The sequence below is a fragment of the Bos taurus genome, chromosome 11, assembly GCF_002263795.3.
Source record: "Bos taurus isolate L1 Dominette 01449 registration number 42190680 breed Hereford chromosome 11, ARS-UCD2.0, whole genome shotgun sequence".
NCBI classification, from domain to species: Eukaryota; Metazoa; Chordata; class Mammalia; order Artiodactyla; family Bovidae; genus Bos; species Bos taurus.
The window spans coordinates 19946710-20077308 of NC_037338.1; the positions used below are offsets into that span (position 1 = coordinate 19946710).

General features: G+C 41.3%; 1 long non-coding RNA gene and 1 other non-coding gene across 2 annotated transcripts; one reads left to right on the top strand and one right to left on the bottom strand.

The window, feature by feature from the left end:
• Positions 1-4480: 4480 nt before the first annotated feature.
• LOC132346552 (uncharacterized) lies at positions 4481-104044 on the top strand. The gene is made up of 3 exons (XR_009496388.1): positions 4481-4610; positions 10267-10343; positions 103580-104044. It is a non-coding gene; the product is annotated as an uncharacterized lncRNA (long non-coding RNA).
• Positions 5472-5543, bottom strand: TRNAS-GGA (transfer RNA serine (anticodon GGA)). The gene has a single exon. It is a non-coding gene; the product is annotated as a tRNA-Ser (tRNA).
• Positions 104045-130599: the final 26555 nt, after the last annotated feature.

Genomic DNA, 130599 nt, shown 5'->3' on the forward strand with positions numbered 1-130599 from the left:
GGATTTCTGCTCTCTAAGTGTTTAGGTCCAGCTCCACATATTGGTCCCCCAGTTTATCCACTCTCAATTAGCCTTGTTCCCCTCATTGGTCACAGTGACAATTCTGGAACCTTCCTTTCTTTTGAGAAATTATTCCTCTCTTTCTAAAAGTCTTGGGGGTCCTCCAAAAAGGTGCCCTGCTGTCCCCAAGCTGAAGTGTGGGGTGTGAGCCTTTGAACCTCAGGCATGATAGGAAGTGGCTGGAGTTCAGTCTTTCTTGTGGGGTTTCTCTGAACAGAGCTGTCTTCACTGTCTAGGTCCTCAGCTCTGCTCTGGTTTCTATTCTGTCTGCAACCTGGTTTTCCCTGATGTTCTGTGCTACCCCATGCTTGCGTGCATGCTAAGTTGCTTCTGTCAGGAATGACTGCGACCGCATGAACTACAGCCTGCCAGGCTCCTCTGTCCATGGGGTTCTCCAGGCAAGAATACTGGAGTGGGTTGCCATGCCCTCCTCCAGGGGATCTTCCCAACCCAGGGATTGCACCCAGGTATCCTGCGACTCCTGCACTGTAGCTGGATTCTTTACCACTGAGCCATCCGACCCTAGTAAATCCCTTCCTTAAGTTAACCGGAAACTGTTTCTGTGGCTTGCAGCCTAAGGAGACTACTTCTCTAGCATGGAAGGAAAAGGGTGAAGAGTTTGATGTATCTGGAGAGAGTGGACATGTGGGAGTAAATGGACTTGAGGCAGTTTGGAGCCAGATTTTAAACGGTGACAGGAAGAGATCTTGAAGAATTTAGAAGTAAAGCTGTCTTCTGAGAAGATATGGGTGGAATGTGTTTGGTTATTGAGAGAGTGGACTAGTTGGGCCCATCCATGAGTTTGTTACTAAGGAGTTCCAGAAACCGTCCCAGAATTCCAAGGGAGAAACAATCTCCAGGAAATGGCGTGAACTCTATGCAAAATGAGGAAACCTAATCCTCTGCTTTGTGCCAGCCAAAAATGGCTGGTCAGCCTGGATTGTGGAAAATAGAAGCTCAGCAAAGCAGAGCTGTGGTGGAGAGTTCCGTGTGTGCTGCATGTTTCAATACTTGCAGTGATGTGGTCATAGCCTGAACCATCATCCGCTGACGGTCCCAAATGGCCAAACAACTCATTTTCCCGAGCAAACTCCAGGGCTGTAAAGAGCATTATGATAAAATGGCTTTTCATGTAACTGTGCTTCGAGTAGAGAAATATGCACCTCAGGCCAAAATGAGGATTAAGGCTTGTCTAGAAGTTACATTTTAATGGAAATTAATATGCTGACAATTTTAGTTCTTACATGAATCTTGCACGATTTTAGTGTGGATCCATTGCTGAGATACCACTCATTTCTGAGCTTATGGATCTGAGGATAAGGTTGTAGACTGTGATAAATTCATTCATTCAAATGATGTTGTGAAGCCAGAACCTCTTTGCACTCCCATAAAGATATATATATATATATATATATATATATATATATATATTTCCGCCCTCCCTGCCCCCCCGCCCCCCCGCATTCTAAGAAGGGATTGACATGATCAGATCAGAATGAATCCTGGTTTCAGGGAAGAGAGACTCTAAAAGGGAAACCAGGTAGGAGGTCACTGTGAGGGCCCAGAGGAAAACCAAAGGAATCTGAACTAAGACAATACCTATGGGAGAGGGGAGATGTCAACTGCTGGACTGAACTAGGGTCTTTAGATCTTGATAATCTGTTGGATGTAAGGGGTGAGGAATTGGCTAGAATCGGGGAAAGCTAAGGAATGTCTTACTTGTCATTTTTCTTTCTTTAAATAACCTTATCTGAATTCCTGCAAACAGTGCTGCAAATAGTTAAATTGTGACAGTATGAAAAACAGAATCTGAGCTAAATTAGTTTTATGTCAGCTCATCACACTAGACCACAAATTCCCTGAGAGGCTTAGCAACATATTGGATAAAGTGAAATTAATCCTTGAGCGCCATAAGCTGACATATGCATATGCTATGAATCCATAAACTATACTGTAAGCATTAGAAAAGGAAGCTAAAAAATGCAAGGGAGCACATCTGTATTCGGTCGTGCGAAGCAAGCCTAGTTCACAATGTCATTTTCTTTTGTTGGTGTTGAACCAGGAGGAGGTTTGGTCGTTTTCACATTGTTTACCTTTACAATCCAATGTGTTGTTGATTGCACCCCCATATAAACTTGATGAAGCTTCGCAGTCAGGTCACTGTTTTGTGTGATTCACTAGCCTAAATTTAGAAAAGACTGCGATGCTAACAGTATCTGATAAAAACCAGAGAATTTCAAGTTCTGGTTGGCTGCTCTGGGTTACATTCCCCTCCAGGTGAAGTAGGAACTGCCAGCTACATTTATGAAAATGACCAGCCTGTTGGGTGAAGAATGATCAGGAGGTATTGCTGATAAGTTGCTGAGATCGAAGACTCGCCTCCACTTTGGGCTTTGTAGTTAAAATATTTCTTTTGTTTTAAAGAGCAAGACCTGTATGTGAATTTTGTGGCTTTTCACTAGCTTGCATGAAATAAGGGGTTGTGTGGTTATGTGATGAATTCAGGGTCATTACCACAACCAGTCTCAATGCAGGAGAGCAGTCCAGTTTTGGCTTTTGTCTGTGTGAGACAGTTGCTGATTGCCAATAAGTCATAGAATCCAGTAGTTCACATGTGACTCTGGAGCCCTAGCCACAGACCTTTTGAAAATTGGATCTCACTGATGCCAGAAAGAACCAGAAACCTGTCTCATCTGAGTCCTTTGGGCTTATCAATACCTCATTTTCAGGAGTATAAAGAATGCTTTGTGTGCTGAGCTGATACGCTCTGCTGGAAGAAACTTGCCAACAAACTTAAAGAGAAAAGAAAATAGAAAGGCCATGTAGACACTGTCAAAATGAAGTGCCACGTTTTGATTCCCTCTATGGGGCTACATCTTTATGCTGAACAGACCCAGGGACATCAAAATGCTGGTTTTGCTTCTAAAGTAAATGCCTCCTGTGTCTTTTATATTCTTTTCTGATTAGCAATCCTGTGTATTAACAGGCTTCAAGTGCCAATATGCTTAACTTTATTAGGAAAGAGCACAAGCCTGTTCTTCCCAAAATAGATGAAAACTGTATCTATTTTTCTACTTATAGGTGTAGTAGTTAGAACCCATAGAGTAGGGGTTGGGGTACGCTTATTTCTTGGGTTTTAAACCCCAGCTCAGGGGTCTCAACTTCTTTACATTCAGTGTTGGCTTTTTCGAAAGATGGAGATTTTGATGGCAGATCTCCAAACATTAAACCAGACAGCAGAAACATCCGTGTAACTGCTCCTACTGTAAAACCATTTCTTGTAGCATCTCTAAAGCCATCCCACAGTTCTTGCTATAGTCACTGTCACCTTTCGGCATGGTGTTGCTGTTTCAGTAGATTTACTGTTCTGTCCGTATTCTTGTATATACTCATGAGGAGATTACAGCGCATTTCCACTAAACACACTATCTTTCTATGAATACTCTGCTTCTTAACACTTGTTCTAAACTTAACACTTGTTCTAAACTCCCTGCTCTGTACCCCACTCTGCAAACCCATGAATCTTAACATTCCATCTGGCACGCATAACTGAAATGGTGAGTTTTACTCTGTTGTAACAAACATAAATTTTACACAGAGAAGAAAACTTGGCAGCGTTTTTATGTGCCTTTTGAGCATGCCTTGGCACACTGCCTTCGCACAATATTGGCACCTTGGATAATCTCAAGAAAAATCACATAAATTTTGTGCCTTGACATCTCCTTTGGCAAAATCTGAGTAAATTTGGTTTCTATAGAATTATCAGTGAAATAGCTGTGACCTCTTTAATGGTGATTGGCTGTGTAACCCTTACTGCAGGTTGGATTCTCCAGGAAATCAACTCTGAGAAGATCAACAATATGAGGGGTACTAAGGAGTATTCTTGGGGTCAAGAAGTGTGGAAAGAATGGGACAGAAAGGACATGGCAGAGGGAGGGGTTGGCTGGGGTTCCCTCTAATATGGGCTCAGACAAGCCCATGGGAAGCTATGAGGCTAATGTGGGGCTTTAGACTTGCACCAAATTGGAGTGAGGGAGCAGATTCTTTATCTAGGTGGACCAGTCACTGAATACAGCCTGCCCTATGAAGAGGCAGTGACTTTGGGTGACATGGCTCTTTTCTGTTGAGGCAATTCCCATCTGGCACAGAAGGCTATCATCTGACCATCTTCTCAGCATTGGGGGACCAATCCTTCACTCTTGAAGTGGGGATCTGGGTGGCACAGCATGGTACATATGACAAAAACCAAGCTAGGAGCAGCTTATGTGAACAACTTTGTTTTCCTTTATGGTGGTCAGTGGTTTCCAATGGAAACAGAGCTATGGCATGAATGGGTACAGTGAGAATTCCTTTTCTTTACTTCCATCACTATCACACAAAGTTCCACTGCACCCTGATGATGTTGATTTAGCAAGGAAACCACTGTATAATTCTATTTATATGAAGTTCTAGAATGGGCAAAATAGAATCTATGGTGAAAAACATCAGAACAGAGCTTGCCTCTGAGAGGCGAGGGGAGCAACTGGGTAGGATCAGGAAAGAAATTCCTGGTAATGTTCTATTTTTTGACATAGACATGGGTTACATAGATGTATGTATTTGTTGAAACTCAGCGAATATAATTTAATATTTGTGCATTTCATTGTATGTAAATTTCCCATCAAAAGAAAAATTATAAACAAGCATTGAACTCTACCTAACAATTTGCACACAGAATATTTAAGGGTAAACTGCTGATGCATTTTACTTTGAAATATGTCCAAAAGTAAGATGGGTTGATGGCTAAAGAATGTGTACGGATAAATGTAATGATGTAGTAAAACAAGCACAGTAAAAAATGAATGGCAGCATCTGGGTGGTGAGTATATGAGTGTACTGTAAAATTCTTTCAACTTTGCTCTTTGACAAATGGCGAAATAAAATGTTGGAATAGAGACATTTCAGGGGTAATCAGGCAAATTCAATAAGGAGTGGATATTAGGTGATATTAGAAAGTAAGTGAAGTCACTCAGTGGAGAAGGCAATGGCACCCCACTCCAGTACTCTTGCCTGGAAAATCCCATGGACGGAGGAGCCTGGTAGGCTTCAGTCCATGGGGTCGTGAAGAGTCAGGCACGACTGAGTGACTTCACTTTCACTTTTCACTTTCATGCACTGGAGAAGGAAATGGCAACCCACTCTAGTGTTCTTGCCTGGAGAATCCCAGGGACGGGGGAGCCTGGTGGGCTGCCATCTATAGGGTCGCACAGAGTCGGACACGACTAAAGTGACTTAGCAGCAGCAGCAGAAGTCACTCAGTCGTGTATGACTCTTTGTGACCCCGTGGACTGTAGCCCACCAGGCTCCTCCATCCATGGGATTCTCCAAGCAAGAGTACTGGAGTGGATTGCCATTTCCTTCTCCAGGGGATCTTCCCAACCCAGGAATCGAACCCAGGTCTCCTGCATTCCAGGCAGACGCTTTAACCTCTGAGCCACCAGGGAAGCCCTAAGGTGATATTAGGGAATTATTTTTGCCAGTTTTCTGCAGTTTTAGTAATATCATGGTTATGTATGAGAGCTTAGTCTCAAGAGAAGTAAGCTTATGTATTTGGTAATGAAGAGTCATAATGTCCACAACTCATGTGGAAATTTCAACAGAAATTTAAATAATAGGACAAATAAAGCAGAATGTTAATGATTGTTGAATCCAGACCATGATGACTCAGATGTTTATTGTCCTTTCTTTTCACTATAAAATACTGAAAAAGTAACCAGTAGAAGTAATGATATGATATGTCAAAAAGGCAGAGAATAGAAACAATGGAATCTCTACACTTGAGAGACTTAGAGTTTACAGTTTTTCTTCAAAAAGAGCTGTGCACGTGTGCCAAGTCACTTTAGTCGTGTCAGACTCTGTGTGACCCTGTGGACTTTAACTTGCCAGGCTCCTCTGTCCATGGGATTCTCTAGGCAAGAATACTGGAGTGGGTGGCCATGCCCTCCTCCAGGGGATCTTCCTGACCCAGGGATCGAACCCACATCCCTTACATCTACCTGTACTGGCAGGTGAGTTCTTTACCGCTAGCGCCGCCTGAAAAGGCCACAGGAGTGGCAGGAATCTGTCACTGGACGTGATTCAGAAGCCCAGGTCATCAGCACTGTCTTCTTGCCTTCTGCCTGATGTTGCTTCTCTGGACTGTTTTTATTTCAGAGTTTGAATGTGAACATGACCTTGCCTTTTTGTCCTGAGTCTGGACTACATCGTTTGTGAATTTGCTGCCCTAGCTTTTCACCATAGAATAAGATCTGAGTTTTTAGATTCAGTCTAGTCACTGAAGCTTAATGCCTGAGTTTTGCTTCACTAAAGACTCATTAGACATTTAACAGCAAATTGACTGCCAAAAAGAAACGTAGGTGGAAGAGTCCATAAAACACAGCAAAGTGTCTGTAATCATTCAGGCTTCGCTTCTGATGTGGGACAACACCCTAAGAAATGACACAGAAACAGACTGCACATAACTCTGGGCCTCGGGATGAGACTAGGGGAACAGATGTTCTCACAAAGACCAAGTAATTATGGCCACAGGGCTGTGAATGTATTGGGAAGCAACATTTGGTTATCTTCTCGGTCTCATTTTATGTTTGTGTCTGTGTCTGGGCACACTTAGGGCTGTGTGAGTTTGTTCCAGGAGCTGGAAGGCCTTCTTTGGGAATATTATGCTTTGCTTCATTTCATTGAAAATTCCTCAGCTAACATACTTTCCTACTATGGAATCTATCTCTCAAAGGATTTTTTTGGCTGAAAAAAAGATAAATTTCTTGATAAAAATGTAAATACAATGACTCTTAAGCTGCTTTCATTTTAACTTTGTATGATTCCTGGTGAAAACTTGGTTGCCGTTTACATTGGATGCTCTAGATCTGTGAGCCCCAAATCTGCCCGTTCTCGAGGCTTTCATGGAGGGCTCTTTTAAAATGTGGATTCTTGGCTTCACCCCAAATTCCACAGAATTAGGATCTTGGGTGATGCACCCTTGAATTTTTTAAACTTCCATGTTACTCAGATGGTAAGCAAGTTTACAGACCTGTAGAACAGTGCTTCTCAAACTTTAATGTGCATGTAAATCACCAGGACATCTTGTTAAAAGGCAGATTCAAATGCAGTAGGTCTGAGGGGCTGTTGCTGGTCTGCAGATCCAGTGAGTAGTGAGGAAGTAGATCATGTCCCAGTTATTTTCCCTAAAATCAGGATTACATCTTCCTTTGCAGAGAGTCTATTTGGCCAGCATTCAGCATGCCACAGATTTTCATCTCTTTTCTTGATATCTCTTTGCTTTGAAATATTGCTTGAATATTTGATAATTGATAGTTGATAATTCAGATTAGGGTAATCATTCACTTCAGTGTGCCCAGCAGAGTTCTGGTTTATGCCTATCATCCTGCCACATTCACTCTTAGAAGTCTCTCCATTTGGAAGATAAATTAAAGAGTTGCCCTTTCTAAGCCCACAAACATTGAGAAGTGATATGGTATAATGTACACAACAGAGGTTGCGTGACCAAAATCTTGTGTGGATTGGACTCCTGGCTTCATTATTCCACACTTCATCTACAGCCTTAAACAAGTCAAGCCTCAGTTATGTCATGTGTAAAACAGAAGTGGTTTATTCTAGGATTTATAGAAATGATAAAGCTTCTAGTACAGTGACTGGGATATAAAAGCAAGCAATCATTTATTTAGGCCCCTGTTTCTTTACCGTCAATGAAGTGAACATCTAGTCTACTTTGGAATGAAAAAAATAGAGTGCTGCTAGTGGGTTAGGATCAGAAGCAGCTATAGCATTAAAATGACACATCTGCTACACTCGTTGTTCAGTTGCTAAGTCATGTCTGACTCTTGCGACTCCATGCAGCCCACTAGGATTTCCTGTCCTCCACTATCTCCTGGAGTTTGCTCAAGCTTATGTCCATTGAGTCGGTGATGCCATCCAACCATTTCATCCTCCATCACCCCTTCTCCTCTTGTCTTCAATCTTTCCCAGGATCAGGGTCTTTACCAGTGAGTCAGCTCTATACATCAGGTGGCCAAAGTATTGGAACTTTTGCTTCAGCATCAGTTTTCCCCATGAATATTCAGCGTTAAATTCCTTTAGGACTGGCCAGTTTGATCTTGCTGTCCAAGGAACTCTCAAGAGTCTTTGCCAGCTACACTTGTGTTTCTGTGCAAGCCTGATGAGCCTCCTATAGAATGTATCTCTGAACCTAATAGTCCCATTTGATTTCTATGTTGTGTGTATTTAGCCCTATGCTGGTTGACTCAATCCTGAACTAGGAAAATAAAGGTAGCAACATTTATGAGACACCAACTATGTACCAGATGAAGGGAATTCCAGACTGGAACAGATCACTAACAGTGTCGTAGGACAGATATCAGTTCAGTTCAGTCGCTCAGTCGTGTCTGACTCTGCAACCCCATGAACTGCAGCATGCCAGGCTTCCCTGTCCATCACCAACTACCAGAGCTTGCTCAAACTCATGTCCATTAGGTCAGTGATGCCATCCAACCATTTCATCCTCTGTCATCCCCTTCTCCTCCTGTCTTCAGTCTTTTCCAGCATCAGGGCCTTTTCCAATGAGTCCATTCGTGGCATCAGGTGGCCAAAGTATTGGAGCTTCATCTTTAGTATCAATCCTTCCAATGAATATTCAGGATTGATTTCCTTTAGGATTGACTGGTTTGATCTCCTTTCAGTCCAAGGGACTCTCAAGAGTCTTCTCCAACACCACAGTTCAAAGGCATCAATTCTTTGGCACTCAGCCTTCTTTATGTTCCAATTCTCACATCTATACATGACTACTGGAAAAACCATAGCTTTGACAAGATGGACCTTTTTTGCAAAGTAATGTCTCTGTTTTTTAATATACTGCATAGGTTGGCCGTAGCTTTTCTTCCAAGGAGAAGCATCTTTTAATTTCATGGCTGCTGTCACCATCTGCAGTGATTTTGGAGCCCAAGTAAAGTCTGTCATTGTTTCCATTTTTTCCTCATCTATTTGCCAAGAATATGGGACCAGAGGCCATGATCTTTGTTTTTTGAATGGTGTGTTTGAAGCCAACTTTTTCACTCTCCTCTTTCACTTTCATCAAGAGGCTCTTTAGTTCCTCTTCACTTTCTGCCATAAGGGTGGTATCATCTGCATATCTGAGGTTATTGATATTTCTCCCAGCAATCTTGATTCCAGCTTGTGCTTCATCCAGCCTGGCATTTCGTGTAGAAAATTTTAATCCATCTATAAACAGAAAGAGTTAACAAATTTCCTGGGAAAACATCTACATCCAATATTTTAGATCAGAAACTTCATACAAGGACTTCGATGCAACTGCAAAAACAAGAAGAGGAGGTGGGCAGGAAGAGAGAAAATGTGGAGCCTTGGTTATACTCTTAGGGCAATAAAATCCCCATGAAAACACACTCATCAATGAAAGAAATTTGAAAAAGATATGATTGATGATTGGCTCCTAGAATTTCCATCAATTACATAGCTATTTAGGTTCACCTGGATGATTTCATTACCTTGCTGTAACATGATAGAATATTGTGAAGAATTAGAACATTTGGGATTCCCATTTGAGTGTTATGGCAGGGTTTTCATTTATTAGAAACCTATTTGCTGACAAAGGTTTATCTGGTCAAAGCTATGAGTTTTCCAGTAGTCATGTATGGATGTGAGAGTTGGACTATAAAGGAAGCTGAGTGCTGAAGAGTTGATGCTTTTGAACTGTGGTGTTGGAGAAGACTCTTGAGAGTCCCTTGGACTGCAAGGAGATCCAACCAGTCCATCCTAAAAGAAATCAGTTCTGAATATTCATTGGAAGGACTGATGCTGAAGATGAAGCTCCAATACTTTGGCCACCTGATGTGAAGAACTGACCTTAGAAAAGACCCTGATGCTGGGAAAGACTGAAGACAGGAGGAGAAGGGGACAACAGAGGATGAGATGGTTGGATGCATCACTGACTGGATGGACATGAGTTTGAGCAAGCTCCAGTAGTTGGTGATGGACAGGGAAGCCTGGTGTGCTGCAGTTCATGGGGTCTCAAGGAGTCGGACACGACTGAGCAACTGAACTGAACTGATCTGAGCCAGGCATGTGCTATATTTGTGTCAGCCTACTGAATATCCAGAATAATTTCATGAGGTAAAAATTATTATCTCCATTTTATAGGAATGAGGAAATTGAGACACGGGAAATGTAATCTCATGCAGGGTCTCATAGCAAGTGAGAGAGAGAACTGAGTTTGGGTAAGTCTAGCTCTGAGATCCTTATTCTTAATCACCAGATAAGGTTTCTGTGTGTGGTTGGTTGTTTGTTTTTTAATCGCTCCATGCAGCTTCTACGATCTTATTCCCCCAAGCAGGGATCCAAGCCAGAGACCGGCAGTGAAAGCGCTGAGTCCTAACTATTGGAACACCAGGGAATTCTGTTTCTGTACATTAATTAATGCTGCCCTTAAATGACATTTTATTATGCTACAATCTAACATGATCGAATTTGGGGATTGGGCTCCACAGCAGGGACTATGTGAGTGCATCTAGATATGAAGCTAATGAAGCAATCCACTGACTTGACTTGAAGCTGGGGCAATTAGACAAAGTGCATGTATTTATTTTACATCTTTATTGGGGTAAAATGGAACTGCTATAATAAACCGCACATATTTAGAGTGTACAATTTTATCTGTTTTGACAAATGTAATACACCCATGAAACCATCACCATAATCAAGTTAACAGTTATTTCTCTCTCTCTAAATTGTCCTATAACTCCTTTGTAATCCATTCCTCCCTCTGCCAAAATCCACAGGCAACCACTGATCTGCTTTCTGTCCTTATAGATTAGTTCTAATTTTTTAGAATTTCACATAAATAGAATCACACATTATGTACTCCTTTCTGCCATGCTTCTCTCACTCTGCATAGTGGTTTTGAGATTCATCTGAACTTCATTTTGTTGAGTATACCAGCTGTTTGTTTCTTTTTATTGCTGAGTAAGCTTGCATTGTAAGGACATACCACAAGATGTTTATGCATTTACCTGTTGATGGACACGTGAGCTATTCCCAGTTTTTGGCTATTACATATAAAGTTGCAACCAACATTTGTTTACAAGTCTTAATGGGACATAATTTCATTTCTTTGGGGTAAAAACCTAGGAGTGGACAAGCTAGGTGGTATGATAGGTATATACTGAACCTACGAAACTGATAAGCTGTTGTAGAATTTTATGTTCTCAATAGCAGTTCTCCATATTCTCATCAACACTTTGTATTGTTGGTTTAAAAATGTGTATATTAGCCATTCTATTGGGTGTATAGTGGTATTTCATTCTGATTTTGATATGCATTTCTCTGTTGACTAATAACTTGGACATTTTTTTAATATTCTTATGGAAAACTAGATGTTTTTAGGTAAAGTGTTTATGTAAATTTTTCCTTATTTAAAAAATTAGAGTATCTTCTTTCTATTGAGTGATAAGAATTCTTTATACTAATAGATTCTCATATAAGTACTTGTCTGATATGTATTTGGCAAATATTTTCTCCAGGTCTGTGGCTTGTGGTTTTGTTTTCTTAGGGGTTCCTTTCAAGCAGTAAACATTTTAGTTTTGTCAAAGATTAATTACAATTCTTTTTCTCTGTGACTCAAACTTTTTGTGTTTTATCCAAGAAATGTTTGCTTTCTCCAAAACTATAATTCTCGTATTGCTTCTTGTAGAAAATTTTAGAGTTTTATGTTTCAAATTTGGATCTGTGATTCATTTTGAGTTAAGTTTTATGTAGGGTGTGAGGTAAGGGTTATGCTAATTTTTTTTCTTTATAGTGTATACAGCATCATTTGTTAAAAAGACTTGTCTTTCTCCAAGGAATTGCCTTGGTATTCTTGTAAAAAATCAATTTATTGTATGTGTGGGTTTATTTCTGGATTCTCTATTCTTGTTCATATATGTGTCTCTTTTCATCAGTACCAAATTACTTTGATTACTATAGCTTTATATAGGAATTTTTGAAATCAGGTTGGGTAAGTCTTCCAACCTGGTTTTTCTTTTTAAAAAGTTCTTCGGTTTTGGTTAGTTTAGGTCCTTTGCTTTTCTATATATGTTTTAAAGTCAGTTTGTCAATTTCTACAAAAAAGTCTGCTGGAATTTTGATTGGTATTGAACTGAAACTAGCATAGATCAGTTTGTTATCTTAATGATATTTAGTCTTTCAATCTATGAATATGGTATGTCTTTTCATTTATTTAGATTTTCTTTACTTTCAGCAGTTTCTGTAGTTTTCAATGTGGACATCTTTGATTAGATTTTTCTTTTTGGTACTACTGCAAATGGAATTTTTTAAAATGTAACTTTTGAATTGTTTGCTTCTTGTGTATTGGAATTCAATAGTTTAAAACATTAGTTATGTATCTTGATAAATTTATTTTTATTAGTTTGAATCTCTATTTTGTAGATTCTCTGAGATTTTCTACATAAGCAATTGTATCATCTCTACTGTAGTAGAGAGGAAGTACTTCTTCCTTATGGATCTTTATTCCTTTAATTTATTTTTTCTTTTACCTTCTCTGCACCCCCTCTTTTAAAAAATGACTGCAATGGTTTAGGTTCCCCCTTTCCCTGCCAGTGTCATGTTGAATAAAAGCAGTGAAAGTAGACATTCTTGCTTTGTTACTAATTTCAGGCGATAAAAATTCAGTCTTTCCCCATTAAGTATGATGTTAGTTGTAGGTTTTGCATGGGTGCCCATTATTAGTTTGAGAAATTTCTCTAATATTCCTAGGTTGTTGAGAGTTTTTGTATTTTTAAATTGTGAATGAGAGTTGAATTTTATCAAATGCTTTTTCTCCATCTATTGCATTGATCATATAGATTTTCTCCTTTATTCTATTAATATGATGAATTATGTTTTCAAATGCTAAACCAACATTGTTTTACTGGGATAAACCATACATGGCCATAATGTATTTTGATATTTGTTTATACATTTTGGACTCACCCAATATTTTGCTAATGATTTAAAAATCTATATATTTCAGAGTCTTCCGGTAGTTATTTAATTTTTTTCAAGAGTTTTTAGTTTGCTCAGTTGGAGGCATGATCTGGAGTGGGCTTATGATGCTATGTGAAACATGTGGAAACAAAATGTGTCCTTTTTTATTAATAAAAGATTTTCAAATGATTCTTTAGGTAAATATGGGCTGCTTGTTTGCAACTTATCTCAAATATTGGTAAGTAGTAGACTTTCCTTTTGCTGTATTCATCTAGCAGGATGCAAACAGGACCATTCTTGTGCAAGCTGACTGTAATTTGCTTAGGAAGCCAGATTTTTTTGTTGTTAGTTCATTGTTTTATGAATAATGAATGTTGAAATATATAAACTATTTAACTTCTCAATTCTGGGCTTTATTCTTTTAAGATCTATTACCACAGGCACTTGATCTGGCAATGAGAACTTGCTAAGCAAGTAGAAGATTACTGAGTATTAGAATGCTTGTGGAATTATGAAACATCAGATTGTGTTGTCCCTGGAAGTGGGAGAGATTGTCTTCTTTGGAGATTTTACATAAGGTTGATTTTTTATTTTACTCTTAAACAATTATTCTTATCAGAGGTAAAGATATTGGCTAGAGAAACTTGTATGTCTACTTTTAGCTGATGAAAGAGAAGTCTGAAGCAATGTGACCTTTCCTGCTAAGATGCCAAAGAAGACTTAGTTGAGGAAGTCAGAAGGTGTGTGAACAAATGCACACATTTTGAATCAGTTGAATGTGGATCTGATTATTGGCTTTATAGCTTACAGACCGTCTTTTTGTTCTGGACACTTCCACTTTTTAAGCTCAAGTTTCCTTTGTACTGTGCTGTGCTTTATCACTCAGTCGTGTCCGACTCTTTGCGACCCTATGGAGCCTGCCAAGCTCCTCTGTCAATGGGAATTCTCCAGGCGAGAATACCGAAGTATTCCAAGGTCTCCCGCATCGCAGGTGGATTCTTTACCCGCTGAGCCACAAGGGAAGCCCAAGAATACTGGAGTGAGTGGCCTAAACCCTTCTCCAGCAGATCTTCCTGACTCAGGAATCAAACTGGGATCTCCTGCATTGCAGGCAGATTCTTTACCAGCTGAGCTACCAGGGAAGCTCCAAGTTTCCTTTATCCACTTATAAAGATCTTTGTCAGAAGTAAGTGAATAATATATGTAAAGTCCTGGACTTTACATAGCGATTAAATAAATGTTAATTTCTTTATTTTCATAGATCAGTATTTAAACACTGAAACAGTGTATTCATCATTTTTTGAGAATTATGTTAAAAAGTCCAAATTTCTTTGACAATTTTTCTTCTTTTCATGTAATTAGTTAAATTAAGGTTTTTGGTCTTTCTGTCTCTGTCCTGACTGTAAACTCCATGAGGACAGCAAAATCGTCTACCTGGGCCCTGGTTGCATTCCCAGATATTTACATAGAAATTGGTATGTAATAAGCAGTAGTATTTATTTCTTAAACAAGTGAATAAATACTACTTGAAAGTCATTCCTATAAAACTGTGGGTCTCTGGAAAGTGTCTTAATTGCCTGTTTTTCCCCAACAGAGGCCAAAATACCACAATATGTTCCAAGCAGCAAAGGCTACGAGAGTGAAAAAAATACACACAGATGGCCAGAGGCAGTTCAATTCATTCTTCTCCATTTCAGAAAATAACTCCCGAAATAGAATACTTTTTTGGCGAGGGATATTTTGTCTTGTGAGGTGACTGACAGTTCAACCATAAAAGTCTTGGTTATGAATGTTGTGACTATCAGTTTTTATAAGTTTATTCTGAATGGGCAGGGCATTCCTTTTTCTTCTGTAAATTTCTTCAAGCTTAGTGTCTGTTTAACTTCGTAAAAGCACCTTGTGCCTGAGATTCTGGCTATTGAAACCATTCAAAAGAGACTCTGAATGACATCAAATCAGATCTCTACAGGAGTGTCGCAGAATAAAGGACCGCTTACATACAGTTCTTTATATTGATTGAACCCAGAAGAGTCCTTCTGAGAGGCATATAAGTACAATGACAGGAGGTGAAAATAACTGGCTGGCTTCTTGTCTGGCATGTTAAGCCAATTAGTGATAAAGTACACCTGGAAGCTGAGTTTTTTCCATTCCATTCCTGTTTTCAAGAAAGGTATACTTAAGAAATAAAGCTGAAAAGAAAGAAAGAGCAAGAAATGCATCCTGTTTTATTTATTTATTTTTCACCATCTTAAAATTTTCCTTCAGAAATAAATGCAAGAGTGTGTTTTTGGAAACCATCTGAAAAAAAAAAAAATGTGTGCTTCTGTTTCCAGTAGGACTTGAGCCAGGATTGAGATAATATTAAGTTTAATTGACAGCTCTTCGGCACAAAGACTAAAAATTCAAATCCTAATTCCTCTCTGCAAGTGGAGTTTTTCTTTAAGATTGTTAAATAAATATGTTTTCGGAAGATTGTAATTAAGTGTGAACAGATGGTGATTTTTAGCTGAGATATTAAGTCTAGGTATTTAATAGAATCATTTTTCTGTTGGACTCAGTAGGTGTGATGTAGTGTACTGGTTGGCAAGACATCAAGTTTGTCAAAGCTAATTGGAAACTATGATAGAGATCAAATTCCTTATATGGTTTTTAGGACTGAAGAAGGGTTACAGTTAGGAAGAAGATTACAACACCATACTTTATTATGCCAAAACTTATGCTAGGAATCTGTAGACTCAAGAATGCCAAAACAGAAATATACTTTTTCCAACAAACAACTCTGTAGTGGAGAAAATAGGACACTGGATCCTCGGTCTTCTGACTACTGTGCCTTTTGCTGATTTAGTGACCTGGGGCTGGTCCTGAATCCCTCTGGGCCTCAGAGTTCCCATTTTTCAAATGGAGAAGCGTTGGAGTTAAAATGCGATTCAGTTATTTTCCAAAAGATCTTCCAGCTGGGATGGTCTTATTAGATCAATGGACACTCCTGTGGCTTTTTGCCCAGGCTAGTGTATTGTGGGATACTTTTGTCTTCTTATGAGTGAGTGTAAAGTGCTATTTGAAACTTTAAACCACCAAGATTTCAGTCAGCATCCTTCTCCTTTATACATTTTATATTTAAGAGTTTGAAAGGTTAAGGGATGTATAAGCTACAAATTTCAGAAAAATTCAGGAGCTGAACCCATAGATAAGAATATGTCAGGGGAAGTTAAGCAGCTCTGGGATTTGTAAAAAAAAAAAAAAATTCCATTAGGATAGCATGAAGGCAGCAACCAGAACATTCCCCACTCCTCCTGCCCATGTGGGTAAGGTGAAGGACAGACCTAAGATTAAGATCTGGGTAGCACTGAGGAGTTTTCAGCTTTCATATACCATCTAGTCATGTTATGTCTATAATATATTTATTAATAAATAAAAGTTTTCTCTGAAAAACATGTGGCCAGTGTGTAGGCTAAAAGATTTTTGGTTAGACCAAGGCATCAGAACTGTTGTGAAGGGAACTTCACAGAAAAGATAATATTTAATGAAATGAATGATCTGGGGAACTCTAGAAGGACAGGCATATGACCTAGGAGCAACTGAATATAAAACTTTACTCTTCAGAAACAATCATGAACAATTCAGAAACAGTAACATACAATTTCACTAAAGGAGAAGGAAAATCACGCCTTCACAAGCCCATTGTTTGCCAAGTATGTAAGTTACCTAGAAAGAGATAGTTATAGTCATTGTTATCCCCAATGTCTTAGCCTCATTATCCTAAAGTACATTTTCCTGCAATCACTGTCAGAATTAGGTCTGTGTTTTAACTAATGGATGTTCATAAACTTGGAGGATGATGGCTTCTCTGAGAGGGAGCAGGAGACTTGGGAGATGGTAACACTTTCATGACACACAGCCCCCCATTTCCCTACAGGGAAATCAGGGCTGTTAGAGCAACATTCCTACTTGGTTGTGGCTGAATCAGGTTGGGCACTGGACCCCTTCACCCAAAATCTCTGGATGCTTCTGTCTGAGCCTGGAAAATTGGCCAGAAGGATTGTAGGTCTGCTTTGGGTGGTGTTTCCTACAGTTTTAATTCAGTTCCGTTCAGTTGCTCAGTTGTGTCCAAATGGACTGCAGCACAACAGGCCTCCCTGTCCATCACCAACTCCCAGAGCTTGCTCAAACTCATGTCCATTGAGTCAGTGATGCCATCCTACCATCTTATCTTCTGTCATCCTTTTCTCCTCCTGCCTTCAATCTTTCCCAGCTTCAGGGTCTTTTCCAAAGAGTCAGTTCTCAGCATCAGGTGTCCAAAGTATTGGAGTTTCGGCTTCAGCATCAGACCTTCCAAGAATGAAAGTGAAAGTGAAGTCACTCAGTTGTGTCCGACTCTTTGCGGCCCGTGGACTGTAGCCCACCAGGCTCCTCTGTCCATGGGATTCTCCAGGCAAGAATACTGGAGTGGGTTGCCATTTCCTTCTCCAGGGGATCTTCCCAACCCAGGGATCGAACCTAGGTCTCCCACATTGCAGGCAGACACTTTAACCTCTGCACCACCAGGGAAGCCCTTAAATACAAGAATACAGTCTCTCAGAAAACCTCCTATAGAGACACAGAACTTCAGATCCAAGTACTAACATCAAAGATTTCAAGGGAGGAAAGGAAGCCAGGTTGAAAGAAGAAGGGAGAGGAGGAGGGGCAAAAGGGGTGGCCTTACAGACATCTCCTGCCACCTACAGATACCCAGGTGTTATGGGATTTTTCCCTGGGCCTCCAGAGAAGGGAGGACTGGAACTCGGCCCTACCAGAAATCAGACCAGACCAGAACCAGAATTCGAGTTCTCTGCCAAGAGGAGGTGATCAGTCTCCAATCCTCAGCTCAGGCTGAGGGCCCTTTGACGAGATTCCTGCATCCAGGACTGGGGGACTAGAAAAACGGGGAAGGATAGGAAGGGTTAAAGAGAGGAAAGAGAGAGGGAAGGGGAGAGAGGTCAATGAAGTCTCTTGTTCCTTACCTGTCGGAGCACTCTGGCCAGTTGTCCGTGTCAGGAGGAGACCAGGGACAAAAGGGTCCCAGTTGCAGCCACTGAGTCTGGTCCATTGGCAGGCAAGCTGGCCCCTGAGTACCCCGAGTCGTCAGGATGTCAGTCTCAGCGAAGAAGAGTCCCTGCCAGAGTTGCCATTTGTTGCAGGAAGGAGAAACCCTTCCAGGGCCCGAAACTGGGCTCTTGTCTAACACTTGGAAATAAATTGTCCGAGGAGACACATGTGCTGACAAAGCAAGAGACTTTATTGGGAAAAGGCACCCGGGCAGAGAGTAGTAGGGTAAGGGAACCCAGGGGAATATTCAGGACTGATTTCCCTTAAGATTGACTGGTTGGATCTCCTTGCAGGCCAAGAGACTCTCAAGAGTCTTCTCCAACATCACAGTTCAAAAACATCAGTTCTTTGGTGCTCAGCTTTCTTTATGGTCCAACTCTCACATTCGTACATGATTACTGGAAAAACCATAACTTTTAGACAGACCTTTGTTGGCAAAATAATGTCTCTGCTTTTTAATATGCTGTCTAGATTGGTCATAGCTTTTCTTCCAAGGAGCAAGTGTCTTTTAATTTCTTTTTTTCGTTGTTGTTCTTCTTTTTTTTTTTTTAAACTTTACAAATTGTATTAGTTTTGCCAAATATCAAAATGAATCCACCACAGGTATACATGTGTTCCCCATCCTGAAACCTCCTCCCTCCTCCCTCCCCATACCATCCCTCTGGGTCGTCCCAGTGCACTAGTCCCAAGCATCCAGTATCGTGCATCGAACCTGGACGGGCAACTCGTTTCATACATAATATTATACATGTTTCAATGCCATTCTCCCAAATCTTCCCACCCTCTCCTTCTGCAACAGAGTCCATAAGACTGTTCTATACATCAGTGTCTCTTTTGCTGTCTTGTACACAGGGTTACTGTTAGCATCTTTCTAAATTCCATATATATGTGTTAGTATACTGTATTGGTGTTTTTCTTTCTGGCTTACTTCACTCTGTATAATAGGCTCCAGTTTCATCCACCTTGTTAGAACTGATTCAAATGTATTCTTTTTAATGGCTGAGTAATACTCCATTGTGTATATGTACCACAGCTTTCTTATCCATTCATCTGCTGATGGGCATCTAGGTTGCTTCCATGTCCTGGCTATTATAAACAGTGCTGCAATGAACATTAATTTCATGGCTGCAGTCACCATCTGCAGTGATTTTGGAGCCCAAGAAAATAAAGTCTGTCACTGTTTCCATTGTTTCCCCATCTATTTGCCATGAAGTAAATAGAGGAAAACAACAGAATGGGAAAGACTAGAGACCTCTTCAAGAAAATTAGAGATACCAAGGGAATATTTCATGCAAAGATGGGCTCGATAAAGGACAGAAATGGTACGGACCTAACAGAAACAGAAGATATTAAGAAGAGGTGGCAAGAATACACAGAAGAACTATACAAAAAAGATCTTCATGACCCAGATAATCACAACGGTGTGATCACTCACCTAGAGCCAGATATCCTGGAATGTGAAGTCAAGTGGGCCTTAGAAAGCATCACTACAAACAAAGCTAGTGGAGGTGATGGAATTCCAGTTGAGCTATTCCAAATCCTGAAAAATGATGCTGTGAAAGTGCTGCACTCAATATGCCAGCAAATTTGGAAAACTCAGCAGTGGCCACAGGACTGGAAAAGGTCAGTTTTCATTCCAATCCCAAAGAAAGGCAATGCCAAAGAATGCTCAAACTACCACACAATTGCACTCATCTCACACGCTAGTAAAGTAATGCTTAAAGTTCTTTAAGCCAGGCTTCAGCAATATGTGAACCGTGAACTTCCAGATGGTCAAACTGGTTTTAGAAAAGGCAGAGGAACCAGAGACCAAATTGCCAACATCCGCTGGATCATGGAAAAAGCAAGAGAGTTCCGGAAAAACATCTATTTCTGCTTTATTGACTATGCCAAAGCCTTTGACTGTGTAGATCACAATAAACCATGGAAAATTCTGAAAGAGATGGGAATACCAGACCACCTGACCCGCTTCTTGAGAAATTTGTATGCAGGTCAGGAAGAAACAGTTAGAACTGGACATGGAACAACAGACTGGTTCCAAATAGGAAAAGGAGTACGTCAAGGCTGTATATTGTCACCCTGCTTATTTAACTTCTATGCAGAGTACATCATGAGAAACGCTGGACTGGAAGAAGCACAAGCTGGAATCAAGATTGCCGGGAGAAATATCAATAACCTCAGATATGCAGATGACACCACCCTTATGGCAGAAAGTGAAGAGGAACTAAAAAGCCTCTTGATGAAAGTGAAAGAGAAAAGTGAAAAAGTTGGCTTCAAACTCAACATTCAGAAAATGAAGATCGTGGCATCTGGTCCCATCACTTCATGGGAAATAGATGGGGGAACAGTGGAAACAGTGTCAGACTTTATTTTTTGGGGCTCCAAAATCACTGCAGATGGTGATTGCAGCCATGAAATTAAAAGACGCTTACTCCTTAGAAGAAAAGTTATGACCATCCTAGATAGCATATTCAAAAGCAGAGACATTACTTTGCCAACAAAGGTCCGTCTAGTCAAGGCTATGGTTTTTCCAGTGGTCGTGTATGGATGTGAGAGTTGGACTGTGAAGAAGGCTGAGCACTGAAGAATTGATGCTTTTGAACTGTGGTGTTGGAGAAGACTCTTGAGAGTCCCTTGGACTGCAAGGAGATCCAACCAGTCATTCTGAAGGAGATCAGCCCTGGGATTTCTTTGGAAGGACGGATGCTAAAGCTGAAACTCCAATACTTTGGCCACCTCATGCGAAGAGTTGACTCATTGGAAAAGACTCTGATGCTGGGAGGGATTGGGGGCAGGAGGAGAAGGGGATGACAGAGGATGAGATGGCTGGATGGCATCACTGACTCGATGAACCTGAGTCTGGGTGAACTCTGGGAGTTGGTGATGGACAGGGAGGCCTGGCGTGCTGCGATTCATGGCGTCACAAAGAGTCGGACATGACTGAGCGACTGAACTGAACTGAACTGAACTGAAATAGGTACTACATTTCCCATGTGGCCTTGTGATTAGCTGTGGCCATGTGACTAAGTTTGGGTCAATGGGAAGTGAGAGGGGTGAAAATATATCATGTGTAGGTAATTTTCTTAGTGATGAGCCACTTGCCCCGGATGTTCTCTATTTCTTTCCCATAGGCTGAAATGCAAACATGCTGCTGGGGAGGTGCTCCAACCGTGTGCCCGAGGATACCACCCTAGGGCTGGACAGGGAGACTGAAGGGAACTTAGTTCTTGGAAACCCTTGTACATGGAGCTGGACAGGTCACCTTTGGGAGCATAAAATATATACATACTTTTTTTTTTGCAAGGGAAATTTGTATTTACTTCTATAGAAAATTCTCCATAAACAGTATTTTCTTCATAGCTGCACTTTTGATAAAAGTGGGGTTTTTTGATAAAAAGATAACTTTATCTGTCATGATCTTGACGTCCCATTATTATTATTATTTTTTTTAATTTATTTATTTTCAATGGAAGGATAATTGCTTTACAATATTGTGTTGGTTTCTTTCCTACATCAACAGGGATAAGTCATAGGCATACACATGTCCCCTCCTTCTTGAACTTCCCTCCCATCGCCCACCCCATCCCACCCCTCTAGGTTGTCACACAGCCCCGGTTTGAGTTCCCTGAGTCATACAGGAAATTCCCCCTGGCTATCTATTTTATATGTATATGTATATTTTATATGTATATGTGTCCATGCTATTTTATATGTATATGTATATTTTATATGTATATGTGTCCATGCTATTTTATATGTATATGTATATTTTAGATGGATGTTTCCATGCTACTCTTTCCATTCGTCCCACCCTCTCCTTCCCTGCCCTGTGTCTATAAGTCTGTTCTCTATGTCTAAGTCTCTACTGCTGCCCTGAAAATAGGTCCATCAGGACCATCTTTCTAGATTCCATATATATATGTTAACATACGATATTTGTTTTTCTCTTTCTGACTTATTTCACTCTGTATAATAGGTTTTAGGTTCATCCACCTCATTAAAACTGACTCACATGTGTTCCTTTTTGTGGCTAACATTCCATTGTCTATATGTACCACAGCTTCTTTATCCATTCATCTGTCGATGGACATCTAGATTGCTTCCATGTCCTAGCTATTGTAAATAGTGCTGCAATGAACATTGGGGTACATGTATCTTTTTCAGTTATGTTTTTCTCAAGGTATATGCCCGGTAGTGGGATTGTGGGGTCATCTGGTAGTTTTATTCCTAGTTTTTTAAGGAATTTCCTGACTGTCCTCCATAGAGGGTGTACCAATTTACATTCTCACCAACAGTGCAAAACTACAATGAGATATCACCTCATACCGGTCAGAATGGCTATCATCAAATCTTCAAACGATAAATGCTGGAGAGGGTGTGGAGAAAAGGAAACCTCTTACACATACTTTTATTTTCTTTGAGATCTATATTTCTGATCTCTCTGGTACTGAAATCCAGCTCTACCCTAAACAATACACTCACTGCATAGCCCTCTATTTCATTTTCTTCTTAGTAGTTATCACCATCTTGATTTCTTTACTTGTTTATGGTCTCTCTCCCTTCACTGAAATGTAATTTATATGAGAGAAGAAATTTTATGTTAACTTCTGAATCTCCCATGGTTGGAACAGAACTTGGCACAATAAATATTTGTTTGCTCAATAAATACTTGCGAATGAATGAATGAGTTGTAATTAGTAAATAGTGATTAATGCATTAGATATAAGAGTATCTTTGAGTGGATCATTACAAAGCTACTGAGGTAAAAGATAACTGAAGATCTGTAAGAATGTGGCTCTGGTTTGAATTGCATCGTCTTCTCTCACTGGCGAGTCAAATTGTTCTACCTTGCACCTCATACCAGCTTCACTGATAAAAGGCCAAGAAGGATGGCTGTTTTGAAAGTAGCAATTTTTTAGCTCTTCTATTGTTTCAAATGGGATAATCTGATGGGATAGGAAGAGATGAGAAGAAATGGGCAAAAGGTGACCAAGAGCAGTATGCTTATTCTACGTAAAACTTGAGGTCATGACTAGGGTGACGGTATTGTTTAGTGGCCATACTGCACACCTTGGGAGTGCTATGAATAATTAAACTGGCAGTAAGTGCAAACAGGAGCTGTGTGAGCAAAGCTGGGTTACTACCTTATTAACGCACAGAGAAAACTTGATGTCTTTCTTTGAGAGACTGTCACTGTGTATTCGAGAAGAATGGCACTCTCCAATATTGAATGAGTGACAAGCTTACCACGAAACACAGAGTGCTCTTAAGTTTTCTTCTGTCACAGAATGTTTTGCTGAAACATGAGTTAGGTCACTCAGTACGTCAGCTCCCAGAATGGTTAACCTCCGCATTCATTCCACTTTGAGCCATTTAAGAGTAGGAACTAAAAGTTGACCAGTAGGCCACAAGACAAAAGAACCAATTATTGATAAAGGGTTTCAAGATCAAGAAGGCTTTAATGCAGCAGAATTGTTTACAAGGATTTACTTTAAGTCATAATCTAGAGGTGAAAAGGACACATATTAGGGCATCTATAAACTGAGAAGAGCAGCTGCCAGCTCATGGGAGATTAAAGCATTTCAAACAGAGGGTCATGGAAATGAGCAAAATATGAACACGAAAAAGAGATGTGATAGAGAGGAAAATAAGGAAACACTTTGCAAAAGGAAAGATATATTATATACATTGTGAGGAATTTTGTATATTATATACCTGGTGAGAAATTTTGTAAGTCATCAAAGTCACAGGGACCTGTTATGGGTTATGGTAGAGTCTGTGGGGTTTTTTGCATGGATTCTCAACAACCCTATAATATATGCAATGAGATAACAGAGCAGTGGGATTCATCTGGTCATTCATTACACACATATTTATCAAGGGCCTACCAACCCCTGATGAATTGTTGGTGTGACAGGGTTATCATTTTATTCTAGTATTAGGATAGGTATCAATATATTAAATTTACTCAAAGAGAGATCACATAGATTCACACTTGGTTCAATACGTAAGAGTCATACAAATGAGGAACTCAGCCAAAAATGATGTTTACAACCAGTTCTGTAACGAGGGAAAGCCACAGAGGCGCATGGTGCCATGGTAACACTAATTTGCCCATCACACCTGTTCTCTGAGCCTTTTATCTTATAAGGAACGATGCATTCTCTCTCACAGTGAAGCAGGATGCAGTCTTGATTCCCACAGGGCCATGTTCATAAAATGGTGAGATTTTGGTGACTTTCACTAGTCAGTAAAATCCTTTTACCTGTGTTTACTATAATTGGCAGGGAGAACAACAAAGCAGGTGAGAGCCAACTCGACCTTGAATAAAAGAGTATTGTTGGGAGAAAATTTGGAAAGGCAGACCGAGGTTTCTGATTGAGTAAAATCCTACTGGGTTTCAGGGGAAGTGATCAATTTTTAGAGTAGGCTCTGGACTACAGTGGTTCTTACCATGCTGAAGAATACACTTGAAATGCAGATTTCTGGGCCCATTCCCAGAGATTCAGATTCAGTGCATCCAGGGTGAGGTGGAGAAAAACTGCATTTTCTTATAAGCTCCCCAGGGGATTCCTGAGCAAGGTATCCTTGAACCACACCTTGGGAACCACTGTCCCGGGAAAACCACCCCATTACCTGACAGCTTCTGATGGGATTGCAGAGACCTGAGGCAGCTTTTTGGAAGTAACCTAGCCGCATGCTTCCAGAGGACAAGATGCTGCTTTAGTTTTCCATCCCTAATTAATAGAATCTGGAGCCTACAGTAGCTGGCATGCAATTTAGAGCTATTTTAAGCAAGACAGAACACATGATGTGCAGCTGGAAACCACTATCTTGAAGTATAAATGCAGCTGCAATTTGTATTCAGTGTCTTACAGATGCGGCACCGCAACATGACAGCATGTTTAAAGCCCGTAACGCCAGAGTGGTGACCTACAAGAATCTGATGAGCTCAACCTGCACCGGGACACATGCAACCACTATTATTTCTTAAAGTTCATGGGCATGTAAATATGCAACATGATCAAAGTTGAAGTGCTTCAGCTGTTCATTTCAACGGAGTGCTTTGTATTTTCCAAAATCACCCATGAATCTATGTGTTTTTGTTTTTCTTCATGGGCGATATTACAGTCACCATGTTGTATTAACATGGTGTCACAGCAGCTTTAACTTTCTGATACTTGTTTGCATTTAGTGAAACATGCCAGTGGAGAAATCTGCAGAGGATGACTGTGGCTGATTTGAAATTTTCTTGGGGTTCAACCTTTGTGTTTGCCTCACCTGGCAGAACAGCTGAATATACCTGTATGCATGTTTATGGAATTAGGCTAGACTGATTTTGGAGACTTCATGGAAGTGGCATTTGAAGAAAATGCCAGAGAGTGCATGGAAATTTGTGTTTGCCATGTGGTCCATCCTCCTCTGAGGAAGCTATTTCAACACAGATTTGTCACACTTTCTGTCACATGACTTTGTCATCTGGGTCATAACTGCCTAGATCAGAGACCGGTGCCCAAATCGAACACAATCATTTAGAAGAAGCTGACAATTAATCCATTTGTTTGGGGGATCTGAGTGAAAGATGTCCCCAGGAAGCAATAAACATCTGTGTTTGAGGCAGTGATCAGATGTCAAGGGCTTGCTCCTCAAAGCATGATCTCTAAGTCTGTGCTGACCTGTGAACTGTCTGTTACAGGTATGTGAAGAGACAAGTACTGACGCTGAGAGGAAGAGTAAAAATTTTCAGTGATTGAGCATCACCAGAACATCTGAGCAGTTGTATTAGTTATTAGTTATCTATGAACACAAATTATCCCTAAACTTAGTGACTTTAAAAAGCAATAAATATATTTATCATTTCACACAGTGTCTGTAGTTCAGGAAATAAGGATTTGCTTTAGCCTCTTAGCTGCTGTTCCTTCACCTGTCCCATTTTTATTAGAATGTGTCTTCGCGTGTGTCTCTTTGGTTTCCTCTTGTTTGGAACTCTCTGGGCTTCCTGGAACTGGATGTCTGTTTCCTTCCCCAGATTAGAGAAGTTTTCAGTCACTATTTTTCAAACAACTTTGCTGGCCCTTCTCCCTTTCTGAGACACTTACAGCGTGAATTTATAATGTGAACGCTACTCTGCTTCATGTTGTCCCTACTGTCCTTAAAATATCTCCACTTTCTAAAATTCTTTTTTCATTTGCTGCTCTGTCTGGATGAGTTCCATTGTCTTCTCTTCCAGCTCATTGATTGATTCTTCTACCTCATCCAATCTGCTCTGGTGTATTTTTCAGTTCGATTGTAACTTTTGTTTGGTATTTTCTTAAATTTTCTCTCTCCTGAAGTTCTCACTGTGTTTGTCTACTTTTCTCCTCAGTTCAGCAAGCATTTTTATGATGACTACTTTGAAATCTTCATCAGGTAGATTGCTTATCACCATTTTGCCTAGTTCTTTCTCAGTTGGGTTTTTTGTTTTTTTTTTTGATCCAAAGAACCTCTGAAAAAGAACTAAATGAAGTGCTGAAGTCCCCTCTGTGCACCCTCCTGTTTTGGCAGGGCCGTGGCTGCTGTGTGGTATGCTGGTGGGCAGGGCTGGCCCCTGGAATGGCTGTAGGGCCCAGCCCTGGCAGCTGCTGGGCACTGGTGGGTGGGATTATTGCTCTACCAGCTCTGAGGCCCAGCTGAGGTGCAGGGGTGGGCAAGGCTATTGGTGGTGTGTGCCTACTGGTGCTAACAGGCTAGATGGAGATTTCCAGGATGGCAGTGCTGTATTAGCAAGGTAGCCTGAGATTGCAAAAATGGCTTTCCTTAGTGACTGGGGGCATCCCAGTCTGTGGAGAATCCTATCTCTCTGTCAAATGCTTCAAGATTAGTAAGGGGCCACCTTCACCTGTGGTTCATGTGTTTTTCAGTCGGGTGTGTTCAAGCTGGTTTTCAGATCAGTTAGTTTATGCGGGGGTCATTTAAGGGCAAGTTTTCCTTTCCTTTCAGTTGTGTGATTTTCCTGGGCATATTCCCTGAAGTTTTCAAAACCAGGTATTTTGGGGGCTTGTCTCTCCTACGCAGTATCTATGCACACACCTATGCAGTATGTGTGCCTGATGTGGAGCTCAAATCCCTTGCTCTTCAGAGACAATAATCATACCTTTGTGAGTCTTCTCGTTTTGGACCCAGGTCTGACTCTACCTTCCTGTTTGCTATGACCACTTTCCATCCCAGTGATCCAGGGGTAGGCCTGTGATTTAAACAGGCCAAGCAGAGACCTGCCCTGGGATTTTACAAAGGACACTAGGAGACAGAAAAAGATTCTCCTTTTCTTGGATCATAAACCTGTAAAGACGGAATTTCCAATCAGCAGGTTCTTATGGCTCTTGAAACCTGTTTTCAGAGCAGAGAATGAAGCCAAGCAGAGAAAAACAAGATGAGAGGCAGATGGAAAGACCTGACATCATTGCTTGTGTGAATTCTGATGTTCCTGAAGCTAGATTCACCCCTGTCCTTCCCAGGTATATGAGTCAATAATTCCTCCTTTTTTATTAATTAACTAGTTGATAATTAATTTTTTAAGCTTAAGCTAGTTTGAGTTTCTGGACTTTGTAACCAAAAATTACTCACCATACAGTTGATCAGATCTAGCAATTTACAGAGTCACATAGCATAATTACTCATTCATTCTATTGTTCTTCCTGCCCATATTTGTTAGATGTTTTTATCCATAAATAGGAGTGTTGGGGAAACACTGATTGAAACTACAAGACAAGATAGTAGCCACTTGCATGAGTTATCTTAGAACAGGTGGTCCTTGTAAGGAATGTGGAACGAACAAACTACCACCAACCAGAAGAATTTGAGAAAGATCCAAAGGAGAGAGGAGACGCCGGTCCTTATGTCCCACCAACCTCTCAGAATCCTTCTCACTGGACTCCTTATTAGCTGAGTTATGTGTGCATTACCAGAAAGGACCCTGAGTCAGGATGGTTGGCCAAGGACAACTCGGAAATTAACCTCATAACCATAAAACTTGAGACTGTGAGCCACGTGGCAGAGAAGTTCTCCTGGGTTCCCTTATCCTGCTGCTCTCCATCTGGGTACCCCTTCCCAATAAAAGCTTTTGCTTTGTCAGCACGGGTATCTCCCCAGACAATTCATTTCCAAGTTTTAGACAAAAATCTACTCTTGGGCCCTGGAAAGGGTCCCCCTTCCTGTGACAGGAAGATGTCTTCATCTATTTACAGAAAAAAATTATTGAGTACTAATTATTGTGCTTTGATTGTGCTAGATGGTAAGAGTTACAAAGAAGAGATAAAGTATAGCTTCTGTTCTTATGAGATTCACAGAGAGAGAAATACACAATGGCAGGTTACATGCTAGTAAAGAATTACTGGAAAGGACCTGTGGAAACAATTAACTGGCTCAGAGATTAAGGCAAAGATACCAGAGAGAGTCCACTTGAAGTAGTCTTGTAAGACTAGGGGAGCTCCTCACAAAGGCTTTTTAGGAAGAGGGCACACAATTGGGACAGAGTCCTGAAGATGTAGAATGGCATCGTGCAAAGAAGTTAATACTGGTGGACCATGGAATATTTAGTATGCAGATTAGTTGAACAATCAGAACTTTTTATATTAACAATGGCTATTAGGAGAACCTAGAGTTGCTTTGATATATAAAAAGAATTTGCTCTACTCTGCTTGTTGTTAATTAAAGGGAGGGTTTTTTTTTTTTTGGCAGCAAAGCGACTATGCATAATTGGCTCCAGGAACTTTACAGATGCCATTTCAAACCGTAGGTGTTTGGAGCCTTGTTTAATGATATCTTGGAACACAACAGAAATCTAGTTAATTTCAAGGATTGTACAGGGGAAAATGACTACCTTGAAACTGTTTGGAAATAGTCCTAATTGGCCTTAGTATTTTCCTATATTGACTTCAAAATATCAGAGCAAAACAAGAAAATATTGCGTTACAATGGACTTATTGAGAAATGCTCTCCCAGTAGGGTATAAAAACAGAGTAGTTTTGTTTTGTTCAATCATTGACCTCATCTACACTATTGAATCTCTTTCCATATCACTTGATGATATCCTAGGCAGATTCTATAATTTTCCAGTCATCTTTTGTAATTAAAAGCTTCAACCTCAATTCTGTCTAAATTTCCCCTTCCTACATTTCCCAGTGCAGGCTTCACCTATGGTTTCAAAGGCTGGTGTGGGAATGGGTCATGGTCTGCTTATTCATGCCTCCTCCCACTACTGCACGAGATGGCAGGGTGACAGAAAGTGTGGTCTGTGTTTGGGACAGAGGGAGACTTTTGTGTCCCTCTTCTAGGCTACAACAGCTCAGCTATCAGATGAAGGGAGAAGAATAGAAAAAAGGGGAAATGTGTTCTTCCCTGCCTAGTGAGTATGCCTCTCCATTGGTTATAGGACCTTCTGTCTGTTGGTTTTGCCAGGTACAAGTGCAAGGTGTTCCACAAGCTGGTTTTTGGTGGGTACCCTGTGGGGGTTCCTCAGAGAGGATTGTGGCAGGCACAGTCACAATTGCTTAATGAGGGAGATCCAGCTCTTGCTTGAGCTTTTAACTCTTCCCCAGCCCGTTTGGTTGTATTCCCCAAAGACTGAAGCAGGCTTGGTGTCAGACACTTATTTTTGGTACCTCCAGAACTGGGGACACTTGAAGCTTCTTGTTTCTTGATCTGAGTTCTAGTCACCAACTTCACAGCCACAACAAAATGTCCAACTTAATATTTTTGGTGCTTTTATTTTAGTGAATATTTTCTTTGAGTTAAGTAGAAGGGCCTCTTCAAATTAACTGGGTTCTTGTGGTCAGTTCTGGTTCTGGTTTTAAGGGCAATATTGAAAATCAAGACCTCTCATCCTCTGTTCTCCTGCCCTATTCAAATTAGAGAAACTATTTGGGACTGCCCAAGGTACATTGGTCATGGGTACCATGACCCAATGTAAGGTACTCCCAAGGTAAGGAGATTAAAGGGATCTTTATTGATGAGACATTTGGGAGACTACTGCATATGCTTAGCTTGGAGAAGAAAAGATTCAAGGATTATATGATAACTATCTTCACATATATGATGGATTTCCATGTAGCATAGAGATTAGGACTTCTGCACCGAGAAAGTTATAGGAAGATTAATGTCATTCTATGTAATAACTCCTGAAAAGCAGAACTTTCTAAAGGTGAAATTGACTACCTCAGGAGGTAGTGAGCTCCTTATTATTGAAAACATTTAAGCCTTTTGGGCTTCCCTGATAGCTCAGATGGTGAAGAATCCACCTGCAATGCAGGAGATCCCGGTTCGATTCCTGGGTCGGGAAGATTCCCTGGAGAAGGGATAGGCCACCCACTCCAGTATTCTTGGGCTTCCCTGTGGCTCAGCTGGTAAAGAATTCACCTCCAATGCGGGAAAGGTGGGTTTGATCCCTGGGTTGGGAAGATACCCTGGAGAAGGGCAAAGCTACCCACTCCAGTACTCCAGCCTGGAGAATTCTATACAGTCCATGGCGTTGCAAAGACTGAGTGACTTTCACTCCACTTCACTTCAAGCATACTTTGAATAATACATGGTAGGGATGTTGTCAAGGGGCTTCAGCAATAGCAAACCATGAATTGACATTTAATATTCCTTTTAATCTTCTGGTTCATTTACTCAAGAGACTGACACAGTATTATTTGTTGTTTAGTTGATGTCCAACTCTTTTATGACTCTATGGTCTGTAGCCCACCAGGCTTCTCTATCCACGGGATTTCCCAGAAAGAATACTGGAGTGGGTTGCCATTTCCTTCTTCAGGGGATCTTCTTCCCCCGGGGATCAAATCCACATCTCCTTCTTGGCAGGCAGATTCTTTACCACTGAGCCACTTGGGGAGCCTGACACAGTATAGGTAATCATGTTAGTCAGTACTGATGAGGATTCAGAATATTGGTGGGATCAACATTGATCTAAGTTCTGATTCTCAGCTTTTCAGTTGAAAAACACAATATTTGCAGTTCTTTGTTACCATGTAAAAAAACACTTATTTTGATGCTAGAATGTTAATGTGTTTATTTTAATAGGCAGGATATGTTTTTAGAAGGAAAACTTATGTCTACTTTTTAGGGTACCATTTTACCAACATAAAGAATTATGAATTACAAAATTAATTCATAATCAAAAGTTTTTATCCAGCAAAAACTCAAAACCATGTTATTTGATAGTTTCAGGAAGAACATTGAGTATTACTGCTATTCTTCTATTTATCAGTTCTGGAATATTGGTGTTTCAATGATGCCTCTTATGAAACAGATAACAATTAAAATTTAATTGAGGACTTCCCTGGTGATCCAGTAGTTAGGACTCTGCCTGCCAATGGGTTCAATCTCTGGTCCTTGAAGATCCCACATGCCTCAGAGCAACTAAGCCCATGTTCCACAACAAGAAAATCCACCACAGTGAGAAACCCGAGCATGTCAACAGGAGAGCAGCCTTGCTCACTGCAAGTGGAGATAGCCTGAGTGCAGCAGAAAAGAACTAGCACAACCAAAAATAAATTTTAAAAAGAAAAAAAGAGTCTTATATACAAGATGCAAAATTATAATAAAAAAAATTCATTAGGATTTTCTTGAACCTGAAGTTATTTCAAAGGTTAGCTAAAGAAATAAACTGAAGAAAATCGGCAAAATTTTTGAAAATGGATAGATTACAGCTATAGTTATATTTTATTAAAATGCTATAATAATTAAAACTGTAATGCCACTATTAAATTGGTTGATTGATTAATGGAAAAGAGTAGCTTGCTCCAAATAAACTTTCTTGTATAAAAGAATTTAATATATTTTTTAAAAAGCATCATAAATAAGAAATGTAGTGTTGCCATGAGGCAGGATAGATGGCCCCCAGGCTGAGCAGCTGGAGTTTGTCCGCCAAAATAGCAAGAGGGAGGAGAGGATGAACCCTGCCCAGATGAGAGATAATAGATCATATATTCCTCATTTTTGAAGTCAAGGAGGCCTTCCTGACTATATATGTGCAGAAAGGCTCCTTGAAGATCAAAAAGGGAGTGGGTGCTATGCCATAGTAGGTGATGTCAACCTACCCATAAGCCTCTTCACTGGAATCCATTTGGCTGAGAGAGGCACAAACACACATGGGAGATAAACTAAATACAGCCTCAGAACCAGGCAAAGCAAAATGACTGGCCAAGGGAAACCTGGAATAAGTGCCCCCCATCTAAGTAATTGAGGCTACCATGAGGGCGCCATGTGTCTATCTACACGTATCCTTTTCCTTCCTGATAAACACTTGTTTTACTACTTTCCATCACTCTGTGAAAACTCATTTCTACACAGCTGATGGGCCGGTGCTTTGTCACTGGCCACTGGTCCCTAAAGATCTAGTGGCTAGGATTCAATGCTCTAACTTTACAGCCTAACTTCAATCTCTGGCCGGGCGCCGAAATCCTGCTTCAAGCCGCAGTCAGCTGAGGCCACCTGAGATCTACCAGAGCTGCTCTAGGTCTTTGCTCAAAACCCTTCAACACTCACATTTAGCAAGAGTTAACATAAATCCTTATGTTAGGGCTCCAGAGTTAAGAAACAAAGCTATCAACAAACAAAAACTCAAATGGAATCAACTGGGACCCAACATGGTGACGAATCTGACCTCCAAAACATCCTGAGTCTCATTATACGTTGATTTTACTAATAAATTAGTATTTAAATGACATACCTACCTGCTGCAGTGACCAGATGTTAAAGATTGAAAAGAATAAAACATAGATCGTCCCAGTGCACCAGCATCTGGTATCGTGCATCAACCCTGGACTGGCAACTCGTTTCATATATGATATTATACATGTTTCAATGAGGGATGGTATGGGGAGGGAGGAGGGAGGAGGGTTCAGGATGGGGAACACGTGTATACCTATGGCGGATTCATTTTGATATATGGCAAAACCAATACAATATTGTAAAGTTAAAAAATAAAATAAAATAAAAAAACCCAACATAGATTGTACCCCACTCCCCTGAAGAAGCATTGCCCCTTTCCTGGTAGACAAATGCATATGACTCCCCATCATTAACCTCACTCCTCCCTTTGTCTTTGCTCTTTAAAATTAAAGCCCTCTCGCCAGGTGGGCGAGAAGTTGATCTGTGAGCTTAGTTCCACTTCTCCATTCTTTGGCCACTGAATAAAGCTTCTGCTGTGTCAATCTCAGCTTTGGTTTCCTTATGTGCCTGCCTGAACTGGAATGAAAAAAGAACTGTCCACCTCCCACAGAGCCCCTGCCAGGCTAGGGCCTGAGTAGGGTCCATACGACTTAACAGTAGGGAGGATTTACTCAGTAAATTTTAGTTGCACATACCTAATTAATACAAGAACATGGGAAAAACAAATTTAGATCCATTTTTTAAAGTCTTGAAAACATATCTTTGATCTTTTGAATAAAGCTGTCAACACTTATGGAGGAGAATGGATCTTCGCTTTAGTTTGACTCAACCTCTGTCTTCTCATCTGAGAATGTAGATTAGTTTAGAACTTATTTTTCCTCTGTTTCATTACCTTTTGCCCCTGAGGATTTTATTTTACTCTTTCATTTGGAATATATTCCTCTGTTTCATAATTTTGCTTGGCTCTCTGTGCTGGTTTCTGTGCATCCTGCTTCTTGGCTCTCTGTGCCTTAGATGAAACAGCCACCTCTCCCAGTCTTAAAGGAGAGGCCTCCTGTGGATGAAACTTATCATTCAATCCTGCCCTCGCTCTAGGTTTTCTCTCAAGCCTTTGTGACTGTTTCAGCTGTCAATTTTAGTTTTAATGGCTCATGATCGTTGAGGCTGTGCCAAGACCTGGCAGTGTCCCAGAGGGAAGGATCTCAGTCCATACCTAGATTTGGGCTGACGGCAGCAGCTTTTAAAGAGTGCTGTGGGACCCCCTGTGGACACACAATGCCACCTGCCAGGCAAGCAAAGGAAGCTGCAGCCACTAGGCCCTGAGCCACCGCAGCGGTGAGCCCTGAGGGGTCTCAGGATGGAGACCAACAGGCAGCCTGCCACCAAGCAGTCGCCCCCAGCAGTGCACTCTGAGGGGCTCAGGATGATACAGAACAGGATATTGGCCATAAAGAGTTGCAGTGCATATCAAAGGAATGATTTCAACAAGTCCAGGCTCTTGTACCTTCCCATGCAGAGAAAAAACACTAAAATCATTAACTTGATTAATTAAAGTAGGCTTCTGATGTTCCGAAAACCTGACCTGGTTTTTGTTGCAAAAATCCCTCTATATCCCGGCTCCTCCTTTACCTCCTAGACAGAGTCCTTCAGAGCCACCTGAGAGGATGCCTCCGGGGCTTAAGTCCTCAGAAAGTCTGCCGAATAAAACATAATTCTCAACTTTTAGGTAATGCATATTTTTTCAGTCAACAGCATGCAGAAGCCCTTCGAACCAGGACATCCAGAACTGTCTCCTGAGCAGCAGGGGTAAAAACTAGGCCTCAGACGAGTGTGAAAAATGCCCTGTGGGAGATATCGCGGGTTGTGGGGGAGGGGAGCGGGGAGGGAAGCGTGGAGGGAAGCGTGGAGGGGCACAAAGATGGTGGCGCCCCTGAGGGCACATCTGTCCGAAGCCTCAGTACAGGTGCCAGACCTCAGGTGGCCTCTCAGACAGAAGCTCCAGGATAAGCAAATAGTCCTCTTTTTCTGAAACATGGGGATGTGTTTCAGTTGCTCTGTGCTGTGACCTGAGGGTGAGGGAGGCTGCCCAGAACGTTTCCTGTGTTCCCGTTCCATGGGAGCCAGGAGCGCAGGCCTGTGGACCACCAGAGCCCCAAGTTCCAGGAATGTCTCCTGAGCAGCAGCCACAAAGACAGCCTCAGGAGGTGGACAAACCAGGCCACCCACATGCGTGTAGAAGCTCCCTTCTGGGAGATTCAGATATGCTGTGTGTGGCAGAGGGGAGCACAAAGGTAGCGCATTCTGAGAAAAGAAAAAAAGATGGCGCCTGCAGACTGGACCATCGCCAGGTGAGCAGGAAGATGGTATCCACCAATGTCTGGTTCTAGAGAGCAACCCAGAAGCTCTCTTCAGTCCATTGCTTTAAAATTAGCAAATGAGTTTCTTTCACAGAAACTCTGGACGCTGTTCAAGGGACTGTGTCTGAGTCCGGCCCAGAAGCCTAGGAGTGGGTGAGTCAGTGTGCCAGCCCAGTTCAGAGTTGTTTCTCAGTTTGCCTGGCCTCGGGGTCCTATGGGTGTGGACCCCCTTGGTCTTCAAAGCCAGATGCTTTGGGGGCAGGTCATCAGGTTCAGGTCTTAATAGATGGGATGCCCCATGTAGGGTAAGAACCTTTGCTCTTCAGCCAGAAGCCCCAGGTTTTGCGTTCTCTCCCAATTATTGGTCCATATTTGGTCCATATTTCATATCATATTTCAAACTAATAATCCTATGTTGATTAGTTAAGCATTATTAATAAAAGAATAACAAAATCTAGATTCAAATAGAATATTTTAAATCTAAGCATCAAGAAGGCTTTTAAATTTCAAAGTTATAGAAGAGATACTAGAAAGTGAAAGTGAAGTCGCTCAGTCGTGTCCGAACCATTATTAATAAAAGAATAACAAAATCTAGATTCAAATAGAATATTTTAAATCTAAGCATCAAGAAGACCTTTAAATTACACAGTTATAGACGAGATACTAGAAAGAAAGTGAAAGTGAAGTGGCTCAGTCGTGTCCAACTCTTTGCCACCCCATTTATTGTAGCCTACCAGGCTTCTCCGTCCATGGGATTCTCCAGGCAAGAATACTGGAGTGAGTTACCATTTCCTTCTCCAGGGGATCTTCCTGACCCAGGGATCGAACCTGGGTCTCCCGCATTGGAGGCAGATGTTTTAACCTCTGAGCCACCAGGGAAACAGATACTAGAGGGAAAGAAGAATAACTTGATTATTTAGAAATGTAAAACAGTAGGAAATAGTATTAAAAGGAAAAACTCGTCAAAAATAATTGGCAATGTATTTGACAAAGAAAAGCTTAATTTTTTTTTAACCAAATAGAGCTCATTCAAAATCATAAGAAAAATTGCTAGAATTAATGGACAGAAGGCATGAACGCACAATTCACAAAAGAGGAAAATCAAATGGCAAATAAACATATGGAAAAATATTCAGCTTCATTAAGAAATGTGAATTAAAATGAGATATAATTTTACCTTCTAAATTATCAAATATTTAATTGTTTTGAAGACTGATATTGATGACAAAACAGAGGAAAGCAATTTAGGAATATGTGTCAAAAGCTTTAAAATGTTAATAATTTTTTGGCCCTGTCATTCTATTTCCAGAACCTGTCTTGAGAAAATAATTCAAAGCTTAACAAAGATTTTTCATTTTTACAGAATATTGAAAATCATGAAAAAAATTTAAACCAAGAAATGAGGAAAGTAAGTTATAAGTTAAGTAAATTATCTCCATATTAAAGGATATTGTGATGCCATTAAGATTGTGTTTATGAGCAGTATAATAGTATGACAAAATATTATTATGCTAGGCATAAAAAGATAAAAGTGTGTAATTCCTTGCAATATGCTTTACAAAAAGACTAGAGGAGGGTCATCAAAATATTAACAAAAATTGCCATCAGTGCCATCTCTGTATTTTGGGCCATGTTGGATAAACCCAGCCAAATTCTTGTTTTTTGGCTGTTTTCTCTTGATGCCAGGTGGCTTACCACCCTTCTGTTAATTCATAATTTCCTCAGTCAGATGACAATAAATTCAATTTGATTGCCTCTTCCTTTCCATTAGTGATATCAGCAGGTGATCTTGATTATGTTTGAGACATTTTGGCCTCTTAATCAGGTTTGGGAATCTCTTTAGATTTTCTGAGAAACACATTTGCAAACAGATTTGGATGAAGTTCTTTTGCAGATGACAGCTGTCACTTATTAAGTGGATTCAACTAGCTTTCGTTTTACAGAATATCACTCTCTCAGTTGGTCCACAAATTCTAGGACTGTGTTTCTTTGGAGCCTATAGCCTTCCTTGTGATGATTATACCGTCTTTTATGTTTTGTCCCCCTCCTCACCCACATGATCTTGATTTTTTTCTTTCCTTGGCTACAATGTCAGGTTTGTCTGTTTGGAAGCCTGCATGTGCGGGAGGAAATTATCCAGCAATCTGACCCAGTTTAGAAATCTTGGTCTTCCAGTCAGGAAGGCAGGTAGGTCAGTCTCCTTGCTGTTCACTCAAGACTTGCCCTTGAACTCATCACTTTTCTTTGTTGAGCCATTCCTTTCTCTGTCAACGAGACCTAGATAGCAACCGTGGATGCATAGAACCTGCTACCTGTTTCCCCGGTCCTAACAGAGATGAGGTTAGCTTGGCACATCTTCTCTTTACAAAACTCATGCTGACTTCTGGCAATCACTGTGTCCTTTCCAAGTGCTCATAAACTTCTGTTTACTAATCTGTCCTAATATTTAACCAGGGATACATGCAATAGAACATTTGCCTTATTCTTGAAAATTGGAAAATCTTATGTCCAGTTTTATTCTTCGGGTCTTGTTCTTCATGGTTGCTTGAAGTTTATCATAATAATACCTGCATGCTGTTTTAGTCTGCTGAACATAGTTAATCTGTGTGTAGAGACCTCATTTCATTTAGCATTATGTGCTTTCTTTCAAACTTACTTTACATGTAGGTCTTTGATTCCCTTGCTGATGATTGATGTTAGTTCTATCCTTTTCAGATGGAAAAGATAAAGCCACAACGGAATGAAGTAATTGTTTTTCTATGCAATCTGTAAACCATATTCTCCAATAGATTCAAAGCCTATTGTGTTCTTACTCTAAACATAGTTGGCTTTAACATTTTCTATAAATCTCAACTACTTAGTGCTTCTTGGAGGTTTGTGACAGCCTTTTACTATGACCTGAGGCAGATTATTTAAATTTGGTTTCTTCATCTGTAGAAAGGGAGCCATATTAGTGATTTATATCACTGAATTATTATGAAGATTGAATGAATCAATATTTGTGAAGAGTCCAGAGAGTCAGTACTACCTATATGTTAAATAAATATTCTTAAAAAAAAAAAAATCTGTGCTCTCTGGAGAAACTCTCTCCCATTTTAGTATATGCCATTCATTTTGTTTGATTATTGGGATTATCATAATTGAATGATCAGAATTTATTTCTTCATTAATGAATGCTATGCTAAGTCACTTCAGTCGTGTCTGACACTGTGCGACCCCATAGACAGTAGCCCACCAGGCTTCCCCGTCCCTGGGATTCTCCAGGCAAGAACACTGGAGTGGGTTGCCATTTCCTTCTCCAATGCATGAAAGTGAAAAGTGAAAGTGAAGTAGCTCAGTCGTGTCCGACTCTTTGCGACCCCATGGACTACAGCCTACTAGGCTCCTCCACCCATAGGATTTTCCAGGTAAGAGTACTGGAGTGGAGTGCCATTGCCTTCTCCTGGATGGAGGAGCCCGGTAGGCTGCAGTCCATGGGGTCTCTAGGAGTTGGATGCAACTGAGAGGCTTCCCTTTCACTTTTCACTTCCATGCATTGGAGAAGGAAATGGCAACCGACTCCAGTGTTCTTGCCTGGAGAATCCCAGGGACGGGGAAGCCTGGTGGGCTGCCGTCTATGGGGTCACACAGAGTCAGACACGACTGAAGCGACTTAGCAGCAGCAGCAGCATGATAGTTTCAGGTGAATAGAGAAGGGACTCAGCAATACATATACATGTACCCATTTTTCCCCAAACTACCCTCCCATTTAGGCTGCCACATGACATTGAGTAGAGTTCCATGTGCTATACAGTAGGTCCTTGTTGGTTATCCATTTAAAATATAGCAGTGTGTGCATGTCCATCCCAAACCCTCTAACTATCCCTTTCCCCAGTCCTTCCTTCTGGCAACCAAAAGCTCATTCTTGAAGTCTGTGAGTCTCTGTTTTGTAATTTAATTTGTGGGTTTTGATACATTTTTAAAAAGCAAGGAACTGATACCATTCTCATTCTTACAGAGAATCATAGTAGTTTAATGCAAGGTTTGTGTTTTTCCCCACTGATGTGTATTTGAATGATGACAAAACGATTTAAATCTCATCCACAAGGTTATTAAATATGATTTATAACCCTTATCTACAAAGTGACTAGAAGATTTATGTGCTAGAAAGTTCTGATAATTTTTATGATTACTAAATATAAATCAATTTTTTCAACTTTTATGTGAAACATATTTCTTTTTCAACTTTGACAACTAGATACTTAGGTAAATTTCTCCATCCCAAACTTCCATGACTTCTATCTTGATTTTCCTACTCTGATTTAATAACCTTAGTTCATAACTAGCTTTGGTCCCTCTTTAAAATTAGCTTAGAAAAAAAAAAGCTCAAATGTATTATATTTAACACATACATTTCTGCTGCAACTCCCACACCTAAATACATAAATATGTATTTTGTCTCTTTTTCCTTTGGAGGATATGTAAAACTCAATGTTTGTTGCAGTTTCCAAGGTTTTTCCCTCCCACTTTTGAGCAGTAGTAGAGAAGCTCTGTAAGAGAATGTATAGACATTTTAGTGATTTACAAAATGTACAGTTCCCTGAAACTGTCTGGGCAGGATTTGGCTAAGTGAAGAGCAAAATATCTTAGGAAATGAATCACTCATCTCTATAAAAATAGGTGTAGTATTTCCAGTTTCCAGTCAGGATGACAACATGAGGCAAAGTGTGCCTGTTCTCTACTGGCATTTCTTCTTTTTTTCCTTTTTTGCTGTGATGCATGGCTTATGGTATCTTAGTTCCCTGATCAGGGATCAAACCTGTGCCCCCTGCAGTGGAAGCATGAAATCTTAACCACTGGACTGCCAAGGAAGTCCCTCTACTGGCATTTCTAATCCATCCAGATGAGCAGCAAAAGGAGAGTTAGCAGTGCTTCATGCTTAATGCTTATTGTACACCCATTACATTGATGGATAATGTGTATAAAAGTGACCCAGAGGACACTTAAAGGTCTTTTTTCTTGTTCCAGCCCACTTTGCCAGCCTTATATACTGAGACCTCCCACTAGGGCCTGACATCCTGGCTAAATTGAAATATTTGCTACTTCCTAAGTCTGTCCCATGTGCTTTGCTATCTATAGCTTAATCAAAGCTAATTAGCATACTGGACGTCAAAATTTTTTTTTAATTGGTGAAACCAGTGACTTGTTATTTAGCATGATGAATGCTGGAAAAGGGAGTTCATTGGTGAAATTACAAATACTCAATTTTTGTAGGTTGGCTAAAATAAAGACACTGTCTCCACTCTTGCATGAATAGAGTTTCATAATCTGGCGAGGTTCATACCTTGTCCCCTTTGAGATGAGGCCAGATGGTGCCCATTTGTCCCTAATTGTTTCTGTGTCCAGCCATTGGCTTGGGACCTGACTCTTCAACCTCAGCGCTAATGATACTTTGGGCTGGATAACTCCTTGTCTCACGGGCTGTCCTGAGCATTGTAGGATAGTTCACAGCATCCCTGGCCTCTGCATACTCCGTGTCACTAGTGCACTTCCCTCCTTGTGACAAGGAAAGCTGTCTCCAGACACTGCCACCGTCCCCTAGGGGGCAAAGTCACTCCAGCTGAGAACCACTTGGTTAGGAGGATTTCTGGTGGCATGATTTTTTTTTTTAATTGAAGTATAGTTGACTTACAATATTATATCACAGGCTTCCCTGTTGCTTCAGTGGTAAAGAATCCACCTGCCAATGCAGGAGACACAGGTTTGATCCCTGGTCCGGGAAGGTCCCACACACCTCGGAGCAACTAAGCCTGTGTGCCACAACTATTGAGCCTGTGATCTAGAGCCTGGGGAACTGCAACTATTGAGCCCAAACGTCACAAGTACTGAAGTCTGTGCACTCTAAAGCCTGTGCTTGGCAACAAGAGAGGCCACTGCAATGAGAAAGCCTGCCCACTGCAACGAAGAGTGGTCCCTGCTCTCTGCAACTATAGTAAAAGTAATGAAGACCCAGAACAGACAAAAAAATGATAAAAATAAATTAATAACGTTATTAAAATACTATATTACCTTCAGATGTATAAGTGATTCGATATTTTTATAGTTTATACCACACAAAATTACTACAGTATTATTGACTACATTTACTGTGCTGTATCAGACTGATGAGAGAAAATAGAATCCTGCCTAAGGTCTGTGCCATGCATGGGGGATGTGACACATGGAGACAGGGACCTAAAGGATTCTGTGACCTCCCTGAGTTACAGAGTAGATCCTGTGATTAATTTGTGCCTGCTAAGCCCATCACTTCATGGCAAATAGATGGGGAAACAGTGGAAACAGTGACAGATTTTGTTTTCTTGGGCTCCAAAATCACTGCAGATGGTGACTGCAGCCATGAAATTAAAAGACACTTACTCCTTGGAAGGAAAGTTATGACCAACCAAGATAGCATATTCAAAAGCAGAGACATTACTTTGCCAACAAAGGTCTGTCTAGTCAAGGCTATGGTTTTTCCAGTAGTCATGTATGGATGTGAGAGTTGGACTGTGAAGAAAGCTGAGCGCTGAAAAATTGATGTTTTTGAGAACATCAATTTTGGTGTTGGAGAAGACTCTTGACAGTCCCTTGGAATGCAGGGAGATCTGACCAGTCAATCCTAAAGGAAATCAATCCTGAATATTCATTGGAAGGACCAATGCTGAAGCTGAAAAACTCCAATACTTTGGCCACCTGATGCAAGGAGCTGACATTAGAAAAGACCCTGTTGCTGGGAAAGATTGAAGGCAGGAGGAGAAGGAGACGACAGAGGACAAGATGGTTGGATGACATCACTGACTCAATGGACATGAGTTTGAGCAAGCTCCAGGAGCTTGGTAAAGGACAGTGAAGCCTGGCATGCTGCAGTCCATAGGGTCGCAAAGAATCAGTCATGACTGAGTGACTGAACAATAGCAAAAAGATGCTCATGGATATTTGCCCAATCTCTTTTTACTGGCCTTGGTTTCATTATAACCTAGTAGTGAGGTGCCAGCTAACTAACCCTCTTCACCACAGACTTCCTGTGGTCTGTTCACAAAAGGCTGTCACTTACTCTAGTGATTTGCAGACATCCACACAGTACAGTTGGGACAAGTGCTACTTTGCTGTAAGGAAGGCTTCGTGAAAGTATGACTGAGCTTTGGGGAACCACTGACTTGAGACTGGTCCAGTGTCGGTCTGCAAGGTCAGTGATAAGGTTGGACTCGGATGCTAGTTGCTGCTTTGGACAGATTCTCCCAGTTTGTAAGGTGACTCTTTTTGAAGCCACCATCCACGTGCCTGGGTGAAGACGGTTGAAGGAAAAGGGAGAGGACAGCCATAGCATTTCTACCAGGCCTTCTGTCACTTCCATAAGTTTCTCTAGTCATCTGCTGGGTGGAGCTGAGGAGCAGATCGAGGGAGGGTGGATTTTGCCTCTCTTGTGTATCCTACAGGAGTCCTCTTACTCTTCTGAGCTGAAAGTTCTCTTTAGAAAATAAGATAGTTAGCACCTCTCAGTGCTCTGTTTGTGGCCTAAATTATGGATTCTAAAGTAGCAGTAATATCCATTCAACATCCTATTACAGAAATATCAGAATCAAAACTGAAATTCCTTCTTCTCACACACTCCCCAGTGTTACTCTCTCCACTTAATATTTTCTGATAAGTTTTGAAAGAACGTAGAAATGCAAATATACCAAGCTCCTGTTTAATGTAATACCTGCTACTCAAAATTGCCAAGTGTAGCATATTTTCACATTTTCTCCCAATGTTTAAAAGAAAAGAAATAAAACATTATGAAGTTGAAATCTCTTTGTTCACTTCCAAGCATGTCATATGCCTCTTCCATAGGCAATTACTGTCATGAAATGGGTGTGTATCTTTCATGTTTTTTTAAAACAATACATCAATGAATCAGCAAGCACTATGTATAATTTATGTACACATATTATATGCTATATGTTTGTGAAAACTACTTTTTACTCAAATACTTTTTCTTTTTACTATGCTTTTGAGATCACTGTTAATATAGAAAAATATTTAATCATGTTAACTTCTATGTGGTAATCTATTGTAATAATATACTGTATTTTGTTTAATCATTCTCTATCAATAGATATTTAGGTTGTTTGCAATTGTTATTTTTATAAGCAAAGGTACAGTAAGCATATTTATCTATATTTTTTGTGTTCATGTGCAAATTTTTCTCTAGGGCATATAGCTTGAAGTGAAACTGTTGGATCGGATTTTCAAAGTTATTATGGCCACATTGCTTTCTAAATTTCCGAATCATCAAATATTTCAGCCTTTTGTCTCTTGGCTTTGTTTGGGGATATAGAAATTTTTCTTTATCAGAAAATCATTTAAAATAATGATCATCCTTTTCATTGTTGTTCTTGTTGTGCAGTTGCTCAGTTGTGTCCGATTCTTTGCGACCCTGTGGACTGCAGCATGTCAAACCTCTCTGTCCTTTACCATCTCTGGAGCTTGCTCAAACTCACATCCATTGAGTTGGTGATGCCATCCAACCATCTCATCCTCTGTCATCCCCTTCTCCTCCTGCCTTCAATCTTTCCCAGCATCAGGGTCTTTTCTAATGAGTTGGCTCTTCGCATCAGGTGGCCAAAGTATTGGAGCTTCAGCTTCAGCATCAGTCTTTCCAATGAATATTCAGGATTTATTTCCTTTAGGATTGACTTGTTTGATCTCTTTGCAGTCCAAGGGACTCTCAAGAGTCTTCTCCGACACCACAGCTCAAAAGCATCAATTTTTTGGCACTCAGCCTTTTTTATGGGCCAACTCTCGTATAATATTTATTTTAGGGTCCAATTTGACCTATAAATCTATTAGCTTATTTTTTAACTTAAAAACTTTAAAAAATTAAAACATAGTTGATATAAAATACTATATGTTATAGCTGTACAATAAAGTGATTCAAAACTTTTAAAGGTTATACTCCATGTATAGTTATTATAAAATACTGGCTATAGTCCTTGTACAATATATCTTTATAGATTATTTTATACAAATAGTTTGTATTTCTCAAACTCCTATCCTTATATTACCCTTTGCCCTTCCCTCTCCCCACTGTAACCACTAATTTTTCCTCTATATCTGTGAGTCTGCTTCTTTTTTGTTTTATTCACTAGTTTGCTTTATTTTTTATATTCTACAAAGAAGTGATAACATACAGTATTTGTCTTTCTCTGTCTGATTTAACTTAACATAGTACCCTCCTAGTCCATTCAAGTTGCTGCAAATGGTAAAATTTCATTCTTTTCTTATGGCTGAGTAGCGTTTCATTGTATATACATGCCACATCTTCTTTATCCATTCATTTGTTGATGGACACTTAGGTTACTTCCATATCTTGGCAATTCTAAATGATGCTGCTATGAATTTTGGGGCTCATGTACCTTTTTTTTCATGTACCTTTTTGAATTAGTGTTTTTCTTTCTTTCTTTTAAAATATATAACCAGGAGCAGAATTGCTTGGGCACATGGTTGTTCTATTTGTAGTTTTCTGAGAAAACTCCATACTGTTTTCCACAGCAGCTGAACCATTACTAGTAACAGTGTACAAGGTTCCCTTTTCTCCATGTCCTCGTGAACCTTTATTTGTGTTCTTTTTGATGATAGACATTCTGACAGGTATGAGGTGATATCTCATATCTTTGATTTGCATTTCCCTGATGATTAGTGATAATGAACATCTTTTCATGTTCCTGTTGACCATCTGCATTTCCTTTTTGGAAAAATGTCTGCTCAGGTCTTATGTTCATTTTTTAATTGGGTTGTTTGTTTTTTTCTTGATATTGAGTGGTATGAGTTATTAATATATTTTGGATATTAATCTTTTGTTGGTCAATATCATTTTCACATATGAATAGTTATGGAAGGAATATGAGTATTGGTTTTACTTTATAGTCTTATATTGACACCTGGAAAAGACGAGACTGCTTCAGCATGTGGAGAAGGAAATGGCAACCCACACCAGTATTCTTGCCTAGAGAATCCCAGGGACAGAGGAGCCTGGTGGGCTGCTGTCCATGGGGTCACACAAAGCTGGACACGGCTGAAGCGCCTTTGCGTGCATGTATGCATTGGAGAAGGAAATGGCAACCCACTCCAGTATTCTTTCCTGGAGAATCCCAGGGACAGAGGAGCCTGGTGGGGCTCTCTGAGAGGTGCCATCTGTGGGGTCGCACAGAGTTGGACACAGCTGAAGTGACTTAGCAGCAAGCAGCAGCAGCTTCAGCATCAAAGATTGCAGAATGGTATGGATTGCAATACTGTACTGCATACTTAAAAATCTGTAAAGAAGATAGATCAGGGCTTCGCAGGTGGCTCAGTGGTAAAGAATCTGCTTTCTAATACAGGAGACACAGGATATGGGGGCTGGAGAAGGAAAGGGCAACCCACTCCAGTATTCTTGCCTGGGAAATCCCATGGACAGAGGAGCCTGGAAGGTTACAGTCCATGAGGTCACAACTCAGAGTTAGACACAACTGAAAGACTAAGAAGGGCACACAAAAAGATAGATCTAATGCTGTGTTCTTAACACAATTAAATTTTCTAGAAAAGAAAGTAAAAAATGCAGAATTGGTGTGTTACTTCTTGGAAAAAAGTTTCAGAGAAAGGAGTGGAATGCTCAGAAGAAATACTGCACTGCCGGTGCCCTTGATGGCATGGGAAGCAATTGTGAGTGGAAAAATACAAGCTCTGATGACTTCCATTTGAAAAATAAATGATAATAATTTGACCTCAAGTCTCAATGCATAGTGTTCTCTAATTTGCTTAAGTAACATATTCCTTTTTGTATGTATCGGACTGCTATATGATAAAACACTATTCTAAATAAGTCAAGAAGAGCTGTAATATGAAATCATTTAAACTGTCAAAAGTATTACCCAAAACTTGGAAATAGACAGAAGAAATTACTAGATGTTCTTTGAAAGTGTTGGGTTTGATTTTCTATGTACTTGGCTATTTTACAACTCTGTAGGGGCAAAGGTTAGTTTGTAGATTTATGTCCAGTAGAAATGCCAATAATTTTTGTCCAGCAGAACAGATAAACCCAATGATTATGGCTATAGCCTTGTCTGACATTAATAATAATAATAAAGAATCTAACCCAGCACCCTATTAAACTGCCTCTTATATACCTAACTTTTTAAATTCTCTTTGGAGTGGTTTTATCATATTACTGGCTTCCTCAATAACTAATGAGTTAAATAAACAATTTGACATGTGTTTATTTTAAATTTGCATAAGAGTCGGACATGACTGAGCGACCGAACTGAACTGAACTGGTGGTTCTTTAAACTTTTGAAAACTGTCCTTTAACAAGTCATAGGTTACTTGGCAGCAGCACTTCTTTAGTGGTACATAAAATAATGGCATTCACAGTTGATGACTCAGTGGTATGTTGGATCTGATGAATTATGATATCACCATAGCATCAACTTGTATCTTATCAGTGAGTCAGTTAGAAACTTGTGAGACTAAATTACAAGTGTTGGTGGCAAGCCCATCTCAAAATATTTTCAGGAAGCTTTAATCTGGAAACACTTTGCAGTAGGCATTTGTCACTATTTGCCTGCCCAGCATCTGGAATCTGACTCCTGCATTTGGAGAATTTCCTGTCTCAACTATCTCATCGAGCTGCTTTTCCACTATAGCAGTTAAATGTGGCCTCTACTTGTTTCCCCAGTCTCCTTTGAAGCTGGGACACAAGAATGAGACATACTGCTCTATACTTTAGATTGGAGACCAGTGTCTCAAAGAAGGGTCAGTGGTCCTGTTGGAGTCCTCAGAGTGACCATGGCTGGGGCAGGAGCACTGATGGGGCTGTCCTTGTCAAACACCTAAGGTGGAACAGTGGTGACAGCCTCAGTTTTGTGGCCTGGTTTGATGGCCTGGATCCTCTGAAGTTGTGTGATCCCTCAGCTAGCCTCTCTAGCTACTTTGGAAATGTTGTGACCTACTCTAACAGCTTCTCAATCCTTTTTAGTCAATGAGACTCCATGTCTTTTGCTTGTAACAGTGAACACGAGGGACCGTGAGAACCAAGAGGCACGAGAGCTGTCTGTATGCAGAAGTGCTTCTGAGAATAAATGTGGCTTTCTACCTGCTCAGGGGTGCTGGATGACCCAAACTAACTGTCTTTGAGATGACAGTAAGTGTACTATTTAATGTAGGGGAAGGAATCCAAACACTGGGGAGATAGAAATGTGGCAGAGGATTTATCATGACATCCTGTTCTGCCACCACCCACCAGCTAGAGCCCCGAAAGTGGGCTGCAAGGTACCCCCTTTACCAAAGGGTTGAAGGCAGCCCCAGCACCTTTGAAAAGCAATGGATGATCAATTGCTTTCAATATTTTGACCTATTTGGGGGCAAAAGACAGTGAAAAGACACCAGAGTCCTAGAATTACCCCTGATTTTCTGACTATTCCTTCTTAGTCCCTTTGATGGTTGCTCTCTGGAGGCTGGTAACACTGATGAAAGACACTGCATTTGAAATCCTTACTTTCAGTGGGTATATCAGGCTCCCCAAGTTCTGAGGCAACTGATGATTCCTAGGGACCTAAAATATCCCTGTGCCCTTTTAGTCAAGGGTTGGAGTTTATTCAGTCATGTAATAAATGGAATTTTTAGCCAAGTCTACCCACTAGTAGGCTCAGAAAAGGGGGGCAGGGTAGTATCCAGTTCCTTAGGGTATAATTCAAATAGATGTAGTCAGCATCCAGCAGAATCCCCCCATTGGCTCCCTGACCTATGGTGAGAGCCACTATGGTAGGAAGGGCCAATGAGAAATCTCTATTACTCCATTGAAAAATTGTAAATCAAGAGGGATATTGCACTTACAAGAAGATTGTATAAGTTTACTTGGTCCTTTAGCCTTCCTGACAATTCCTAAACTGCCCAGTATCCTGCAAACAATTGTTCTGCTTAAATCAGCCAGAGTTGGTTCTGTTTGAAGTGCCCTGATACAACCATATAACCTAAAAATAAGAAAAAAGCTACAGTCTTCACAATTGTATAGGTATCAAAGAAAAGTAACTGTATTTTGAGCAGAGAAGACAAGCTCCTGTGATAAAATAGCTGTGAGCTTCTGCAGGCTCTTTGCTGTTTATAAGGAGGCCAGGGTTAGACACCACTAGCATATTCTATTGACTTAAACAATGTGTACACACCCATTTATTGGACTATAGGCAAAAGTCCCGAGGTTTGGTCAAAATCAGAATGGTGCATTGTTATGGAACAGGGATCTGGGGAAACATAAATAAATTCAAAATCTCTAGGCTCACTCTACTACAAACAAATAATTGAGATTCATGCTGCTATTCCTGGAAAAATAATAACTGGCTTCTAACGGGAAGATAGTTCCAGGAAGAACAGGCACTTAGAAAATACAATTTGCTGAGGGAACAGCAAGCATACATTTAAGGGACCATAAAACCCTTCTGTCTAATAAATGCAGTTTTTTAAAAAGACAAAATTAGATTATGCTAAAAGAATTAAGGTAGTCTCTTGCTGTTGAAATGACAGAAGCCATATTTATGAAGACACTGTTTATCTTTGTTTCTACAATATTAATTTATATATCCCTAGGATTTAGCAAAAAATTAAACTACAAAGTTTTTTTTTTTTTTAAATCACAGTCACCAACAACTATAGATGTCTTTCATATTCGAGCATTTGTTCATTCAGCACAGTTTTGCAGAAGTTCTCTTTTCCAAACACAGGAGAAGTGTGACAAGGTCTGGAACATGAAAAAGCATGGTATCTTTGGGCAACGGAAAGCATAATGGGCTGCCGATAAGTAAGGACCAGATGATAGGGTCCTTTTAGATTGCATTAGAGAAATTAGACATTATATTTACAATGTATACTGGGGAAAAATTGACATGCTTTGAGTAAGACATGAACACAACAGATTTGTATTTTATTTAGAAAGATCACAGCTGCCTAATGGAAATGAATTGTCCTGGGTGTGTCAGTATCAAGTATGAGGTGGTACAGGAACTCAGGGGAGAGAATGAAGTCAACAGTTGAAAGAATTCAAGAGAAATTTAAGCAGTCAATTCCTAATAGGAGTTGATTAGGTAAGTGTGAGTATGTGTCTGAGGAGGGGAGAGCCCAGATTCTGATTTGATCCAAGGTGGCTGGTGATACCAATCTCAATTATAAATTACACAAGAAGAACAGTATCGAGGGTAGTGCAAATGATGTTCTAGATATGCTGAGTTCCAAATGTCCGTGGGCATACAAGTTAAGATGTCTAAAAGGCTGATGGATACACGAATCACAGAGCAGAGATCTAGGCTGCAGCATGGGCTTTTAAATCATCAGCCTCATCCCACAGGTTTAAGCCAAGGGTTAATGCAGAAGAGAGCCGTGAGGAACAAGCAGAAGGTTGTGGACTCCACAAAGAAGACTGAGAATCAGGAGGCAAGTCAGGACTGGAGATGTCACCGAGAAAAGGAGAGAGAGATTCAGGAAGGAGGATCAAGTAGGCTGTTGACAGAGAAGCAGCCAATGAATTGAGTAATCAGACTGTGAGGCATTGCTCAAGAAGAAAGTCATGCTACCTATGGTAACAAAGCAGTTCTGCCCGTTCTTCCTTCCTTCTCTACTTCTTCTTTCAGGACTCCTCCACCTTTTCCCCCTCTTCTTCTGTTTCTCTTCTCTTCCTCCTGCTCCCCCTCCTCTTTCCTCTTCATGGACCTCTGAGTCTTTGTGATCAGTAGGAGAGTAGAATACTCAACCATGTTCTTCACAAACTAGGCGTTTTTGTTTTTGTTGTTGATTTTGGTGGAAGCATTTGCTCTAATGTATCCAGGACAGACTTTCCCATCCAAGATCAACTGTTTCTGCCGTCTTTAGGTGATCATTTGTCCTAGGACAGCCTTGAAGGGGCAGAGGGAGCTCCTGAATCACAGAAGACTTGGTAGGAAAAGAAATCTGCTCCAGAGTTCTAAATGTCAGGGTGTAGGTGGTAAAAAAGATTCAAACATCAGGTTTCTTAGGGAGGAAAATATATTTGAGTGTTGATCAGAGAGAGAGGAAGTGAGGAGAAATAATTCAGATTATGAACTAGGTGACTGAATATATGCAAAAGGAAGATAAACATTCAAGAAGTCTAGATTTCAAGAGCCAGGAGGAAGTTAAGCTTTGGCATTGCTAAGGCAGGCTGCCAGCTGTGGATGGATGGACACCAAGGACCCATGAATTTTCTCTCTCTGAAGGGACCTCCTTAAAGCTTCTCTTTCCTCTCACCTATTTTTTTCTTTGATCATTCCTGTTTGGACTATCCTCTTCCTCATTTTCTAATTATTTAGTCAACAAAAATGTTGAACATTCATTATGCATTAAGTAGTAGATACATAGGTGGAAAGACAACATACCTGGCCTCAAGCTATATAAAGTAGAGATTGGGGGACTTCCCTGGTGGTCCAGTGGTTAAGACTCTGCCCTTCAAATGCAGGAGGAGCAGGTTTGATCCCTGGTCAGGGAACTAAGATCCCACATGCTTTGTGGCACTTTTGGCCAAAAAAGAAAAAGGAAAATTAGAGATTGGAAGACTCATAAAAAGTCTTTCGACTCACTATGATGAGTGTTGTACAGGAGTTAGGTACAAGTTGTGCTGAGGTCCTGAAGGAGAGGACACCTAAGTTACCAGGTGTGGTGACGACTTCAGAGGGGAACAAAGTTCAGTGAATCCTTCTTCACGCTTTCAAGTGCCTCTTATTTTGAGTAACTTCTGTGATGTGCTTGCCCAGTTGAGTAAGCTCTCCTCACTGCTACACTCTTGTTCTGAAGGGATAATAAATGTTCTTCATTTCAATGGACCTTCAAGAAGAACGTCTCTTGGAATTTTCATGGTAGTTGTTTTGACCCCTCAGTCAGAAGCTCAGTTTTTTATTAATATTTTGTCCAAATTCTCTATTAGAACATTGTAAATTCTGGGCTAGACACTCTCCTCTCTCTATGTGTCTCTTAGTCTATTTCATAGCAGGAACTCATTGACTCACACTCTCAAAGTGAACATTTCATCTCTTTTAGTCTGTTTTCTTATTCTTAGCAAGAAAAGGGAATCCTAGCCTCCTTGGCCAAACCTCGTGACACTGATGGTAAAGTTCTTGGGAATAATAAATAAAACGGACTGCCACTTTATGAACCAGAGTAACATCCTGTGAGGAATGTCTTCTTGAAGTTATAGAAAATGGGAATCTGGCATTTGAAACTTTAAAACTAAACATCCAAGTCTGCTGATAATAGAGCATTTTAAGTTAGTGGAAATCATGTTCAGGGAAACAAACCAGGGTCGTTAGAAAGACAACTGGCACTTTTGAGGGGTGAGTGACAGGCATTATTGTAAATGAGCTCAGATAAGACCCCACTATATGGGGAGTGTATGACACTCCAAGCTATCTTTTTGTTTTCCTACAAGGATATTTTGTTGTAAATTCTGTTTAATGAGAAGGTCAGAAAAAAGGTGGAGTCCTCACTTCAGATTAAGGCATGATAATCATATTACTACATTAAGCATAAAGGATATATTAGTGTGCTTTTTGAATGCACTGCATGGCATATGAAATCTTACTTCCCTGACCAGGACCAGGGATTGAACCCCCCCACCCCAGTGGAAGTGTGGAGTGACCTCCAGGGAAGTCCTATTGGTGCATTTAGTGGGCTTTTTGCAGTCAGTTTACAGCTATGATTATATTGTGAAAACTGATTTACGGTATTATATATGTGTTTTCCCCCAAAATAGCAAAAATGGATAATCATAATGGTAAGTACTATAGAATTACTGTGAGCTTTCCGGGTTGTCAGAGATCACAAATGTGTAGAGAATGTTACAGTGGGTCTCTTCCTTCCTCAATTCCAGTTCAGACAACCATATGAAAGACATTAGACACCAAAGTGAGTATGAGAGAGACTGTCGTATGCAGACTTTACAAAAGTAATGCCCAGGAAGCAGTTCCATAACTCCTAAAACACTTGAGCTCCCTAATTCACCTTAAAAATACAAAAGGATTGAAAGAGAGGAGATAGGGCTTGGGGGGTATTATCAGGAGATTTTCCTGGGGAAGAATGGTTGCTTTTGGAGAATTCTCACTTCTCATCCTCCCAGGGAAAGGGGGGAGCTGGAGGGTCTACCTTCTAATCTCAGGTAGCAGGAAAGGGGAGTTTCAAAGGGTCACTTGGAGAGGTTGCTGGATGTTCCTTAAGGGAAACTGCAGTTGGAGGGGTCGTGGACTAATCCCTGGCTCAGAGCTGGGAAAGCTAAGGGGGCCAGTGGCAGCTGGATAGAGGTGGTCACTCCGTGCCAGCATTTGTCAGGGTGGGGCATGCATGAGCGCTTGCATAAGTGGGTCAGGCAGAGAGAGAGGAGCTCAAACTGTGTTATGTCGGTGAGAGCTTTCCAAAATGACATTCAGGGATCTCTGCCTTCTGAAATCAGAAAATGTGCTCAGTTGTTTTGTTGTGTCCCACTCTGTGACCCCACGGACTCTACGACCCCACGGACTCTACCATGCCAGACTTCTCTGTCCTTGGGATTTTCCAGGCAAGTTTATTGGAGTGGGTTGCCATTTCCTCCTCCAAGGGATCTTCCTGACCCAGGGGTGGAACCTGAACCTCCTGCATTGTAGGTGGATTCTTCACTGCAGAGCCTCCAGGGTAACCTCTAAAATCAACGCCCTTCTGTAATCTCCTCCTGCTGAATGTGGGCTGGACCAGGTGGCTTCTTTCTAATACATTGAATTTGACAAAAGTGATGGGATGTCCCTTTCATGCCTGGGTTGTGGAAGACTGTGACTTCTGTCTTTTGGGACTCTGTCCATTGCCTTCTGAGTTTGCATGTTTTTTAAAAAAAAATTCCTATTGGAGTACAGTTGTTTTACAATGTCATGTTATTTCAAGTTTACAACAAAGTGAATCAGTTATACATATATCCTCTCTTTTTTAGATTCTTTTCTCATATAGGCCATTACAGAGTATTGAGTAGAGTTCCCTGTGCTATACAATAGGTCCTTACTGATATTTATTTTATATATAGTAGTGTTTATATGTCAATCCCAATCTCCCAATTTATCCCTCCCCTCTGCTTTCCCCTCTTGTATCCATAGGTTTTCTACATCTGTGACCCTATTTCTGCTTTGCAAATAAGTTTATTTGTACCATTTTTTTTAGATTGCACATAAGTGATGTCATATGATATTTGTCTTTCTCTGACTTACTTCACTCAGTATGACAATCTCTAGCTTCATCCATGTTGCTGCAAATGGCATTATTTTGTTCTTTTTTAATGGCTGAGTGATATTAGGTTTCAGGCTTTGATGAAGCAAGCTGCCATGTGGGACAGGCCCACATGACAAAGAACTGAGGGCAAACTCCAGTCAAAACCAGGGAGGAGCCAAGGCCCTCCATTCAATAGCTCATGAGAGTCCTGGTGACAACTGTGTGAATGATCCAGGAAGCAGTTCTTCCCAGCAGAGCCTTGGGATGACTCTGGACAAGAGCTCTTGAGCCATCAAGCTCTTGGTGGCTCAGCTGGTAAATAATCCGCCTGCAATGTGGGAGACCTGGGTTCTATCCCTGGGTTAGGAACATCCCCTGGAGAAGGGAATCGCTACTCACTCCAGCAGTCTGCCCTGGAGAATTCCTGGACTGTATAGTCCATGGGGTTGCAAATAGTCAGACACGACTGAGTGACTTTCATGTCTCTGAGGCAGAGGATTTGGCTAGGCGAGGACGGGATTCCTGACCTATAGAAGCAGTGAGATGATAAATGTGTGTTGTTTTAAGTCAGTTAGTTGTAGGGTCACTGATTACCCAGCAATACAGATTCCTGCCCCAAAGGATAACCTAGGGAATGAGGATGATCCATCAATTAGCATGTGTGTTGAGTGGACCACAGATAACAAGGGATGGAGTGGAGAGCAGCAACTAGAGGGACAGAAAGCATCACCCTCGTAAGAAAGCCCCACAGAGGAGCCTCTAATCAGCCCTTTAGGAGAGAAATGATGGACTGTGACACCAGGTCCGGAGAGGACAAGGCATCAGTAAGGAAGATGCTTCCCTTGGACCTCTTTTCCTTCCTCCATCCCTCACACCAGTCCCTGCAGGCTGGGGCCTGGCTACCAAGCTAGCACAGGAAGTGAAGCACAGCCACACCCTCCTGCCTCTGCCAACACTCTGCTTAAAACAGGTTCCAGATGGGGACGGAAGAAGATTTTTCTCTAACTCGCGATCAGACATTGATTAATATTTGGGGCTGGACAATTTCAACTTGTGAATTGAGCTTTGTGTTTTGTGACTTAATGTGGCCAGACATGTCAGGGAAGGTAACCCACATTCAGTACATTTAAAAAATAAAGCTGTGTTCTGATCACTGTGTTTGTTTGACATGCTGGTTACAAATATGTTTTAAGTTTTTGAAAACTTAGTTATGATGTCTATACTCCTATGTTATTACTTTCCCATTAATTTTAGGTGATAATTTGCTGTATTATTATTGATTGTTTACATACCAGATTTTTAAAAGTTCAGGATATAATCTCTTGAACGTGAAGTCGCTCTGTCGTGTCAGACTCTTTGCGACCCCATGGACTGTAGCCTACCAGGCTCCTCTGTCCATGGGATTTTCCAGGCAATAGTACTGGAGTGGATTGCCATTTCCTTCTCCAAGGGATCTTCCCAACCCAGGGATCGAACCCGGGTCTCCGGCATCGTAGGCAAATGCTTTACCGTCTGAGCCACAGCAATTATTCTATAATCTCTTGAGATGTTTGCTTTTATAATATTCAAAAATTAAAATATGGATGAACAGACAGATCACAGAGGATTTTTAAGGCAGTGAAAATAATCTGTATGACGCACTAACAGTAGATGTTATTATACATTTGCTCAAACCCACAGAATGTTCAACACTAAGAGTGAACCCTAATGTAAACTATGGGCTGTGCATTATAATGATGTGTCAATGCAGGTTCATTAATTGTAGCAAATGTATCACTTAGGTACAGGGTTTTGATAGTGGAGGAGGCTGTGTCATAAGGGATGCAGGTATATGGGAAATCTTGGAACTTTCCTCTTGATTTTGCTATGAATCTAAAATGTTCCACAAAATAAAGCCTATTTTAACAATTAAAATTATTAAAGTCTCTTCTTTCTTGGCTGGACATGTGATGAGTTACTAAACATGTAATAAACTTGTATTATCCCCATATAACGGAGAGAATCATTTGCTTATGTATGTTTTAATTCATAAATTGGCTTCTATCATCTAGCCATTTTGGATTCAACAATGAAAGTAAAGAAAACTGAACTGTCTTGAGAGAGTGTGTGTGTGCTCAGAAGAAGGTAAACAGAACATATGCAGTCTAGCCAAATAGAGACAAAAGAGAAAACATTTGTACACAGTTACAGACAGGATCTTTTAATTAGGTGAAGTGGTGAGCCAGCCACATCCATTCTCTCCCATCTCTGCCCTGTTCTTTGCCCCAAGAGAGGCCTCAATGGACTCCATCAGCCAGGGGTCCTTGCCCTCTGGTTTGCAATATGGAGAAGTGTCAAGAGATTGAAGGTGGGAGGAAGAGATATTTCTTCTTGTCACCTGCCCTTTGCCTTGGCACAGTTCAGACTGTGGCCATGTTCTTTCAAGGTCACAGCTCCCTTGGGGCTTCCCCCTTTCATGGCTGCAGCTTTCACCAAGCTCAAGTAACATTAGTTCTTCCCCTGCCCCTTCCTGCTCTTGTGGTCATAGGATTCCCCAACATGCATGGTGGATTCCTTAATCCTGCCCACAACTCAGTGAAGAATCCCGCCATTAAAAATCTCTTTCAAAATTCGAATGAAATGTGCTGTTTATTTCCTGATGGGACCCTGATTGACACAGGAAGAAGCCAGCTATATGCCTGAAAGATCCAGAAACTCCAGTGAAATTATTTGAACTTCATCTGGTTTATAGTTGAAGTTTTTTCTTTCTATTGATACACCTATCTACATTTTAGAATTATATAATTAATTCTGCTTAATTAAATCTAATTTAATTTTAATTAAATTTGCTTTGGAGGGGCTTAGTTTTTGCTTTTGCAAAAACTTACTTTTGCCTTTGTATCATTTAACAGTAAGCATCCATGTGACCCTTTTTCAGCATCTTGTGATTAGAGAAGCTTGTTTGCAGGTTTGGTCACTAGAGTGGACTCAGAGCCCTTCTCTCCTTGCCAGCCTCCTGGTGAGCTGACTCTTTGCTACACACATGATACCAAGGCCTTGAATCTGGCCTCTGACCTTCCAAGAATCCTTGGCAATGGCTCCCTTTGCTCTGCATGCTCCCAACTTTGTCAGGGGAATTTTGTACTGTGAAATCTAGATTCAGCAACCCTAAGCTGGGTGTAGAAAATCAATAAGGAAATAAAGTTGAACCCACAAAATCACCTGTTAACCCAAATTTGCTAAAATGAAGTTTCCTCAAAATACCAGTGTTAATTCAGTCCTCACATAAATGGCGGGGTGACAAATGAATCCTCTGTGTTGTGGAGGTCGACAGGTTCAGACCTCATGGAAAAAGGAACTATAGCCAACCCAAACCTGGGAACTTTTCAAGATGAAAGCTGTGTCTTCTGGCACAAGACCAAATTACCCAACGTGGGAGCCGTGAGCAGGATTTTGTCTTATTCATTTCTGTGGAATTCTGCCTGACATGAGGGGCACAGGAAAAACCTGTATTTGGTTAAAGTGTCAGATGAACTAAGGTTTACATTGATAAGTCAAAATATATACTTATTCTAACTTCATAATGACGTCGCTGCTTAATAGCTAAGTTAATAGAGCTAAAAGAATAAAATGTGTTTAAAATCAGGAAACCTTACTTTCTAAAATGAGCTTTGGTAGTCACTAGGTTCAGTCATGAGCTTTCAGGTGGCTCAGTGGTAAAAAAATCCACCTGCAATGGAGGAGACAGAGGAGACGTGAGTTTAATCCCTGGGTTGGGAAGATCCCCTGGAGGAGTGCATGGCAACTTACTCCAGTATTCTTGCCTGGAGAATCCTATGGATAGAAGATTCTGGCGTCTACAATCCATAGGGTTGTGTTGCAAAGAGTCGGACATGACCAAAGACACTGAACATGCATGCAGGCTTAGTCATGGATATTCTCACTTCTCCTTCAGAATTGTACTTCCTGCTTCCTTGGGATTAATCATGGCCACATGGCTTGCTTTCCCCAGTGAAATGTGAAGGAAAGTGGCATGTATTACTCTTGGGTGGAAGCTTGATGGGTATATGTCCCACTTTCTTCTGCCATAGCATCTAGCAAGGTCCCTCCAAGTGTCTACTCCATCACCTAAGTGACAGGCAAGGGTTGCGGAACCCCCACCCACCCAAAACAACCGTGTGGCATGAAAGGATAATACAACTTTCATTGCGTTAAGCCACTAACATTCTGGGTATTTTTGTCCACTGTATACATAATGAGCTCCTGAAATTTCAGTCCCAAAGCATAAAAAATATAGTCCAACAGAAACATTAGATGAGGAATATTGTAATTGGACATTGTGTTTCTAATCTAGGACTAAACAGCAACTAATTCTAAAAATAATTATATAGTTTCATTATAGCTTAAAGTAGTCAAGTCTTATACGAAGTGCACTGATTCTGTAAGAAACCTGAAGTCTTCTGTCATTAATTTTACCTGATGGAAAAGATTTAATGTCAGAAGCTTGATTTTGTTGTTGTTTTCCTTGCTTTCTTAACCTTTGAATTGCTCTGGTGATCAGAGGGTGGAGGTAGGGGAAATAGAAATGATTTGGATGGCCCGAATCTCTTTAATGCCTTCTTTCTTGGTGTTGTTCAGTTGCTAAGTCCTGCCCTACTCTTTGCTGCCCCATGGACTGCAACACGCCAGGCTCCCCTGTCCTTCACTATCTCCCAGAGTTTGCTCAAATTCATGTCTGTTGAGTCGGTGATGCCATCTAACCATCTTATCCTCTGCCACCCTCTTCTCCTTTTGCCTTCAATTTTTTCCAGCTTCAGGGTCTTTTAGATGAGTTGGCTCTTTACACCAGTTGGCCAAAGTATTGGAGTTTTATCTTCAGCATCAGTCCTTTCAATGAACATTCAGGGTTGATTTCCATTAGGATTGACTGGTTTGATCTCCTTGCAGTCCAAGTGCCTTCTTTATTTGATGATAAATGTTTCTGTTGGATTCTAAAGTCGTTCAGTCTCAGAACTATACTCAAAATTGCATTTGTCTACTAAAAATAAAAAGTCATGGCATCTGAATGGTTGAAGGCCTCTCTGGGCACTTTAGTTCTGCAGGCTTGCAGGGCATGGATTCTTGACTTGAACTTGTCTGGCCCACTTGCTCATCAGGTTTATTTTCTCTTTCCTCGTTCCATTAAACAACACTGGGTTATATTTAGGGTGAAGAAATCTGGCCTAAGAATGTTTGAAGGCGCTGTGGAGCAGGGAGACTGGTGTCATCCCTCTTATCTTTAAGGATAATCATGAATACTTGTTTATTGATAAACATTTCAGAGTGTCTTTAAAAGATAGTTTTTAGGAGCCATTTTAGGTTCATAGCAAAACTGAGAGGAAGAGACAGAGATTTCCCACATGCCCCCTGCTCCCCCCGCATATGCACAGCCTTCCCCATTTGAAGCCTCCCCCACCAGAGTGGTGCATTTATTACGATTGATGATCTTATACTGGTACACTGTTCATAGTTTATATTAGAGTTAACTCTTCATGTTGTACATTTTTTGGGTTTGTACAAACATATAATGACATACACCCATCATTGTAGTATCACAGAGTATTTCCAATGCCCCAAAATTCTCTATGTTTTGCCTATTCATCCTTCAACCCTCACCCCTGGCAATTATTTATCTTTTTATTGTCTCTGTAGTTTTGCCTTTTCCCAGTTATTTTTTTAAACACTAGATAATATAAAGACTTTGTTCCCATAACCTCCCTGAGTCAGTCCCTAGTTCCAGCATCAGTGACCTGTCAGAAAGCTACTAGTAACTTCAAAAATGGCCCAAAGAGAGTCTTGAGTGTTTTTTAGTGAAGAGTTGGATTCAAATTTCTGTTGGGTGCCTATTTTAAACCTCCATCGAGACATAAGTTAACTGGTGGATCTTTTTCAAAAGAGATGCAAAAAATATTCCTGTCTAGTGGAAGAGATAACCCAAAAAGTTTTTCACCTTATAAGACATCAGCTAGTTTTCAAGGATACTGAGTTTCTAAAAATTTTTTTGAATCAGTTCTAATGTCTCATTTTTACTTCATGAATTAATGAGTTAAACAGAATATTTGACATGTGTCATTTTTATATCTTTCCTGAGAGTCTTGAATCTCTCTTTTTGAAAATTGTGTTTCAACAGATCCTAATTCTGTTACAGGCTTCCCTGATGGCTCAGTACTAAAGAATCTGCCTGCAATGCAGGAGTTACAAGAGATGTGGGTTCGATCCCTAGGTTGGGAAGATCCTCTGGAGGAGGGCATGGCCACCCACTCTGGTATTCTTGCCTGAAGAATCCTATGCACAGGGGAGTCTGGCAGGCTACAACCCACAAGGTTGCAAGGAGTCGGACACGACTGAAGCAGCTTAGCACGCACGCACATATTTCTGTTGTAGGCATTGGAAAACAAAACATGGATGGTGCTCTGTGCATAGAAGGCAACATAAGAACACTCAGCTCTTGCATCTTATTCCATGACATGACCATGGTGGTTGTGTTACGGAAGCAGGCATGTCTCTCTCAAGTTGGAAACTTTCATTTAAAAATACTGGTTTTGGAAAGACACTGACAAATGGATATTGATTTTATAATCAGAGCAGTGGTTATTGTCAGCATCCTGCTCAGTCCCAGCTTCTATGTCCTTATTCTATCCATCCATCACGCGCTCAGTCGTATCCAACTCTATGTGACCCCATGGACTCGTAGCCTACCAGGCTTCTCTGTCCATCGGATTTTCCAGGCAAGATTACTGGAGTGGGTTGCCATTTCCTCCTCCAGTAGATCTTCGTAACCAAGGGACTGAACTCGCATCTCCTACATCCCCTGATTGCAGGCGGATTCTTTACCGCTTGAGCTATCAGGGAAGCCCCATGTCCTTATTTGAGAGTAGTGACTCTGTAAGTGACAGAGTCCAGTGTTCCTTCCTCACTGTAATGGACGCACATGCAGGCTATATATGTTATGTATATTTGTGTGTGCTATATGCTATTCCTGCTTGATTAAATTTCCTTGGTCTACCAGGCGAGACTCATGGTTTTAGAGCCCTGAGAAGATGGGTCAGACGGAGATCACTTTGTGGGTTAGATGGATGGCAGAAGACAGACCTCAAAGGTCTACAAAACCTGGAGATGCACAGGGCCTGCAGTCCAGAGTCAGAAATCGTGAGGACTGGAGGTCACAAGGCTCTGAGTCTCTTAAGCACAGGAGATGTATTTTTCTGTACCTGCCTAGCAGAGTGTTTGATACTTCAGTTCAGTTCAGTCGCTCAGTCGTGTTGGACTGTTTGCGACCCCATGAATCGCAGCATGCCAGGCCTCCCTGTCCATCACCAACTCCCAGAGTTCACTTGGACTCACGTCCATCAAGTCAGTGATGCCATCCAGCCATCTCATCCTCTGTCGTCCCCTTCTCCTCCTGTCCCCAATCCCTCCCAGCATCAGAGTCTTTTCCAATGAGTCAACTCTTCGCGTGAGGTGGCCAAAGTATTGGAGTTTCAGCTTTAGCATCAGTCCTTCCAATGAACACCCAGGACTGATCTCCTGGACTGGTTGGATCTCCTTGCGGTCCAAGGGACTCTCAAGAGTCTTCTCCAACACCACAGTTCAAAAGCATCAGTTAGTAGAGACTTAACCAGTCTTGTTTAAATGAATGATAGCTCAGGTGACAAGGTGAAAGAGAAGGCTTGAAATGACAAATAGTGTTTTAGATGGGAAAATAATAGAAAAACTGGCTGAGGAAGGCTTCCGGAGGCTGAGCCAGGGAATGGGGAAGTGGTAGAAGGGAAGGCTGCTGGGGAGACTTGTCTCCTGACCCAAGTTAAACCCTGTGTCCTCCTGGTTCTGCAGAAGAAGGACTGAGCTGAGAATGGAGCAGCCAGTGGTCTGCCATCCACAACTCCAGTGACATTGAGTAAGTCTTTGTGCTCCTAGAAATAACTCTGTCAGCTCTGCCTCCATCACAGTGAGTTTGAGGCTAGAAAGAAATCCATGTGAAAGTGCTCAGCAAATTTCAGGCACCACTCAGGTATAAGGAATTATCTGCTGGTGTGGCACAGCAGCAGCAGAGGCAGAGGTCCTGCATTGTCCATCTTAACACTGGACCACGGCAGGAATTTAGAGCCCAAGTCCTGGAGTCTCTTGGGACTAGGAGCAGTTTTCAAATTATCAAAAAGAAAAACATTCTAGTAACAGGAAAACCAAGTTCTTTGAGAGCAGTTTCGGCATCTCGGACAGCAGTAGCACTCCTAGTTTCTGACCATTGTTGGCTTAAGAAAGGTGTTTGTGAAGGGCTTGTCAGTGGGACTCGTCCCTCATGCAGGGCTGTATCCAACTTCAGGGGTCTGTTTCACTTGGACTGAGTTTGCTGATGTTCTGTGACAACCAGTTCCGGATGTTTTATAAACAATTAGCTTGACAGTTTGATGGACGAGGGTAACATTTGGCTATCATCTGTACTGCAATGAAAGACAGATGATTATTTTTGACAGAAGCAATCACGGGCAGTGACAAAATAGAGAAACCAGAGCCCCAAGGCTCTCACTGTCTTAAGATGTGGGGCCAGATCAAAGCCCATTTGAGAGGAGGCCCGACAGCCTGGGTGACAGTCCTGATCTGGCTGGACATTGAGTGGAACTTTGGGGCACACAACTTGTTTTAGAAATGCCTGTGTTGACAGCGACCAATTTCAGCAAGAGAAAGGAAAGGAATTTTGGTTGTGGCAATTATAAAATCAACAGGCCAAACTGGGACCTGGAATTCACTTTGACTTGCACTTTTTCTTTTTTAATTTATATGTCCTGTTTTATCTCTTAATCCATTTTAAAAATCACATATCATAAACTTAACCCATTAAAAATATACAGTTTGGTGGTTTTTAGTATATTCAGATATGTGCGACCATCGTTATCATGATGGTAGTTTTAGAATAGAACTGTTCTATCTAGTTCTATCTATTTCTATCTGCTAGTTCTCGAATATTTCCATCATCCCAAAAGGAAACCTTGTACTCGAGGTTATTATTCCTTATTCTCACTCCTTATTTCCTCCTCCCCAGCTTCTCTTTATCTCTATGGATCTTCCTATTTCAGACATTTAAACAGAATCATATATGTGTCCTTTTGTGTTTGAATTTCACTTAGTATATTTTTGAGGTTCATTTATGTTATAGCATATATGAGTATTTCACTATTTTTATGGCCAAATAATATTTGATTGTATGGTTATACCACTACTTGTCAGTTGATGAAAACCTGGGTTATTTCTCTTTTTTGGCTCTTAATGGATAATGCTGTTAAGGATACCCATTACAAGTTTTTGTGTGGACATAGGTTTTCAATTCTTTTGAATATACACCAGGAGAGAAATTGCTGTGTGTATGGTAACTCTGTGTGTAACTTTTGGAGAAACCATGCCTTAGACGTTAAAATGAACCAGGTGAGCATCAGTGTATTCCTCATTGTTGTGTAACTCCCGGAGTTCTTTGGGGGAAAGGGCAGTGCTAGTAGAGCCAGGTAGGCCAGGACTCTGGAGGAATAAAACAAGTGGGAGCTGTGCCTTCAGATGTCCACATCTCTGACAGAAGCAGAGGTTTTTCTCTAGAAAGGAGGCAGAATGCTGTGGCTGAGGATGTGGGGACTCCTACTGTGGAGATGGAGTCAATGATTTGACAACTGGGCTGACCAATTTCCCTGTTTTGTATTACATCAGGCCATCTAGAGAAGTACCTTCCCACCTACTGTGGACCAAGCCCACTGTGAGGTTACTCTGAAGGACGTACATGGCCGTGGCTCTCCACGGGTTAACCTAAGGAATAAGGAGCATCAGGCAAAAATTTTTGACCACATATTAAATTGTGTGGGATACTTGACAGACTTTCCAGGGAACGGAGCATTCAGCGTGGGCTGTGACTATATGCAGGGGCCACACATTCACGGGAATCCCCAGGGAGAGTGATGTGAGGCTCAGCTGAGTTGGCTCTCGTTGTACATACATAATTCATCTGGGGATAGAAGATGTATCCACTTGGCCTGCTTTTCCTCCTCCAGGCATTGTCTGGCACAAAAGTCAAAGGCTTGTGAACCCTGCTAGGGCAATGATAGGATTTGTTTTGGTCACATGGTAATCCTGAACAAAAGGGCCTGGATGCCATATGGACCTTGTCTGTGTTTCGTGAATAGCAGTGAGTCACCTGGGCAAGTCATCCAGCCTTCTAGGTTCTGGCCATAGAAAACAGTGGGTCTTTCTGGACACCAGATGCCTCTGTGATTTGATTTCTTTCTGGGGTATGACTCACGTGGAATGATTTTAAAAATTACTGTGGACTGAACAGTCTTTTCTATAGCTGAATCTGGTATAAGGAGATGAAGCCGAATCCGTATGTTTTCCATACTTAATTCAATTCAGCACAGCAGGATCTGGATGAGCCAGAAATTAGGAAGCAAAGGCACACAGGTGAATGTGAGAAGGAAAGTTCTGGTTCAGTTTAAAGTTAAACCAACACCAGGGGTAGACAAGGTACTATATTATGCTAATCAAAATTTTGTTCCTGAATCAAAGCATAGACATTTTGGGTAACAGAAATAAGAGGCATCTGAGCTGGGTAGGGAAGTTTTGTTTTAAGGGTCATACTTGAATTTCCTAGAAATCACTGTTCTTATCATTTCCCTAAAGAACATGAAGAGTGAGGGCTTGTCTTCTAGTCACTGATGATCAGTTTAATATTCTATTAAGAGTAGTACAGCTGTTTTGTAGAAAAAAGAAAAGAATTACCAGAGTTCTTCAGATTTAATAACACACAATAATTTAGAGCAGATACACTCAATACCAGTGTTCAAGGCCAGATACATATGGCATAAAATGATTTTTTTTAGGTCAGTCAAATTCAACATACTTGAAAATAAGTGAGTTTGGCATAAACCTTTGAGAAGGGTAGAGTCATAGGGATGGACCCCCAGCCTGTAGGAGATTCCACAAGGAGCTGCCACAAAATCACTGGAATATGAGATCCCTGTTGAACATCTGGAAAGGTCTTTGGAAACCAAGCATAAGAAGTAATGTTTTATGAGAGCTTATTATGTGTACCAAGCATTATTTTGAGTATTTCATACATATTAATTCCTTTAATCCTCAAAGCAATCCAATGGGCATGATGGCTACAAGTTACTCTTAAATACTTTAGAAAAAAATAATAGAAAGGGAAAGAAATAGAAAGAGAATGATACACCAAATGGGGAAAATAGTATAAATAGTAGTATTAGTACAAATAGTGATCTGAATAAAGATTAATAGGATTTCTGTGAGCTACTTCAATTTTTTCTGTAGAGTTGAAATTATATCAGAGTAAACATTTACCAAAAACACTCCCATGAAGAAGATCTTATTATTCTCATTTTAGAGATGAGAAAAGTGAGGCACAGAGGTTAAGTAACTTGCTTTGTGTCACCTGATAATAAGTGGTGGAGCCAGGATTTCAGATTGCTGTTCAAGCAGATTGACAAGGTAAATGCAAAAAATTCATACTTTTGAACTGTGGTGCTAGAGAAGACCCTTGAGAGCCCCTTGGACTGTAAGGAGATCAAACCAATCAGTCTTAAAGGGAATCAACCCTGAATATTCGTTGGAAGGACTGATGTTGAAGCTGAAGCTCCAATACTTTGGCCACCTGATGAGAAGAACAGATTCATTGGGAAAGATGATGATGCTGGGAAAGATTGAGGGCAGGAGGAGAAGGGGGTGACAGAGGATACAATGGTTAGATAACATCATTTGTTCAATGGACGTGAGTTTGAGCAAACTCTGGGAGATAGTGAAGGACACGGAAGCCTAGCGTGCCATAATCCATGGGGTTGAAAAGAGTTGGACATGACTGAGAGAGTGAACAACAACAACTTTGTTATTTTGGTCTTTGTTGCTCCATAAGCATAATTTTAATCTAGCCACCAAGCTCAGTATTTGGGTACTTGGGCAACCTGAGCGAAGAGGTGCAAGGCCGGAGCAGGGAGGGATGTAAGATGCTGAGTGTGGTCCATGCACGGCCACTGATCAATAATACACTGTTACCCACTGTGGGGAGAGAAAACACAGCAAGTGAGACTCGGCACTTAGAAACTTTGATAGCAATGGATGCTGCAACATCCATGTATCTGCTAATTCTTTTTTTTTAATTTTCACTCATTAATTCAAAGGTTTATTAAGGGTCTATTGCCTGCTTAGTATTGGGTGTGACTTTGTTAAAGACAAAGTTAGAGCAGTAATTATATGATGCCCCTATGAAATATAATAGCAATTTGAATATACCATATCAAGGTTTTTCTTTAAAAAATGTTCATGTGTGTTTTTAAAATTGAGATATAAATGATATATAATACAATTTTTATTTCAAGCATACATCATAATGATACGGTATATGTAGTAGAATAATCACTACAGTAGGTCTAGTTAACATCAATCACAACACATAGTTACAATTAAAATTTTTTTCAGTTGAAATATCGTTGATTTACAGTATTACATTAGTTTCAAGGGTACAACATAGTGATTCAGTATTTTTATAAATTATACTCCATCGAAGGCAGTTACAGAATAATGGCTCTATTTCCCTGTATGGTACAGTATATCCCTATTGTTTATTTATTTCATATACAGTAGTTTGTATTTCTTAATCCCATGCCTCTATCTTACCCCTTCCCCTTTCTTTTCCCCACTGGTAACCATTGGCTTGTTCCCACAATTTTTTGAATGTGTGTGATGAGAACTTGTAAGATTGTTTCTCTCTGTAACTTTCAAGTATACAATACAATATTATATTACATGGTAATCATTTTGATTTATCCATATTTAATAAAAGATCCCCAAGAGATTAGGAGATGGGGTGAAGGAAGGAAAAAAATCTTGCTCCTTTGTCATAGATAGTTTGTAAAGCACTGGTTTAATCATCTCTCTCTCCTCTTTTTTTGGCTGTATCGATCCTTCGTTGTGCTCAGGCTTTCTCTGGTTGTGGTGCTTGGGCTTCCTGATGAAGTGTGCTGGCTTCTCTTGTTGCGGCACGCAGGCTCCTCGAGCTCACAGCCTCAGTAGTTGTGGCAGGTGGGCTTAACTGCTCCGTGAGATGTGGGATCTTAGTCCCCCAACCAGGGATTGAACCCGTGTCCCCTGCATGGGGAGAACAAAGTCTTAACCACTGGAACACCCCAAAGTCCTGTGTTCTCTATCTTGACAGATGAGAAAACTGAAGCGCTTTGCAAGTCTCATAGTTAACTCAGTGAGAGGGTAGGAACTAGGGTTGAGTCGTCTGGCTTCAGCCCCAGTGCCTTGCACAGCTGAAGAGATGCTGTTCCTGCTGTGCCCTTGCACAGCTAGGCAGCCGTTAAGGACAGCCCAGGGCCCCTCTTTCCTCTGTCTTCAAATTGCCCCTAGATCCCAGAATAGGAGGCAGAACTCAGTAAAGCCTGCTCATATCTGTCTTTGGGGAATTCAGGCCCTAGGCTTAAGGAAGGGAAGAACCTCCAGAAACGTTGCTGCTGAAATCTGGTTGTTCCCTGCCTCCACTGCTCATTTGCTTTTTATTACTTAGAAAAGATTGATTGCTGGTAAGAATAAATAAGAATCCAGGTTATTCGGAATATTTCTTAAGGAGATGGTGGTGGTTTAGCTGCTAAGTTGTGTCCGACTCTTTGTGACCCCATGGACTGTAGCCTTCCAGGCTTCTCTGTTCATGGGATTTCCTGGGTAAGAATACTGGAGTGGGTTGCCATTTCCTGCTCCGTCTTAAGGATATAGCACCTTTTAATTTTTTTATAGCACCTTTTTAATCCCAAAGAAGTTAATATATTGTCCAGCTGTGCCAGAGGCACATGGTTGCAGGAGGTGGAAGCCAACTGGCATCTGATGTGGAACAAATGGAAAATTTTGGCCGCGGAAACCAGAGGGAATTCTTCACCTTAATTAAGAAAGAACTCTGCAATATTGAAAGTCTAGGTAGAGGAGGCCCAGACCCGGTTTCTGACTTCATTAAAATGAACTCTGCTTAATTAGAACTTAGTTAACACAAATTGGAAAGGAGCAAGACTCATGCCCATTGAACTTGGTCCAGGTTAGGAATTAAAACCCGATACTTCAACTCCTGCCCTTGCAAGCTGTCCTCCACCTTTTTAGTTTATTGGTAACAAACCTGATCTGCTTCCCAAGTTACCTGCTTCTCTAGGGGAAATGGAGTCTGGTGTGTTTGAAATATTACATTCAGAGGGAAATTTTTATGTAAAGTTCTCTAATTCAATAAATATGGAGCCTCATAGCAACCAAGAGCTTGTTTAGAATTGTTCTTGTCTGGCTGCTTGCAAAAGTCCAATCAGTAGACTCACAGGACAAAATGTTACTCAGGTTGGATAGTGTCATATTAATGAAATGTAAATAAAGCGAGAGAAAGGGAAATTTTAGAAATCCAAATAAACACATTTCATGTGACTCGTCTTCCCAGACAGTTTCTCAGGTTCTCTTTTTCTCTATGGTCATGTCTCTTGGGCCTTTTAGTGATAACCTTAGATACTCTACATTGCAGCAAAATACAAACATTTTTCTCTTGCATTCTTGTTTACTGTTTTTGTTAGAAACTTCAAAGCCGTATCAGCTAAGTGGAAATCCTGGAGTGATTTAGGAGAAAAAGATCAGTTGTTGAACAATAAACATGGTAAATTCCATGTGATTAAGTAAGTGCTTATAAATGAAGCAAGAAAATGTTGCCTTTTGAATTGTGAACTGTGAAGTTAGGACTGGAAATGATTGGCCAGGCTACCTGTTGTTGGCGTGGGAGAGCTGTATTTCAGCCCCAGATCTGAACAACCTTGGATGACAAAGCAGAAATCAAGAGACAGGTGTGAGCTGACTTTTTCTGTTACTGAGGTAGCTTTGTTCTTGGCTTAAGAAAGTAAATCTGGGATAATCTGGTTTTTATAAACTCCTGCAAATGAAGTGGCTTTGGTTATGTCACCACTGTCAAAAGGAAATGGCCCTTCTCTGTAACCCTGATATGCAATCTGAATTCAGGAAGTGGAACTTCAGTTTGTCTTTCAGTGCTGACCAGCTAGAGGCATCATCAGCCAGGTCTATATGTCTATTCAGAAAAACCACTGTTGTGAAAAGCCCCCTCTGTCTCAAGATCATGTGAGATTTACCACACAATGCTCAGAAAATATGAGATCATCTTGACATAATGAGAGAGTGAGAGTTGGGACTCGATTTCATATTTTTTCCCACAGATTTTGCTTTCACTCTTGTCAGTCATATCTGAAAGGCTGACAGTTACCAGGGCCTGTGGCCAGGCACGAGGGGGAGTGCGTCATTGCTGGCCGTGTTGGCCATAGCAGCAAGTATGCCTCGGAGCAGATCCAGCGTGGATGAACAAATGGAAAAATGTGTCACAAGGCTTGGGATAGAAAAAGACCAAAAGTGAGCACTGGAGCCATTCATTGGTAACTTCCAATGATCAATAACAGGATATTCATGTAGTCATTTTACTTTTCAAGAAATTATCAAGCCAGCTGAGAAAATAATTGCTTATAGCTTATCACTAGTTGGCAAAGTCTCAAAAAGTCCATAGTAAAAAAGAACCCTCATTTCTTATAACCCCAGTCGTGACTCAATTATAATGTCAATTAACAAACGTATCAGGCACTAAGAGTGTTGTGTTAGTGGCAGTGGAGGCATCAAATACAAATAAGATGTATTTCTTATTCACAAGAGAAGCTCAGAGTCAGTGGGAGAGAAAAATATCTACACGTGTTTTTCCAGTGCAATAAAATGAGAGCTAGAATAAGTGCACGGAGCAGGTGCTTCAGGAACACAGATAAAGGGTAAACAGATTCTACTTGGAGAAGTCTAAGAACGAGTCAGAATGGAAGAGAATTTAGCTTCCTGGAAGGAGGCATACAATTTACAAAAAAAAAAAGATCTTAGTGAAGAAGTACATACATCAGATGTGAAGGCAGGAAGTGCTTGGCATTTTCAGGGAATAAGTGCAGGGCAATTTCTTTGTCATTATCTCTGTGTGTGTCAAAAGATATATTCTCTCCATAAGTCCAATTTTCAAGACTATTGTCAAACATCTAATCTGAAATGCAAATCTGAGTAATGACCTTTTTGTTCTGATTATCTCAGACTGCCCCTAGGAAGAGTGAATACATGGGTCCCCCAGGAGGAATGAGTGCTGGGGAGATGGCCAGCCTCACAGAGAAACTCCCCAGAGCACCGATCAGTTTTAAATAGGAGCCGAGAGAGGCAGCTGCTCTGGTGTGGCATCACATCCATGGAAAGACAGAGAGCAGGGGCGTTCTAGGTCAACCCAGGGTCAACCAAGGAGGTGGGATGTGCAGACTGGAGGCTGAAGCAGGATCCATGACCCTCAGCCTCAGGGCCAGCACAGCATACTGGGCAGTGAGTGGGAAGGGACTTCATTCCATTGTACACCAGAAGAAGAAGATTCCCTCTGCGGGCCTCGGATGCTTTTTTGTAAAACAAACTAGTTTGACTAAATCAATCTTTGGCAAACGTTGTCTCTTACAGCCCTATGGTTCCATAAAGGTGCCTCAGTGGCTGGGGACGAGAAAGAGTCAGGCCAAGTTGGAAAGGCTAAACCTTCCTACCTTCACTTCAGCCAGAGTATTCTGATTCCATTTGTTTTCTTATTGGCAGTCCACGAGCTACAATTTGAAAGGAGTGTATTTTATTGTTCAAGAAAACCTCAGTATCTTGGACTAGACAATCACATTCTGATGCTATGATTCTAAGCCTCCCTTACTTCCTCGGCAATCCTATAATACTTGATTTATGTCTCTCCATAACACTAATCCAATTCTACCTTGTATCAATCTTTATGTCTCAAAGATGTGAACTTCTTTCTCGCTAATGCTTTTTTTTTTCTCCATAAATGCAAAGTTAATGGCTGTTAAACTCTCCCTAGTTATACTGGCCTCCTTCCTGTTCCTCAGGTTCACCAAGCTCATGCCGTAGGGCCTTTGTATTTGTGGTTTTCTCTATCTGGAATTGTTTTTCCCTAATCTCCATAAAACTTGCTCCTTTACTGTCTTTAAGTTCCTTCTCAAGTGTGACCTTATCTGATGGCCAATCCTGATCACCTAACATATAAATCAGAACCCCATTACCCCCATGCACGCCCACAGTCCTGAGGTTCTGCGTTCTGATTTATTTTTCTCCACAGCACTTACCATCACTGGCATATTTTATATGTTATTATTTGTTTCAATTCTGTCCACAAGAATGTAAATGTTAGGGGGCAGGGATTTGTTCCGTTTTGGTCACTGCTTTCTCCCTGAAACAGAGTCTGGCATAAAGTAGCCATTACCCGCTCCTTGGAAGCAGCTGGGACCCAGCTCCTGTCCAGCCAAGACCTCCTGTTGTTAAGACCCTACCTTCAGCAACTTGCAGTTTAGCCGGGTTTTGTTTTTGTCTCTAACATCCAAACCAGTGACCCAGCTGTCCCACTAAGCTTTTTTGGACAGACTGAAAAAGAACATGCATGAGATTTGGACTTGAAGATTTGGATTTGGGTCTTAACTGTGTCTTTGGGTGCTTTTAGGTAAGTTACTTAACCCCTCTGAATATTGATTTTTCTACCATAAAATGAGGTAGTAATTTACCTGTCATACAAGGTTGCTACGAGGATGACATAAAGTGTGATGAATGAAAGGGGCGTGTTATCTGTAAAGGATCATGTTAGCTGTGACCTCTGGAGAAGAAGGCAGTTGTAAGATCTGGATTCTAAAGGGCCCTTGTGTGCATGAGTACTAAGTCACTTCAGTCATGTCTGACTCTGTGCAACTCTAAGGGACTTTAGCCTGCCAGGCTCCTCTGTTCATGGAATTCTCCAGGCAACAATACTGGAGTGGGTTGCCATGCCCTCCTCCAGGGGATCTTCCTGACCCAGGGATCCAGCCTGAGTCTGCTGCATTCCAGGTGGATTCTTTACCATCTGAGCTGATGGAGAAGCCCCAAAGGGCCCTTGCTGTGCTGTGCTTAGTGTCCAACTCTTTGTGACCCCCTGGACTGTAGCCTACCGGGCCCCTCTGTCCATGGAGATGCTCCAGGCAAGAATGCTGGAGTGGCTTGCCATGCCCTCCTCCAGAGAATTTTCCCAACCCAGGGATCAAACTCAGGTCTCCCGCATTGCAGGCAGATTCTTTACCAGCTGAGCTACCAGGGAAGCCCAAAGGGCCCTTGAGTCAATGCTAAATCTATGGCTTCTGGTGCTTAGCTAATAACATCTCTGAAAATAGAGATAAGACTACACTTTCTGTTTGAAGGCAGGAAAGTGATTCAGACTAACTAAAACATCTTTTAACTTGATTTTGGTGAAATTAGTAAGAAAATATTTACCAATAAAGCATTTTTATTGATACTGCAAGGTTTTCAAATGAATTGCCTCTCTCAACAGCCCCTTTCAGCCCTGTACTGTCTGGAAAGACATCTTTATTTGGGGGTGCATGCAAATTTCTGTTTCTCCACATTTATGCCATGTGCCTCTGCCCCCTAGATTCAGAAAAAAAATCCATCTATTTATGGAATGCATTTGACACTTAACTTGAATTGCCCCCTCCAAGAAACTGCTTTATATTTATTACCACTGATATAAAATGCTTGAATGCTTGGGAGGCAGTGTGTTCAGAGTAATGAACACTGAAGAGAGAGTTAAGACTGAGTTTTGTCTTGGTTCTATCACTGACTTGTTAAATGACCTCAGGCAAGTTGTCATCTCTCTGGGCCCGAGTTTCCATATGTGTGTGTGTGTGTGTGTGTGTGTGAGTATGAGATAGGAAGGGGAAATTTACATTGAATGCTGACTACAGACTCTCTGGGGGAGAGCTGCTTCTGCAAAGAACACCCCTTATATGGATATGTTTGGTTATGAAAATGAGACCCACTGGGCACAGCTTCACTGTGAAACAAAAAGAATTGCTTCTCTACATTATAAAAGAGAAAGACATTAGAGAGGTGACCTAGGAAGAGAGATGCTGGAAGAGGGGCTGTGGCAAGAGGAAGCCCAGCACTCCTGCTTCAGCTGATGCCCCTTGGAAGTCAGCCTCTATGAGGGCTTTGCCTGAAGACTGGCTTCGTTTTCTCCCCTCTCCTCTCTGCCTCCCCCATGCCCTGGCCAGTCTTCTCAAGAAGCACTTTCTTGGGACTCCCTTGGTGGTCCAATGGTTAGGACTCCGTATTCTCACTGCGAAGAGCTTGAGTTCAACCCCTGGTTAGGGAGCTAAGATCCCACAAGTTGCATGATGAAACCAAAAAAAACCCAAACAAACAAAAAAACCGCTTTCTTAATAAATCACTTGCTCAAAAATCTCAAATCCTCCTCTCAAGGAAGCCCAACCTGAAAACACCCCCATCTTCTAATGCTTAGATCTTTTTAAGAATCTGATGAAAGTTCTGGGCACTTTTCCTAAAAGAAAATGTACATATGCATGTAATTGACTTGCCTTTGCCTCATGGTCTCAGAAGTATAAGAAACGTCTCTTCCTCAGTTTTTCCAAGTTCTGTCTGACTCAGCCTTCCACCCACCAGCTGGTTGAGAAATAAAAGTTCAGTTATTTATGGGAGGGTCTTTCTCATTCTTCCTAGCTATTCACTTGAGACCATCCAGGAAACCCGGTTTGGAAATACTGGGGAGAGACTCAGGAGTTTGGTCTGGTACTTGCGAGGGTTTTGTCCTTCACTCAGAGGTGCGGATGATGCAGTGTGGTTTGCTCAGGGATCTGTGTTGATTTCCCAGACTGCAGCACTATCGTTAGACTCTTGAAGTACCTCTGCAAGTACCTCCCCCCACCCCCCAGCTATTCTCATGCGAAGCCCTGATGCTCTGGACTACTCTGTGTGAGCTCTGTTACCAGAAAAATTGCTATGGACAGCGCCTCTCCTCTCACTCCCTACCCTTAGTTCTATTCTCAGGAACTATCTCTTGCATGATGTTGGTGCCATTTTTCCTTACCATTGGTGATGCCATATTGCTGTTACAATGGTTGTTGAATCTGTGTCAAAGCCAATGTCATTCAGAGTTGTGGCTCATAAGATGGTGACAGACCTTGGGTGAAATATTTTCTCCAGGTGATCCAATGGTAAACATTCCCAGTGGTCAGATAGTGGTTCAGGGACCATCATGTTTTCATGGATAGGAATCTTATATTATTTATCTTTATATAACTAGCAAATAGCTTAATACCTGGCACTTATCTTATTAATAAAGAAATGTTGTTGTTTAGTCACTAAGTCATGTCCAACTCTTTTGTGACCCCATGGACTGTAGCCTGTCAGGCTCCTCTGTCCATGGGATTTCCCAAGCAAGAAAACTGGAGTGTGTTGCCATTTCCTTCTCCAGGGGATCTTCCCGACTGAGGGATTGAAATTGTATCAGAAGGCAGATTCTTTACCACTGAGCCACCAGGGAAGCCCAATAAATAAATGTTAAGTTGATCTAATTCATCTCATATAAACACAGTTAGTTGGTTAGCATGAAGGATTATACTGACAAACTTTGTAAATCCCCCCTCTTTGAAATAAGGGTATACCTTTACATATGCACTTGATGTGTACTTCACCATTTTGAGGGAAATACAGAAGGGCACATCTTCTTAAATATTCAAATAAAAATGACTCTCCATTTCCAATTGTACAAGTGTCTTTCAGGAGGAGTCCCTCCTCTTGTATAAAAACTCGAAGCACTTACTTAATCCAATTACAGGGTGCTCCCACCTTGCGCTGCTATCAGATGGGAACCACTCAGAAATGTCTCTTTGAGACTAGAGGGCTCAGTCTGGGGAACAAGATATTCCCAGAAAGAGCCACTGTGCAGCAACAGCCGCCACCCTGGTAAGGTATCCATTATTGCTGCTGCAATGGGCAGTGGGAAGCAATGCCTGTGACCCCTGCTGCAGCAGCTCATTGCTCCCACCCCTCCGATCTGGACAGTTACTCTTACTATTCTCGACTCCTTCCCAGGGTAAACTCAGATGCACCTGTTTGAGGTGGAGGACATCATAACCACTGCTTGACATTTAAAAATAAAACTCTGCCTTGGCACTGGAGGAAGGAGGAAGGGAGATGTATATCTACTGGGGAGTGTATACTTATGACTCCTTTCATAGCGTGACATGGTCCATGCCAGGTAGGCGAACCATGCTTGCACACATTCTCTGTTACCTTTCTTATATTTGTGAGTCTGAGGTTTATTGGAAGTCACTCTTCTACAAGTGGAAGTAGAACATGCTACAAAACGGCTTTTATTCATTTGATCACCAGAGAGAAAGCGTATATTAGCCTTCCAGTAGAAAATCTTACAAAATATAAAACAATAGCAGTGATTGCTGCACAGAGATGACTTGCTAGTCTTGGCATCAAGTTAAGAATTATGGGAGATTCTTTAGACAGAAAACAAAATTATTTGAACTAAAACCTATTTCAAAAATCCAATTCTAGTTTTGATAAAACAGGATTTTGTTTACCACTCATGCTCTTCATACAGCTGAGCAAGTAAGGAAGTGGTTATGATATGGCCAACTGGTCTTCCATTGACAGGAGCACAGCCAAAATTTCTCTGCAGAGTAGGTAGTAGTACCCCTGAGTTCCTCTGCAGAGTAGGTACCCTGTAAATCACTGAGTTATACAGATCTCTATATAATTGTGATGTTTGTGCTGTGACATCTACTTAAACAGTCACAGTGATGGAAACTCTTCGCATCACACAAGTGAAATGTAGTACTTAAAAGAGAATTCCTGACATTTGTTCCATTTTATTTGGTAGTGTCATTTCTCTGGAAAGATTTACTCATTTACGACAAATCTTTCCAAAATTGATCAAGGTTCAAATAATGAAATACAATAAACTGTTCAGAAAGACATAGGAAGTCAAGCCCCTGTAAGGGAATCAGCAACAAATATGTTAAATGAGAGGGTCAAACCAATTATTGTGATTAAACATGAATTCTGGCCCAAGATTTTTGGTGCTCAAGGCAAAAGGATGATGTGATGGGTGACATAATTCTTTTTTTATTTTAATTAAGGTATAGTTGATTTACAATATTATATTCATTTCAGGTATACAACATAGCGATTCAGGAATTTTATAGGTTATACTCTGTTTATAATTATTATAAAATACTGGCTATATCCCCTACATTATACGATACAGTAGCTCATTTAATACATAGTAGCTTGTACCTCTTAATCTTCTACCCCTATCTTGCCCTCCCCATTATTGTTTCCCCACTAGTTTGTTCTCTATAACTGTAAGTCTGTTTCTTTAGTGCTATATTATCTAGTTTGTTTTATTTTTCAGATTCCACATACAAGTGAGAACATACAGTATTTGTCTTTGATTTATCTCACTAAGCATAATACCCTCCAAGTCCATCCGTGTTGTTGCCAATGGCAAAATTTCATTCCTTTTTTATCCCTGCATGGGCTTCCCTGGTGGCTCAGATGGTAAACAATCTGCCTGCAATGCAGAGAACTGGGTTTGAACCCTGGGTTGGGAAGTACCCCTGGCGGAGAGCATGGCAATCCATTCCAGTATCCTTGCCTAGAGAATCCTTATGGACAGAGGAGCCTGGCGTCTACAGTCCATGGGGTCGCAAAGAATCAGACACAACTGAGCGACTAAGCACAGCAAAGCACAGTGTTTCACTATATATATGATATATATTATACAGATAAAATACATAATACATGATATATAGTATGACATATAATATTCTTCCTGAGGGCAGAAGGAGAAGAGGGCGTCAGAGGGTAAGATGGCTCTATGGCATCACTGATGCAATAGATATGAACTTGGGCAAACTTCCGGTGATAGTGAGGGGCAGAGAGGCCTGATGTGCTGCAGTCCATGGGGTCACAAAGAGTCAGACATGACTGGGCGACTGAATAACAACAACATAATATTCTACTATATTATACATATTATATACTTCTCTATATATATTATATATATGTATGGGCTTCCCAGGTGGCTCAGAGGTAAAGAATCTGCCTGCCAAGCAGGAGACTTGGGTTCAATCCCTGGGTAGGGAAGAGCCCCTGGAGAAGGAAATGGCAACCCACTCCAGTATTGTTGCCTGGAGAATTCCATAAACAGCCCTGGTGGGCTACAGTCCATGGGTCACAAAAGAGTCAGATACGACCTAGCAAGTAAACAAAAACAACAACAATATATATATAATATCTTCTTTATCTATTCACCTGTTACTGGACATTCAGATTGCTTCTATGTCTTGGCAATTATAAATAATGCTGCTATGAATATTGGGGTATCTTTTCAAATTAGTATTTTCATTTTCTTTGAATATATACCCAGGAGTATAATAGCTGAATCATATAGTTGTTTATTTTTAATTTACTGAGCCATCCCTTACAGTTTTCCACAGTGGCTATGGAAAACAGTACAGAGATTTACATTCCCAACAGTATACAATGATTTACTTTTCTCCACATCCTCCCTAACACTTGTTATTGGTGATCTTTTTGATGATAAACACCCTGGTGGCTCAGCTGGTAAAGAATCTGCCTGCAATGCAGGAGACCCGGGTTCGATTTCTGGGTCAGGAAGATCCGCTGGGGAAGAGATAGGCTACCCACTCCAGTATTCTTGGACTTCCCTGTTGGTTCAGCTGGTAAAGAATCCACCTGCAGTGCGGGAGATGGGGTTCTGATTCCTGGATTGGGAAGATCTCCTGGAGAAGGGCATGGCTACCCACTCCAGTATTCCGGCCAGGAGAATTCCACGGGCTATATAGGCGTGGGGTCGCAAAGAATCAGACACGACTGAGCGACTATCACTCACATCCTGACATGTGTGAGGTGATATCTCATTGTCCTTTTTATTTGCATTTCTCTGATGATTAGCAATGCTGAGCATTTCTTCTTCTTTGTAGAAATGTCTCTTCGGGTCTTCTGCCCATTTTTTAATTGGGTTGTTTCTTTATTGAACTGTGTGAACCATTTCTATATCTTGGATATTAACTCCTTTTTGGTCATGTCATTTGCAAATATTTTCTCCAATTCAGTAGATCGTCTTTTCATTTGTTGATGGTTTCCTTTGCTATGCAAGAGCTATTAAGTGTAATTAAGTCCTATTGTTTATTGTGACTTTTGTTTCCTCTGCTTTAGGGGGCTTCCCAGGTGGCATTAGTGGTAAAGAGCCCACCTGCCAATGCAGGAGACATAAGAGACACAGGTTTGATCCCTGGGTGGGGAAGACCCCCTGGAGAAGGGCATGGCAACCCACCCGAGTAGTCTTGCCTGGAGAATCCCCATGGACAGAGAAGCCTGGGGGCTATAGTCCATAGGGTCGTACAGAGTCAGACATGACTGAAGTGGCTTAGCACAGCACAGCCTTAGGAGACAGATCTGAAAAAAATACTTCTGTGATTTATATCAAAGAGTGTTCTGCCTATGTTTTTCTCTAGGAATTTTATGGTTTCTGGTCTTACATTTAGGTCTTTAATCCATTTTGAGTTTATTTTTGTGCATACTGTGAGAAAATAGTCTAATTTCATTCTACATGTAGCTGTCCAGTTTTCCTAGCACCACTTATTGAAGAGATTGTCTTTTCTCTGTTGTATATTCTTGCCTCCTTCAATAAGTGACATAATTCCTATCTGCTTGCATAATGCACGCCAGTTCCTCATTAAACAGAACACTTTTCTAATATTAATTTTAAAGGGAATCTATTGTATTGAGGAGACTCAGGCTGAAATTAGCACTTTAAACAAAATTGAAAACAAATTTTTTAATGAAATTGAATAAGTTTTAGAAGTTCATGTCTTCTATATCTCACTGTGGTAACAAGCCCTCAATCTTAACTCAGGAAAAATTTCATTTCTTGCTTACGTCACAGTGCGATGCTGCCCATGTAGCATTCCTAGGTCATTTTCATTTAAGCAGAAACTCAGGGATCTGGTCTCCTTCTATCTTGTAACTCTACCAACTATCAATCCTTCCTTTCTGTTGTTGTAGATAAGGGAAGAAGAGGAGGAGGTGGAAGGAAGCAGGAGAGGGATTTTAGAGATAAGGCCCCAAAGAGACACATATTATTTTCACTCATATTCCACTGGTCAGAACATACTCAGTTACATCCTCCTAACTTATCTGAAAGGACAGCTGGACTATGTTTTATTCCCCTCTTCCCAGAAGGAAGAATTGGGATGGATGAGCATCTGGTCAATTTCTGCCAAATCTATTCATCTTAGGGCTTTGCTTCTTCTTACCTCTAAGTCTGTTTTGAAACATGTTTTTGGCTTCCAGGGACAAGAAAGTCCACCAATTATGCAAATGTAGAGTAAAATTATTATATGAATATAATTTATAATGAAAAAAATATGTATCTGTATCAGTCAACTAGATACTATGGAATTAAAGAAACAGCAGCTAAAACTGGGGACAGAAGCTCTCACTCCCCAACATATGTCATCAGTTACTACACACAGGAAGAGATTTATGCCTACATGTCCTACAGGGCAGTGTTGCCCACTTTACTCTCCAGCAGGAAGAAGGAAACTTCTCTCCATCAACAGTCCTATCAATCAGAAACTGTAATAACCCAGCCAATGAGAAACCTGTATACTTTGAACTCCCAGCTTCTTCCAATGGATTCTTTGATTATTACAGCCACTTCTTTTTTTTTTTTTTTTACAGCCACTTCTAAGTACCCTTTTTCCCTATAAAACCTAATTCCTCTTGTCTTCTGGATTTGCCCATGATCTGTTGTAGTTCAAATGTCCCAAATTGCAATTCCTCTGACTATTTCTGAACAAACTGGTTTTTGCTGTAATAGAACTGGCTAGTATATTATTAAAGTGGACAATATGAAATGTTGGGACAATTTTTAAACATCTTCCTATAAATGATGAAATTTTTATACACTCAAATATATAGAGTAGTGCGGTCCCCAAACAAGGCGGCTCTGTGTCCTCATTCAGAACAGCTCTGATTTTCGCTGACTATATACTGGGGTTTCAAATAAGATTCTTCATACAAAAATTTTCCTTCTGAAAAAACAGCTTGAGATGTGCTGAGTTTGGACAGGCTGCTTCTTTGACTTGGGCTATGTAAGTTAGGGTTAGGGTTAGGGGTTAAGGTTAGGGTTAGGGCTTAGGGTTAGGGTGCCACTGGGATACGTTGAGCAGGAAAGGATCATGTCAGAAATGGAAAGATGGGCTGGCCTATTGATTAAAAGAGAGAATTTTCATAATATCCATATTATTCTTGCTTTAAGCCCTGTGTCAGCACCAGCTTGAGCTTCAGTTGATCTGAAACACTTTGCTTGATGGCGTTTTGGGGAAGTTAATCAGCTTCCATTCGTGAACACTTGCATTTTATGAAGTTTCACGCCCATACACTGGCTTAGAGCTTTGCTTCATTCAGACTCATATGGGAAAGGCTTGGATTCCTATCACAGCCAGGATTTTCTTCAGCTCCAGGAATTTGTTTGGTTTTGTGCCATTTTATCTGGACTTTTTATTTCTTCCATCTGATTCAAATGTTTCCTTACCAACCCATAGTTCTTCTTAAGAAGAAGGCAGGGGAAAAAGAAAAGCAGCACAATAACACCTCTCTTAAAACAAGAAAACACTCTGGTTTGAATTTCCTGTCAGATTTTTGGGCAGGTCAGTTGGCAACTGGTGACATAGACCTATTTCAAATTTCAGAGTAAATTTCGCAGAGCTTTATTGCCTCCCTCTGGGCCCCTGTTAGGGAAAAATAAGATGCTTAATAATCACACTTTTCATTAGTCAGCTGCTCTTCCGGTGCACATCACACGAGCTTTATCCTCATCATCTTGTGGCTTTTTCCTCCATCTGCATGATTGGAAAGGGACTCTGAATTATCAGCAGCATTTCACAGTGGAGGATGGGGCCAGGGAATAAGGCTTAGGAAGAAAGAGTCTGATGTCACTGCAGTGTCCCCTGCATGTCAGGCACTGCCTTTTTGTTCTTGATGTTGTCTTAATAAGCTTTTATTTTAGAATAATTACAAGGATAGTGCAGAGCTCCTATGTACTCCACACCCAATTTCCCCTATTGTAGCATCCTTCATTATTAAGGTACATTTTTCACCCTAATGAACCAATAGTGATATATTATTATCGTTAGCTGAATTTAAAATTTTATTTGAATTTCCTTAGTTGGAACCTAATTTTTTTTTTTTTTTCTTTTCCAGGATATGTCAAGATCCCACATGACGTTCAGTTGTGTGGCTTCTCTCTTTAGGTTGCTCTTGCACTGTTCTCTTTCGTGTGTGTGAGTGAGTGTGTGAGTGTGAACCAGGCTGTCATGGTCCACCAAATCGGACACTATTGAGAACAAATTATAGTCACCCCTTTAAGCTACCAACAATAACTGAAAGACAGTGTGAAGGACCATGTGAACCATCAGAAGTATTTCTGATACTAGTTTGTTACAGTCCAAAAAAAAAAGAAGAGGAGATAGTTGTATTTATAGAAAATTGAACAGCAAATAATAGGCATTGTGGAGATGGAGAGAATTCAGACCTTAATACTATTCAGGTCTATAGGGGCCTATAGAGTTTTCAAAGCAAGCATCAGTGTTTCCACTGGTGATGTTCATTTCTTTCAGGAATGCTGTTTGGCCTTAGTGACTCACAGCCACCACTTTTACTAATTTTTTTTTTTGAAGTGTCAGATGTGGTGAGTTGCCTGGGTCTTACAAAGAGCTTGGTACATAGGTTTGGACTTCATTGGCTGTTTCTCATGGGAAAGTCGGTTGATGAGATTAAAGATGAAAGACTGTCCCAGTCAGCTGTTTTAGGCTGTACACAGATGGAATGAAGCAGGGAGGGCAGGGTGTGTTCCTTTGTCATAATACTGAGTCCAGACAATTTCATATGGCTTTCCCACCTTAATGTTCGTGGAGAGTAAGGAGTGGTAAGGTCAAAGGTGATGAGAAACCCTAAATATTTGTTAGTTCTAGTAGTATAACTCCTAACCCCCAAAATTACTGCACTTAGAGTGTCCTTATAGGTTTTGGAAAGATGGCAGAAGAGAGAGAGAAAGAAGTGGCTTCCATGTTTCTGGCTCTCTGAGAATAAAATCTCTGTGGGGTAGACAAATAGGATTTGACTGGGGCAACTCATCTTTTATGTTGAATTAAGCCAAAGTGAACAGAATCCATACACTTAGTAGTTGCAACTAAATAGAATTTGTGTGTGTGTTAATTTTTAAAAATTAATTTCCTGAACATAGAATCTGTTTTTGGAAGGAATTTTCAGAGACTTTCAAATCTTTCTCCTTACATCCAGGTAGGTAATTCAGTCATAACCAGCTGTTTACTTTTATTAAGCAAAGTGATTTTTACTTTGATCTCTTAGCCCTTTTCCATTTGAGTAATTGAAATAAAGTTGGATAGATTACTTGGAAAAGTTAAAATAAGATAATAAGCATTCTAAATTACAGCCATTGCTTGATTAAACACTGATTGGAGAGTTTATGGCATATTAAGCTCATTTGTATTTATTTCCCCTGGCTTTCCACCCTTCTGACTATTTTACTGAGTTATGAAAATAAAGAGAGAAACAAACAAAAAATAGAATTGAATCCATCCTTCATTGCCAAATGATCTGGGATAAGCAAGGGAGGTGAAGGGGTGAGATACTGCATCTATATTAATTTGTTCTTTCTCATTAAAACTAAGAGAAGAAGGTTATAGAATGAGCACACACACACACATGCACACTCACCCTCAAATCTCCAGATTTTGCCCTAACATCTCAGCACCTACTTGGCTTTTCATAATTACTTTCAGTTCATTAGATACTTTACTGTTTCCAGTCTGCTAAGGCTTGTGTTTCCAGTGGGAAAGTAAATGGCAAGAGATCACATGACTGCCGAGGGCAAACACTGCTGAAGGCCACAGCTGCTGCTTAAGGGGGGAAGTTTGGGCTGGTTAGAAAGACAAAGCACTATGTAGGGGAGAGGTTAGAGATGGGTAAGAAGAAAATGTCCTGCTCCTTCTCCATTGCCTACAGTTAGGTCCCCCAGGAAGCAGACACCAGAATGGCATTGGAAATGCAAGACTTTGGTGTGTGGGGGCGGGGGTGGTGGTGGGGGTGGAGGTGGTGGTGGGGTTGGGGGTATGCTTGTCAAAGAGAAAGGGGAGAGGGAGCAGGAGGCAATGGGGAGGGCCTCAGGTCATGTTGCAAGTTTGACGTCCAAGAGGGGAGAGCAGGAAGGAAGAATTAGGTAGACAGAGCTCCAGACTGCAGGGAGTTTTTAGGACGTCTTGGCTAGGTTGATAGGGAGCCCCAAAGCAACGATTCCACTAGAGAAATTCCTCCATTGGGCAGGAGGAATACCTGGCTCTGGTCTGCCCCACCACCCCCTCATGCTCAGTCATTGGCTAGGAGCTGCTCTGGAAGATCATAGCTCTGGTGTGGTCTTAAGACCATAGCTTAAATTTTGCAATGGATCCCAAAGCTTCAGAGGCTGCAGACTGACAGATATGTCCATTCTTACTAAAGAATCTCTCTCTCGTTTTTTTTTTTTAAGTATTTATTTTTATTTGGAGGATAATTGCTTTACAATGCTGCATTGGTTTCTCCCATACATCAACATGAATCAGCCATAGGTATACATATGTCCCCTCCCTCGTGAACCTCCCTCCCATGACTTACCCTATCCTACCCCTCTAGGTTCTCGTAGGGAGCGAGGTTGAGTTCCCTGTGTTATACAGCAACTTCCCATTAGCTAACTATTTTACATATGGCAATGTATATATGTCAATGCTACTCTTAAAACTTCTCTCTTAAAGGGAGATCTGAGCAGCACCTTGCCATGGCTGCCATACCCATGAATCACATTAGCATCAAAACTCAAAAAAAGCAAGGACAGATGAATCCTATCTTGGATATCTGGTCACCCTGCTCTCCTCCCGTCTCCCCCAACCCACTATAGTCAATTAACAAGAACCGCTAACTTGAGTTACAGTGCAAAGAGTTTTCCTTCATCTCCTAAAATTCTAAGACACCTGGCAAAAGTTAGCTTGACCCAATTCAGTTTCTTTCAGCTGCCCTATGTGGTCCAAAACCTATCTCTAACAATTTGCAGCATGCTGACTCAACTTGTCAGAGACAGAAGCCTCTTGGCAGAAATGAGAACTCTTATCTTTCAGATCTGTACGGAAAGGGAAATTGATTCACTAATGTTTTCATTCGGTTTCCTTTTTGTTTGCGGTGCTGCTTTTAAGTACTGGAGAATGTTGGCTTTTTTATGACTCAAAGCATAAATCTTTTTCTAAGGTGAAGGATTAATTTTCACAATGGAAGCGAGTTAGTCTCTTGTTTTACACTTTAAGTGTGAGAATTGATTATACAGAAGCAGTTGAATCCAAAATATCACACATTTAGGAGAAGGACAGGAGCATAAATAAACCACAGACCAAAAGTTAGTTTCTGAACACCACTCTGTAGGTAAACACACTTTGCAAGGAGCTTTTCAAAATCATTAGGCCACTCATGTTCAGATGACCTGTCATGCAATCATCTGTTCATGTATTTTGACCAACATGTTCACAGCTCCTTCTCATACTTCATGTCTCTGGGTCTGGATAATAAGATTATCTTCATGTGAGAGATAAATTGGAGACTGACAGTTTATCACAGGCTCAAAGGGACATGAAATTCTACCTTCAGATTAACAATTGGCTTCTCCCAGAGTTTCAACTTTTCAGATGCAAATTCCTGAAATATTCCACAGTGGACCTCTTTGGCTGTAGCACATGTAGGCAGCCAAGGAATGGATGAAATGCAACTGATGCATAAGAGATGGCCAAGCTTAAGTGGAGAAGGGATGGTGGACATGGGTGTTGATGGAGGTTGGAAACCCTTGCAGAGAATCTCTTCTGTATGTTATGTCTCCTGCTGCCCCTCTAAGCTGAGTTTCCTGGGAAAATCATGTCAATAGAAAAGAAAGGAGAGATAAGATTTGCTTAATGTCTTTTAAATCCACTTCTTCTTTTGTGTGGTACCTAAATGGAATTTTTTAAATTTAATTTTTATTATTTTTTAACACCAAAAACATTTTGTATTGAGGTATAGCCAATTAACAATGTAGTGATAGTTTCAGGTAAACAGTGAAGGGACTCAGCCTTAGATGTACATGTATCCATTCTCCCCCAAACCCCTCTTCCATGCAGGTTGGCACATAACATTGAGCAGAGTTCCATGTGCTATACAAGAGGTTTTTGTTGGTTATCCATCAAATCCACTTCTTGACTTCTCATAAGCTGTTTTCATTTCTTTAAGATCAAAGTATATAATCCTGTCCTTTGCTTGATACTGATTTCATTTTCAGTGATAGCATGGTAGAAATCAATGGTTTGCAATGATTTTCAAAATTACTTTTAGGAGTAGAACTTCTGCTTCAAAAGAAATATAAAATAAAGTGAGAACAGAGCTCTGCCTGTCCAGCTTCTCCTTTAGGCACTTCCTCTAACCCTAAGACTCTATGGAACATGATTTGAAAATTACTGTAAAGTGAAAAGAAGTTTTGAGTAGGAGTTTAGGTCTGGAGCAGAGATGATTCTGGTTTGAGTCCAGTTACTATTTTATTTTGTAACCTTAAGTAAATAATGATAACAATAATAGCAATAATGGTAATAATGTAGTGCTGCTAAGTCGCTTCAGTCGTGTTCGACTCTGTGCGACCCCATAGACGGCCTCCCTCCAGGCTCCCCCGTCCCTGGGATTCTCCAGGCAAGAACACTGGAGTGGGTTGCCATTTCCTTCTCCAATGCATGAAAGTGAAAAGTGAAAGTGAAGTCGACTCTTAGCGACCTCATGGACTGCAGCCTACCAGGCTCCTCTGTCCATGGGATTCTCCAGGCAAGAGTACTGGAGTGGGGTGCCATTGCCTTCTCCAATAATGTAGTGAGTACTCTATAAATGCTTGTTATTATAATTAGTAATAATAATTATAAAGATCATTTATAGGGCCTGCTCCATGTGCCAAGCACTGAGCTAAATTATGTAACATGCATTATTTCCTCTAAATACAACAGGTCTAAGAGGTTTTGGGTGAGGTGACTAGAATAGAGAGAGAGAGGTTAAGTCATTTGCTGAAGCCATATAGCAACTGAGGAGCAGAGAGGGGACACAAATGCAGGAATATCTGACTCCAGAGCCAGGCTCCAAGCCCCATAGGTGTGCAGCTTTATAGCTTCAAGGTCCTAATCTGTAAATAAAGAGATTGGATTCACTAAGGGTTTCAAAAAACCTTATTACCATGACAGCTGTGTGCTGAGCTCTAAAAAGAACAGAATTGCAGCTTCTACCTATTATTATGATCATCTGCTAAAAACCTAGTTCTCGTCTCTCTTTATAGAATGACATGCTTTATCCTTTGTTCTAAAACTGTCTGGTATAAAACATCAAACCCATTACAATTCTACCCAGTTTACACATTTTAATTGGCATCACCAGTAACTTTACTGTCTCTCTCCAACCCTCCTCCCTTTTTTCTTTTATCTTCTTTGGCAGAGAACCTGGCATTTTTATGACTTAACCGAGTCACTTGATCATTGTTCATGTAATACTAGCTTGATACAAAGGGAGGGTGGTGGTGTGGTTGTTTTCCTAGCTCTGTCAGCTGAGAGTCCCTAGAAGCATGACATCCCTAGAGCAGTGAATGGAATCCATCACTAGATCTTGGTTTCCAAACACGCTTCTCCACCAAAGTGAGGCCATGGCTGTGTTTATGACCTTGACGTGTGCTGTCCACCCCTTAGGTGTGGGAATGTCACCGTGACCGAGTAGACAGAGGGCACTGGGCAAGGAACTGGTGGACTGATTCATAACTCACCAGCTCAGTGAACCTGAGCAAGTCACATTATCTATGAGGGGGTCAGTATTTTTTTTATCATGAAACGAGGTCTGACATGCTTCTTGCAATCCATTCTCCACTCCGGAACCAGGCATTTTTACTCCAAAGTAAATCTGACCCAGATCACTTCTTCGTTTCCACCTGTTCGTTGGCTCCATGTTGCTCCCAGGGCGAAGCCCACCTTCTGTAACTCAGTATGAAACGGTCCCTGCTCACCTTTCTTTTGCTCTTATCCCGCCCCCCATATGCTCTTTGATGCAAACTTACTGACTTGAAATTCTTTATGTGCTGTGCTCTCTCATCTCCACATCTTTGCTTTTGTCTCTCCTTATAATCTGTATGGTTTTGCCTCCTCTTCTTTTTGCGTATGTTTTTCTTATCTCAACTGGATGTAATTTCTTCCAGAATGCTTTCCCTGGGCCCAAAATTTAATCAAATCCTTCCTATATGTGTCTCTTTAGCCTATCTGTGCGTGTATGTTTGCTTAGTCATGTCCAACTCTTTGTGACCCTATGGACTGTAGCCCGCCAGGCTTCTCTGTCCACGGAATTTTCCTGGCAAGAATACTGGAGCCACGGGGGGAAGCCCTCAGACTATACTGCATTGTAATTACCTGTACTAGTCTGTCTTATAGTCTCTAAGCAATTAGAAGCTATGCCTTAGTCATTGCCATATCCCTAGGGCCTAACTCAAGCCCAGCACCTCGTTCTGGACTCAAATATTTGTTAAATGAATTAATGAATATTTTCTCTGGCCCTCCATCTATTATGTGAGAAAAATATGTGTCTCCTGGATTGTGATGAGGATTGCCAGAGACAGAATATGAGAATGAGGTTTGGTAATAGGAGTCACTGTCCCTGCATGAGATGGGAGGGGAGACTTGCTTTCTTCTTAGTATGCAATTTCCTCTAATCCTGGGTTGGCAAACTGACTCACAGACCAAATTCAGACCACTTCCTGTTTCTGTATTACTGTCAAGTTAAGAATGACTTTTTAAATTGTTAATTGGTTAGATAAAATCAAATCAAGAAGAATTTGTCATGATACGTGGAAATTGTATGAGATGCAAATATCAGAGTCCATGAGTGGTTTTATTGGGATTCATGTCCCAATAATAACTATGGCCATGTCTGCACTACAGTGGCAGAGTTTAGTAGTTATGATAGAGACCTACTGGCCCACAAAATCCAAAGTATAGCTCAGATGGTAAAGCGGGAGACCTGGGTTCCATCCCTGGGTCGGGAAGATCCCCTGGAGAAGGCAATGGCAACCCACTCCAGTACTCTGGCCTGGAAAATTCCATGGATGGAGGAGCCTGGTAGGCTACAGTCCATGGGATTGCAAAGAGTTGGACACGACTGAGTAACTTCACTGACTGAGCCTTTAATAGGAAAAGTTTGCCAATCTCTAAACCTAAAACTTCTTCTGTCCCCTCACTGCTGAATTCCTGCTCTGGGCTTCGGTTCTACTTTAATGTCTCAACCTTTTGTTGTTCAATCACCCAGTACTGTCTAACTCTTTGAGACCCCATGGACTGCTGTACCCCAGGCCTCCCTATCCCTTACCACCTCCTGGAGTTTGCCCAAGTTCATGTCTATTGCATCAGTGGCGCTATCCAATCATCTCACCCTCTGATGTCCTCTTTTCCTACTGCCCTCAATCTTTCCCAACATCAGGGTCTTTTCCAATGAGTCAGCTGTTAACATCAGGTGGCCAAAGCATTGGAGCTTCAGCTTCAGCATCAGTCCTTCCAATGAATATTCAGGGTTGATTTCCTTTAGGATTGACTGGTTTGATCTCCTTTCTGTCCAAGGGACTCACAGGAGTCTTCTCCAGCACCACAGTTCAAAGGCATTAATTCTTTGGCACTCTGCCTTCTTTATGGTCTAGCTCTCACAACCATACATGACCGCTGATCAAATGTCTCAACCTTAGAGACATTTAATATTTCATCAGAGCTCTAGAGAGAAAGAGTTGTTTCTTATTTATCTCCAAACAACTATATGAGTATCTGTGCAGAACACAGCAGGAGGTTTTCACAAAGATATTTCATATTTGGGCATGTATGATGTAGGGGATTTAGGAACAAAATTACTGGGTCCCCCTATAAACTATCTCCTTACTCGGGTTACTTGCTAAAGGAAGGGCTCCTTCTGGTTTTTTAGATTAATATCTGAGACTGAAATTTGTTCAGATGTGTATTTTTTTTTTTTTCTGTGTGGGATTCCTTTTAATTTCATTTTTAAGAAGAAATTAACGGAAAGGAGCTAAAAGCCAAAGCAGTTTCCATTTTAAAAATGAGGGGCTCAACAAAACAAAATTTAAAAGAAGAAATAAAAGAAAAGAAAAAAATGAGGGTCTCCAGGACATTGAAATTAGATTCAGTTACATGGCTGGAAGTGAAGGGAGAGAGAAAGAAGAGAGGGAGGGGGAGAGAAGAGAGCTGGAGAAAGTGACAAAGAAGTGCAGTGGTCAGACAAAAAGATGGGTGAGCTAGAAATCCAGTTTAGGAAGCTGGGAGCCCAGAAAGATGAAAGGAGAATACCTCAGGAGCCACTGGCTCTGTGAGGACATTTTTGTGGTAGTTAAATTGCTTCTTGCAGAATCTCTACGGCTGTTTGGCTTCTGAGTCTCTCCTGTTCAGTCTCCCCTGTCTGTGTGGTATCCCAGTGGTTGTACGTGAGAGAGAAAACTTAAAACCGTCTGTTACGCAGAGGACCATGGTGTACCACCTTCCAGAGAAGAATCCAGGGACTGCCTGTACTCTGAGCTGCATTTCTGAGCTCCTGGGAGGATGTAACAAACAAGTCGCGAGGGTACAAAGATTCATGAGGAGACGCTGCAACACTGTGAAATACTTCTGACATCTTGGTGGCTCCATTTGGCACCATACCATACTTTATGCGGAAAGCAATTTTTTGGACAATGTTGTAGACTGGTTTAACCACTAAACCCACCAAATCCTCCCCTCTCCGCCTTCTAAAATTGCTCTGATGAAATAAAAAACCCCAACAAACACAATATTCCAGGATGATGGAGAAGCAAAGACTGAGGGTTAGAGGCAATGATATAAAGTACCTATGGGAGCTCTCAGTTTGACCAAGTTCATAACACATGCAGTGTGTGTAAATTCACAATTTGAATCTGTAAACTGGAGATAAGACAGACACTCTGTTGGTTTTGGAAATTACATAGACTTATATGAGCAAATGGCTGATACCAAGTATTTTTTTTTTTAACTCTTTAAACAGAGTTTTTACTAATTTTTGAGGATTAGCTTAACCCTCCTTGGCTAATTCTATTATTTCCTCCTCCCTTTTTTTTTGAATGCTTTTAAAGAGCAGTTTAAGTTATATCAACTAGAAACATGTGCTTCAACTTCATCTGTGGTTGGTATTTCTCTTTACACAGATGTGGCAAATTTTGGATACCTGTAAACATTTTCCTTTTAGGGGAACAGACTGGATTTATGGTGCAGAATTCCACTAACCTACATTGGGTCAAAGTATCTGTGAGATGCTTATTACCTAGGATACCTGTTCACTGGAAGAATTTCTTTCTGTTTACATGCCCAATTATGACATAGTTTTGATAATAAAGTGCTTTTCTTCCAGACGTCAGCTTTCCAGAGCTCATTTTTCCTTCCCATTAACCTAAGCAGAGCAGCGTGTACTTGACTGATTATTAATCAGCAATTTGTAGATGCTGCTTCTTTTTCCTCCTAAACTAGGGATGGACAGCAATTTTTCTGTCAAGAACCACAAAACTGTAGGGGAAAGATTGAAAAAGACCTCAAAATTTTAAAAAAATAATAATAAAAGAGAAGATTAGAAAGTATTTTGTCAATGAATGTTTTAATTTAAATAATTAAAATGCATAAAATAGCCATCATTCATATTTTTACTTTCCAGTGTTAAATATATATCATCTTGGTATATTCTTATATATATATAAAGATACATACATATTTTATATATATTCTTATACATATAAATATATTGCATATATATAGACAGATCAATTAGAAATTTTTATTAAGATGAAATCTTATTATAGAAGATACTTTAATGAAAAAAGTAAAACTTTACTGAATTTAATAGAAGAAAAGCTGAAGAAATTGTTGAACTTCAAATAAATGTTTCTTTGGATAAGATATATTATTTCCTACAAGTTTCCTCTCAGATTAAAAAAAAACAGAATCATTTTCAAGCTACACCTGTCATCTTCGACAGTGCTCTCAAACTTTCTCCCATTGCTTCCCAAATATTGTTAGTATTTTTACATTGTCTAGAAAAAAAATAGAACATTTACATTTTTTTCTGTTAGCTTAATTTTCTCAGTTCAAATAATTCAGTATTTATCTCAATAATTAAATGGGTTTAATGATTGTCAGAGTCTTAAAATCTGGATGTTTTTATTTCTATGTTTTTAGTTTTGACTCATATTTTAATATCCACCCCCCAAAGAAGTGCCTATGAGTGTTGTGTTTCCTGAATTCTGTCATGTTTGAGGTACCCATCACCCGTGTAGTTAAACAGCATCTTGGCTGGGTACCATATACTTGGATCATTCTTTTCCACATTATGAACTTTTGTTAGTATTCTACCATTGGCTACCATTTACTGTTATGGTAAAAAGTCTGCTTTTTCTTCAATGTATATGATTTACTTTTCCGGATGGTCACTTAAAAGATTATTTCTTTATCCTTTATTTTAATGATATAACCAGGCTATGCTCTGTGTAGAGTTTTCTGTATCAACCTCTCCTGAAAATTAGAGGACCTTTTCAAGCTACAGATTCAGGTTATTTTCTCCCCCTGGTTTCAGGGAAATTCTCTTGCGTCATATGTTTGGCTTCATTTACTGTTTATTTGTTGGGTTTGCTACCTCAGGGACATCAGTTATCCTCAGGTTGGATCATATTTGTTTCCTTCCATACCTATTAGTTCATCTCTAAATGTTCTGATTTTCTTCTTTAACTTTATTCATCAGGAATGGCTCGTCTTTCGTCTATACCAGTAATTTGATTTAAAGCAATAATTATGGTGTTTCTTATTGTTTCTGTATTATTTATTAACTCCTTAGTCCTGTTGTTTGAGGCCTCTATTTGTTTCCTCAAGTACTCAATCACTTTTTCCATTTTGGTATGTTGCTGTTATTATTAGGCCTTTGAATCTTTGTTTTGTCCAGACCGTGTTCTTAAGCTAGTCCCTAGCTTAAGTGAAAGTGATGGTCGCTCAGTTGTCTGACTCTTTGCGACCCCATGGACTGTAGCCCGCCAAGCTCCTCTGTCCATGGAATTCTCTAGGCAACAATACTGGAGTGGTAGCCACTCACTTCTCCAGGGAATTTTCCTTATCCAGGGATTAAACCTGGGTTTCCTGTATTGCAGGCAGATTCTTTATCCTCTGAGCTAGTCCATAGTGTGAAGCAATTTTTCTTCTGATCCTTGATGGTTTTTTATTGTTTAGTACTTTGTCTTTGCTTTCTTCCTTCCTTACCATATAGTATTTAATTTCCATGCCATTTCTTTTTATCTTACTCATGCTATGTGGTTCTATCCAGGCATTCTGTTTGCTCTGATGCACTGAGGTTGACTTCTTGATTTTTTTTTTCACATTATATAAAACCATTTGCTCTTCCTCGCTATATGTTGATGGCTGTATTCATGTGTTCTATACTTTCTTCTATAAAACAAGAGAATGACAACAGAAGGAGAGAGTCCAGCTGGGATATTTTCAGTCTTTGCCAGACAATCTAGGCCTTGCTCATTACTTTGAGACTGTGTTAATTGTTCTGTGTCAGGGTCTGCTTGATGGACATGCTCCTCTCCTTTGGGAATGTAGCCTTGGCCCCTGGACTGTATAACTGTGGAGCTTTTTTCAAAATACACTCTGTCCCCATGTTACTCGCTTTTTGCTCAACAGTCTTCCCATCGCCACCCCCATTAGTCAGTTTGAAAGGGGAAAAGATAATGACTGGGTTGGTTTCTTTCCAGGTTTGATTTGATAAGCTCAGCAATACAATTTCTGGGACTCTGGGCAAAGTTGTGCTACCTCTCCGTTTCATTTCACAAGCATCTGTGTCTTTCCTTATTTGCCAGTTTTTGAAGTTTGTAACATTAACCTAACTTTTCCTTGTATTATGGCTATTAATATTTTCACCCCTAGCTTTTAATTTTTTCTCTCTCTGTTATTATGTTAGATACTTAGAAGGGAAATATTGTGACTCAATTGCAATCTATAGTCTTAAAGCTAAGACAGGATTAAAAATTATATTCAAGATACAACAGATGAGTTAGATGTAAATTCTATATTATAAGCTGTTGAAATAGAGGAAGTTAAGAAGAGATATATGATAATTTGAAATTATAGGAGAGAAAACCCAAGATAATAAAAAAGAACAGCAGAGAAGAGCAGGGGGAATAAAAGAAGGAAATCTAATTAGTTTGGAATATTGCAAAGTAGTGATAAACTGCTCTGGTGGGCAATCTTGTCTCTTTGGACTGAGGGCATTGATGCTGGAAGGGCATTGTCACTGTTCTTTGAAATTTATGTAGGCTTTTCAACCTTTGAAAAGTGGTCTCTCTTGTTCTGGAAAATAGCTTAGCTGTTTTTATTTTCAAACTGTAAAGTTTATGTTTGAAACAAAGTCTTATTTTCCTATATAGTATTGAAATCTTAACAGATGCTTGAAGCAATTACTCAGGTTTTAAAATTTACTTTGTAATCTGAGAATTGTTGACCCATGTGCTATAACTATCCTGAAAGTTCCTGTCATCCTGCCTCGTAGACTGCAGCATTAAAGAGTATTACAGGAAAGAGAACATGCGAACATGGGGATGGGTAAGAAATTAGGGTAAAAATGGAATCAGAAGCAGGGAGAAAAGTGGGCTCAGAGATCTTATTTGAAAGCCTGGGTTTATTGGCTTATCTGGAATCCTCTCTCTTGGTGAGCTCCGAGGTTCATTTTTGTCTCCCTGTTCCCTTGAAATGCTGAAGTTCTGCTTAACTTCTCAGCTTCTCTAGGAATGCTTATAAATTGGCAAATGTCTTGGAGTAAAATAATCACTGGTTGTCTGGCTAACTTCAGCGTCCTTCTCTTCTCTCTAGAATCTTGACCCTTTAAATCCTGGCTATTTTGATAGTAGATCTCTGATGCCTTCTGACTGAGGGAAAGCAGAAAAAGGATAAGCACTCAAGACTTAGTTCTTCAGATAGGGTGCTAGACTAGGCTTGCCAGATAAAACACGTGCAATATTTGAGATACACTGATGCCAAACATTTTTTTTGATTGCTTATCTGAAATTCAAATATAAAGGGGTATCCTGTGTTTTATTTGCTAAATCTGTCAACCCTATGCTAGGTCAAAAGGGCTAACACACTAGAGTGTGGGATTTGTGGAGAGTATTTCTATAGATTTATATATAGATGATATAGATAGTCGGTAAGGAGTTTGTTATTATTATGTGCTTAGTCGCTCAGTCGTGTCCGACTCTCGCCAGGGTCCTCTATCCATGGGGATTCTCCAGGCAAGAATACTGGAGTGGGTTGCCATGCTCTCCTCCAGGGGATCTTCCCAACCCAGGGACTGAACTCAGGTCTCCCACATTGCAGGCAGGTTCTTTACCGTCTGAGCCACCAGGGAAGCCATTAAAGATAAATATATATGCGTAAATATGTGTGTGTATAAATATATGTACATTTAGGGGCTGCATTCATAGACCAGTTTGGTGCATACATACGGTCCAAATTGGATTTTCAGTTGCTGTATCGTAATTTTGAATTTATGTGGGCATCTTGCTCTCCTCTTTTTATGAATCTTTTAAAATTTCCCCCAAGTAATCTTTTTCAGGTTTGTGCTAGGAAGGAACATCAGTGTGAGTTCAGAAACACAGGAGTGGATTGAGCTCTGATAGCATAATGAGCAAAATTCATTTAATTGGCTCAAGAACCTTTCATGAAAATTAAGGAATAAATAACTTGGACTAGATTTTTCCCAAGCGTAATACACTATCAGTTAACTTGTTCTTGAATTGTGTCCATGTCTGTTTTAGAAACAGAGGGCTAGGCAAACAGCTCAGTGGTTTCTGAAGGTCTTATCACTCACCACAGCTTTCTGGGCAGCAGAATTAACAAAGGAATTCAGAGGGGAAGTGTTGATCAGATCTTACAGTGAGAACAAACACGTCTTGAGAGAAGCTTCTGCTGGTGTCGGGGCCATATAAACTATCATCATCACCAAGGCCTTGAGCTTGATTTATGAGTTAGCACAAATCAGATTTTATTTCTAAGCACACTTTCAAGAAAACTTGCAGGAATTCCTTTGTGAAACAGAGAATCTTGTGTAATGCAAACCATTCAAAATTTGGAGAATGCAATGAGAGAATTTCAATGGGCTGCCAAAATCAAGTTAAAATCTGAATCAGGAATTGTGTAGTTGGCCCTTTAGTGAGGGGACTGATTTGTTTAATAGCAACAACAACAAAAAAAATCAGTGACTTAAGTAGAAACATTTACTGTACTGGAAGGCAACTTCTAGTATCAGCAGTTAATCTCTGGCCTGGACTAACTTTATCACTGTATTTGAACCAATTGATCATTAGGAAATTGATGGCATTTGTAAGTGAAAAGAATTTAGAGCAGCGGTTTTCAAACTGTTACTGCAGTTTGGAGTCACTTGTAGAATTTTTAAAAACCCGATGTCTGGGGACTTTTAAAACTGTACTTATTAAATCTGAACATTGGAGCCTGGGTCCCCAACCATCAGTAGTTTTGATCATTCCCCTCGTGACTCTAATGTCCAGCCAACCTTGAGAACCAGCAGGTTCAAGCAGAGCTGAGTCGTTGCTCTCTCCTGTGATTTCCTTGTTGGTACCTTGAAGTCCCCCGAAGCCATTGGATCATCAGCTCACTGGCAGGAGTTTGTACCAGAAAGACCAGCCTCCCTTGCAGGCCAGTCTCTGGGGGGCATGCTCTTTCATGGGGAAAAAGCATTAAATATTAGGTAGGTAATTTCACAGTCTGTAGGGCTTTTTTTCCTATTTTGTAAGTGATTTTTTTTTTTTTTTTTTAATGAGAACTCAGGGTGGAGATGAGGAAGTGCTAACTCAAGCCACAGCAGGTCAGCTTTTCCTGGCTTTCAGAGAAGGTGGAGGGAAGTGTTTGTTTCAGCAGGCGCTGAATCTCATAGAAGGAGTAGATGGAGCCATGTTTCTTGAAGGCTTATTCCCAAAGATACCCTTCAGGAATGTAAGAGACCAGATGGACTGAAACTGGGGTTTTTTTTGGATCCTAAGGGAAATGTAAAATCCAGCAGCTATTCTGGAATCAGTGCTTCTAAAGAAAGAGAAAATTTGGCTATGACGCTATCTTTGTGTTCTTAAGAAATACTTGAGAAGACACAAATTGACTCTGAGTATTCATCTGTCTTCCCGAGTCTTCCTGAGGATGGAGACCCTTCTTGGAGGCACTCCATTAATATGCTGATAGAAGAACTCGTTATGGACCCCTCCCTTTTAAAAATTGGATTTTCCTCTAAGCCTATTTATTTTTTCATGAATTTTAGAGGTATTTTCCTATAAGTAATGCTCTCTGTTTCTCTATCACATAGAACTATCTCTTATAAAACCTAACTAGCCTCCACTTATAGCAGGAACATGGGACCCATCATGTATTGCCTTCAGTTTCTGAATTTTTTTAATGAAAACTACTCTTTCCTCCCTCCTTAAGGAGAAGGACCATGTTTTATACATCTTCAGTACCTTTCATGAGTTTTAGAAAACAACACATAGTTCTCAATAATTGATTACTTTTCTTGATTATCTTTATTTCAACTTTTAAAAGAGCATAGGATGTCAAAGAATGCTCAAACTACCACACAAGTTATCTCACATGCTAGTAAAGTAATGCTCAAAATTCTCCAAGCCAGGCTTCAGCAATACGTGAACTTCCAGATGTTCAAGCTGGTTTTAGAAAAGGCAGAGGAACTAGAGATCAAATTGCCAACATCTGCTGGATCATGGAAAAAGCAAGAGAGTTCCGGAAAAACATCTATTTCTGCTTTATTGACTATGCCAAAGCCTTTGACTGTGTGGATCACAATAAACTGTGGAAAATTCTGAAAGAGATGGGAATACCAGACCACCTGACCTGCCTCTTGAGAAATTTGTATGCAGGTCAGGAAGCAACAGTTAGAACTGGACATGGAACAACAGACTGGTTCCAAATAGGAAAAGGAGTATGACAAGGCTGTATATTGTCATCCTGCTTATTTAACTTATATGCAGAGTACATCATGAGAAATTCTGGGCTGGAAGAAGCACAAGCTGGAATCAAGATTGCCGGGAGAAATATCAATAACCTCAGATATGCAGATGACACCACCCTTATGGCAGAAAGTGAAGAGGAACTCAAAAGCCTCTTGATGAAAGTGAAAGAGAAAAGTGAAAAAGTTGGCTTAAAGCTCACCATTCAGAAACAAAGATCGTGGCATCTGGTCCCATCACTTCATGGGAAATAGATGGGGAAACAGTGGAAACAGTGTCAGACTTTATTTTGGGGGGCTCCAAAATCACTGCAGATGGTGATTGCAGCCATGGAATTAAAAGATGCTTACTCCTTGGAAGGAAAGTTATGACCAACCTAGATAGCTTATTAAAAAGCAGTGATATTACTTTGCCAACAAAGGTCCATCTAGTCAAGGCTATGGTTTTTCCAGTGGTCATGTATGGACGTGAGAGTTGGACTGTGAAGAAAGCTGAGCACCAAAGAATTGATGCTTTTGAACTGTGGTGTTGGAGAAGACTCTTGAGAGTCCCTTGGACTGCAAGGAGATCCAACCAGTCCATCCTAAAGGAGATCAGTCCTGGGTGTTCACTGGAAGGACTGATGCTAAAGCTGAAACTCCAGTACTTTGGCCACCTCATGCGAAGAGTTGACTCATTGGAAAAGACCCTGATGCTGTGAGGGACTGGGGGCAGGAGGAGAAGGGGATGACAGAGGGTGAGATGGCTGGATGGCATCACTGACTCGAGGGACATGAGTTTGAGTGAACTCTGGGATTTGGTGATGGACAGTGAGGCCTGGCATGCTGCGATTCATGGGGTCGCAAGGAGTCAGACACGACTGAGTGACTGAACTGAACCGAACTGAGGATGTCAATTTATTAAAAGAAAAAATTTTCCAGTTCTATTGAAATCCCTCTTTTGTACCAAACTATGTTCTATGTTTAATGTCCTATATGTTTCTAAACTCTGTATAATTTAAAGCATGGTTCTTATTCTGGAATATATATATATAGGCTTAAAGGATATGTGAACTTTATATACACATACATATATGCATATATAAAATATTATATAATACTTTATATGTATATATATACACACTTATTTATATTTATATATTGATACATACACATCAATATATTGTGTGTGTGCATTTTTGCAGAGAGGTTGCCTCTGGCTTTCACTAATTTAACCAAAGGACTTATGACTCTCCTCTTGCTTACTTTACTCCCCCAAAGTTAAAAATTACTGATTTAAAGGGACCCAGAAATAAATATCCAAAATATGAATTTACATAGCTCTGCCCTCAGTATTCCTCCCTAGTCAGTGAACACTATCATTTCTCCTGCTCTCCTAGGAGCTGTTCTGACCAAACAAGTAGATGAACAGCCATTGTAGATCCAGGTCAAAGCAAAGCTGGTTTTAAATTCTGAAGGAGACCCACAGTTAGATTATGACCAGGGAGGGGTCAGGGCGGGTGGACAAACCCTGCTTCTGAGTGAGGCCAAGGCAAAAGGAGGGAGCTGGCATCACCCCTTCTCTTCCTGGTTGCCCCAAGCACAGAGATGACTGCTGACTGTGTCAGGCTGTCATAGAGGTCAACCGGAGGCAGGCTTGTGGGCCAGAAGTGGCTGAGGGCACTATAAACCCTGAGGAGCTGGGTGTTGAGCCATAGAAATCAGATCTTCTGAGGAGCCGCAGCAGCAGCCTGCTGTGTGTCCATGTTAGGAGGCTGTTACCGGGAGGCCCAGATGGTGTTCCCTGAAGTTGCATGTCCTGTCCGGCTCAGCAGCACCATGGGGTGGGAGTGGCAGATGTGTGGGCCTTACCCTTTTCCAGCCTGCAGTGGCCTCCCTTTCCCGCTTCTGTTGCCTTGCCGTTGGCTGCCCAGTCTTTTCCTTTGCATCTCACAGGCCTTCACCCTGTCCTTTTCACAGTCACATCATCCGGGCCATCTCATAGTCTTAGCTTCTTGGTGACATCAGCCTTTCTGTAAGTTTTTGTTTTTTTGTTTTTTTCTTTTTTCTTTTGTTCAGCTACATCTGTCCCTGTCACTTGCTATATTGAGAGTGTTTTGGACAACTTTGTGTAGTGAATTAAGCAAAAGCTCCCCAGGCAATCCAAGGAAGTTCAGTGGAATGTCAGGAAGGTTATCTGAGCTGATCTGCAGGCATAAGAAAGGATCTGCGGGGACCAATGAGCATGGGCTAGAGCACAGATGCCATGAGGCAGATAGGAGGAGGGAGGAGCTGCTCCAGAGAAACACAGAGTTGGCCAAGAGCCCACAGGGCCCTGAGCCCACCTGCTCAGTGGTTGCCATACGATCAGAGGGAATTACACAGTTGGAGGACTAGGCCACCATTACATTTTAAACAATTTAAGGATTCCAAGCAAGAAAATAAGCACAATGGACGTCAATTCAAGAATTCCTTCCATTTTGAATAAAATATAGAAAAAAAGACTGTATTTGAAAAAAAAAAATCCTTCCAGTCCTAGGATTCTGGGAAAATCCATTTCACGAATGTCCTCTAAAAACTTTCCAAATCACTCAGAAAATAGTATGTTTTTTGCCTGAAAAACAGTCAATCTTTCCTTATCAGCAAGCTTGTGCTGGCAAGAAAGGTAATTCTATGCTTTCCTCTAAAGATGTACGGGGTTATGGGCCTTGGAACAGATGTTTGAGGTTTATACTACCCCTACTGAAGCCTGATTTCTTTTAAAATAACATCTTTCAGTCACCTTCTAATATGCATTGACTGCATTTTTTGCTAGCAGCCCCTCTGCTTAACACAGAGGCTCAACACATTTGCTAGGTGGTTCCAGGTTCACAGACACCACCAGGCAGATAGGAGGAGGGAGGAGCTGCCCCAGGGAAACACAGGGCTGGCCAAGAGCAATGCAGGGATGCTTGGATTTTTGTAAAATTGTGGTCTTTGGTTAAGGCTGAACCTGGGCTGACTGCCTGAATGATGCGTGGGGAGTTAAATCTCCCCAAACCTGTTCTTGGTATGTTTGCTCTGATAAACTCTTCTCATTTCTGGTAAAAAGGCGGTGTGTGTTCTTTCTCTCCCAGGCTGGATTCCTGGAGCTAAATCAGGTTTGCCGAGGTTAGCAATGTCTCTTCTTTCCCGTGTAAAATAAAAACAAGGGCAAGTGGTTGCAAAAAAGGACCCAGTGAGTAAATGTAAAGCACCTGTGAGAACTCAAAATCAATATTTTCTTTAAAGTGAAGGAAAAGAGAGTGTACACAATTGTAGGTTATGTGACTCAGCTGCCATACCAGAGATGACTTAGATATCATCAATGACAGGCGTCTTTAGCAGCTGAGTGTGTCCTTGGGGTCACAAAGTTGGGCAGTGCCCTCTGCCAACTTATTATTAACAAGATATCCCAGTATTTCAAGGGTTTCCCTTGTGGCTCAGACAATAAAGAATCTGCCTGCAATGCAGGAGACCTGGGTTTGATCCCTGGGTCAGAAAGAGCCCCTGGAGAAGGGAATGGCAACCCACTCCTGTATTCTTGCCTGGAGAATTCCAGGGACAGAGGAGCCTGGTGGGCTTCAGTCCATAGGGTCACAAAGAGTTGGACAATTTCACTTCCCAGTATTAAAAAAAAAAAACTGTTGTCCTTCTATCTCAAGGAAAACAATGGTAATATCACTCATGCTTTTTAAAGGATAGCTGGGTACTTGGCACTGAACTAAATGTTTTATATGGATCATCTTTTTAATCCTCACAATAATCTTGTGAAGTAACTATCACTACTATTATATTCAAGCTTAGATGATCAAAATGAGGCTTAGAGAGGAGAATTAATTTGCCCACAATCATAAGGTTAGTGATTTACTCGACCTGTGAACAGTATGAAAAAGCAAAATGATAGGATACTGAAAGAGAAACTCCCCAGGTCAGTAGGTGCCCAATATGCTACTGGAGATCAGTGGAGAAATAACTCCAGAAAGAATGAATGGAGCCAAAGCAAAAACAATATCCAGCTGTGGATGTGACTGGTGATAGAAGCAAGGTCCGATGCTGTAAAGAGCAATATTGCATAGGAACCTGGAATGTCAGGTCCATGAATCAAGGCAAATTGGAAGTGGTCAAACAAGAGATGGCAAGAGTGAATGTCAGCATTCTAGGAATCAGCGAACTGAAATGGACTGGAATGGGTGAATTTAACTCAGATGACCATTATATCTACTACTGCAGGCAAGAATCCCTCAGAAGAAATGGAGTAGCCATCATGGTCAACAAAAGAGTCCGAAATGCAGTACTTGGATGCAATCTCAAAAATGACAGAATGATCTCGGTTCGTTTCCAAGGCAAACCATTCGATATCACAATAATCCAAGCCTATGCCCCAACCAGTAATGCTGAAGAAGCTGAAGTTGAATGGTTCTATGCAGACCTACAAGACCTTTTAGAACTAACACCCAAAAAAGATGTCCTTTTCATTATAGGGGACTGGAATGCAAAAGTAGGAAGTCAAGAAACACCTGGAGGAACAGGCAAATTTGACCTTGGAATACGGAATGAAGCAGGGCAAAGACTAATAGAGTTTTGCCAAGAAAATGGACTGGTCATAACAAACACCCTCTTCCAACAACACAAGAGAAGACTCTACACATGGACATCACCAGATGGTCAACACCAAAATCAGATTGATTATATTCTTTGCAGCCAAAGATGGAGAAGCCCTATACAGTCAGCAAAAACAAGACCAGGAGCTGACTGTAGCTCAGATCATGAACTCCTTATTGCCAAATTCAGACTTAAATTGAAGAAAGTAGGGAAAACCACTAGACCATTCAGGTATGACCTAAATCAAATCCCTTATGATTATACAGTGGAAGTGAGAAATAGATTTAAGGGCCTAGATCTGATAGACAGAGTGCCTGATGAACTATGGACAGAGGTTCATGACATTGTACAGGAGACAGGGATCAAGACCATCCCTGTGGAAAAGAAATGCAAAAAAGCAAAATGGCTGTCTGGGGAGGCCTTACAAATAGCTGTGAAGAGAAGAGAAGTGAAAAGCAAAGGAGCAAAGGAAAGATATAAGCATCAGAATGCAGAGTTCCAAAGAATAGCAAGGAGAGATAAGAAAGCCTTTGTCAGCAATCAATGCAAAGAAATAGAGGAAAACAACAGAATGGGAAAGACTAGAGATCTCTTCAAGAAAATTAGAGATACCAAAGGAACATTTCATGCAAAGATGAGCTCGATAAAGGACAGAAATGGTATGGACCTAACAGAAGCAGAAGATATTAAGAAGAGATGGCAAGAATACACAGAAGAACTGTACAAAAAAGATCTTCACGACCCAGATAATCACGATGGTGTGATGACTGACCTAGAGCCAGACATCCTGGAATGTGAAGTCAAGTGGGCCTTAGAAAGCATCACTATGAACAAAGCTAGTAGAGGTGATGGAATTCCAGTTGAGCTATTTCAAATCCTGAAAGATGATGCTGTGAAAGTGCTGCATTCAACATGCCAGCAAATTTGGAAAACTCAGCAGTGGTCACAGGACTGGAAAAGGTCAGTTTTCATTCCAATCCCAAAGCAAGGCAATGCCAAAGAATGTTCAAACTACCACACAATTGCACTCATCTCACACGCTAGTAAAGTAAAGCTCAAAATTCTCCAAGCCAGGCTTCAGCAATATGTGAACCGTGAACTTCCTGATGTTCAAGCTGGTTTTAGAAAAGGCAGAGGAACCAGAGATCAAATTGCCAACATCTGCTGGATCATGGAAAAAAGCAAGAGAGTTCCAGAAAAACATCTATTTCTGCTTTATTGACTATGCCAAAGCCTTTGATTGTGTGGATCACAATAAACTGTGGAAAATTCTGAAAGAGATGGGAATACCAGCCCACCTGACCTGCCTCTTGAGAAATCTGTATGAAGGTCAGGAAGCAACAGTTAGAACTGGACATGGAACAACAGACTAGTTCCAAATAGGAAAAGGAGTACATCAAGGCTGTATATGGTCACCCTGCTTATTTAACTTCTATGCAGAGTACATCATGAGAAACGCTGGACTGGAAGAAACACAAGCTGGAATCAAGACTGCCGGTAGAAATATCAATAACCTCAGATATGCAGATGACACCACCCTTATGGCAGAAAGTGAAGAGGAACTCAAAAGCCTCTTGAGGAAAGTGAAAGTGGAGAGTGAAAAAGTTGGTTTAAAGCTCAACATTCAGAAAACGAAGATCATGGCATCCGGTCCCATCACTTTATGAGAAATAGATGGGGAAACAGTGGAAAGAGTGTCAGACTTTATTTTTGGGGGCTCCAAAATCACTGCAGACGATGACTGCAGCCATGAAATTAAAAGACGCTTACTCCTTGGAAGGAAAGTTATGACCATCCTAGATAGCATATTCAAAAGCAGAGACATTATTTTGCCAACAAAGGTCCGTCTAGTCAAGGCTATGGTTTTTCCAGTGGTCATGTATGGATGTGAGAGTTGGACTGTCAGAAGGCTGAGTGCCGAAGAATTGATGCTTTTGAACTGTGGTGTTGGAGAAGACTCTTGAGAGTCTCTTGGACTACAAGGAGATCCAACCAGTCCATTCTGAAGGAGATCAGCCCTGGGATTTCTTTGGAAGGAATGATGCTAAAGCTGAAACTCTAGTACTTTGGCCACCTCATGTGACGGGTTGACTCATTGGAAAAGACTCTGATGCTGGGAGGGATTGGGGGCAGGAAGAGAAGGGGACGACAGAGGATGAGATGGCTGGATGGCATCACTGACTCGATGGACGTGAGTCTGGGTGAACTCCAGGGGTTGGTGATGGACAGGGAGGCCTGGCGTGCTGTGATTCGTGGGGTTGCAAAGAGTCGGACACGACTGAGGGACTGATCTGATCAGACCTGATCTTATGGGTGTTCTGACAATCTTCATCAGTTGAGTGGAACTCATCTTCTAAATTTATTTTCTTTTTCCTTCCTAGGTATTTCCATGATCTGTCAACCGCAGTTTATTATTTCTCAGCCATGGGCAGCTCTTCTGCTCTCAGTGGTGATGGCCCCATTTGATGGGAGCTCAGCGGGGCACTTCAGTTCTCCTCCACGTGGTTTCTCTCTGCATGGCTTCTCTTATCCTCCATGGCTTCTTCAGGTGGCCTCTTTCCAGCAGGATAGTCTAGACTTTCTCACCACATGGAACCTGGGATCCAAGAGGGAGTGTTTGAACATAACAAACCTAATTGTTAAGATGGTTATGAAGCTTCTGCTTGTGTCACACTTGCTAAAGCCTCATTGGCCAAGTCAAATCACATGATCAAGATCAACTTCTGTGTGTAAAAGGGGACTTTACAAGGGAGTGAATACCAGGGGTATCACTGGATAAGGAGGCCACAGTGTAACACACTGCCACACCAGTAATAATAATAATAGTAATGATATCCGTCATTTACTGAGCAGGTACCGTGTCAGTGTGATTTCTCTTTCATTATCATAGTAACATAGCCTATCATCTTGGTAGCTTTATCATTTCACAGGAAAGGTAATGGAGGCTCAGTGACTCTGACCTGTTAAGGTGACAAGAGTGAATTCAAACACCGGTCTTTCTATTTTTAAGATCCCAGGATAATAGATGGGGCTTCCCAGGGGGCACAGCGGTAAAGAATCCACCTGCCAATGAGGAGACATGGATTCGACCCCTGGGCCAGGAAAATCCCCTAGAAAAGGAAATGGCAACCCACTCCAGTACATTTGCCTGGAAAATTCCATAGACAGAGGAGCCTGGTGGGCTACAGTCCATGGGGTCTCAAAGAGTTGGACACTACTGAGTTACTGAGCATATGCACACAGTAGAATAGATAGAAGTGTGGGATGCCGAGAAGTAATTTTTTCTAAAAGAGGAAAATGTATTTTTAATGTAACAATGAATTTTGGAATTTGGAAGGGAAAAAGAAAGATTCTAGTCAGTGGTTTTCTGTGCAGGGTGTTCTAGTGTGTTTGGGGCCTTCTTGTCCCAAGACTGACGTTCTTCATTTGCAGTCATTCTTTCTAATTCTGGCATTTCAAATGGAGAACATAGTCAGTAAACAAGATTGGGTATAATTAGACTAATCAAAATGCAAAAAGAGTATAATGCAACTTTTCTTTTAATCAGCTCTTGTTTTAATCCTTGGCAAGAAGAGCCAGTCTCTACCCTGGCTATGTTTTCAAAAGTTCTTCCCCAAACCATTTGGGAAGCAGAGAGCTGGAGAAAGAAGAGGAGTGGAGGCAGCTAGACCCTGTAATAAGGCAGATTTCAAAACATAGCTCAGATTTTTGGAAAATCCCTTCTTGGGCATAAAAAGTGCAACAACCTATGTTCAGATGCTTTTGCCAGCTGAAAACCACCATGACACTCGAATGCGGTTTGCAAATGTTCCCTTCTTCCCCACCAGCACCCACGGCTGTGTTCCAGGAGATGAATACAGTGTTTGGCCTGTCTCAGGGCTGAGAGTGTATGAAGCATGGGCATTGTTGGGTGAGCCTGGCTGGGAGTTCTTAAAATCAAGGGAATCATGTGGAAAGATTAATGGAAACTTATATTAAAATATGATACCTCCAAAAATAATTTCTTGCAAGCAGTAAGAATTAAAGCATTGTGAAACAAACAGAGCTTTCACTATTAACCTTAGGAAAGAAAAAAGGGTGGCTGGCTCAGTGGAAAATATCGGCTGTGATTTTTTTTTTCTTTTGGCCCTTTCCATGCTAGATGGCACTATGATGGAAGGGCTTGGTTGTTTGAAGAGACTCCCAGAGAGGGAGGGATAAAAACAGCTCATGTGAGTTTTGGTATATCATGGTTGGTGGGTTCCTATTTTATTTTCAACCCTCCGTTGTCTCATTACTTCACTATTATTTTGGTTTTAGAGGTAATTTTAATCTTAAATATAGTGTTTGGTTTTTCTCAATGTAGGCACTTGGAGGGAAATCTAACAGGTCTACCAAATCCCTGGAGTGAATGTTGACTGACATCTGCATGGCACTTGCCTGTGTCCTTCCCACGCGCCACCCCCCCGCCCCCTGCACCCTAGTGGCAGTACTTTAATGGCATGAAGTTCCTGGAAAATAGTATTTCTTAACCAATTTCTTTCAAAGTGAAGTCCATAGAGAAAAGGGTCATTTTATCTGAGCAAATAACAAATTCTTACAGACGCTTGTAATCACTGTCAACTCTCCCTCCCACCCCTCAAAAATAGACCTTGTGGTGTGAAGTGAGGACAGCAAGTGATTCATGTGTGAGTTTATAATTCATTTTAGAAATAAAGCTGAGCCCGTAAAGTACAGTCCAGGAAAAACAAGGAAGAATGAATAGCATTAAGGGCACATCAGAATACTTGGGCCAAAATAAAAATATTTGGTATAACTTAAAATAAGTCTATATTTATTTTTTGAAAGGTAATGTGCAATTAAAATTTCCCCTGTCTGTTGAATAGTCACTTAAAAATGCTTTTGTAACATTCACAAAATGATTTTTAGTTTTATGAAGAGATTGTATACTTTGATCTCAACAGCAGTTCTGTGAAGAAGGCTTCTCATGCAAAGATGTCAGATGGCAAAATGGAGGCTGAAAGATTTTTTCATGTCTAAAGGTCACAGAGGAACCAGAGACCAAATTGCCAACATCCATTGGATCATAGAAAAAGCAAGAGAATTCCAGAAAAACATCTACTTCATTGACTACACTAAAGCCTTTGACTGTGTGGATCACAACAAACTGTGGAAAATTCTTAAATAGATGGAAATACCAGACCACATCACCTGCCTTCTGAAACCTGAATGCAGGTCAAGAAGCAACAGTTAGAACCAGACATGGTACAATGTCTGATTCAAAATTGGAAAGGAGTACATCAAGGCTGTATATTGTCACCTGTTTATTTAACTTATGTGCAGAGCACATCATGAGAAATGCTTGGCTGGATGAAGCACAGTCTGGAATCAAGATTTCCAGGAGAAATATCAATAAACTCAGATATGCAGATGACACCACCCTTATGGCAGAAAGCGAAGAGGAACTAAAGAGCTTCTTGATGGAGGTGAAAGAGAATAGTGAAAAACCTGGCTTAAAGCTCAACATTCAGAAAACGAAGATCATGGCATCTGGTCCCATCACTTCATGGGAAATAGATGGGGAAACAGTGGAAACAGTGACAGACTTTATTTTCTTAGGCTCCAAAATCACTGCAGATGGTGACTGCAGCCATGAAATTAAAAGATGCTTTCTCCTTGGAAGAAAAGCTATGACCAACCTAGACAGCATATTAAAAAGCAGAGATATTTCTTTGCCAACAAAGGTCCATATACTCAAAGCTATGGTTTTTCCAGTAATCATGTATGGATGCAAGTGTTGGAACATAAACAAGGCTGAGCACTGAAGAATTGATGCTTTTGAATTGCAGTATTGGAGAAGACTCTTGAGAGTCTCTTGGACTGCAAGGAGATCCAATCAGTCAATCCTAAAGGAAATCAATACTGAATATTCATTGGAAGGACTGATGCTGAAGCTGAACCTCTAATGCTTTGGCCACCTGATGTGAAGAACTGATTCACTGGAAAAGACCTTGATGCTGGGAAAGATTGAGAACGGGACAACAGAGGATGAGATGGCTGGATGGCATCACAGATTCAATGGATGTCAGTTTGAGCAAGTTCCAGGAGATGAAGGACAGGGAAGCCCGGTGTGCTACAGTCAATAGGGTCACAACGAGTCGGACACAACTGAGCAACTGAACAACAGCAACAAAAGGTTGCATGGGTTGTAAGTGATAGAACCAGGACATGAATTTGGATGTTATGGCTCTATAGCTCAATCTCTTTCCATTGGACTGTACCACACATCCCTCCACAGGGCTTTATAATAATGATTGCGATGAGTCTGCTCATCTCTGATCTGGGTGGTGGAAAGAGTTTTAGATTTAGAATTAGGAGGAGTAACTAGATTAGAGTCCCACCTGATATTTATATAGCCAAGTGACTTGTCGCACATTAGTAAAACTCTCCAAGACTCACTTTTATCATCTGTAAATTGGGGGGACAATATTTATCTACAGGGTTGTGAAAACAAGATCATGCAAGAATATAAAAGTTCTTTAAAAATGGTGACGTGTTCTACAAAGATATACTATTATTATTTATTAAGCATAGACTATATACCCAGGGCTTCCCTGATAACTCAGTTGGTAAAGAATCTACCTGCAATGCAGGACGCCTCGGTTCAATTCCTGGGTTGGGAAGATTCCCTGGAGAAGGGATAGGCTACCCACTCCAGTACTCTTGGGCTTCCCTTGTGGCTCAGCTGGTAAAGAATCTGCCTGCAATGTGGAAGACCTGGGTTTGATCCCTGGCTTGGGAAGATCCCCTGGAGAAGAGAAAGGCTACCCACTCTAATATTCTGCAAAGGGTTGGGTATACCCAGCAAGAAGGCAGGAGCTGTGAGAAATTCAGAAAGCTTTTTATAGTCTATCCTTACAACCTCTCTTTCTTTCCCATCCATTCTAGAAGCTCCATGCCCTAATCACATTGAACGTTAAAAATTTTCCATACATAATTTGCTTTTTCCTATCTCTGTTCCTTTACATATTCTAGTCTTCCTATCTGGAACGCCCTTCCTCTAGGAATTCTTATGTACCCTGCAGAGGCCTTTTCCAACTCTCCTGGGATTTTTTCCTTTTCTGGGATCCTATACACTGTTCACATTTCTGTTATATATCACTTCCTACAATGTACTGTTATTCATCTGTTCATATATCTGCTTTTGCCCCTAAATGGAGTGGCCATCATGGTCAACAAAAGAGTCCGAAATGCAGTACTTGGATGCAATCTCAAAAATGACAGAATGATCTCGGTTCGTTTCCAAGGCAAATCATTCAATATCACGGTAATCCAAGCCTATGACCCAAACAGTAACTCTAAAGCTGAAGTTGAACGGTTCTATGAAGACCTACAAGACCTTTTAGAACTAACACCCAAAAAAGATGTCCTTTTCATTATAGGGGACTGGAATGCAAAAGTAGGGAGTCAAGAAACTCCTGGAGTAACAGGCAAATTTGGCCTTGGAATACAGAATGAAGCAGGGCAAAGACTAATAGAGTTTTGCCAAGAAAATGCACTGATCAAAACAAAACCCTCTTCCAACAACACAAGAGAAGACTCTACACATGGACATCACCAGATGGTCAACACCAAAATCAGATTGATTATATTCTTTGCAGCCAAAGATGGAGAAGCTCTATACAGTCAGCAAAAACAAGACCAGGAGCTGACTGTAGCTCAGATCATGAACTCCTTATTGCCAAATTCAGACTTAAATTGAAGAAAGTAGGGAAAACCACTAGACCATTCAGGTATGACCTAAATCAAATCCCTTATGATTATACAGTGGAAGTGAGAAATAGATTTAAGGGCCTAGATCTGATAGACAGAGTGCCTGATGAACTATGGACAGAGGTTGGTGACATTGAACAGAGACAGGGATCAAGACCATCCCTGTGGAAAAGAAATGCAAAAAAGCAAAATGGCTGTCTGGGGAGGCCTTACAAATAGCTGTGAAGAGAAGAGAAGTGAAAAGCAAAGGAGCAAAGGAAAGATATAAGCATCAGAATGCAGAGTTCCAAAGAATAGCAAGAAGAGATAAGAAAGCCTTCTTCAGCAATCAATGCAAAGATATAGAGGAAAACAACAGAATGGGAAAGACTAGAGATCTCTTCAAGAAAATTAGATATACCAAGGGAACATTTCATGCAAAGATGAGCTCGATAAAGGACAGAAATGGTATGGACCTAACAGAAGCAGAAGATATTAAGAAGAGGTGGCGAGAATACACAGAAGAACTGTACAAAAAAGATCTTCACAACCCAGATAATCACGATGGTGTGATCACTGACCTAGAGCCAGACATCCTGGAATGTGAAGTCAAGTGGGTCTTAGAAAGCATCACTATGAACAAAGCTAGTGGAGGTGATGGAATTCCAGTTGAGCTATTTCAAATCCTGAAAGATGATGCTGTGAAAGTGCTGCATTCAACATGCCAGCAAATTGGGAAAACTCAGCAGTGGCCACAGGACTGGAAAAGATCCGTTTTCATTCCAATCCCAAAGCAAGGCAATGCCAAAGAATGCTCAAACTACCACACAATTGCACTCATCTCACATGCTAGTAAAGTAAAGCTCAAAATTCTCCAAGCTAGGCCTCAGCAATACGTGACCCATGAACTTCCTGATGTTCAAGCTGGTTTTAGAAAAGGCAGAGGAACCAGAGATCAAATTGCCAACATCTGCTGGATCATGGAAAAAGCAAGAGAGTTCCAGAAAAACATCTATTTCTGCTTTATTGACTATGCCATAGCCTTTGACTGTGTGGATCACAATAAACTGTGGAAAATTCTGAAAGAGATGGGAATACCAGACCACCTGACCTGCCTCTTGAGAAATCTGTATGCAGGTCAGGAAGCAACAGTTAGAACTGGACATGGAACAACAGACTGGTTCCAAATAGGAAAAGGAGTACGTCAAGGCTGTATATTGTCACCCTGCTTATTTAACTTCTATGCAGAGTACATCATGAGAAACGCTGGGCTGGAAGAAACACAAGCTGGAATCAAGATTGCCGGGAGAAATACCAATAACCTCAGATATGCAGATGACACCACCCTTATGGCAGAAAGTGAAGAGGAACTCAAAAGCCTCTTGATGAAAGTGAAAGTGGAGAGTGAAAAAGTTGGCTTAAAGCTCACCATTCAGAAAACTAAGATCATGGCATCCGGTCCCATCACTTCATGGGAAATAGATGGGTAAACAGTGGAAACAGTGTCAGATTTTATTTTTCTGAGCTCCAGAATCACTGCAGATGGTGACTGCAGCCATGAAATTAAAATACGCTTACTCCTTGGAAGGAAAGTTATGACCATCCTAGATAGCATATTCAAATCAGAAACATTACTTTGCCAACAAAGGTTTGTCTAGTCAAGGCTATGGTTTTTCCTGTGGTCATGTATGGATGTGAGAGTTGGACTGTGAAGAAAGCTGAGTGCCAAAGAATTGATGCTTTTGAACTGTGGTGTTGGAGAAGACTCTTGAGAGTCCCTTGGACTGCAAGGAGATCCAACCAGTCCATTCTGAAGGAGATCAGCCCTGGGATTTCTTTGGAGGGAATGATGCTGAAGCTGAAACTCTAGTACTTTGGCCACCTCACGCAAAGAGTTGACTCATTGGAAAAGATTCTGATGCTGTGAGGGATTGCGGGCAGGAGGAGAAGGGGATGACAGAGGATGAGATGGCTGGATGGCATCACTGACTCAATGGACGTGAGTCCTGGTGAACTCTGGGAGTTGGTGATGGACAGGGAGGCCTGGCGTGCTGCGATTCATGGGGTCGCAAAGAGTTGGACACGACTGAGTGACTGAACTGAACTGAACTGAAGCCCCACGGAGAAGGCGATGGCACCCCACTCCAGTACTCTTGCCTGGAAAATCCCATGGACGGAGGAGCCTGATAGACTGCAGTCCATGGGTTCGCTAAGAGTAGGACAGGACTGAGCACTTCACTTTCACTTTTCAATTTCATGCATTGGAGAAGGAAAGGGCAACCCACTCCAGTGTTCTGGCCTGGAGAATCCTAGGGACCGGGGAGCCTGGTGAGCTGCTGTCTATGGGGTCGCACAGAGTCGGACACAACTGAAGCAACTTAGCAGCAGCAGCAGCAGCAAGCCCTGAGCTTCTCAAGGGCAGGTGCTACCATCTGTATTAAGTGTACCTGGTGCAGGGAGATACCCAAAATCTTGCTTATTGAATGATTAGAGGTGTAAGAATTACTGCCCTGACTTGCAGATACATTACAACCTGACTGAGGGGCAAGACAGAGAGACACAAAATGTTAGCTAAGTACACAGCAATAGATTATATGGTATGATATGTACACCCCTTAGCGGTACATAAAGTCATATGACCAGGAGATCATTTAAAGCCTAAGTAATCAGGGAAAGATCAGTAAGTTGTGTGGTATTAGTTAATGATAGGAAATGAGTCAGGGTGGAGAGCAATGAATTCACCAGAATCCCTTTAAGGAGGAAATCCTATGGTTTGGAAGCCCCACTGTGGTAGACACAAAGTACTGCTAAGTACTCAAGGGATCTGCTTGAGGCCAGAACTGTTCTCCAAGGGAAGAGAATTTAGAATTTATCTGAAGTCCCAAAGCAATAAAGGGTGAGTAAGGGGAGAATGGAGATAGATTGAGAAAGATGACTGAAGACCATAATCAGTGAAAGTTGCCTAAATCTTGAAGAGCTTAAACTGAGTAGACTTTTTTTTTTTTAAGGAAGCAATAGATGGACTTGGGGCCACACAGAGTCGGCCTTGACTGAAGCAACTTAGCAGCAGCAGCAGCAGCAGATGGACTTGAAACAGAGCCATTTTACGTGAATCCTAGAGCAGGGAGGCAGAGAGGAAAGTAAGACTCACATACTCCTAGAAAGCCTGAGGAGGACTTCTGAAGGTCCAGAGGCATTGATTTGGGGTTTGGGCTGGGTTTAACCAAATCTCTAAGAAATGGACCTGGGGCACTGAGGGATGGGGGGAAGAAGCGAGGAGGTGGGGGACGCGGCTGACGTCTGGATGACAATACTGAAATGGAGTTTCCTCCAAAATAAAGAGTTGGCTGTGATTCTTCAGGAATCATTCTTGTTAAAGCAAAAGGCTACTTCAGTACTCTTTGCAGACATTGCTGGAGCCACGGATCTTTAGACCCACAGTCCATTAATACCAGTCTGCTGATCATGCTGAGGTTACAGGAAAAGTGTTCACCTGCATCTGGCTAAGTGAGGAAAGGCAGTGACAATGTGAGTTGTTACAATACTTAAATCAGTTAATTTAAAGGACTGTCTTTATCTCAAAATTATATTTTTGTATATCTTTTTGTTAAAAATGTCCTTTATCGATCGATGGTTTCTTCTTGATGTCCTTACATCAGTTCAGTTCACTTCAGTTGCTCAGTCGTGTCTGACTCTTTGCGACCCTATGAATCGCAGCACGCCAGGCCTCCCTGTCCATCACCAACTCCCAGAGTTCACCCAGACTCACATCCATCGAGTCAGTGATGCCATCCAGCCATCTCATCCTCTGTCATCCCCTTCTCCTCCTGCCCCCAGTCCCTCCCGGCATCAGAGACTTTTCCAGTGAGTCAACTCTTCACCTGAGGTGGCCAAAGTACTGGAGTTTCAGCTTTAGCATCATTCCTTCCAAAGAAATCCCAGGGCTGATCTCCTTCAGAATGGACTGGTTGGATCTCCTTGCAGTCCAAGGGACTCTCAAGAGTCTTCTCCAACACCACAGTTCAAAAGCATCAATTCTTTGGCACTTAGCCTTCTTCACAGTCCAACTTTCACATCCATACATGACCACAGGAAAAACCATAGCCTTGACAGATGAACCTGTGTTGGCAAAGTAATATCACTGCTTTTGAATATGCTATCTAGGTTGGTCATAACTTGCCTTCCAAGGAGTAAGCGTCTTTTAATTTCATGGTTGCAGTCACCATCTGCAGTGATTTTGGAGCCCCCAGAAATAAAGTCTGCCACTGTTTCCACTGTTTCCCCATCTATTTCCCATGAAGTGATGGGACCGGATGCCATGATCTTCATTTTCTGAATGGTGAGCTTTAAGCCAACTTTTTCACTCTCGTCTTTCACTTTCATCAAGAGGCTTTTGAGTTCCTCTTCACTTTCTGCCATAAGGGTGGTGTCATCTGCATATCTGAGGTTATTGATATTTCTCCTGGCAATCTTGATTCCAGCTTGTGTTTCTTCCAGTCCAGTGTTTCTCATGATGTACTCTGCATAGAAGTTAAATAAGCAGGGTGACAATATACAGCCTTGACGTACTCCTTTTCCTATTTGGAACCAGTCTGTTGTTCCATGTCTAGTTCTAACTGTTGCTTCCTGACCTGCATGCAGATTTCTCAAGAGGCAGGTCAGGTGGTCTGGTATTCCCATCTCTTTCAGAATTTTCCACAGTTTATTGTGATCCACACAGTCAAAGGCTTTGGCATAGTCAATAAAGCAGAAATAGATGTTTTTCTGGAACTCTCTTGCTTTTTCCATGATCCAGCAGATGTTGGCAATTTGATCTCTGGTTCCTCTGCCTTTTCTAAAACCAGCTTGAACATCAGGAAGTTCACGGTTCACATATTGCTGAAGCCTGGCTTGGAGAATTTTGAGCATTACTTTACTAGCATGTGAGATGAGTGCAATTGTGTGGTAGTTTGAACATTCTTTGGCATTGCCTTGCTTTGGGATTGGAAATGAAAACGGATCTTTTCCAGTCCTGTGGCCACTGCTGAATTTTCCCAATTTGCTGGCATGTTGAGTGCAGCACTTTCACAGCATCATCTTTCAGGATTTGAAATAGCTCAACTGGAATTCTATCACCTACACCAGCTTTGTTCATAGTGATGCTTTCTAAGGCCCACTTGACTTCACATTCCAGGATGTCTGGCTCTAGGTCAGTGATCACACCATCGTGATTATCTGGGTTGTGAAGATCTTTTTTGTACAGTTCTTCTGTGTATTCTCGCCACCTCTTCTTAATATCTTCTGCTTCTGTTAGGTCCATACCATTTCTGTCCTTTATCGAGCTCATCTTTGCATGAAATGTTCCCTTGGTATATCTAATTTTCTTGAAGAGATCTCTAGTCTTTCCCATTCTGTTGTTTTCCTCTATTTCTTCGCATTGATCGCTGAGGAAGACTTTCTTATCCTTACATGGCAAAGTTAAATTGTCCATCTCCTAAACTTCTTGGAAATTTCACTGATCTCTAAACCCCCAAATTCTAGGAACTACCTCTCTTAATGTGTAATTAAGTATGATTTCAATTGACTAGTTTGTTCTGAATGAAATGGAAGAAAGAAGATGCATTTTCAGCTCCTAAATCCACTATTGCTGGTCTTGATTGGTATTGTTTAAGGCAATGCCTTTTGGGTCACATTCACAGCCTCTTCAAATTAAAATCTGTAAGTGAAAGAATTGCCACAGCACTGCCCTCCCGCCCCGCCCCCCATACTGCCCACCCGACTGTCTGTGTATGCAGGGTTTGTTTTTATAATCAGTATGCCATTTGACAAAGTAAAAATGTGAAAGTGAGGACGCTCAGTGGTGTCCGACTCTTTGGGACCCTATGGACTGTAGCCTGCCAGGCTTCTCTGTCCATGGGATTTTCCAGGCAAGAATACTGGAGTGGGTTGCCATTTCCTTCTCCAAAAAACAATACCTTGCATTGTGTTATTACAAAGCAGTGTTTATGTAATGATTACATATTTTCACTTACATAATTATGAAATGCTCAATTGTTATTATGCTGCACAGTAATTGACCACAAATGGCACATATTTCACATGAATGGCTGCAATTCCTGTGACTTTTCTTATCAGGGCCAGCTTCACGAGCATGCAAGAGGTGTAGTCCCACATGGCCCTGTGCTCCAGAGAAACAAAGCTTGGTTTAATGCTCTGCTGTTACTGTCTTGAAATTGTTAATAATTTCTGAGCAAGGGGCCCCACATTTTCCCTTTACACTGTATGCATATTATATAGTAAGTCCTATTAAGTCCTTTTTTATATCCATCCACTTTTGCAAGGAATCAGGTCAGGCTAAGAGATAGACACAGAGGGACTGGGCAGAGAGTTGAGAGACCACACTCCTCTGGAAATTCCAGTTCAGCAGTCCTTGCCTCCAATCCAGCCTGGAGGGCTTCTCCTGTTACTTAGAAGATCCTGGCCCTTTTCTTCCCCTGGAGGAAGGAGGAAGTTTGCTTTTCAGAAAATAAGTGATTTAAATTAGCTGACTGTAAAGGGAGGAGGCTGAGAATGTATGTGAACGGGAGGGACCGCTGATGGAGAGAGTGGAGAAACAGGAAAGATGCATTTGGAGGTTTGAAAACATGAGGTGATGCCAGAAGTCAGTGGCAGCCCCTGAGCCCTATGGTACTGGGGGATCTGGGGAAGGAAGTGCTACAAAGGAATTGTTTCTCAACCTTCATCTCCCTCTGGTCTTGGCCTCTGCCTTAATCTAGAAGCCAGACTCGGCTAGCTTTAAGTCTTTTTTCCTTTTAGTATTTATTTATTTATTTGGCTGTGTCAGTTTTTAGCTGTGGTACTCACTTGGGGTTTCTAGTTGTGGGTGCAGGCTTACCTGCTCTGCAGCATTCAGGATCTTAGTTCCCCAGACAGGGATGGAACCCATGTCCCCTGCATTGCAAAGCAGGTTCTTAACCTCTGGACCACCAGGGAAGTCCCTGGCTTTCAGTCTTATTGAAACTACCTGGTAGAAGGATGAGCAGAAGATTCTGGTCTATGTAATTTTTTTTTTTTTTTGCAGAAGGAATTGGCCCCAAATATCTCCCTGTGGTTTAAAATGCCATCTGACAGAGACCATTTAGTTATGTGGCGCAGTCACCCTGGAAGGATAAAGGGTAGGATTGGGGGGCTCCTCTTCAGTCCCTTCTTTGTCATAACCCTGGTGCTGGTGTTGTCTGCAGCAGGAGGTGGGCTCTGCTGGGAGAGGAACAAAGAGAACAATTCACAGTGACCAAGTGGCCAAGGAAGGGCCTTCAGTAAAATGGAAGTACTTAAGGGGGTTAATTGTTGCAGTGAATATGCAGTGCAACCTACCTAGCTCTCCCTGACTCCCCTATAACATCTTCAATGAAAATGATATTGCTCCTTATGGTTTTGTGTTAGTGAATTTCTATGGGAACTCAAAAAAAAAAAAAAAAAAAAAAGGCAAATTCTGAATCCAAGTTGATTCACCTGAAAATAAAGTTTTTCACAAGGCCCGGGAACCAGAGAACAAAGGGACAGTGGGCAATTGGCCTTTGGGTGGTGTGGCCTCTGTGAGAATTTCACTTCTGCTGTGATCTTCCTGATGAAGTCGGGTCATGAGAATGAGGGTCTGTGGCCCAGACTGTGGTGGGGTTGGTTGATGATCCCGTGAGCCTTGTGTAAGCCTTGTGTAAGCTATGAGCCTGTCAGCTTTGGGATTTGCCATCCTTACTCGGGCTCTTTATAAAACGTTTGCATTGGTTAGGTCCATGTTTTGCTTAACTTATATAGTAGACTTCAGACATCATGGGAAATAGTACTGATACTTTGTCACTAGTTATGATGCTTTTAAAATTCTTTTTCAAGTTTATCTTTTATTGCTTTTTCTCTTTCTCTCTTTCCTCCTTTCTGTTTATGCCTCCACACACACACGTAAAGGGACTTCCCTGGTGGTCCTGTGGCTACTAATCGGCCTGCCAATACAGGGGACACAGGTTTGATTGCTTGTCTGGGAGGATCCCACATGCCTCGGGACAGCTAAGCCCCAGAACCACAACTACTGAGCCCTCACTCTAGAGCCCAGGTGCTGCAGCTACTGAATCCATGTGCCTAGAGTCCATGCTCTACGACAAGAGAAGCCATCACAATGAGAAGCACACACTCAGCAACTATAGTAGCCCCCGCTCGCCACAACTAGAGAAAGCCCATGCAGCAACAAAGAATCAGCACAGCCAAAAATAAACAAATAAAAGTTAAGAAAAAAAGTACATGTAAAGCTTGATCAATGCGAGGTGGTTAGCTTTACCAATGCTAGGAGGTTAACTTAAGTCTCCAGCCACAGGCCAGAACACTGGGCAACCATGTGGGGAAGAAATATTTTGGCAGCAGTGTAGCTTAGGAAGCCAATATTTTTACCATAAGTTACAGTAAATATTTACAAATTCAGTCTCATGTGGGTGTTCAGACTTCGAGTGAAAAGCAATCTCATGCACTGATATTTACTTTGAATATGTTCCCCTCTTTTCAGTAACCATGACTAATTCCCCTTTACACAGAGAGTAGAGAGCAAGTTGGCTCTCAGTCTACACACACACGCACACACACACACACCCCAAGTTACTATGCGCATTCTGGCAGTAGGCATACAGGTAGAACGCAGAAATAAGATAACAAATGCAGTTCCTAAAAGCATAGTTGTTGTTGTTTAGTCACTAAGTTGTGTCTGGCTCTTTGCAACCCCATGGACTGTGGCCCAGTAGGCTCCTCTGTCTATGGGATTTCCCAGGCAAGAATACCGCAGTGGGTTGTCATTTCCTTCTCCAGAGAATCTTCCTGACTCAGGAATCAAACCCATGTCTCCAGCTTGGCAGGCAGTGTCTTTACCATCGAGCCACTGGAAAGACCTAAAATCATAGTACCAATTAATAAATAAACTAAACATTGTTGCTAAAAAGACTCAATCACAAGTCCACTGATTCTTACTCTGATTTCTCCCAGATAGGCAAAGAATCTGCAATTTCTGAGTGTGATGCAGCAAATGAACTGAATCTAGTAGAGACATTTATTGAGTATTGTTGATGTGGTGAGAAATGTGAGGATAAGTAAATTGCCTTCAAGGAATTCCCATTTTTAAAAAGACACATTAACAATGCAAAGTTAAGGTACTATAAAAGACGTGAATGACACTAGAAGATAGCAGCAGAAGAAAGACAGAGATGATGAATATTTAAATGGAGCATGTGGAGTTGTCTCAGAGAGGTAAGAGATTACTTGGGGCTGGCCGGAAAGGACAATCTCTCAAGAGGAGGTAAATTTGCATTGAGTATTGTAAGGGGGCATTTCAGGCAGCAGAAGCCATGAGCAGAATCACAGTGCTGGTGAATGGTTTCTGTGCACAAGAGTGAAATGAGTAAGCCGATCTGTCTGTGAAAAAGTTTTAGGATGATAAGTAATTGGAGGTAGCTGGTGTGTTGGCTCGAGTATCAGGAACAGGATAATCACCATGCACCATGAAAAACTTGCTCTGACATGGTAACCATCTACGAATCCGCTTTCCCCTTCAAGCCATCTTGGCCTTCTTTCCCTTTCGGCTTTAACCTTGAAGCCAAGAGTCTGCTCTTGTTGGACAGGCCTGCCCTTCCTGGCTCCAGTGGTGCAAGTGTGACACAAGTCTAGGCATGGCAGATGAGTGTCAAGGCCACGTAGGAACTCCTTAAATCTCATTACTATTCCAACTTGGACAGGGCCAGTGTAAGAAATGGAGTGGTGAAGTCTTCTTGCCTCTGAATGTATGGAAATTCCCTCTATGTGCACAGTGAAAACAGAAAGGCTTCTCCTATTTACTATCCCCGGGACCCACTCACTTGGCCCTCAACCCACGAACTCAAGAAATGGGTATAAAATTGAGAATTTGTTTGAGTGATAAGTATTACATCAAGATTCTTTTTTGTTTGTTTTTTTTGGCCATACCATGAGGCTTGCAGGATCTTAGTTCCCCAACCAGGGATTGAACCCAGGAGACTGCATTGTTGAGTGCTGACTCCTAACACTTAACCACCAGGGAATTCCTTCAAGATTCCTTTCAATCCCTGAGCAAGGCTTTATGAATGCAGACCTGATAAGGCATTATTATAAGACATGAAAAGCACAGACTTTGTGGTGGTACCTTCAGAGTGAAGTAATTCTGGAGAGTAATTATGAAGCAGGAGAATGATTATACAAACTGCAGACTAAACATTTAAGCCATGTGTGTGGGGCCAGCTGACAAGCAAAGGTAATTAATAGGCAGTTCCAATGTGGAAGATTCTGGAAAATAGAGTTCTGTCATCTGAAGTACAGTTTCTGACAGAAAAATATTAGTAGGATGAATGTTGTTGGATCAAATAATCTTGAGAGGAAGGATATTCTCAAATCACTTTTGAAAAGAATCCTGGCAGTGTTTGGCTCCTTCTGTCCCTGTAAGTGTATGAAAGAGTGTTCTCCTTGTGTATTACGGTTGGCAAGCGTGTGGGGAAAAGAAATGTCCCAAGCAGCCGCTACAGCTGTACAAGCAAGCCGCCGGGAGGATCAGACTCTTGTTAGTTTTTATGAAGTTAGGTGTCTGGTCTCTGTTTCTTTGCCTTCCAAAGGCACTTCCTGGCAGAGAGTTACAAGCAGCGTCTCACAGAAAACCCAGGTCGGCAGCATCTGCTCTAGTGCTTGGCAGGCTACAGCTGGCCCTGAGCGTGGCTTGAGAATTTTCCGGGTCAGGTGTGGCAATGACGGTGATGGTCCTCAGCCAAAGAGACCCTGTAATCACTGCTCCCTTCTGCCCCAGATGTGATGATTAGTAACAGGGATTATTCCTGCCTTCCTTTGGGTCACAGAGGGAAAAGAAGGGGAGCATAGTGGTTTTTCTGGGAGGGCCAGAAACCCAGTTCCCAGAGCTAAGTTTTAGAAAATCATGAGACTGACCTTTGTTGACCATCGTCTTCTGTGTTCTTTTCGGTGTACCCTATCCTGCACACCACGCTTATCCTCACTACTGACAGATCCCTTTGTCCTACTCTCTAAATGTCCAATTTAATCTTCCTTTGGCATACCACCAAAGTTTTCTTTCTTTTTACTCCAATACCCCATCTTCCAAAATGATCCCTATACCCATTTCTTCAGAATGGCTCAAAATCCTCCAAGCTAGGCTTCAACAGTACACGAACCGAGAACTTCCAAATGTTCAAGCTAGATTTAGAAAAGGCAGAGGAACCAGAGATCAAATTGCCAACATCCACTGGATCATAGAAAAAGCAAGAAAATTCCAGAAAAACATGTACTTCTGCTTCATTGGCTACCCTAAAGCTTTTCACTGTGTGAATCACAACAAACTGTGGAAAATTCTTAAAGAGATGAGAATACCAGACCACCTTACCTGCCTCTTGAGAAACCTATATGCCGGTTAAGAAGCAACAGTTAGAACCGGACGTGGAACAACGGACTGGTTCAAAATTGAACTGAGCGACTCAACAACAACCAGTTCCCTGAGGGCCAATTTCAGAAGAAGCAAACTGACTAATTTACACAAATATGTGATTGCTTGGTGCCCTTAGAGGGTTATAAGATTAAAGTGGTTATTCATTATAGGAGACCTTTAAAAGTCAAGTGGTTGAGAATATTTTATATCCTGTTCTGTTGTGACGCAAATCTCAGTTTTACAGTGTTTATGTGTGCTCAGTCATATCCGACTCTTTGAAATCCCATGGACTGTAGCCCACCAGGAGGGTTCTTTACCACGGCAGCACCTGGGCAGCCCTAGTTTTACAGGCTGCAGCTCAATAAACATAAGCAACCTACTTAAATGTCAAGGTAGGTCTTGAACCCAGATCACTGGCTCCAAGAGGCCTTGTCCATTCCCTCACACTCTGCTGCCTGGAAAACAGGGGAAAATATTTTTAGGTAGTTGATTCTTCTCAAATTTCATTAATAGGGTAATGGATAGGTTAATCTCCATCAATTAGCAATCTGCTAAGGGGGTATGAGGAACTGAGGTGTGTGTGTGCGTGCATGCTAAGTCGCTTCAGTCATGTCTGATTCTTTGTGACCCCATGGACTGTAGCCCACCAGGCTCCTCTGTCCATGGGATTCTCCAGGTAAGAATACTGGAGTGGGTTGCCATGCCCTCCTCCAAGGGCTCTTCCCAACCCAGGGGTAAAACCCGAGTCTCTTATGTCTCCTGCATTGGCCAGTGTATTCTTTACCACTCACATTACCTGGGAAGCCCAGTCTCTAAAAAGTAGCAATCTTCTAAGGGAGTATGATGAACTGAGTTGCATCTCCACCAAATAAATTCATATGTTAGAGCTCTAACCCCACTGGGAAGGTATTTGGAGATGAGGGCTTTTGGGGAAGATTGTGGTTATTGTTCAGTTGCCAAGTCATGTCTGACTCTGCAACCCCATGGACTGTAGCACACCAGGCCTCCCTGTCCTTCACCATCTCCTGGAGTTTGCCCAAGTTCATGTCCATTGAATTGATGATGCCATCGAACCATCTCATCCTCTGTTGCCCTCTTCTCTGACTTCAGTCTTTCCAAGCATCAGAGTCTTTTCCAAAGAGTTAGCTGTTTGCATCAGGTGGCCAAAGTATTGGAGCTTCAGCTTCAGTATCAGTCCTTCCAGTGAATATTCAGAGTTGATTTCCTTTATACTTATGTATAAATGAAATCACAAGGGTGGGGTCCTTATGATGGGATTAGTTCCTTTAGAGGAAGAGACACCAGATAGCTTGCTTGCTTTCTCTCTCAGCCATGTGAGAGACAGGACACGGCAAGTCAGGAAGTGTTCCTACCAGAACCTGACTGTGCTGGCACCCTGGTCTCAGACTTCTAACTTCCAGAACTGGGAGAAAATAAATTTCCATTGTTTAAGCCACCCAATCTGTGGGTACTTTGTTGTGGCAGCCCAATCTAATACAGGAGAATGCAAAGAGAACTAGGACCATGGTGCCAATGTGTTTTTAGCCATATATTTTTTACTTATCAAATGATCACCTGATATATCCCAAGAAACTGGGAAATAATTAGGGGGGAAAAAACAGGAAATTATGTTGGTACCTTCTTACTAGGTTTTCTTAAAATTATATTTTGCTTTGAAACCCTGAGTACAAGCCACTTGCTACAAAATAATCCATAATTTCTCTTAACCTAATGATATTAGCTTGGAGTTTTCCTTTTGCCCCTTTCCTAATTGAGTACAATGTTCCCAATTGTATTAGTGATTTAAAAAATGCAAAAAAGCACGCATAGTCTTTTAAAATAATTATCTTTTTGACTTAGTTGGTTTCATCTGATTGTCCAGATGAAAGAAGTGCCCTCAAATGAGCTTTCTTCTCTGCTAGTTACTTTCTTTGATGCTAAACCCATACATCTGGTGAGTGGCAGACAGGAGAGCTTCCCTCAGGATAAGCTGAGTGGGGATGATTCATATCACCCAAGGGTGATGTCATAGCCCAAGATCAACGGAAACTTGCTTAGGCACAAGAGGAGTTCATTGTCTCTCATAACTAAACCATGAGAGGCCAGGGGTGTGGCTGAACTTTAGGGTAAAGGAGATGAGGACTCAACCATTATAAGCCTCCATCCCTCCTTTCATGGCCTCTTTGTACTCTACTTTTTATTTCCATTCTTCCTGACAACGTCCTCCTGACGGCTGGAAATAAGACCAGCAGAAGTAACGAATCCACTCAGTTCATAACTTAGGTCCAGGGCTCAACCCCTAAACCAGTTGACACTGATTTTTTAAACCACTTGAATAGGGTGAAGGAAGAGATTATCTCCCAAAGATAAGAAGAAATCCTATTCATAAAAGAAGTGTGGAAAGGAGCTGTATAGATTCCAGATAAATGATGTTATAAATGGTTATGAGAATCACATATAAATGATGGTAAACAGATTGTTTATGTATTATATGTATTCTTGAAATATATGTATTCTTCAAAACATTTGATTTGTAGCATCTAAAATTCCCACTATTTTATATTATTGAAGTAGAAATATGAACAGAAACTTTCTATTTTAAATACATAATAAAGGTGTACTTAAAGACTTTTGATTCACACGTTTTAAAGACTGGCGGTTTTCAGATGGAAAATCAGGAGAACTTTTCAAAAATAATATTAACAAGGAAGAACTCAAGTAATGAAGTATTTATTCACTTATCATTTTTCCTTGAGTATGTGCAATGTAACTGTAAAATAAGGAGACAAAAAAAAAGTGACTAGAACCTTAAGCCAATAAGTTTAAGTTGTAGTCATTTTGTTGGTATGTGTGTGCTTAGTCACTCAGTCGTGTCTGACTCTTTGCAACCTCATGGACTGTAGCCCACCAGGCTCCTCTGTCCATGGGGATTCTCCAGGCAAGAGTCCTGGAGTGGGTTGCCATGCCCTCCTCCAGGGAATCTTCCCGACCCAGGGATCAAACCCAGGTCTCCTGCATTGCAGGTGGATTCTTTCCTGTTTGAGCCACCAGGGAAGCCCAAGAATACTGGAGGGTAACCTATCCCTTCTCCAGGGGATCTTCCCAGCCCAGGAATCCAACCACGGTCTCCTGCATGGCAGGCGGATTATTTACTAGCTGAGCTACTAGGGAAACCCTTTGTTGTTTTAATAACAGCTAATATTTATTAAATGTTTGTTAAGGGCAAATTTGGAAAACTCAGCAGTGGCCACAGGACTGGAAAAGGTCAGTTTTCATTCCAATCCCAAAGAAAGGCAATGCCAAAGAATGCTCAAACTACCGCACAATTGCACTCATCTCACATGCTAGTAAAGTAAAGCTCAAAATTCTCCAAGCCAGGCCTCAGCAATACCTGACCCATGAACTTCCTGATGTTCAAGCTGGTTTTAGAAAAGGCAGAGGAACCAGAGATCAAATTGCCAACATCCGCTGGATCATGGAAAAAGCAAGAGAGTTCCAGAAAAACATCTATTTCTGCTTTATTGACTATGCCATAGCCTTTGACTGTGTGGATCACAATAAACTGTGGAAAATTCTGAAAGAGATGGGAATACCAGACCACCTGACCTGCCTCTTGAAAAATTTGTATGCAGGTCAGGAAGCAACAGTTAGAACTGGACATGGAACAACAGACTGGTTCCAAATAGGAAAAGGAGTACATCAAGGCTGTATATTGTCACCCTGCTTATTTAACTTCTATGCAGAGTACATCATGAGAAACGCTGGACTGGAAGAAACACAAGCTGGAATCAAGATTGCCGGGAGAAATACCAATAACCTCAGATATGCAGATGATACCACCCTTATGGCAGAAAGTGAAGAGGAACTCAAAAACTTCTTGATGAAAGTGAAAGTGGAGAGTGAAAAAGTTGGCTTAAAGCTCACCATTCAGAAAACTAAGATCATGGCATCCGGTCCCATCACTTCATGGGAAATAGATGGGTAAACAGTGGAAACAGTGTCAGACTTTATTTTTCTGGACTCCAAAATCAGTGCAGATGGTGACTGCAGCCATGAAATTAAAAGACGCTTACTCCTTGGAAGGAAAGTTATGACCAACCTAGATAGCATATTCAAAAGCAGAGACATTACTTTGCCAACAAAGGCTCGTCTAGTCAAAGCTATGGTTTTTCCTGTGGTCATGTATGGATGTGAGATTTGGACTGTCAAGAAGGCTGAGCGCTGAAGAATTGATGCTTTTGAACTGTGGTGTTGGAGAAGACTCTTGAGAGTCCCTTGGACTGCAAGGAGATCCAACCAGTCCACTCTGAAGGAGATCAGCCCTGGGATTTCTTTGGAAGGAATGATGCTGAAGCTGAAACTCCAGTACTTTGGCCACCTCATGGGAAGAGTTGACTCATTGGAAAGGACTCTGATGCTGGGAGGGATTGGGGGCAGGAGGAGAAGGGGATGACAGAGGATGAGATGGCTGGATGGCATCACTGACTCGATGGATGTGAGTCTGAGTGAACTCCGGTAGTTGGTGATGGACAGGGAGGCCTGGTGTGCTGCGATTCATGGGGTCACAAAGAGTCGGACACGACTGAGCAACTGAACTGAACTGAACTGAAGTGTGGTAAGTATTATAAAGCTTTTATTGACATTATCGGAATTAATGCTAAAAACAAGTAGTTACCAAACTAAGGTCTATGGCCCCAATCCAGCCCACCATCTGTTTTTGTACAGTTTTATGGGAACACAGGAGCGCCCCTTCATTTATTCATTGCCTGTGGCTACTTTCATGCCACACAATCGTGTAGTTGCAACAGACTGTATGGGCTGCCTAAAGAATCTATCAACCAGCCCTTTATAGAAAAAGTTGATTCTTGAAAACAATCCTACAAAGTAACTACTGTTATCCCCACTTGTTGCCAAGGTCACTTACTGGTTTTGTCAGCATGGTAAATTAGACTCAGGTCTGTCTGAATATAATAATCGATAATCTTTTTAGATATTTTCACAGCAGAGGACACAGGTCCTAAAGTCAGACTCTTTTCATATCCAACTCTACCACTTAGTAGCGCACACTGGACATTTGCTTGCCCGCCCAGTGTCTCAGATTTCTCCACAACTCTTCCGGTTGGTAATCCCTGTTGCTGGTCATCCTTGACATCAGCACAGCCCTTGGCCCCAGTGTCTGTCTGCTTTAAAATGATTTCCTCAACATTTTCAAAATTCCCCTCAGATACTCAAGAACAACCAGGGTAGCCTTGTTATCTGGGCAGGGTCCCCGTGGACCCTGGTCCCCTTTTCTCCCTTCGGGGGTGTTTTTGGATCCCTACTCCTCATCCACCATGTTGAATTGACTAGATGCCCCAAAGAACTCCAGGCCTCATATCTGTGGGATCATTCTGGGCCCCCCGCCCTGGCCCTGATTTTAGGAAGCTGACCTGAAAAGCAATTGTTCCTCAGGAGAGTTGTGTCTTCTCTAGTGAGACTTGGTGAGACTAAGCCACCATACAAGTACAGACTCACTTGATGACTCCCATCTGCGAGACACAAGTTCATGACTCTGGGGTACCCATGGCCCACTGTCAACCCTTGGGCTGCCATATGTTGGGTGCATGTATCAGCCCTCACCCCTCCATGTTCTGATAGAAGGCAATGTCTGGTTTCCGTCCTCCCCCCTCCGCCCCAGGGCAGCAATCCCTTCACTGGTAGCAGGATAGTTGAACCTCCTCCCTGCCCAGTCCTCCAGAGATCTATGACATTCTCCTCAGAGGGCTTTCCAGCTGTTTGCCTGCAATTCCTCTAGATCCTCTCTGACTGACACCTTCACTAGGCTCCAAATATTCATGTTTAAGCCATGCTGGAGAGATAGGCATTCTTTGCGCAAATAGGACCGCTCATCTTTGTTTACTCCCAGGCTCTTCCCTCCCCCTGCCCTCCCTCTGATGATGGTCTGTGGAAGGCAGAGGTACTGACAACACTGGAAGAAATCACATTCTAGGAATGCAGTAATTCCCCAGGGGACTTCAAGAGAAGCTATGGCCCAAAAATGTGATGTTCTAGTTTATTCCAAAAAATTTCAAGCAGTGACTTTAACATGGTCAGAAAGCCAATTAACTTCACATTTTCTTTTGTACTCAGGGGAAGGGTTGCCTTTGTGGTCACCAGCCACAAAGCCAGTAAGAACCCTTGAGAGAGTCATTGGAAGCTGGAATTCATGGGTGGCAGGATAGGTGACATAATCAGCATTAAATACATAAATAGTATCAGGGAAATGCAAAGGCAAGCAGATCTATGTTGTTTCAGTACAAACCTGCTCTGAAGGGCTATGATGCTATGAATAATAACAGCTTCTCCTGGGGACAAGGAGGTGGGTGGAGGTGAAATTAGCACATCTAACAATGAAGAGCACAAAGAGATGGTTGTGGCACTTGCATAGGAAGTGTCTACATACTGTGACTAATCTTCACTCACACTGATCAGACAATAAACAAATGCGAAAATACCTCTTCTCCACGCAGTGTTCTGTGTCTCCATCAATAATCAGTATGCCTCATGCAGGACCATGAATTTTTTAAAATATTAAAAAGTCAAATTGCAGGGACCCTGAAAAACATATTTGCCTGGAGACATTTACCTTAGGGACTCTCTGCCTTGGGGTCATCTTATTTTCTTTCCTATTAAGGTGCTGTTGCTTTTATTTGTAATTTCTCGTATCTCTTTTAAGGTTTGTGTTTTCTTGCATGTTTTCTGCATACTTAAATTGCTCTTTCTTTGTGGTCTCTGTTTCAAAAATCAACTTGTGTCTCATAATATTGTGTGCCCCTCGACTTCTTTTCAGGCTGGTAAACTGCCACCCTTTCTCTCTATCTCTTGGATCATCTGCCTGTTTTAGTCTGCCATTCTCCTTCTTTCTGTGTCTCACTCTCCCTCTCCCCACATACACACCATAGCACAAATATGCACACACAACTGGTGAACGTGTTGCTTTAATGAATAGGCAGTATGTTTACACAGAATTTGTCCCTTGCTTTAGGGACTATGAAATTCATGAAACAAAGAGCCCCATATCTGATACAGAAAAAAGATCCCAGGGTTACTTACTGTCATTCTCAGATTTGGCATCCGGACAGTCAAGTCCTCGTATGCTGAGAATGCCAAGATGTCCAGCGTGGCACAAGTGGAAATTCTTCTAGATGTCTGTTGTGTATTCCTGGTTGTGGTTAGACCTTAGCTCTTTTAAATCTTAACTTGCTTGTGGATCAAGTGCCCTGTGACTTGTGACAGCTGCAGTGTTAGATGAAATAATGGGATGTTATGTGTAATTCAATGGCTAGGGGTCTACATTGTCAGTATGGAAAGCTACTTAACTAAAATCACATTTTATATCATTTAAAAATATTTGGATAGCCTAAGATTCAGTCTTTGCTTTCTACCAGGAGACCATATAGTCAATTTTTACACGTTATTCCTCTTGGTTACTGTGAATAATTTATGTTTTTATTCCTGACACAATTTGGCTGTTCTAAAAATAGCGAGTGCCGCTGATTAGGACATGAAATCAGTTACTGCTGACTTCCTGTCCTATTATGGGTTCATGCAGCAGTAGGGTAGGGCATTTGAATGCATTTGCTTGAGCACATTTAGATAATGTATGGTAAAGGTGACAGGCCTTTTTTTCTTTTTTGCCAACTTATACATTAGCGTCTCTTAAGAGGCAGCTTAAAAATTTCATAAAGCACTAACGCTGATTAAAAATGTTTGTTTAGGCTTGTTCAGGACTCTGAGTGCTTATAGACTCCAAATTACATTCTTGTCCTTCTTTAAACCAACAATATTTAAAAGCATGCTGTAATGGCTTTGTCTTGTTGGAGCAAATAATAATAAATTTCTATAGGGCTATATTTTTCTTATAGAATAATGAAAATGTGTAAACATGTAAAACAATCCGTGGAAACATTTGCATGTGTATATATTGGTATTTTTAAATGTTTTAATCCTATTAATCTCTACAGCCTCCTGTGAATATGTTGAATTGTACTTTATTTTCTTTTCCTTAAAAGTGCTTTTTCAGTATTTATGGCATTTTTCTTATTCAGTTAAGGGTCCTGAGAAGTCTTAACTTCTTGTGGACTTTATATCTTGTGGACTAAATTCTTCTGGTGAGCTTCAATTTTATTATCTGCTTTATATCCATTTATCCATTTAAAGGATCAAAACCTTTTAAAAAAACACACCACCAAAAAAATGAAACAAAATACATTGGCAGAGGTCATACTGAAGACAAGGAAGTTGTTACGAATCTATTGCTGTCATAGAAGCAAGGAATAATGAGGATCTGAAAGTTAGTGGCAGTGGGAATGGAGAAAAGAGGTTGAACATGAGGAATGTCTGGAGAAGGCAATGGCACCCCACTCCAGTACTCTTGCCTGGAAAATCCCATGGATGGAGGAGCCTGGTGGGCTAGAGTCCATGGGGTCGCTAAGAGTTGGACACGACTGAGCGACTTCATTTTCACTTTTCGCTTTCATGCATTGGAGAAGGAAATGGCAACCCACTCCAGTGTTCTTGCCTGGAGGATCCCAGGGACGGAGGAGCCTAGTGGGCTGCTGTCTATGGGGTCTCACAGAGTTGGACACGACTGAAGCAACTTAGCAGCAGCAGCAGCAGCATGAGGAATGTCAAGGGGGTAGAAGTAGAGGGTTTCTGGGGGTGGGATGGAGTCAATTCCCAGGTTTTCACCTCAGGCAGCTGGCTGGTGGTGTCATTCGCTGTGAGAGGAAGAGGAGAATGAAAGCATATTATTGGTGATGGTGAACTCCATTTGGAGTAAAGTGAGTTGGGGGTTCCTGGAGGACCAACAAGTGGAGAGGATCAGTCCTTGGTTGCACATTCAAGTAAGAAGCCTAGGAGTTGAGTTTGGGCAGGAAACACAGATTTGGAGTCATAAGTAGCTGGTAGTTAAAGCTCTGCAACCAAACTGAGGACCAAGGGAAGGACAAGGATGACCCCCCAGGTGTGCTGTAGGGACAAGGCACACAGAGGAAGAGGAACCAGGAAGAACCCAGAGTGGGGTGGTCAGAGGGAGAGGAGGGTGTGAGAGGCCAAGCAGTGCCCAGTGGAGTCAAAGCCTGCAGAGAAGGAAGGAAGGTGGGACAGGAGACGTCTGTGACTTTAGGAACAGAATCTATTGGTGTCGTTGTTGAATGCAGCTTTGGTGGCGTGGTGGTAGGGGTAGAAACCAGGGGCTCAGCGAGGTCACAAGCTGGGGACATAGGTGTCAGCTATCCTTTGAAGGTCACGAATAGGTCACAGCTGGCTTTTTGGTTTCCAGTGGGAGAGACTTGAATAGATTCTCCGCCCCATGTTCTCCAGGAGTCCGTGACACTGAAAGGACTGTTTTGGCCACTGATGGTTAGAAGCCGTCTCAGTTGGGCTTCTCCTATTGGGTGGAAGACTTTGCTATTTACTTTCCCAACTCACCAGATGTCTCCCCAGCTTCCCAGGCTCCCTGTCCTGGGTGTGCTTCCTGTCCACTGTCACAGGCAAGGAGCTCGCCGGGCCCCTGCTGCCCGCCTCCCCATCACCGCCTCCACTGTCACCTGGCAGTCAGGCCTCACCTATGCCTTATTCTGTGTCCCCTCTAGACCCATACTTGCTCCTCACCACTTGTACCCACATGGGTCTCAGGACTCCAAGTCCCAGGAAGAGCCTGGCATGGTCCTATAAGTAGCCAGGTGGCCAGTATGATGATAGGTACCCTGGAACAGGATTTTCCACACCCCAACTTTTGGGTTTTGAATGCATTTCAAAGGTGCTGAGGTGTTGACCCTATAGCAGCTGGGGTAGGCAGGGGCAAGGCTGCCTCAGTCTAGCAGCCCTCTCATTCCCCCAGGGTGTCCTTTGAAAGAAAGTGAGAGTGTTAGTTGCTGAGTTGTGTCCAACTCCTTGAGACCCCATGGACTGTAGGACGCCAGACTCCTCCATCCATGGAATTCTCCAAGCAAGAATACTGGAACGTGTAGCCATTCCTTTCTCCAGGGGATCTTCCCAACCCAGGGATCAAACCTGGGTCTCCTGCATTGCAGGCAGATGCTTTACCTTTAAACGTCTCTGTTTCCTTTGTGAGTTATGATGTGGGAAGCTCTGCCCTGCAGGGCTCCCCCCACTCCCACCCACCCTTGGAAGATACCCTTTCATCCTAGTGATAACTCAGAGTCCCTCTGCTGTCTT